The 125,628-nt window shown below is 34.5% G+C and overlaps 15 protein-coding genes and 1 pseudogene across 22 annotated transcripts; 9 read left to right on the top strand and 7 right to left on the bottom strand.

Annotated features, from left to right (window-relative positions):
* Positions 1 to 16,747: 16,747 nt before the first annotated feature.
* On the top strand, positions 16,748 to 19,555 carry LOC118062420 (polygalacturonase At1g48100). Its single transcript, XM_035076159.2, has 6 exons — positions 16,748 to 17,353; positions 17,446 to 17,613; positions 17,702 to 17,746; positions 17,847 to 18,054; positions 18,165 to 18,246; positions 18,760 to 19,555. Exons 1-6 carry the CDS (start codon positions 16,910 to 16,912, stop codon positions 19,259 to 19,261), a joined length of 1,449 nt encoding a protein of 482 aa, XP_034932050.1. The 5' UTR covers positions 16,748 to 16,909; the 3' UTR covers positions 19,262 to 19,555.
* Positions 19,556 to 19,731: 176 nt separating this feature from the next.
* LOC118062418 (uncharacterized) lies at positions 19,732 to 22,330 on the top strand. 2 transcript variants are annotated; one of them, XM_035076156.2, is made up of 4 exons: positions 19,847 to 20,009; positions 20,096 to 20,140; positions 21,635 to 21,732; positions 22,048 to 22,330. In XM_035076156.2, the coding sequence occupies exons 1-4, from the start codon at positions 19,956 to 19,958 to the stop codon at positions 22,124 to 22,126; spliced, it is 276 nt and encodes a 91-aa protein (XP_034932047.1). In that variant the 5' UTR covers positions 19,847 to 19,955; the 3' UTR covers positions 22,127 to 22,330. The 2 variants fall into 2 exon arrangements, with proteins under 2 accessions (XP_034932048.1, XP_034932047.1); XM_035076157.2 differs by lacking the exon at positions 20,096 to 20,140 and having other exon boundaries at positions 19,732 to 20,009.
* Positions 22,331 to 23,762: 1,432 nt separating this feature from the next.
* LOC118062417 (boron transporter 1) lies at positions 23,763 to 28,925 on the bottom strand. The gene is made up of 13 exons (XM_073410937.1): positions 28,447 to 28,925; positions 27,888 to 28,137; positions 27,634 to 27,716; positions 27,349 to 27,541; positions 27,083 to 27,221; positions 26,684 to 26,849; positions 26,401 to 26,567; positions 26,143 to 26,316; positions 25,945 to 26,040; positions 25,587 to 25,724; positions 24,962 to 25,281; positions 24,579 to 24,846; positions 23,763 to 24,304 (listed from the first exon to the last, which is right to left on the bottom strand). The coding sequence occupies exons 2-13, from the start codon at positions 27,989 to 27,991 to the stop codon at positions 24,005 to 24,007; spliced, it is 2,148 nt and encodes a 715-aa protein (XP_073267038.1). The 5' UTR covers positions 27,992 to 28,137; positions 28,447 to 28,925; the 3' UTR covers positions 23,763 to 24,004.
* Positions 28,926 to 33,583: 4,658 nt separating this feature from the next.
* On the bottom strand, positions 33,584 to 38,855 carry LOC118062416 (YTH domain-containing protein ECT4). Of its 4 annotated transcripts, none has more exons than XM_035076151.2 (8): positions 38,703 to 38,855; positions 37,918 to 37,981; positions 37,635 to 37,779; positions 37,470 to 37,543; positions 36,895 to 37,371; positions 36,101 to 36,646; positions 35,743 to 35,955; positions 33,584 to 35,337 (listed from the first exon to the last, which is right to left on the bottom strand). In XM_035076151.2, exons 2-8 carry the CDS (start codon positions 37,963 to 37,965, stop codon positions 34,621 to 34,623), a joined length of 2,220 nt encoding a protein of 739 aa, XP_034932042.1. In that variant the 5' UTR covers positions 37,966 to 37,981; positions 38,703 to 38,855; the 3' UTR covers positions 33,584 to 34,620. The 4 variants fall into 4 exon arrangements, with proteins under 4 accessions (XP_034932042.1, XP_034932040.1, XP_034932044.1 ...); XM_035076149.2 differs by having other exon boundaries at positions 38,592 to 38,705; XM_035076153.2 differs by lacking the exon at positions 37,918 to 37,981 and having other exon boundaries at positions 38,703 to 38,854.
* A 3,277-nt stretch (positions 38,856 to 42,132) lies between these two features.
* LOC118062413 (uncharacterized) lies at positions 42,133 to 46,171 on the top strand. 2 transcript variants are annotated; one of them, XM_035076147.2, is made up of 6 exons: positions 42,133 to 42,452; positions 43,199 to 43,580; positions 44,427 to 44,623; positions 44,726 to 44,867; positions 45,024 to 45,183; positions 45,570 to 45,752. In XM_035076147.2, the coding sequence occupies exons 1-6, from the start codon at positions 42,382 to 42,384 to the stop codon at positions 45,593 to 45,595; spliced, it is 978 nt and encodes a 325-aa protein (XP_034932038.1). In that variant the 5' UTR covers positions 42,133 to 42,381; the 3' UTR covers positions 45,596 to 45,752. The 2 variants fall into 2 exon arrangements, with proteins under 2 accessions (XP_034932038.1, XP_034932037.1); XM_035076146.2 differs by lacking the exon at positions 45,570 to 45,752 and adding an exon at positions 45,761 to 46,171 and having other exon boundaries at positions 42,138 to 42,452.
* Positions 46,172 to 46,673: 502 nt separating this feature from the next.
* Positions 46,674 to 49,028, top strand: LOC118062415 (ADP-ribosylation factor 1). The gene is made up of 7 exons (XM_035076148.2): positions 46,674 to 46,835; positions 46,940 to 47,106; positions 47,190 to 47,260; positions 47,850 to 47,969; positions 48,143 to 48,261; positions 48,587 to 48,668; positions 48,793 to 49,028. The coding sequence occupies exons 2-7, from the start codon at positions 46,959 to 46,961 to the stop codon at positions 48,796 to 48,798; spliced, it is 546 nt and encodes a 181-aa protein (XP_034932039.1). The 5' UTR covers positions 46,674 to 46,835; positions 46,940 to 46,958; the 3' UTR covers positions 48,799 to 49,028.
* A 907-nt stretch (positions 49,029 to 49,935) lies between these two features.
* Positions 49,936 to 51,587, top strand: LOC118062412 (1-Cys peroxiredoxin). Its single transcript, XM_035076145.2, has 4 exons — positions 49,936 to 50,348; positions 50,450 to 50,598; positions 50,793 to 50,939; positions 51,148 to 51,587. The coding sequence occupies exons 1-4, from the start codon at positions 50,117 to 50,119 to the stop codon at positions 51,397 to 51,399; spliced, it is 780 nt and encodes a 259-aa protein (XP_034932036.1). The 5' UTR covers positions 49,936 to 50,116; the 3' UTR covers positions 51,400 to 51,587.
* Positions 51,588 to 52,913: 1,326 nt separating this feature from the next.
* On the top strand, positions 52,914 to 54,288 carry LOC118062411 (uncharacterized; annotated as a pseudogene).
* A 2,925-nt stretch (positions 54,289 to 57,213) lies between these two features.
* On the top strand, positions 57,214 to 59,129 carry LOC140955844 (uncharacterized). Of its 2 annotated transcripts, XM_073410802.1 has the most exons (5): positions 57,217 to 57,502; positions 57,584 to 57,652; positions 57,772 to 57,847; positions 57,948 to 58,012; positions 58,838 to 59,129. In XM_073410802.1, exons 1-5 carry the CDS (start codon positions 57,314 to 57,316, stop codon positions 58,916 to 58,918), a joined length of 480 nt encoding a protein of 159 aa, XP_073266903.1. In that variant the 5' UTR covers positions 57,217 to 57,313; the 3' UTR covers positions 58,919 to 59,129. The 2 variants fall into 2 exon arrangements, with proteins under 2 accessions (XP_073266905.1, XP_073266903.1); XM_073410804.1 differs by lacking the exon at positions 57,948 to 58,012 and having other exon boundaries at positions 57,214 to 57,502.
* Positions 59,130 to 60,021: 892 nt separating this feature from the next.
* Positions 60,022 to 62,224, top strand: LOC118062410 (MATH domain and coiled-coil domain-containing protein At3g58400). Its single transcript, XM_073411199.1, has 6 exons — positions 60,022 to 60,128; positions 60,360 to 60,489; positions 60,611 to 60,780; positions 61,105 to 61,393; positions 61,672 to 61,841; positions 61,972 to 62,224. Exons 1-6 carry the CDS (start codon positions 60,092 to 60,094, stop codon positions 62,124 to 62,126), a joined length of 951 nt encoding a protein of 316 aa, XP_073267300.1. The 5' UTR covers positions 60,022 to 60,091; the 3' UTR covers positions 62,127 to 62,224.
* Positions 62,225 to 65,580: 3,356 nt separating this feature from the next.
* On the bottom strand, positions 65,581 to 67,588 carry LOC118062409 (autophagy-related protein 8i). Its single transcript, XM_035076142.2, has 5 exons — positions 67,363 to 67,588; positions 67,204 to 67,259; positions 66,354 to 66,406; positions 65,991 to 66,109; positions 65,581 to 65,900 (listed from the first exon to the last, which is right to left on the bottom strand). The coding sequence occupies exons 1-5, from the start codon at positions 67,400 to 67,402 to the stop codon at positions 65,812 to 65,814; spliced, it is 357 nt and encodes a 118-aa protein (XP_034932033.1). The 5' UTR covers positions 67,403 to 67,588; the 3' UTR covers positions 65,581 to 65,811.
* A 5,200-nt stretch (positions 67,589 to 72,788) lies between these two features.
* Positions 72,789 to 75,153, top strand: LOC118062408 (S-adenosylmethionine synthase 3). The gene is made up of 2 exons (XM_035076141.2): positions 72,789 to 72,948; positions 73,635 to 75,153. Exon 2 carries the CDS (start codon positions 73,645 to 73,647, stop codon positions 74,830 to 74,832), a length of 1,188 nt encoding a protein of 395 aa, XP_034932032.1. The 5' UTR covers positions 72,789 to 72,948; positions 73,635 to 73,644; the 3' UTR covers positions 74,833 to 75,153.
* Positions 75,154 to 77,987: 2,834 nt separating this feature from the next.
* LOC118062407 (cytochrome P450 89A2) lies at positions 77,988 to 80,807 on the bottom strand. The gene has a single exon (XM_035076138.2). It carries the CDS (start codon positions 80,779 to 80,781, stop codon positions 79,171 to 79,173), a length of 1,611 nt encoding a protein of 536 aa, XP_034932029.1. The 5' UTR covers positions 80,782 to 80,807; the 3' UTR covers positions 77,988 to 79,170.
* Positions 80,808 to 88,864: 8,057 nt separating this feature from the next.
* Positions 88,865 to 97,313, bottom strand: LOC118062406 (pleiotropic drug resistance protein 3). The gene is made up of 24 exons (XM_035076137.2): positions 96,844 to 97,313; positions 96,628 to 96,751; positions 96,455 to 96,537; positions 96,261 to 96,345; positions 96,022 to 96,181; positions 95,792 to 95,868; positions 95,253 to 95,306; positions 95,069 to 95,159; positions 94,654 to 94,955; positions 94,291 to 94,572; positions 93,883 to 94,196; positions 93,381 to 93,541; positions 93,195 to 93,298; positions 92,632 to 92,785; positions 92,400 to 92,537; positions 92,172 to 92,245; positions 91,760 to 92,092; positions 91,372 to 91,662; positions 90,814 to 90,897; positions 90,543 to 90,676; positions 90,083 to 90,310; positions 89,821 to 89,992; positions 89,429 to 89,683; positions 88,865 to 89,259 (listed from the first exon to the last, which is right to left on the bottom strand). Exons 1-24 carry the CDS (start codon positions 97,230 to 97,232, stop codon positions 88,993 to 88,995), a joined length of 4,356 nt encoding a protein of 1,451 aa, XP_034932028.1. The 5' UTR covers positions 97,233 to 97,313; the 3' UTR covers positions 88,865 to 88,992.
* Positions 97,314 to 98,424: 1,111 nt separating this feature from the next.
* LOC118062404 (pentatricopeptide repeat-containing protein At3g06430, chloroplastic) lies at positions 98,425 to 100,644 on the bottom strand. 2 transcript variants are annotated; one of them, XM_035076135.2, is made up of 2 exons: positions 100,146 to 100,644; positions 98,425 to 99,865 (listed from the first exon to the last, which is right to left on the bottom strand). In XM_035076135.2, the coding sequence occupies exons 1-2, from the start codon at positions 100,260 to 100,262 to the stop codon at positions 98,900 to 98,902; spliced, it is 1,083 nt and encodes a 360-aa protein (XP_034932026.1). In that variant the 5' UTR covers positions 100,263 to 100,644; the 3' UTR covers positions 98,425 to 98,899. The 2 variants fall into 2 exon arrangements, with proteins under 2 accessions (XP_034932026.1, XP_034932027.1); XM_035076136.2 differs by having other exon boundaries at positions 98,425 to 99,690; positions 100,146 to 100,628.
* A 1,395-nt stretch (positions 100,645 to 102,039) lies between these two features.
* LOC118062380 (squamosa promoter-binding-like protein 1) lies at positions 102,040 to 109,572 on the bottom strand. The gene is made up of 10 exons (XM_035076103.2): positions 108,426 to 109,572; positions 108,000 to 108,181; positions 105,712 to 106,367; positions 105,516 to 105,590; positions 105,318 to 105,425; positions 105,108 to 105,225; positions 104,876 to 105,017; positions 104,557 to 104,707; positions 103,251 to 103,889; positions 102,040 to 102,937 (listed from the first exon to the last, which is right to left on the bottom strand). Exons 1-10 carry the CDS (start codon positions 109,013 to 109,015, stop codon positions 102,488 to 102,490), a joined length of 3,111 nt encoding a protein of 1,036 aa, XP_034931994.1. The 5' UTR covers positions 109,016 to 109,572; the 3' UTR covers positions 102,040 to 102,487.
* Positions 109,573 to 125,628: the final 16,056 nt, after the last annotated feature.

Below are 125,628 nucleotides of genomic sequence, written 5' to 3'. Positions count from 1 at the left end.
GGTTTTTTACAATTATCATCGGGGAATAAGTTTTTTATAAGTAAAAAAAACTAATTGGCAAGTACATGTAAGCAAGCATGTGAGAGGCGTCGTCGTCTCCCAATAAGTGCTCGTCACCTCAAAAATGACTAGAGTGCGGTATCTCTTTTTACATAATGAGTCAGCACATGTCAACCATGGGATACGACATAACTCCTACGATAATTTTTTATTTTTTTTTATTTTCTCTTCTCCACCTCAAAATATATGTTTACCTTGCAAAATTACAAAGTGGCCCTCCATCTTTTAATTTCATCTTTATATTTTTCTAATCAAAATTGATCATTATTATTCTGATTCCTATTTATTTTGCTTTAAATTATTTTTTTCTAGTTGGATTGAATTTTTAAATTTTATCTATGATCATTTGATTTTAATTCTTTTTTTGTTGAATTTAATCTTAATTCTTATTATTACAATTCCTATTATATTGAGTTCTCTACTTGATTGATTGTTTTTTTTTTGGAATTTCACCCCTCATTTTTTAATTTCATTGATTTTTCATATCATATTTGATGTATATTTTTTATCATACTTTTAAAACCTAATCCAAGAATCAACACATATCATGTCACGAGTTGAGTCGAATGATCAGAGTTACAGGGATCAATCGGATTGTTTTATTGTGTAGGAAATAAAAATAGTATTATTTTGATAGAAAAATAATGTTAAAAAAAATCAACAAATTTTAACATGATTTCCTCATAACTAATTGCTTGATTTTTTTATCCAGTTAAAAAGTAAAGATGATATTATTTTGATAAAAAAATAGAGAAAAATAAATAAATTATGGTCCTCTTTCTTTTGTTTTGGATTTATATATATATATATATATATTCCATCTCCCGTTAGATTTTGTTTTGTTTGTGTATCAAGCATGATACTCATTCTCCTCATTATTGTTTTTTATTATTTTATTAGTTTTTTTCTTTCAATTTTGTCTTTCAACATTTTATTTCATTTTTCTTTTTTATATATATTTAGACCCCGTTGTTTTTAATTCTTCTTTTAAAATCATTCTCTTAATTATTTTTTTTTCTTTCAATTTGGTCCATTGGCATTTTATTTCATTTGTTTTTTAATCTAAATTGGTTCTTGTTGTTTTAATTGCTCTTTTTTATCCATATTTTATTTTATTTTCAATTGAGTCCCTCGTTATTTTTTTCATTAGTTTTTATACCAAGTTTGCCCCTTGTTATTTTGATTACTATTTGTTTTCTTTTTATTTCTTTAATGGTTAGGATTTTTGTTTAATATTTTACATGGTCATTTCGATCTCACAGCTAGAGTTGCCGATTTTGAATATTAGCTAGATTTAACTTCAATTTTTTTTTTTAATTTTATTATTTAACATTAGGCTATTAAGCCTTGAACTTCTTTATTTTTTGTTTATTTCGTTCATTTGAGGCTACTTTTGATCATTGATTAGTCAAGTTAACGTAAATTCACTAGGATTATCATCATTTGAATATATATTTTTATATTATAAAAAATTAATCTATCTCATGGCGTGGCATAGTTATCTCTATTACAGGTTAGAATCTCCTCCAATTCGGTTTTTAATTAAGTTTTATATATTTGACCTTGCTTATTTTCGTGTTTCAAAAGCATTTTAGAAATAATTTGATTTTTTATATTTTTTTCTTGCTTCAAATTAATATTTCTTTGGTGTTTTCATATTATTTTTATGCAATGATGTTAGAAATAATTTTTTGAAAATAAAAATATATTATTTTAATATCTTTTTAATTAAAAAATATTTTGAAAAGTAACCACAATAATACTTATGGATACCCCCTAAAATTTTAGACGATGAACATTCTGATCCAATTTTGTTCATCAAATTATTTTCTCCAAGCTTCCTTTAAGATTACAATCCAAGAAGGTAAATTAATAATAAAAAAATCAGTTGCCATCATAGCTCAGAGAAGTGCTTAGATGATTTGTCATTTAACTACTTAATTTAATAATTTTTAATTGTATATACACACGCGCGCGCATATAAAAATCACATGAAGATAATGAATGGTTTTTTTTTAATCACGTTTGATGGAGCATGTAAAAAAGTTTTAGGGTTTTGTTCATCCTTTGTAAACATACATCTGTTAGCTTGCAATACTCGGAGGCTTTTGTATAAATAAATCATCAATGTTTTATCATATTTGATACTGAGGTATTTTTAACACAATTGTTTTCATCTTTTTTGTTTGAAAAAGGCTCAGTTAAGGTTTTGTTTACCCTGAAGGGTTTTTTTTGTTTTTTTGTTTTTTTTATGAAAAGCAAGATCAGAACATTTAAAAAAAAAAACACTGTAATTAAAAAATTATTTATACTTTTGATGGAAAATAAAGGCAAAACATTTTTTTGTAATATCTATTATTTTTAAAATAAAAATATATTAAAAAAACATCAACTGGTCAACAAATATTACTGTCATTAGTGATGCTTTCATCTTTATAAATTGTAGTTGTAAGATCCATTCGGTTCATTATTCAATCCAGGTCTTAAGTTGAGGTTAAGTAGGTTAATTAAAGTTTAATCCAGTCAGTAAAAACATGTTTTTTAAAAAAATTAAGTAATACCATTAAAAAAAACTAAAATCAAGTATAATATAACCTACTAAATCATCCAAGTTTGATTATTTTAACTTCCATTTAATTTAATAAAAAACTCGGTTAAATTTTGGATTGATAGATCATTTAATTAATATGTTATATCAAACTGGGTTTTATAACATTGTTTTGGATTACAATATAAAGCTTAAATATGAGAGGATATCAAAATAAACGAAATCAACCAGCCTAGGATCATACGCTTTTTATAAAAAAGCAGGTGTCAACAGCATTCAACCATATCCTTTTGTGTTGTTATACTTGGCCGTTGCTTTTCAAATAAAATAAAAAAACAGAAATCAATTTTTTATGGTTAAAAAAATAGAACAATGTCCATGGCAGTCACTGTTACTGCGTTGGAGTTATTTATTCTTCGAACATGGAAACGGGACATTTAATATTCTCTTACGGTTCTTCAAGGTAGTATTTACTTATTATACCGAAATATAAACACAGATAGAAAAGACAAATTAAAAAAATAAAATAAAGATAAAATTATATTTGATGATAATATACTATATAAAATAATTATTTTTATATTTTATTTAACTATGACAAATAAGATAAAAATATATCACACTGTTAATATGTATTATTGCCAAACTTATATAATTCATAAAATAACTAGATATATATATATTTTTTACTTCGTATTAAAATTAATAATATTATAATAATCTTAGTTGCAAAACCATGACTAAATTGATGGATTGACCCTCCCAACTCGAGACCCGAACCTTGCACCGGGTCTATTCACGAGTTAGGTTTTTAAATTATGGCAATAATTATTTTTATCTATATAATGACTTAGATCAAACCATGTTGACCTCCCAGCTCGAATTTTAAAATTATAATAATAATAATTTTTAGCATTGCAATGACTCGAGTTAACCAAGGTTGACTCTTGTGATCCGTGACTAATGGTTTGTCTCAGGTTGAACCCTGAATTAGGTTTTTAAACCATGATAATAAAATTTTTTATTTTATGATGGCTCTCTAGCACTTGACCCTGACTTTACTTCAGGTTAACCCTCGAGTCGGGATTTAAAACTATGTCAATAATTATTATCATATTTGTGTCGATTCAAGTCAATGGTCAACTTAACCTGTGATTCTGATCTTATCTTAGATTGACCTTCGAATCAAGTTTTGAAATTATAAATATAATTATTTTTAATTTTATATTAACTCGGGTTAACTCAACTTGTAATCCTCGAAGCAAGTGCTCATAAATCCATTGGAGAGCCAAAACACAGGAAGTTACAAAACGATTTTTTTTTTCGGCCTTTACTTACACTAGCCGACATAAAACATTTGAAAGTAAACTATCTAAACATTTTTTACAGTAATAATTTACCACTGCACCGACCACAAGTAGCCCCAGCCACAAACCACAGGCTGATATACCAAACCGAGATTGGCTTTCAAACTGTGGCATTGACTGCTTCCTGGTAAATTATCAATATTTTATTCGGTGCCATGCATTAATTTCTTCTATTTTTCAACCACATTTCAGTTTGAGCTATCTGGCACTAGTGGACCTAAAGAATCAGCTTCGAAGAAATTTGGGCTCGAGCAGACGAAAACATCGAATGTTGGAATAAGAACGAATAAATGCCAGAGCAAACCATGTCGTAGTATTGTCAGGCCTCGAACTTATGCTGTCCTTCCTCATCCCAGGTGGGCGGACATTTATCCATGTTGGTACGGTCCCTAAAAGGAACATTTATGCAGCTGGCCCACTAATCAAACCCGTCTTAAGATTCTTTACATGGAGGCCCATTTACCACGTTAGGGTTATCATTCAACACCCATCGTGAATCAGGGGTTAGTAAACAAGCCTAGTTATCGCACAGAGATCGCCTTAACTCAGCTGTGATGAATTATAGCAATTCTTCTCTTGATCAAATCAAGGATATTGTTTGGATTTTAGAAGTTGGTTCGCTGAATGCATATGCTTCTGTCGTTGTAGCTGCTAGGCTGCATCGCTGTAGAAGGCTACGAGACTATATTATGAGGTGTTTGGAAGTGTAGTAATTATTATTTTTTAAAATATTTTTTTATTTTAAAATATATTAAAATAATATTTTTTTATTTTTTTAAAAATTATTTTTGTTATTAACACATTAAAACTATCCAGAAATATAAAAAAATTAATTTAAATTAAAAAATTCAATTTTTTTAAAAAACTTTTGAAAAAAACAGACAAACAATTTCTTATATGTTATAAATGGAGACCTCCATGGTATAACTAACCCGTCTTTATCGTGGTCAGGCAGCACTCGTGCCCTTTTGGCGTGCGTGTTGTTTTTACTTGTGTGCGGTAGTGCTTTTGTGGCCATTTTGAGGTGCACATGTACTCAGTAGTCTCTGCAAATTTGTCGTCCTTCGAGCCTTAAAATCTATTCTTCGTAGTAGAACACCCAGAGCATTAGATGACCCCTCACACCGCGGGGCCACAGAATCCTTGTTTAAAAAATTCCAAAGCGAAACGGCTCACTGATCGGCTGTGATTGTGTATACTGTATAGTCACGTGAACATGCATTAATTATAACTCATACTTGACCCTGCCGCGCTCCGAACGTTTTTTTTAAATAAAAAAAATTATATATACATCCTTCTTCAACATGTTTTTTAATTAAAACATTATGTATATATATCATCAAATAAACCAAAAATTATTTGTGTTAATAAATAAAAAAACTATAAATAATAATTAAAAAAAATAAAATAAAAAATAGAAGACAAATATACATCAATATATTTAATATCGCAGGTAAAGATATTTACCTGATTGTGTTTGCTAAATTTTTTATTAAAATAATTTTTTTATTTGAGCAAATAATAATAAAAACAGAGACATGTGTTAAATTGACTAAATAAAATAATAAAAAAAATTATGAAAGGCTATATGTGTTAAAAATATTATCTTTAAATATTTTTTTATTTTAAAAAATAAAGTTTATTTATGCAAAAGATAAAAACAAAAAAAACTATAATGGATAGAAAAACTCTTTAAATTTTAACAGTATATATAAAAAATAATTGTTATTTAAAAGACTTTCTAGATAAAAAGAAAAGGATAAGGGATTATTAATCTACATATTGGCTCACCTGCGTGGCCCGTTTCTTCACAACTCGTTCATCTAGTTCCCTATTTTTTTAATTGCAACCATAGTGTATAGCATGTAGTCCTCCCATAATGTTTTGAAAAAGATCAGATGATGCGCCGTATGATCTGTCCTGCTTCCGGTCACCATGACATTTAGATAATCAAAACTTGTGTTTTTTTACTAAAAAACATGTTCTTCAACCTATTTTCGATCAAAAACACATTAGAAACTGTGATAAACCTATCAATAACTTAAAAAACAAAAAAAAGAACATCCATAAAATCAAATTTGACTTGAAACAAAAAACCAATCCGAGCTCTTATTTATTTTTCATGATCTTCAAAGGTAAAAAAAAAAACATTTAAAATGAAGTTTTCTCATAAAATATAATTATTTTACACAAATATAGACCATTTTGTGATATAAATCGATGTCAATAATATTTTTCTTTTTTTGCTGTTGGATTTGATGACCTTTCTCCTCTTTTAACTATAAACTAAAAAATAACAAAAAAAAAGAAAATTTATACCAACGTTAAATTTGAAATAATTGAGACACCAAAATTGTATAATATAAGTTATTTTAAAATTAAATGACTAAAATGTTTTTTTTTTCTCGAACCTTCTGGCACGATGCTCATTTTTCGTGTCATTTTAATTTTGGTCTTTATCATTCTAGTTTCACCATTGCATAAAAAATTCAAGTTAACTGGCCTTCAATCAGGATTAATTGTAAAAAATAAAAGGTTGAGGACCATAATTAATTTTAAAAAAATAAATAGAGTCATCCGCTGTGTTTTGTGACAAGGTGGCTCCAGCCGCTCCACAGTGTTAAACCCCGCACATTTTGATTTTTAAGTAATTATGATTATAATATCTTTAAATCTACAAGTGGATAATTTTTACGTTTGTAGATAGTTTTTTTTTTTTTTTTAACGAAGTTCACATACTCTTTTCTTCTTTGAGGTGACAATGTATTTTTTTTAATAAAACTATACTTAATTATCGGGAATCAATATAATTATAAATCAACAGGTTAAATCATGAAAAGTTAAAATAATTTCTCACAAAGCAATTGATGAATCTACCTGCGGATTTGTTGTTACCTATTGTTACAAAATCTAATATAATAACGTGTCTTTTAACTCGTAGTTATGGTATGGTGTTGGTAATTAGCATAATTACAAAATAATTAATTTAAGTTATCGAGATAAATTCCTATGACATGGTAAGTAAAAATAATTAAATTTAAGAGTCCACAACTCAAAACACTCTAGATTATAATGCATCCAGGTATCTATAGAAATTGCTCTACTCTGAGTGGCGTAGACGGAAGAAGTAGGTGGATTTATTGAATCTTAAAATGGATTTATTTTACGCACAGCCACTTTTAGGCCTCTATTTTTTAACCCAAGTGAAACAAAAATGAGACATCATATAATTAATTAGAAAAATATTATAACGATGCTTAAATTTACCTTGGTTGAATAGTGTGCATGCTCGATTTATTCCTGATATGGTTGACTACGTAGTTTAATCGATTATTTCATGTAGTAATCCATATTTTTGTTTAATTTATGAGTTGAAATTGTCCATTAAATGTGCTTGATATGCTTCGTCTAATATTAAATACAAGGCATACTGTTTAGCTAGCGGTCAACTATTTTTTTATTACATAAAAAAATCAAGATGTAAATTTATTTTTTCCACAAAAATCTAAGATTTTGATTATTAACTCGAAATAAAAAACAATTAAAATATAGTAAAAAAAATACACCCATATCAAATATGGTAAACATAATGGATCTATAATCCAAGATATAATACTAGAATAACTCAATATAAAAAAATAATAAAAAACAAAGAATATCAATTTTCAACAAAAAAAAATTCCTTTAGATATTGCCTCAAATTAGATGTCAATAATGGAATTAATAAATTTAATTTAATTAAAAAATAAAATCCATTTTAAAGAAATGAAATCTAACAAAAACTGAAAAAAAAAAAAAACCTCAAGGTAACCCTTGTTATTTTTTTTTTTTTAAATAAGTCATACAGAAATAGAGCAAAAAGGTATGCTAGAGGATGAAATATGAAAAAAAAAAACTTCAAAAAAAAAAACACAAGCAAGTTTCAATGAACCTTGTAAAGCTAGGATAAACTTTTAAATCTACTATCGGTTAAATTCCTGACCCGAGCATAACCTAGGAGCTCAACATCTAAATATTTAAAAGTTGGGTGATGAAATCAATCAATTTAATTCAATTCAAAAATAAATTCCTCTATAAAAAGGTTAAATTCAACAAAGACAAGAAAAAAAAAAAACAAGACAGCTTGTGTTATTTTCGAAATGACTTAAAAAATACTACAGAAAATAAATTAAAAAACAACAAGATGCTAGAGGATGGGGGGAAAAAAGAGGAAAAAATCCCCTAAAAAACCTATGTCAATTTCGTAAATCGAGGTTAATCTTCCAAACCCGTAAACCATTAAATTTAGACTTGAACTCAACTAAGAAATTAAACACCCGGTTAACTAAATGTTGAAAGATGAAATAATAATAACAATAAAATCAATCTAAAAAAATAGTTTGCAAGGTTAAAAAAATACAATAATGAAGAAAAAAAAGATTTGACAGGAAAAAAACTAAAAAATAATGAAATTGAAATTGTTAAAACAATCTAAAACAATAGAAAAATAGTAATTCGAAGAATATAAATCAAATCCAATAGATAAAAATATCAATTATAGATGAAATTGAAAACAATTTTTAACCTAATAAACTATTATAAACTAAAAAAATTGCAACAAATAGAACAATGATGAAATTGAATAACCTCCTTAATTTCACAAAGCATTCTAAAATTTTAAAATTGTAACAAAGAGAACAGGGATGAAATCTTGAGTAAAACAAACTTTAAGGGTTGATTTGATTTTTTTCCGACAATAAGATTGAGTAGGCGAGAGGGGAAAAAATAAAATAAAAAGCCACATGCGCCACACCAGTCTCCGTAATGCTACACGTATTGCTGATCCAAGGAGGGGACACCAAGACGTTTCAGAAGCTGCCATGAAATTATGGTTTTGGCTATCGGATAATGTTACACACGTTGTCCGAAACCGACGTGTAACACTATTCATTTGATTTTTTTTATTATTTATCAAATTACCTTACTGCTAAAAGGACATCCAATAATTACCAAATATCCCGCATGTAAATGATAAAAAAGCCGTGAATCAAAGACAATTGTCTTTAATTTTTAACGACAACAAAGTAACTTAATTAAAAATAAAGTCAAAGACTTTAAAACCCCTTCATCCAGGTGATTTTTTATCTTACAAGAGCATTTCAATAATTATACCGTGAAAAAAAATATAAAATTACCATCTAACCCCATCGCGGATTGAAAGGGAGTATAATAATAATACAATAAAGATAAATATAGACATCGTGACAGGTCTCGTATCCATGACATTTCATTGGAATGTTTTGGAAACAATTACATTGAAGTGCGCAGGATTGTCACGTTGTGTGTTTATTTTTTAAGTTTAAAAAGTATTTTTTAAAAAATTAAATTTATTTATTTATTTTAAATTAATATATTTTTTTTTATTGTTTTTAGATCATTTTGATGCATTGATATTAAAAATAATTTTAAAAAAATAAAAAAATTTATATATTTTTAAATAAAAAATATTTAAAAAAACAATCCAAACCATGCACTCAACACGCTATAAAAAGAGGTAGAAAATTGTTGTTCTATTACAGTTTATTAATTTCCCAGGTAAGTTTTTCATTGTTGAATTTTCTTAAAAGTTTCCAGTTCTTTATCTGGATTTCCAAGAAAACGGACGTGGATATGAAAAATTAAAGACCCTAGCATACAGCCACGTAGAAAGATTTTAGGACACTGCTGACCTGTCCTCGCTGATTCCCTTCACGAGAGGATGATCATGTAACAAAAGTCAATAACAGAACAAATCAGATTTAAAAATTTAAGGGCTGGGGATTTTTTGACTCGTAAAGAATGCTTCTTATTTATAAATATATTAAAATAAATTTTTTATTTTGTTTTTAAAAAATTATCTTTAACATTATAATAGTATTAAAAAATAAAAAATAAACAAAACAATAATTCAACAACCACACTAAATAATACCTTAATCAAACTGGATACAGGCCTCAACAAATGTCTCCTAGTGACTATTAATCATCACCTAGATTCTTCTTCATGCCATGTCTCCATGCAGAACTTGTTTTGCTGTCTTCTAAACGTGGGACCTGGTATCGAAGAACCTGCAATCAAGAATCTAATTAGTGTATAAGTTTTGTGTTTGAGAGTATAATAAAAGTTGTTTTTTTAAATGTTTTTATTTTATTTTAAAATATATTAAAATATTATTTTTTAATTTTTTTATATTAAAACATGAAAAATATTTTAAAACTAAAAAAAACTCTCAGAATTTTTATAAAACGCCTTTGAATTACAATGACGTATGTGCCATAATCTTCTTCCAATCACCCGTGACACGCATACCCCTAAGTTCCTGCCCGACACATGTTTCTTCTCCAGTCTCACGCATCCCGACGTGTCACTTTGAATTTCAGCAAAATCATCAGGTTGCCAGCTGCATGTGAAATGTTTTTTTCCTTTTTAAAAAAAAAAAACTTTTATGTTGGAACTTTGAAAACTGGAAGATGGGCAGGACCCGGAAATCAGTAGCCGTTTAGTATGCAATGGATTATTGTCTGCACTAGGTTAGATAAGATTTTTTCTTTTTTTTTAAAAAAAAATATATTCAAATAATATTAATGTATTTTTTTAGATACAAAAAATTAACTATGTGAGAATTGATTTATTTACCTGGTTAACTTGTTATATCTAAAAATATCTTGAATAACTGATAAAAATATAGTTTAACTTGAAAAAAATCAAAACAATGTATTTTTTCAAGTATTAAAAAAAACATATTAAACAGACTCATATAAATGTGGTTTAATATGTTAAATCCGTTGCCAAGATTGTGAGAATCTAATAACCCAGTAAATAAAAATAAATAAATTACTAAACCAAAATCTCAACCATCACAGCGTTAAAGGATGAATAAACAACGAATCGAGTCAACTCGAATTAACTTGTTAAATATGGATCATGAGTCTAAAATAACCTCATAAAAAACGAATCGAAACAAATTATGAAACTTCATTTTCTATCGACCTATAATTGAAGAATGAAATTTTTTAAAAAATTCAATTAAAAAATAAACACAAAAATCCATCAAAATCAATCGATGACTCATGAATCTGGTTATGAAACTGAGATAGTCTCGTAAAACACAAACTAAAATAAATTTTAGAGCTTAATTATCAATAAAACCAACGTTAAATGATAAAATTAAAAACTCAACCCGCGACTCGGGTCACAAGACATTGATAATACAATAGAAAGCAAATATATATATATATATATACACACACACAAAGCTTAATCTACACTCAAACCAATGATAAAGGATAAAATTAAAAAAAAAATCAAATAAAAATAACAAAAAAATGACCCGGATCAACCTGGGTCAGTAGACCAAGACAACTCTATATATAAAAAAAAAATATAAAGTTTAATTCTCAACTAACTTGTAAAATTCACAAGCCAAGTCACGAGACCATGATAAATCCGTAGAAAAATAAATTTGAATCTCAATTCTCGATCATCTTAACATAGAAGAATGAAGTTAAAAAACAATAACAAAAAAATAATTCAAGTCAATACAACTAACTCTCAAAACTTGTAATCCAAGTTATGAGTCTAGAATAATTTTATATAAATAAAAATAAATAAATTATGAAGTTTAATATCTAATAAACTCAATATTGAATAATTTTAAAAAAAAATCTAAGAAAATTTTGAAAACCAATGTAATTTTTTTTGGCCTTTTACTGTTAATTAATACTGTGAAAAGCCAAACTCTAATGTTTATTGCCAGGGTAAAAAGCAAAGCTCTTTTAATATATATTATTTAATTAATAATAGGACCTGTCAATTTTTTACCGTGTTTGCTGGGCGAGTTTTTTTTTAATTAATATAAATATTCAAATCAACTGACACCCATCTCCACTATCATATTTGCTAGGTGACTTTGTTACTTGTACAGGTTACTGCCTTTATAAAAGTTTCTTCACAAAAATAAAATTATTGACGATTCGTTTGGCAACCATTCTATCTGAGCCCCCACAATTTTGTTCCTACCAAGATCGAGGCAGTGTTTCTTTGAGTGTCCGGATCATGTTTTTTCAAATTTTCAATTTTAAGTTATTATTTTTTATGTTTTTTTTTAATTTTGATATATTAATATTAAAAATAAAAAAATATTATTTTAATATATATTTTTTTAAAAAAACACTATAAAAATTAATACACACTACAATTCCACACACGCTTTAAGCACAGCAACTATATTTTTTCTTTTTGTAACCACAACAGCCATCTCCTTATTTTGCCTCTCACTGCATCTTTATCGGCTCAAGTTTTGTACCAAAGACAGAATCACGGGCACCTTTACTGTTGAAGGATGCAATACGAACTATACGAGGGGTCATAACTCACGATCAGAGATACATTTTCTCCAGTCCCGACATACCATCAACTAGACCACACATCTACTCCTTCCAGCTCGCACAGAGGAAGGGCTCGTCAAGGAAAACTGTATTTATTTGTTTTTCTAACATGCTGGTTTTAACATGCGTGTGGCAGATGACAGCAACAGATGCAAGTCAGGCACGAGATATTTTTTCGCCCAAAATAATTCATCTTTTTGCTCAAAACAATTTATCAGCTTTAGAAAGAAAAAAATGAATGGAAATGAAAAATAAAACACTAGTTAGAAAAGTCACCGTTGGATTGAGCAAAGTATACAACTGCAATTTTGTTTATTATGAGCTATTACATCAATCATGTTATATTTATTTTTAATCCGTCCATAACAAGCATGGGCGTGAATTTGTTTGTTAAGTGATCTAAGCAATTACCACGTCAGTACTGTTTTTTTTTTTTTTTTTTTAAATACAAATGTTTGTTACGGAGGCAGCAATTGTTTTTTTTTTGTTTTTTTTTATTGAAAATACATTGAAATACTATTATTCATTCATTTTTGACATAAATACAATAAAATAAAATTTGAAGCAAAAAAAGTTAATTTTTTTTATAAAAAATGAATTTTAATAAAAATGTTTTTTTTTTAAATTGCAGCAGGATTTTTCTTTTTTACAAGATCACTTCAAAGTAATTATCACACTCGATTAAACCAAGAAGAAAAGGAAATAAAACTACTAATTTTTTTTAAAAAACTTCGAATATGTCAAGTCAATGTCATGACAAAAATTTGTAATAATTTTTTCACTGCTCGTGGTAGTACCATATTAATTCTGTTCTCGTACGAGGGAAACACTATAATTAAATTAAGAATCTTATGATTTGATTAATCACAATTGCTCCGTGAATATGAACCAAAAACTAATCAACGGAAAACAAACCATCATCATCATGGAAAATCACAAAAGGCAACATCATGGAGGTAAGGCCTGGTTTCATTGAAAGCAATCATTGTCTAAACGTTTAAAAAAGAAAATCGCAATACAGAATAAACTAACAAGTGATAATTAATCTCTAGCTAGTCAAGAAAATAAAACATGTCTCTATACTTTGAAAGATTTTTTCCAGGATTATACATTAAAGGTGTGGTATTTTTTAAATTATTAATATTTAATACCTGCTGCAATATATGATTCATTTATTATTTGGGTGTTTCATATATATATATATATATATATATATATATATATTTATGTTCATACAGTGCAAATAACACACATTCTATGCATATGTAAGCTGACCAGCGAGGAAAAAAAGCCAACTCGTGAATCGCGATCCTAATTGAACTTTAAATTGCATTGAAGCTTCATAAATAACCTGTCATTACAGAAAAGAAAAAAGAAAAAAAACACATCACCGATGGCTTTTGATTCAAAGTGTCGCGTGTCACAAACCTATTATTCTTTAAACATTGAAAGAATGTAATGCTATTTTTGCCGACATCTCATTAAAACTCTCAGATAGACTGTCTGGGATTTAAATCCTCAACGACAGGTTGAAAAAATTTATTTTTCTATTATAAGTAGGTGTTCTAGAAATAAAAATTTAAAATCAAAATATTTATTTTTTATATGATTTTAGGTTTAAGTACTGTGGTTGTTAATATTAATAATAATTAAAAACTTACTTAATTATTAAATTTAAAACTTATAAAAATTAATTAAAAAATATATAAATTAATCTCACTTGAATTAAAAAAAAGAATTATTTGCTCATATTTATTTTCAATTCTAAGTATATATAAAACCGAACCGTGAACGAATCATATAACTTTTTCCGCAAAAACTGATGAAATGGTATGGTGATTGCTGAAGACAAGGCCCACATAAACAGGCTCCCTGCTTGAACCCACCAAGGCAAATAATTTAGCGAGCGTGGGGTGTGAAATAGAGAAAGGACAGTTTTCTTTTTATTAAAAGAAAAAGAAAAAGGACATGCTACGTGTCACAACTTTAAACCACAAACTCGAGCATCAATGCTCGAGGGATCATGTACAAAAAGTGCACCCAAATTCCAAATCACAGAATCTCGACTTTTTAGCCTCTAATCTAATCCCGTGAGAGCACGCACGTGATAGATTAAGACAAACACGGAGGTTCTTGAATCCATAAATTCCCATTTTCACCGACAAATATTAACCTCTGTAAGAGCCGTAAACCCGTCTTCCGATTCACATTCATTGAACACGTCATCAACTTGCTACATGATTAACATTTGGAGCAGCCTGATTACCTGGAATCGCCCACTTACAAGCTGCCAACGTGGAGTAAACTCCATCGAGGTGATGCGAGCGATGAACATTAGTCGTGGTGAATCTAAAATTACTTGTCAAGGTGTGTTTAAAAAATGGGTCACGCGAGTTTTACAAGTCGATCTGTCCACTCGCGAGAGAGACTGCAACCATAATTTTTTTCGTTCTGAACCACAGGTTTTGGATTCACCCGTGAATGGTTTAATTCTCTTGTCGTGGACCTGCTACATGTTTCTTGCTTATACTGGCCACAAAGAGCTAGAAAACAACAAAGAGTCACGAGAGTCGGTACTGATTCGCTTCACTTCACTTCAAGCCACAACATTCATATGCTACCACACTATGTTTTGGTGTAATAAGAAATTTCTCCTTTTCTGTTTCTCTCTTTGACCTAATGAAAGAGCAGTGATCAGGTGATCAACAATAAATGGGATCACATGAAATCATGCATGTATGGTGATGAATGTGGTATCTTTATTTGCCCTTATTTAATTGGAATTAATTCCGCGAGAGAATGTGATATCTCCAATTAAATTCTGATGTTTTATATATATTTATATTATGTTACATATGATGACTTTCAAAATTATTTTTTTACTTGAAAATATAATAAAATATTTTTTTAAAATTCCTGAGATTAACACATTAAAACCATAAAAAATATCAGAAAACCATCAATTTAATACTTTTTTAAACTAAACACACTCTTAAAATGCTTCTAAACCCGGTTACAAATACAAAAACAAACACAAACGGCCTCTTTAGTTTAACATGAAAGGGATGAATACAAGTCCTTTAATGATGTCATACAATTATAGAAAAACCTAACAAGTTGTTAATCATAAACTAAAATAGAATAGCGTTGCGATGCGTAAGAAGGTTGATTGTCGGTGTTCAAGATACGGCTAAAATAACTGTCCTAATAAGGGTTTGGCAGATGTGGTTAACTTGTTAGTTACAAAACACAATCAATCAAGAATTAATCTGTTTAAGTTGTTGCCCTCTCTTCAGGGTTTTGTATGCGTACAGTAATACACAAGCTAAAGCCCTATATTGGAAGGTCAAAATCACCCTTTTGTTTTATGTAGAGCCAATTTCTAGTTAACACCACGTATCAGGCTGGGTTGCTTCTGTTAGCATTCCTTTCATATATACGCATCTCATGGATCTTATCTTCTGGCTTCAATCGTAGGCACAATGGCTATGTAGTTATTCAATTGGAACAGTCCGCTTAATTCTAATTCCTCATCAACTGCAAATAGCTATACGAGGAACTCTCCGATTTCAGTGATCATGGCAACTAATCAGCTTAAAGTCTGGATGCACACTGATAGTATAAAACGTTTCCTGTGTGATCCATAGGCTATGCATGTAGAGGACAGGACTTGCTTCCATAACTTGTTTATTTTTCCCAAAAGAAGAAAAAGGGATTTGTGTGTGAATGCTTGCTCGTTGTTTTAGAAGCCCTGCACGCAACACAAGCCTGATACAACTGTTTTTGGCACTTTGCTCTAGAAAATATGGGCCTCAAAGCAGTTCACAGGCTAGCTCTGTCGAAGATGCAACTCCCAGCCCTACCTTTCCCTGATTAGGCAACTAAAAACAACAAATGATTTTCTATTGGAAAGGGGAAAGAACAACTGAGGAAAACCGACCATGTATTGTATATCAAATGAAGGGGAGATTATACTACTTAAGACGATATAATTAATGTCTCGTCGTCAAGTGCACTTGAAACTAATCGTATCGTTGAGAGCACGGCGAATTGTGTCCTAGCCAAGCGATCTGGTAGTATTTTACTCTCTCCCCTCTAAGTTTTAATAGAAATAAACAAAATGTGAAAAAACATGACAGACAGAAATAGAAGGTTAGATGAACACATTGGTTTCCACTGAACTTTCAAGCGCGTTCTGCAAGATTTGCCACACAAGGCCAATCCTCCAAATTTAATTCCCAACTGTTATTAAAGAAACAATAATATTTCAATCAACAGGAACATGACACGTGCCGACCATATACATCAGAACCATTTGTTGTTGGTCCCTTTACAGGAGTATAAATCAATCCCCCTTTCCACTTCTCTTGAGGCCCCTAGCAGCTGTTAAAAATTCTCTCTTGTGCTGCTTCTCACTTATTAACTGTGAGAAGCTGTACTTGTCATTGTTTTACACTGACAAAGTTCTTGATTTCTTTTTATTTCTCACAGAACACACTGCCTACACTACCATCCTTCGTTTCATTTTCATGGAGATTATTCGTGGTTTTTTTGCCATTTGCATTGGGGTGTCGCTTCTGCTTTACAATTCAAGCAATGTAGAAGGAAGGTACCATTTCCATAAGCCAAAGAACAAGAGCTCCAACAATATAGGGTCCCCCGTTTCTCCACCCCCTGATGATACCCCGGATCCTCAAAACCCCATTGCCCCTTCATCCCCTTCTAATCCTCCTTCAATCCCTTCAGACCCTTATCCGAACGATCCTGGAAATACCAGTTCAGGCTGCATTTTCAATGTAATGGATTATGGGGCAGTCGGTGATGGTTCCACTGACGACACCGATGCATTCAGGCAGGCTTGGAAAGAAGCTTGTGGAGTGGAATCTGGTGTTATTCTGGCTCCTTCAGGTCATTCTTTCATGATCACCTCAACTATTTTCACAGGTCCATGCAAGCCAGGACTTGTGTTTCAGGTAAAACATTTATATCTATGTTTCTGATTGTTTTTGTACAACCTTGCCATGTCTAGTCTACTGTGGCTTACAGAAAATTGGAATGTGAATAGGTGGATGGGTACCTGATGCCGCCGGATGGACCGGATTGCTGGCCAGAAAAAGATAGCACAAAGCAATGGCTTGTGTTTTATCGACTTGACGGTATGACTTTCACTGGAAAAGGAACCATTGAAGGAAATGGAGAGAAGTGGTGGGATCTACCCTGCAAACCTCACAGGGTAATATTTCTTGAATGAAGTCAGCATTTCATTAATTCTGTAATCGAACCAAATTAACATTTTCTGTCGCTATATGATATGATTCCAGGGCCCAAATGGATCGACATCAAAAGGACCGTGTGATAGCCCTGCTGTAAGTGAAAAGTTTCTCCACGTAATTTAGATAAAAATTGAATCAATCACTACATACTTTCGCCATACTTTAACCGCTACAAATTTGTTAATTGTTTCAGTTAATTCGCTTTTTCATGAGCTCCAATTTGGCAGTCAGTGGCTTAAGAATCCAGAACAGTCCCCAATTCCATATGAAATTTGATGGCTGTGAAGGAGTTTTGATAGAAAAACTGTCCATATCTTCCCCTAAACTTAGCCCCAATACTGATGGGATTCACATAGAGAACACCAAGGCTGTTGGCATATACGACTCTTCCATTAGCAACGGTACGACAAACAAAAAAAGACAACAACGCATTCTTATTTATAATCTCTCTTTTCAGATTAATTATCTGCTATCAAGCCGTTTCTAATAATGGATTCCTCAACTTAAACAGGTGACGATTGCATATCGATCGGGACAGGATGCTCGAATGTTGATATAGATGGTCTCACCTGTGGTCCCAGTCACGGGATTAGGTACAATCTTCTCTCTGATACCATGGTTGTCTTAAATACCAACCACCAGTTCACTGTGTGAAGCTATTTTTTGGTCTCTTTTCATTACAGTTGAGGCCATGCTTGGCCCTACAACATGATGGCCATATGATAGTTTTTCAGTCTTTGATAAATACCATTTTGTCGACGCACAAAAGTATTTATCATTTATCACAAAAAAAGAAATTCAAAAAGTTGATTTAGAAAGAAAGAAAAAAAAACCTGGCCAAGAACTTGATTTCCACCTTGACGTGATCATCACATAGCAAAATGCCATTTTGCATTTTTGCTAAAATTTTACAGAGAAAACTATCTATTGAGGCATGGCCTGTTGATTGAATGTGTTTTTCCTTTTTTCCTTTTTCTTATAGAAATACAAATATGAAGTTCCACATGATTTTCATATTCTTGTTGAATTTACTTATATGGGATTGACACCAAGTTAACTCTGGTTCAAGATTCTAAAACTCTGCATTTTCCCTCTGTTTTCTGCAGCATTGGAAGCTTGGGAGTACACAATTCCCAGGCATGTGTAAGGAACATAACCGTCCGAAATTCAGTAATAAAAGAATCAGACAATGGACTGAGGATCAAGACATGGCAAGGCGGCACGGGTTGCGTATCCGACATAAACTTTGAAAACATCCAAATGGAGAATGTTAGGAACTGCATGAACATAGACCAATACTACTGCCTATCGAAGGCTTGTCTAAATGAGACCTCAGCTGTCTATGTCACAGGCGTTACATACAGGAACATTAAGGGCACATATGATGTTAGAACCCCGCCAATACACTTTGCTTGTAGTGACACAGTAGCCTGCACCGATATCATTCTATCAGAGGTTGAGCTTCTCCCTGAAGAAGGTGAATTGATGGATGATCCCTTTTGTTGGAATGCCTATGGAACTCAAGAAACAGTGACTATTCCTCCTATAAATTGCTTAAGAGAAGGACAGCCTGAGAGTCAAGGGGAGGTCTCCTCTGTTGGTTGCTGAGATGTAATTGCAATCATACTAGTAGTTTTGGTTATTGCCAATACTATTGTACCATATAGGATGCTGTATACTACAGAACCCAAGATCCACTAGTATCATGTTCTGGGTCTTGATCATTACGGAGTCTCCATCCCTGTTAGGGTATTTCCCCCTTATTGTGCGATGATGTAGTAGAATACGGGCGGTTTTTGTGTAATTGATTGATTGTTTTTTTTTTTTTTCCTTTAGTGGTGCAATAGATTAGAGTGGATTTTACCATCATTATTATAATAAAAGATTGAGTTTTTATTTTTATTTTTTTGAGAAAGAAGATTTAGGTATTAACATACCAAGAAGATATACCGACCTCCCCAAAAAAAAACAACTTTAGGCCTATATTTTAACAACTTTATTTTAACCACGCCCTTAGCCCTATTGCCCCTTCACCGTTGGGTTGCCACTGAAGGGGAAGCAGAGAAAGAGACGAAAGGCACACACACGCTTCTCTCTAAACAATCCAGCTAATAGTCTAAGCCCACCAACAAATGGGCTAAGTAGGCCTATATTTTCCAGTTTACACAACCCAATAAATGCAACAACATGCACCAGAAACGCACCGCCAAGCAGTTTCCTTTTCATTTTCACCGCTTCGACAGCAAATCGAAATACTCGCTCGTTCACGCGTCAGTCGTCTCTCTCTCTCTCTCAAGAAACGATGCTGTCATTGCAAACTGCGCTGCCTCCTGAGCTAGCCAACAACGTAATTAGAGTTAAGTATCATTTTATTTCTGCCTCAATTAGATCTACACTAGTAGTAATTACTCAGATCCCTGATTTTCATGGTTTTAATTACAGCTTTACCGTGAATGTCTTCGACGAGCTAAATATATTGGTCATCAAGTAAATAATTTCTCTTTACTTATTTATGTTTTGATTAATTGAGCTCATTGATTAGATTAGCAACACTTAACATAGCTGCTAGATAAGTCAGACTGTGCCGGAGTAGCTCCTGCTAAGGTGCTAACTTTTGTGCGGCCTCTAGAGCTAACACTAGACATCTTCTAAGCTTGAGAATGGAGGTATTATCCATGCATGCAAGTCAGAGTAACTGTGAAGTGGAGACTGTTTTATTATTTTTAATTTCCGAAATCATTGGCTGATTTGGAGCAGTTTGTGTTTCTGATGAAGCATGCAATGGAGTTGTTCACCGTCTATGGATGCTCTATTGGCTGGGTGCTTCTAGTTTTAGAGAATTCCTGAGAAAATATGTTGTTCTATGTTACACTGTGGTCGATTTGGCTTGCTCAGATGAGTTAGTTTTCTAAAAGGTGTTACGTGTCTGGATTAATTAAAGTAACCATGGATGGCTTTCCATATAGCGCTTCTGACTTGGTTTGATTTACGGATGGTATTATTAGATAGGAAATTACGTGTGCAATTATCCTGGATTGATGAAGTTGAATACAGATGGCTTGTTGCTTGGCAAGCTTGGGCTTGCTGGTGTTGGTGGGGTTTTGAAATATAGTTTCTCGTTCTCAATATTTGCTGGTATTATAAATTCTAATTTTGTTCCACTGCTAGCTGCACTTAAAGCACTTGTGATCTCAATTAATAGAGATATGATGATTGGTGACAGACTGGTTGTTGAAACAGATTCATCATTGGTGGCTGGTTGAATAAAGCGGAGGATAAGCCTTGGAAATATCATGTCGGTTTTGTTAATTCAGTCTTTTAGGAAGTCGTGTGATCAAGTGGTTTTTTTCCATACTTTGTTAGAAGGGAGTAGCATGGCTGATTTGTTAGCAAGGCAAGGGGTTCAGAGACCATCTGGTTTTGTTGTTCGGCTATAAGTTGTGTTTTGGATAATAGTTGGGTTTTGAGCATACTCTACTACAAGGTTTGTTGATGAAAGGTCAACCAAAAATTTGTTTTTTGGTCATCCAAGATGCCCTGAATGGTGGTACTCTGATGTGGAATTGGGGTACTGATTTTGGGAGTCAAGTCTTACTTTGGTATGTTGTATAGTTATGTTAGATGGGCCATGATGGCACTCATCAGCATCACCTAGATTGCTACCGGTGGTTGTTTTGACACTCCATCCTCCTTGGGTGAAGTTCAAGCTATAAGAGGTGGCATGTTAAGGCTTTAAGATCTAGTCTTTTTCTTCTTTGCTGTTGATCTGGTGTGTAACTCCACCCGTGTGGGTTTTTGCAATTTCCTGTCCTTGCAGTAACTTCTCTGCAATGGAATTTAAAGAATCTAGTCCTGGTTTCTTAAAAAAAGAATGAAAAGAAAAAAAAAGGGGGGCAACATCAGTATTTTCTTGTTTCAATTAGCTTCTATTACTAATTTTTAGTCGATGTGTTAATATTTGTGTTTTAATTATCGTGGCAGCAACATAACACGGAGCTTCTTGTCAATATGGTGAGGCAGCAGTTTAAAAGAAACAAGCATGAGACTGATCCAGAGAAAATTCAAAAGTTGAAGGATGAGTAAGTTGAAATTCGCGTTGTTTTCCACAATGTTAATTTTTAGCTTCTTCTTGTGTTTGTTTCATTTCATGTAATATGCCATATGTCCATGTTTGAGTATTGGTTTCGCTTGCTATGTATTGAGTATCTAGAAGCAAATTACTTGATTAGGCAGCTAAGATGCCAATTGCATTGTTTTATATTTAGAGTGCAAAACAGCTCCTTGTTTATTTGTTTGGTCGAATACCAAGCTGGATTGTAGGATGCACATTGACTTGTAGTTTGTTGTGTAATTTTTTTATGGGAATGAGTTTGATGTCTTCCCCGTGATTGCAGTGCAGCGAGGGGACTTATAAATCACATACTCTATGAAGCTGAGAGGCTGTCTGGTCGTAGAACGATCAAGAGTATTTAATGTTTCTTCAGAATCTGAAGTAGAGGAACGGGCCCCAGGATACAGTTGGTGATTCAAATGAATTTTTAGGCTGTCAATCAGATAGAAAGGGGTTTTTTTTCTTAGTCGTCATCAATATTCCGAGTGTTAGAGGACCATATGCTTAATGGAATTTGCATAAATGGAAAGATTCCATGCTGGCTATGCATGCGGTTTTCTTATTAAGTGTATCTTTCTTTACTTTCTTTCTTTCTTTCTCTTTCTCTTTGCAATTTCAAAGACGATGCTGCCCATAAACAAACAATAAATGGTAAAAGACTTGCAGTTCACATGGAAATCTACAGTGAAAGATCCGATATTTACAAATGGGTATAGCCACACGAGTAAGGAAACAGCTATTAGCTAATCACAGCTATGGTAGGAAATTTATAGTGGATTTTCCTTCACTCGAATTTATTGGATTGGAAACAAGATTTATGTGTGAAAATTGTAAAGGTGCATGCTATGTGTGAAAGTGATAAGGTGAGGCGACTCTTATATCATATATATATAAACATCGATCAAGTTGTGAGGATAAGAGAGTTTTTAAACCGGAAACTTTAAATCAAATTCTCTTACAACATATTTGTTTCTACTGTTTTCACTTGGATCAATTAAAATGTCGTAAGCTTTAATTTAAGAGTTAATTGAATATCTTTTTTTAATAAAAAAGTAAAACTAGGAAAAAGACCAGCAAATAATCCATGCATCCTTATCAAAGCCCCTAAGATATTTATGAGCTTGTACAATAGTTGAATTATATTTTTAATAGGATACAAAAATAAAATAAAATAATATATATAGAGGGGATTTTTTTTTGGCACTACTATTTCATAATATTCATCAACACCACGCCTTCTATCAGCTACTGCCATCCACCAATACAACCACCACTCATTATAAATATAATCACTATATAACCATTATTTCATGTCATTCCACCATAATGCTTGATCACCATTTTATTATCAATATAATTATTATTTTATCACCATCTTGTCATAATTCTCAAATACCACTATCCTTACAACAACAACAAAAAGTAACTACCATTCCATCATTACTGTTCTTGTTATCATTACCATAACAACCATACTACCAGTCTACCATCATTACTATTAGTATCACAAATATTGCAATTTTTCTTATTTTATTACCATTATTTAAAAAATACAAATGAGAAGTAATACATATTATAGGAAAATATTTTTCTTGATATATCTAAACAGTAAGAAATTATTTATTTCGAAAAAAAATCCATAGCCAGGAAAACATTTTCCACGGAACAAATGCACCCCAAGTTACTTCATCAAGTAGTAACGACATGCCTTGATAACGTGCAGGGAAGGCACGAGAACTCAGAATTGAGGGGTGGGTTATGATGAGCTTTAGCCTTGGATCGTGTGGGACTAGAAGCTCAAAAGGCAAAGCAAGCCGCACTCTTACAAGCCCGTGGATGGTTCAGACTAATGTTAAGTCTCTTTAAACATTCATTCCAAGCTAAAATGTAGTAGCCTGCTAAATTTGATTTGTTTAGCAAGGCGTGTATCTCTGCAATGGAAATGGATCGTCATCCCAAGCTGAGAAAAGTCTGAAGGTAGATTCGTTCTAGTATCCAGAGAATAAGATCCTGATGGATAATGCTTGTTGCTTCTGCACAATTTGCATTTCAAATTGCTTGCAGACATCCTAAAGGATAAATGTGTCGTTGCTGATTATTACCTTTTGGGGTCAAGAGATAACACTTCATTTGAACAGAACAATTTTGAGTTCCATCAATTGACTGCTTAATTGATGGAAATCTGACCCCCCCCCCTCTCAAAATCCCCGCCTGTATTATTATTATTATTATTTTTAATTCTAACCACTTTTTCCTAAATTTGATAATCTTGATTCTCCGATTCTCGGACTAAATGGTCCTCTTCCAGTTCCACCTGATCGAGGACTACAATCCCCTCGCACTTCACTAACTCGAGGGCTATGCACCTTATCGGAAAACCGTGGGCTCTGAATGCTCCTGAATTCCTTTGATGCTGTAGCATCTGAACTTGGTACTCTGGGGCTGCACATGCGTTTTATCTCCCCTCTGCTTCGAGTGATGATCCCATCTAAAATTTCTCCATCATCTGCAAATGAAGCTGCCCTGCTCATCTCCGCCTCCTGATATCAAACAATCAATCAAACATGCAAGAAACGTAAGTTGCCATGAGTAACTGATTGACCCCTCGTTGTGCCTGTCGAAAACTTCAGTTACATTAAAAATACAACAGGGCTGTATAGTTGAATACACATGATCGACAAACGACATGTACTCATGTAATAACACTACAATTGCTTTCTTCGTTTTGTCAAATATTAACGTGAGTCAGATATGAAGGCGATAAAAGCTACCGACTTAAACTGCTTGTAAGGAGAGAGAGAACAAAAAGCTTACAGTTGCTAGACTGAATGATAAAGCGGGAATTTCTTCATATTCTGCGGCATCCAAATCCTGAAGGTGCACTGCTTTGAAAAACTTGGGCAAAATGTATTGTCTCACAGGAACCAAAAGCATGATCATTAAAGGGAAAAGAACTCCAGCAATTGGAATCCACGTAATGCCAAAACAGACAAGCAAATAAGCAGTCTGGAAAATTGTGAATATCGCAATTGTCTTGAAAGGTACGCTTTCCACAAAACTGGTATGGTACTCCTCCAGCAATCTGAAAAGGTAAAAAAACGAGGAGGCAAAAGAATAGAGTTTAGTTATTTTCCAAGAAAATCAGAGAGATGGATGAGATAAAAAGAAGGGAGAAGAAAGTGGTGCCAGGTGGCTACTTGTATCTCCGGCTTGGAGCAGTGAACAGCAGTAAGATGCGCTCCCAGAACTGATTACCCGGTAAGCTCTCAATGGCCATAAATGCAAAATAACCCCATAGTACTGAGGTTGGGATCTTCTTAATGAAAGGCATGGCTGCAACACATCCTCCTACCATTATAGCTTGAAGCAGATTACTGAGCCGCTGTTCTTTCACCTCAACTGGTAATAAATCATCAATCTCCTTCTCAATGTCAAATACTGTCTCATCCACTGGGGCATCAATATTTCCCATGCTTGCTGCCATCTGAATTGTTGACTCTTTCAACTCCTTTAATCCCTGCCCATGCAACATGCCAATGAGTGTAGGCATTTTAATAGTGAGCCCATACTAATCAATCGTATTTCAGAGAAAAACATTTAAGAACCACGATTATTTTGCTGCAAAAAGGTTATGCATAAATTATCTCAATATGATTTCAGTCTCTCAAAATTTCCTAAACCTTTGGTTGCTATTTGCCATCTTAAATTCCTAGGCTGCCGGATTCACAACTATGATACTTACAATTGGAGACACAATTTGATCATCAACAGTAATCTTTTGATGTATGGAGCATCTACAAAACAATAAACAAGTGAATATACCCGAGCAGAAGGTTCTTGGTAAATTAATGGGGTCTGCATATGTTGATAAGCTTCTTGCATGCTGTCATACACTTGCCCTAGACTTGCATCCTTACCCATACATTTGCGTGCTGTTGCCACAAGTCGATTACGAAGTATCTGCATATTACATACAAGAACTGGTGTGAAAAAAACTAAGCATTTGTCAGTGGATTGGCGCATATGAATGTCCATGTGATCAAGTATTTTCAATTTTTTCATTATTTATCTCTGGGAATTTTAGGGATGCTCATGCTGGTGGCAAATATGAATTATCAGTCAGAGGCCGAGGAATGGAAATGCAGAATAATACAGTTAGTTGCATAGTTGAGATGTATACTTGGTGCTTCAGTGTAGCTAAACTCTTAGTATGCATTGGAGATTGTGGAATGACACCATTTGATGGAGGAATTCCGATAAGACCACACAGTATGACCTGCCACAAAATTTTCAATATTTACCAATTCCATACTTTTGTCATCTAGAAGCGAAGTAAATCAAAAGGGGTGGTGTGCAGGAGAGCAGAATTCTTAGGTACCATAAATCCCAAGAGAAGTAGATCATAGTGGAAAGAGGGTGGTTTTCTCAAATTAAATTCTCTCTGTTGAGCAAGCTGAGATGCTACACTGTGGTCGAAATAATACAGGACTGCAATCATTGTTGCTGGAATGAAAGCTCCAATTATATAAAGAACTGGCACCTTTAGCATATCCTGTTAAGTTGACAAAATAGAATGTTAATACGACATTTGTGTCTAGAAGATGGGAAAACTGCAAATTCTATCGATTAGCCATGCCTTCATGACAGTCCAGTTCTCAAATGCGCCTGGTGACCATGGATTGGGGCTAAAAAGACGCCTTGGGATTCCTTTTGGAATACTTCCTGATGGTATATAAGAAACAGCAGTCCAGACCAAAACCATCAAAGGCACACCATAATCTGCTATAAAGCCTCGAAGCCATCCTATAAAAAGTAACGGTAATAATTTCAGCGACTCGGTGATTTTGATATTTTTGTGTTGGATATACAGACATGAAGTGGGGTGACTGGAAGTTTCACTCGAAGTTCAATGTTCTTACCAGAACCATAGCGCCAAGACCTAGCTTTTCTGCTGCTTAATCCAGCTAGCAGAAGTCCAAATGATAGTACCAAAGCAAACATCCCATTCGCAAATCTCCATGAAGGTTGAAACTGAACTGACTTTGGATTCTCTCTTCTAGGTATACCAAACTCATTGACAAGTCCCTAACAAACCACATATAAATCAAAACTTCAGCAAAACTGTAAGGTAGGAGGCATTGTATAAATAACAGAAACTAACGAAATAAATCAGCAATTGAAAAACTAAATCTTTTGCAAGTTATGTTATTGTTTTACTAAATTCTTAGTCACGTTAGAATTAAAGTACTTTTAGTCAATTCTGTTGCTCAGCTGATAACATAGAAGGACAAAGAAAGAAAAAAGATTGGTTTCCTTACTTTTAGAGCTTCCTGCATGAAAAGCATGGCAATCAGAAGGCCAAACAATTCCCCTGCTACACGAGTAAATCTACTAATAATTGAGCAAGCTCCTAAGATAGACAGCAGAAAGAGCAAGATAGCAGTCCACACACACACCCTGCCCATCAGAGTAACCATTAAGTGCTAACACAAGGCAAGCACACTTAAAACTAATAAAGGCCTCAAATGTTGATTCAGGAGAAGAAAATAATGATCCAATCTGCAGCCAGGAGTGTAGACATTACCATCCACTCCATGCTAGGAAGAGCTTTGATCCCAGATCAGGTATGTTTTTAGCAAAATTGAACATAAATGTATACATAATTACAGTTGGCTCTGCCACTCCAAGGATCAGCAAAGGCTGACCCCCAATAATGGAGTGAATAATTCCACATAATGCAGTTGAAGCCAAGGTCTGGACAGCCGTGAGAACCCCATCTGTCAATAAAAGGAAGTAAGAACATGATAAATACGCTACCAGACAGATGTATGAAGAGAGTTCGCTTTAAAATTGGAGCATAATGGTTTACCTGTATCTCTATCCAACTGCTCTCCAAATGAAATGACTGGAATTGCTGATGCGAAAAATATATACGTGGTCGGAGCCAAAATCCTAAAACAAATGTGAGTAAGAATCCGAGCTAGCACCGTTACTTTAAGACAAAATTCAGCAAAAAAAACTAGCAATCGAAACAGCCAGGAACTTTCACACTGGACCACGTTTAAAGCACAATCCTACGGTATGATTTGAATATCATAGTTGATCCTTCATGCCAATAGATACCTGAAGCCCGCCTTGAAACCACCAGTCCAGTCCTGCTTGTAACACTTCAATCTCCCTTGAAGATCATTCTTGATTCCGCGAAATGGCACGAAGCTCTCTTCCATGACTTCTTCTATGACCAAGGCAGTAAATCACCTCCTTTTGCTTTAACTATGTGCCCGAAACACGAAGCTTTCGACAAAGAAGTTGCCTTTACGGTTGTGTTTCAGATGCAAATAATGTTCGCTTGATTTGTAGGCCTATAGACAACCTGAGGATTTTTACCCAAAAACAAAATAATAAGCGGAATCAACTTGATCATTGCGAAGTTGTTAGATGGATGTGGTAGATCATCTTAATCAAACAAATCTATCACTACGACACAAGACAGTCAAATCTGTGCACTTGAAGCACAACCAAGAATCAAAAAACAAAACAGCACTACATCAATGAAAACTGAGTATAGATGTGTTCCCCAGTTAGCCAAACAAGCCACAAATGCGTGAATCTAAAATGATAGGTATTTACTAAAAACTTAGGTAAAAATAAGACAACCATTTTATGAGAACTAAATATTTACCTTGAAACAATGTTGAATCTTGGACACAGAGAAGGGCAGGAAGGAAAGCTCCGAATATAAAGACCTGAAAAGGGAACACTGTGGATTTGATGCTGATGGTGATGTGGGTCAAAAGGGAGTGAAAAGGGCATTGCTACGCAGCAAAAATACAGACATAGAACTTGTATATAATAAACAAGCCTACGAAAAGGAGAGACTTTCTACAGATAAATAAATAGTGCGATTGATGTAAACTAAAGGGATCCAAAGTAGATGCAATGTAGAATATCTACCAACTCAAAAGAAATGAAAATGCAAGGGAAAGGAAGAAGAAGCAGCTTTTGGCTTGGCTTTCAATGTGAGAAAGAGAACCGATAAAGGGGTGCTTTTTCGTGTGTGTGTGTGCATGTATTGTTATATGTCTGCTTCTGTGACTGTGAAAGAGAGGGTGCCAGTCCATGACAAGCTGGCTACAAAGAAGCATCCAAGTAGCTTCACTGATCTCTGCGGTGGTGTCCATTTTCTATGCTTTTCCTTGTATGGGTGTGTATATTTTCGTGAGCTTAGCTGATAGCATGTTAGAATAATTTATCCTCAAATTAATAAACAAATATATCCTTGTGCGTATTCGTATCATTATTGGAGCACAGATTGCGGTGTGGTTTAATTAACTAGCAATTAAACTCTGTACCATAATCTTTTATGAATTGTACTTTGACTCTATGCATGCATGTCGGAATTCGGATACACACTAGCATCTGATAAGCGGTGTTAATTCATAATTATAATACTTGAGTTTTGCTTGTTACGTTGTCATCCTAGATGTATATTGTTGTTGTTGTTAACAAAAACTAAAGCAGGAGAGGTAAACATTGACAATATTTTTACTGATCTCGAAGTTCACTGTGAATTATAGTTAATTTTAAAAATAAAATTAATTGATCCCAATTTTTATTTTTATTTTGCATAATTGAATCACTTTAAACCTTAATTAAAGCTGAATTGTATTTAGTTTTTGATGAGGGTTAAATTGAAAGACAGAGAATTATACTGATAAAAAAAGGTAAAATAAATGCTAGGGTTGCAATTTATTTGAAATATTTATTTTAGTCCTTCATCTTTTTAAGTTATCAGATTAAATGGTCTCTGTAATTTTTTAAAAATATATTTTGATATCAAATTTCATATTCTCTTTTTTAGTTCTTTTTAGGTGGACAAAAAAAGATGGTAGCCGGATTCCGGTTTAGAGAAAGAAAGTTGTAGATAAGCAAGATTTTGGCCACCAAAATAATTGATTGTTGTGTCGAAAGGTTCTATATGATAAGGGGGTTAAAGATTATGTGTTTTTTTACCTTGAAAACACCTAAAAAAAATAGATTTGGCCTTAAAAAGATTTTTAATTTTGGGTTGATTTTCGGGTTTTGGAGTGTTTGTTTTTCCCTTTTTTTTTTAGGTTATGAATTGGTTTAATAAGGTTTCTAAGGTGTTTTGGGTCAAAATTAACTTTAGAATGGGTTTTGGGGTGGAAAAAAAAAAAGAACCGTATTTTTTTTTGTCTCAATAGAGGTCGAATTCTAAGATTTTTATGAATTGTCTTTTTTTTTTTTAATTAATTGGGACGGACATTGCGTTATCCACCCTAATAAACTTAAAAAAAGAGCTCATGCGCACCTTTCTTAACTTAGCCAAGAGCTAGGTTTGGCTTATCAAGCCTAGTAGTGTCTAGCCTTATTTTGTTTTTTTAATTTTTAATTTTTTTTATACTAATGGCTTTTTTATATGTTTTTTTTGTCACACTAATAGTTAAATTCTAAGATTTTTATGCATTATTTTTTTTTTGTTTCCAATCAACTGGGGCAGACGGTACGTCATCCACCCCGCTAAACTTCAAAAAAAGGCTCGTGGGCGCCTTTCTTAACTTGGCCAAGAGCCATGTTTGGCTTATCAGGCATGACGATGCTTAGCTTTATTATAGTTGTTTTTTTTGTACTAATGGCTTTTTATATGTTTTTTAAATAATTTTTAAATTTATATTTTAATTAATATTTATTCTCAATGATTTTTTGGGTTTTTCAGCTTTTGTTGAATAATAATTACTTTTTAATTATATTGGATGTGTTTAATTTTTTTGTAGGTTAGTATGATTAATCTTTAATTTTTTTTATGTTTTATATAGATTAAATATTTATTTTTTATAATAATTTTAATATGTACAACCTTGCATAGTATTTTTTTCCTTCTATTTCATCCAATAAATTTTATGTTTGTGTCAATTTCTATTGCAAATTGATTTTCTCAAACAAATTCATTAAACATAAAAAGGTAAATAACTCGTATTGTGATATTAAATATCTTAATTTACATTGGTATTATGATTTTTACAATTATATTTTTTTATTGTCAATTACTTGTATTTATTTATCTACACAATGATTTGTGATTTATTTAATTGGTTGTGTGCATAATTTTTTCAAGTGACATTTATGATTTTTCATATGAAAAAATGTGTTGAAAAATCCATATATGTTTATTTTTTTTTTATCATGTATTGACGTTTTCAATTTGATTCTTATTCTTATAATTTTTTTTTGTCTCAAACTCTTTTATAACAGTTTTATTGTTTTTAATTTTATTTTTCAATCTAAATTAACAATGTATCGTTTTTTTTTTTATTTGTTTTGGTCCTCGTTGATTGAGTTTTCTTTTATATATATATATATAATTTTTTTTTCTATTTGTTATTGTTTTTTTTTTTCAATACGGTTCAAATAAAACCAACTTATTTAGTTGGCCGGATCTATAATATGAGTTGTTGAATTTTTATTACTTTTTTAAAATGCATTAGTAACACCTAAAAATTTCTATATAAAAAATAATACAGTTTGCGTATAGCGATCAAGAAGTTTCTTTAAACACACCAAATTATTATATAATATTCTAATTAAAATTTAATTTAGATACACAAAAATTAATCTAGAGTGAGTCAAGCCGAAAAAAAAAACATGTTCACACGCCAAAAGATATGAATGTAAATATTTTAATACTATTTTAATAAAGCCAAAAGTTGTGGAAGATGCTGCGCCTCACTTTTCACGGGTTAATTATAATCTAGTACCTGTAAATAATCAAAATAAATTAATTTATCTCTAGAATATTAAATAATTTCTCAGCCATAGTTGATCAAGTGTAGCTTAGTAGTATTTTATTTCAAACGATATTTTTTCCTCTCACCAATCTTTTCATATCATCTACTTGTTTTCTCCCATTTTTCATTTATTTAAACAAAAATAAAATAAATAATATGAAATGGATAAACGGATAAGAGTATAATTGTATTTATAAATATAGAGATTGAATACATAGTTTATGAACCATGAGGACTAATTAATAAACCTTGATAAACTCCCAAAACTATGTTATAATTACTCCGGTCCTGAGAGGGAAGAAATGTTGACCATGAAAAACATGTTGTTGGCATTTCTTCTAACAAAACTTGTTTCTTATTCTACAAAAAAGAAAAAAAAATATATTTTACTCGAAGTGGACCCGTATATGGCTGGCATTACATACACATCCAAAAAGAAACATGACTTGTAAAAGATAATAAAATGTATATCCTTAGCGGGATCATGATGATAATTGATAGATAGCGTAGCGGTGATATGATTTGATAACAATTTGACGTGTTAGGTTCATTTCATCACTCCACACTAAATTCTCGGGGACCTTAATCTCGACATTCACTTTACCGAGGAAGAGATTAGATTCCGATTTCGGACAGTGGAAAAGTACTTAAAACGATGTGTAAACAAACTCGGGCCTACAACAACGCACTCCACCCCTGCAGAAATTTGAGCCCTTGAGCCATAATGACAATCATGGTCCAATCAAGGGGGGAAAAACATGAAAAACCAAATATAACTGCCAAAGAACAGGCCGGTAAAAGAAAGAAAATACAGCAATTCCGTGTTCATGTTCTTGCATTAGGTCAGCCAAGGAGAGTTGATTGAGCATTTGTCCAAAACAGCAATCATTAGAAGTGAACATTTTGTCCCATCCTTGGGTTTTTTTGTTTCTCACAAAACTTGAACCTCACTCAATACTTTCAGGTTTTGAATCATGACAAAGCCTTTCTGGTGAAAAAGACAAACTCATATCATCTAAGAAGGCTGTATCCTTTTGTCCGAATCAAGCAATAGGCCGAAGAGTAGGCCCTTCTTTTATTGGTAGGTAGCTGTGGCCACTGTATCTGAGAGGCTGAAACGCATGCTCCTCCGTGGGCCTTGACGAGTGTCAAGTGTATCTAACCTCCCAGCGTCACTTGTGAAATTAATTACATCTCTTTCTCTCTCTGATCCGCTACTTCCCTGAGCTGCCGACTTGTAGGGTTTTTCTTTCTCCCAAGTTGGAATCTCAGAAGTTCAAATCATCACATGCTCCATATGAGTTTGACACTAGGCGCCCTTGGTCGGAAAGAACCAAGCGATAAAAGAAAGACAATTGTTGCATATCCAATCACTAACAGCCAAAGCCTTCTACACGATAACAGCTACAACCTTGCGGAGAAAGATAACAGCTCTATCTATTGATAATTAGAGATGAGAAAAGCAGTAAAATGCATTGATCATTATGGGTAAAAAAAAAAAAAACATGAAGAGTTTCCAAGATTTATAAGATATCTCGTGAAAAAAATCGACAAGAATAATTATTTTATTTTTCGTGGGTGAAAACACGATGCTGGTGGCAACATTCAGATTGTTTGATGCTGGTGGCAAACACCTCGTTGTAAAAATGACATAAATCACAAAAATACGTCTGCTCTTGGTGAACAGAGAGCTTGGGAACAAACCATCAGCTACTTCATGAACATTGTAATTAAGAGAGAATTAATACTGATTGATGAGCAAAACATGAAAAATGCCCTACTGAAATACATAGAACAACCCATCCAAGGAATCTGGCAAAGAAGCTAACAAATAATTAAACAACTAACACAAAAGATCAGGGATGGACACCCCGATTTCAAAACCTTCTTCAATGGAGTCAAAAACAACTTTGGTATTCTCCAACGAGATGCCACTGATTTATTGATTGCATAGAGAACACTCGATGAGAATCTCCAATAACAAGTAAGAGAAGATACTCACCGATAAGGATCCAAGGAAAAATCTTTATATATCCTTACTCATTCAGAAAATAATGAAAGTCATATAAAATCTAATATCATGAAACTATACATCAACATGTAGAAGTTCTTTTGTTTTTGCTCTTCAATCGTGTTCTCAAGTCAGAATGAAGGTGGTTAGAGCTGCAATTTTCTGAAATATATCAAAGGGGCAAATATTTCAGCTCTCAACCCGCAATGGTGCAGCATTTTCCAATTATTAGAAAATAGCCAGCCTTTTTTATTGATTAAATTACAATGAGCATGACATACCTTTATCTTGGAAGTTTGAAGCGAATAGCTAGCTGAGGACCTGAAGTTCAACCAGAACAGTATTTAACGAGAAGAAAACCACACGAATGAAATGAAGATGTATTTACCTAAACCAATGGAATACTTGATGATGATTGTTATCAACGTGTCTTGTTGTAAGAGATTAAGCAAAGCAGATCTCAAAATCTCAATCTATTAACATCCCTTGTATCTGTCCATTCCATAATTAAACTCCAGGGCTTTGAGTCTGCTAGTTTATGAACTTTCTATTCTCAAGAACAAATTTTACAAAATCGGTTCCCGTTGACATTTTCCTCACTTTATGCCCATATCATAAAAGAGAGAACCTGCGGCAATTCCTCAAATTCAAAAGGTCTTATTTCAAGCAGAAGGCACAGCAACAACAAACAAATTTCAAATTTAATCAAACGTACATTGCACGACAGAATTCTTTGTATCTTTGAAGGAAGGAGCTAAGGTTGCATGGTATTTTTCCTTTTAAAGCAGCACCTCCCACCCCAAATAAATTCAAAACATATAATTAGTAGATCCAAACAAGGGCTTTGAATAAAGTAAATCAAAGGGGGCAGGAAGCAAAAGAAAGCAAAAGTCGACCAAACCAATTCGAATTTTCCAACTTCTGTAGCCCACATCCCTATAATTCCATTCTCGTTTTTACAGTGATCCGCTATGCCAAAACTATTTTATAGAAAAAACTCAACAAGAAAACCCAGTCAATGGCAAACCTTCCAATGTCATCAGCACTGAGACCACTGTTTACCAAAAGCAACACCTTTGTCCAGTTTTAGAGACTTGGGATCAAGTGGGATAGTACCCACTGTTAGATAACCAGAAGATTCAGCAATTCTGTTAACTTTAACAGGCATTGATCCTACTGTGACAATATCAGCAGATTTGTTAGCAGCATTTGGTGAGAGATTAGATTCCACCTGTGTCCGGTTTATATCAAGTGAGCCGATCTTTAACACAGGTCTGTTATCATCTTCTGCATCCACTGTATCTTGCCCGGAATCTTTATCCCTGCTTGAAATGGTAACATTTGAATCTGAAGAAAGTTGCTTAGTGGCAGAGGTCCCAGTGTTCTTCAAGCTGTTAAATTCATTCTGATCCATAATCTTCTCATCTTTGTTTGTCTCGGTTTTTTTCCAGCTGTTATGATAATTTGGATTCATAATCTTTTCATATTTGTTTGCCTCAGTTTTCTTCGAGCTGTTAAGATCAGTCATATCATCATCTTTGTTCAGTGACTGCTGCACAAGACCATTTAGTTCATGGGCAGGATTTAATGCTGGTACAAACAATGGGGATTGGAAGGTTTTAAACATAAGCCTGGCCTTTTCTTCCTGCATAATTTTCTGACGATTCTCATAGTACACAAAGTCATCAAGTATAGAAGTCTTCAGTGGGTGATTTTTGAACATCTTCAGCATCTCTAAACCTTGCTTATACATTATCTGCGACAAATAGAAATCCAATCAGAAGAAATAACCAGCAAATTGCATTTACATAAAACCAAGGGGAAAGGGGTTCCTAGTAAACAAAACAAAAATCATTACCCAGTAGGAGAAAAAAATTAGATAACAATCAGACTATAAAAATTAGATTCTGTTTCTTTCTTTTTTTGATGGCGTGATAGTGAGTTAAAACTTTTACAAACTAATAATACAGAGATTATCGTATCATATATAATAGAAAATTCATGCTGGTTCCCACAAAGCCACTATAAAAAGAATTATAGAGGAATAAAAATATCCTATAGCCAACTGCAGGAGCTTTAGTATCAGTTTGGACAGGGACTAACATTTACTAAGGTGTGCAGAAACACCAGCCAAAACGAAAAAGAAACCCACACACCATACCTCTTGAGTGTCTCTGCTATTAGTCACTGGCTTATTCTCATTATTCTCCAATATGATGTGCCTAAAGCTTGAGTTTGGTATATCTTTAATAAAATGCCACTTAACAAGAAAACTCCCACTCCATTTATCTTGCTGCCAAAAGTCCATGTCTCTATTGAAGTCTACAGGGCCAACCATCTCTGCAACACCACAAAATTGACCACTAGCATTAACCTGTATGAAGACAAGATTGCATCAGTGGGGAACAATGGGTGCAGAAGACATCACACAATTAATATAGGTCTCCTCCATTCTCCAGTTTGAAAAGAATGACAATTGTTAAAAAAAACAAAAAGGTATCCATTAACATAGAACTCACAGAAAAAAACAGAAAGATAGGGCAGCCTCTAGGTCTTCCCAAATCTAGTTTCTGTGCATATTCAAATGCACTGTGCAGCTTTTTGTTTCCATGAGGCGTAGATGACCACATGTTATATTTGATGCTCTTGTGCACATCATCCTCACTATATGATTTTATTACAAAAAACTTTGCATCTGCATAATCGGTTGAGAAATCATCCTTGTTGTACTGGTCAGTCTGTATAACGATGTTGCCTAGCCCATTACTATCTCTCAATTTGGTTGTGTAGGCTTTAACAGCCGGTTGGTTTTTCAAATTGTTGATCCTAGGTCCACGATTCTGCTCACCCAACAGCTCCGCATTTCCATTCAGATCACTGAGAGTTCTGCCAGCATGAAACTTAGATCGAAGTTTATCCACTGAGGTTCGGCCATAAGCACTTGATCCAAAATTAGAAAAGTCATTGCTGACAGGTAGAGTGACTTTTAATTGGTTCTGATGAGATCGGACTTTACTGTTTGAAATGTTGTCAATAGGATGCATCGGGCCAGAAGCACTTCTACCCTGTAAAGTAGAAACATTTTGAAAGATTCTCAGCAAAATCGAACAACAGTCCATTGTAGACGTAATTAATAACTGATGAAAGGGACCACCAAAATGCATCGATATTATAAACCAATCTAGCCTACACCAACATGAGATGTCCTAGCACAGCAAACTCAACACAACAAGCAACTTTCCAACAGCTTACATTCTTTACAAGGAACAAGGAAAATCACAAAATATTATCTTAATTATGCAAGAAATCATACCTGAAGGACATGTGATGAAGCTTGAGTAAGAATACTGCCAGAAGAAACACCTCCATGTGATTGCTTAACAGGTCCAACATTATTAGCCTTTGGCCCTTCAGATATCCTGTTCAAAGAATTGGTTTGGTTTGAAGCAGGTCTAGGGGGGTTCCAAGCAAAGGCTGCAGATGATGAAGAAATGCCATGCTTTAAACTTTTCCCATCAGGTCTACTATTGCGTGCTATGCTAGTATCTAACAAAGGATCTGCTGAACCATTTTGGAAGGCTTCTGGTTGAACAACAACAGGAATGTAGCCAGATGAAGAGACAGGGTCCTGATAAGTGGGAACTGTGTAATATTGTTGCTCCCCTGCATACGGGCCATCAACTCCTATCATAGCACCGGGTATGTAAGGATTGTATGGGTTATATGGATACTGTGCATATGCATAGCTAGGCGCATAATATACATAAGGTAAACATTCAGTTTGTGCACCCTGTAAAAGATAAATTGGACATTTTAAATATCAGAACATAATTCAGAAGCATATGCGAACACAAAAGTAGAAGAGAGAGACAGATAGAATTCACTCACCGCATACTGGATTTCAGGACCATCTGCACCAAAAATCTTTTGATGGTCCTCCCATTCGACGGGTGTCTCAAATCCTGACACCGTTCAATCAATACAGAGAACGAATAAGGCATCATATCATAAAGCATCACAATAAGATATTCAAACAGGACTGGTAAAAATTACCTGTACAGTAGTAACCATACTCAGTGGCAGCAGGATAAAACAAGCCCTGATCCGCAACAAACTCAGGGGTTCCTTCGTTGTACATGGTTTCAACTAGCTCAACAGCTGGACTTGTCAAAATAGGATTTACCTCAGCTCCTTGAATCTGAAATCCCAGACATGAGAAAATGTCAACAAACGATCAGAAATAGCCAAGAAAAAAGAAACCAATTTTCATGAAGAGCTTTCCAAACTTAATTTGACTTTGTTTCTTTTAAAAAAGTAGAACAGCAAAGATAAATACCGAATAAGTTTCCGCATTTTCATGTCCGGAAACATTATTCATAACCATTCCAAGATTGCCGCTCCTGAAGAAATGGATACATAAATCTTAAGCATTGACCAAGTAGGTAGGAACCAATCCAAACGAGACTAAACTAGCATATCTTGAACACAGAAATAATACTTCGCAGTTATAAAGAAAATATCAAGCAGCAATATACTCTTCAATTTTTCAATTAGAACTTCCAGCAAAAAAAATAAGGACAAAGAAAATACAAAGCCCAATAATTTCGAAACAAGAAGAAGCCAATTCAGCAGTTCAATGACACAAAAAAAAATCAGGATATCTAAACAATTAACAAAGAAGAGCCAATCCTACACACGGACTAAATTATTAAGTCCACCAAAAAAACCCTCTCAAACTAATTTAAGAGAAAAGCCTAAACACGTGCACAGCAACAAAATACTAAAATCCACAACTCCACCAAAAAAAGAATCTCAAATTCATAAAAAAATCCCGCCCCCCCCCCAAAAAAAAAAAAAAAAAAAAAGAAACAAAATATCTACTCCCCCATCGAATACACAATTCAATAAGAACTAAAAAGAAAAACCCTCGTGAATGTCCAATAATCAAATACTAGCAAAGAAAAGTCTTCCATTAAGCTTACTCGGATTATAAAAAAAGAAGAAGCTTACTTAGTAAATCCAAGCAAAAAATAATAGAAACTTGAAGGACAGAGAGTGAATAGAGAGAAATAACACGCGAAGTTATGCAAACAGTGTGAAATAATTAATTAAATTTATTACCAGAGAAGAGAGAGCAGAAGAACCTAGCCATACTTTATCTAGAAACTTGTTCAACAAGTGGAAGGAAGATTTTGTAATTTTGAGAGGTTATTGAGGGGCTTTGGTAACTTCCCTTCTTTTTTTTTTTAATAAGATAATAAAAATCAAAGATAACGCGTCTAAGAAACCCTGACCCTGTAAAAATAAAAAAGAGAAATTGAAAGGGCGGATTTTTGTGTGTATCGAGAAGACAGGGCGAGAGAAGCGTAGATACGGATTCGCATCCAATGAGAAACGTTTTTTCTATTTCTCTCTTTTATTTGTTTATTGAATTTCTGAATTGCCAAAATTGACCCGAGTTTTAATAGGAGACCCGGTGGGGGGTATCCTGTGGAAGGTTCGCGGGAAAGTGAAAAGGGGAGCGAGGTGAAACGGCGTCGATTTTGTTGTTCTGAGTGACAGGAATTGATAGGAAGAGTTCACGGCGGTTAACAGAAACGGTTGAATAATTTGCAAGGTTCTCTCTCTTTTTTTTTCCCTTTCTGATTCAAGACTTTAGTTATTATAAAAAAAACATAAAAAAAGTGGGGTGAAAACACTGTTTACATGAACAGAGTTAACCACCTTGATTTTCTTAATACATTTTTTTTTGTTATGTTTGCTTTTTGTTTAATAATTATAGTTTGATTTTATAAAATTAATGTTCAATAAAAAAAATATATATTGTAAGTCATGAACAAGCGAGTCATTATGGGATGAATAAATATTAAAAATAATAATAAAAATACAACACACAAGAAAAATATCAACTGCTATAGGTTGCAATGATTATACATGGCGTTTTCTTTTTCTTATTTTCCTTTTCTTTGTGTTCTGGTCACCTTGTTCTTTTTTATTTATAATTTAATACAAAAGTTGATTTAAGTTTGATATTTTATTTAAGTTAACTTTGTATAGAACTCTCGCATTATTAAAAATAAGTTTTGGAGTTGATTTAATACTTGAATTGATAAAAAAAAATTTAATTTTACTAGGTTAAAATTTTAGAGGCTAATTTTCAAACTAAAATATATACTCAATCTCTTTTTTATTATAAGAAATAACATTTTTATCTTGACTTCTCAATTCAATCTTTATTTGAAATTAATAAATTTATTATTATTAATTATCATGTAAAATTTTTTATTTATTTTGTTAAATTCATATATATATATAAATTTTTTAATTTACAATTAAAGACTCTCTTCGTGCTAAAAAAAAAAAAAAAAACACTAACAACATTTGTACTCTTATTTTGCGTTGAAAAAAAAAAAAGTTCCACCCTGTAGCTTGGCGCTGGGAATCAAACCAGTTAGTTTACAGTAAAGTTTTGGTTTCTGACGGGCTCAAAAACGCTGTGAGTGGGTGATCTGTCATCGGCGTTGTTTTGAAATATACACATCCAGGATCTGACAAGTGACAACACACTATGCATTATTATTATTTTTTTAAAATAAAGGTACGCTACCTTGGTCTTTCATACCTAGATGATCATGGGCTTTTTAGTTTTGGGTCATGCGCGAGCTAATCTCAGCAACCTATTTTATCTTTATTTTATTTATGGCCTTGATTTTATTTCATTTTTACAGGTAGGGTTGATTTTTAAAAGTCAAATGATATTTAAATGATTATCCAACCGACATAGGTTTTCAAATAATACTATAGTTTTTGAATAATAATATTAATGATTACTTGTTTTAGTTTTTCAAAAGACAACGCTTATTAAACCAAAAAAACATATTTCTGTAAATAAACAATATATAGAGAAAAAAAAAATAGAGTTCTGAGATACGTCTTTCACCACTTTTTCCAAATTAATTCTAATTTCTGTTTTAATTGCATGTATTTTTTATTCAATAAACCACAGAACACAAAATAATAATAATAATAAGAGTGAGAGATAATTTTGACCAGAAAAAATATATTTTTTCTTATAATTTTAGATAATTGTCTTCTTTTTTACAAGTATTCATTTTTATTTCCACAAAAATGATAAAAAAAATTTAAAAGACTAGTTGTGTCATCACGATAGATATCGTATATTTATGAGTTCATCTTATCTCTTGTTTTTTACAGTGAAGCACAGCCACTCACTTGAGTCTTCGTTTAGCTTTAACACAATTCTTTTTATAATTTCTTTTACATTTCTCAGTTCAAAAATGCAAGTGTCATCTTTTTAATTATTAATTATTGATTGCATTTTTTCACAAAACTGAAAAAACAAACTCACAGTACCGGGGTCCTTTTCCCTTGCACTGTAAATTTGCTTGGAATTTTAGTTGCAATCCAATGAAGGTACCTTACCTGATATTAGATTTTATTTATTTTTGTGTTTTAAAAAATGTTCTTGAACAAATTTAAAAATATTTTATTTTTTTGTTTTAAACTAATATTTTTTTATATTTTTAAATTATTTTAATGTATTGATATCAAAAATATATTTTTTTAATATATTTATAAATAAAAAAAAACATTTAAAAAAACAACTACATGTACTCTCCTTCTCAATGTGCAGAGAAAATCAATGGATGTTCCAGACACGAAAAGAAGAAAGCAGGAACCCAGAACACTTTATCAACCATTAATCACGACAAGCGTCAACATATTCATTGTTTTTTCGTTTTTTTTACAAATTCATACACTTTATCAATCGAATAAAACTTTATATTTGTAGACATTTTTTTTCTGGGGGATCCTAGTATGGATGTTATCAATACTGAGATAAATATTACAAGTCAGGTGATGTGTTGAGATTTTTATGACTAGTATAACCGATTCAATTCATATACTTGATATTATTTTCGTGTTTATGGTTGATAACTTGTAGATTTAACATTATTTTTAGTTTTTACCCATTTAACATTGCTATAATTTTATTTTTTCAAAGTATTTTTTACTTTTAAAAAAATTAAATTAATATTTTTTGATAATTTTAATATATTGATGTAAAAAATAAAAACATCATCTTAGCACATTTTCAATTCAAACACAACATGCACCATATTACAAAATACTTTTGCAGAGTTTTTATTAGTAAATTTCCTATTAGATTTATTTAATGCAACAAAAAAAGAGTTTGTCTTTTATAATGGAAGGGAGGGGGTAACTGGAATTTAACTGGGGTGCCAGATATGAAAATTATAAGTAATATTAAGTAAGGGTATTATGCTGGAGGTTCGTTTTTAAATGCAGACCCCATGAAAATTAATATAAGTTCGTGAATACATATAATATCTAAAAAGAAATAGCCCAATTTAGCATATAATTTTCTCGAGTCTAAAAAAATTAAAAAATAAATTTATAATTTTTAAAATATCAAAAATTAAATTAAATATAATAAAGGAACAAAACCCAACCAGCTATGTCGACATGACTCCTATGCTCGAGTAACAAATTGACCAAAAGAATGGCCAGGAAGTCCAAAATATACACCTGGGCTGGTCCAGAAAGGGAAGAGAGTCGCATATCCAAACCATTACCAGTTACCCGGTCTTGTCGGTTGCCCCGAATTCACTGGAACCCTCCAAATCATTCTCTCTCAACACACCCCGTCAGCATTTCCCCACCTGAAGGGTGACCGCCAGACAGCCAGGCAACTTCTTGCCTTCTTAAACGTTCTCCGACATCACTGGCAAAGAGCGCGAAGATCCGAGGTTGATCAATGGCTGTCGAAACGGAAGTTACAAGTGTTACTGAACTGGCTCTTTCTGATACTGACATCAATTGGGCCAGGTCGGTGCACCCTTTTCACTCTTAATATTTACTGGGTTTATATTACAAATCTCGTTAGTTTTAAGTTTCAGCCTGATCATCACTGGTTCTGGCTACCACGTATGCTTGCTTTTATTGCACCGCATCGTAATATTTGAAACACCAGCGCGATCTTTCTCGAGGTGGCATGCAAATAATAATGTCTGGCCATGTAACAAAGAGAGAGAAACCTAAATCAATTTCAATTTCATATAATATTATTTGATTATCTATTCTGTTTTATACTTCTCTTAAGCAATTACAGTGACTATGGTGTTCTGTTATACGAAAGGATAACCTCCTATTGAGCAATTTACTTTAATGGATTTTGATAATCAAACTCGTTGAAGGCACATCCACATAATCATTCGATCATAAACCTTTTTGGCATCCATAAATCGATTAGAGTTTGTTTTTGAGCCAGAAGTAAATTGTAATTGGGCTAGCTGGGAGTGTTGCCTTTATTCGAGTGATGCCCGAGTAGTGGCATCAAGTAGGTGGCAATGACCGTGTCCTATCCATCCTCATTTCCTTTTTAGTAAACATGCAGTGAGCTTGCATCTAAACTCACAATTATTTCAGTTCTTCCATGACGAGTCGTGAAGATGTTTGTTCTCATCATCATTTTCTTTTTGTGGATTTTATGTAGTCATGTGAAGCGCTGGCACTACTTGGGTTTTTGCAAAATCTAAACTAACACTACTTGTAATTTACTGGCTCTGATTCAGGCTGGACAAGACGAAGTTTCATATTATTGGTGCTGTCCTCTTTACTGTTCAGCAAGGCTTACTTCACCCAACAGCAGTTGTGAAGACTAGAATGCAAGTGGCAGATTCTGGGCTCTCTCACATGGGTGGAATATCCGTAGCTAAACACATATTGAGGAACGATGGTATTTCAGGTCTTTTTCGAGGTTTTGGCACCTCTGCTATTGGAGCATTACCTGGTAGAGTTCTTTCCTTGACAGCTCTTGAAGTGTCAAAAGATATGATGTTCAAATACACTGAAGCTTTAGATATGCCTGAAGCAACACGTGTTGGTATTGCAAATGGAGTTGCAGGCATGTTGTCAAATCTAGTTTCTTGTGTGTACTATGTGCCCTTGGATGTGGTATGTAAATTTGTCTCCTCTTTTTATAGTTTTCCGAGGTTTTTTTGTCTTCAAGTACTTACCACTCAATTGGAAAGAAAAAAGATTTGTTAAAACGTAATCCTTGATCTTGGCCAATAACTATATATTTTTGGACTATTTTGGTACACCGGGGAAATTATCGTGCGGGTGATTTTGGGATTTGCTTTTTTTTTTTGGGTGGAGATTGTTTTACTGAAGGTTAGGTTAAGAAGATACACAAACATCCATCCTGTAGTTTGAGTCACTGTCATAGAGAAAGCATAGATGTGAATCAAAATCATAGTTTGGCAATTGTTGTCAACTGTTACAAGCCAATAATTGCCTCAAGCTTGATGCCAAGTATCTAGTTTGCAATTTGTCTTGTGATGGAGATAACCAGATAAAAGGGAGTGTCCATTTCAATGTCTATTAACCTATGTTACATTTGGTCTTACTTTCTTAGCGTACACTTTGCATTCTAAAAAGCCTAAGAAGTTGTAAAAATGGCCTAATAAAATAATGTTTCAGAACAGGAACAATTTAGTATCAGTTTATAGGTAGAATTATAGTTGTGGATGTTAGGGAATATTCTTATGTGGTGCAAGCTGCATTGGCATGAAGTTTTTTTGTCTATCTCTGATCCCCATTTTACTGCTGTTATCATATACGAGTCCCGCTGATAAAATGTTGTGCAGTTTTCCTTGATCCTGTACTGTAAAAATAACATCTGGTGCTGCAGTTTGAGCAGCAAGAAGAAGATTGTATCATGAGAGAAGCAGTATATTGGCTCAAAAACAAATTCATTTGGTGCTGTCTCAAAAACAATCTGATGCCGTGTTTTCTCAGATTTGCCAAAGACTAATGGTGCAAGGGCTTCCTGGGGTTGCATCTTATAAGGGGCCATTTGATGTCATGTGTAAAGTGATGAAGACTGAAGGATTCCGTGGTTTATATAGAGGTTTTGGATTGACAGCTGTAACACAGTCACCGGCATCGGCGCTTTGGTGGGGTACCTATGGAACTGCCCAGCACATCATTTGGAGGTGCATCTAAACAATTATTGTGTTCTCTTATCTCTATATGCTGTCTAACCCTGCAATTTCTGATTGAGATGTTAAATGATATGGATATATATCCATTTTTAGGAGCATGGGCTATAGGGATGACATGGACAAGAAACCATCTCATCTGGAAATGGTGACAGTTCAGGCTATGGCAGGAACAGTGGCTGGTGCTTGTTCCTCAATTATCACTACTCCCATGGATACCATAAAGACACGGCTGCAGGTATGTAGTGTATCATGCTACCATTCACTGTTTCTATAGCATTACTATGTCCATAGGAGTAAAAACTAACTGTTTTTTTCCGTTCAAATCTTGTGTTGTTCGGAACTTTATGTTATATTTGGAGTAACTCTGAACATGAGAATTCTTATCTGGAAGGTTATGGATAATTATGGTTCTGGAAGACCTTCCGTACTCAAGACAACAAAGACTCTACTCAAGGAAGATGGATGGTGGGGCTTCTACAGAGGTTTCGGACCTCGTTTCTTAAATATGTCACTCTATGGAACTACAATGATCGTTACCTATGAACTGATAAGTATGTCCATTTCCCAGGTTTTTCTTTTGATGATGGGCAGATTAGTATGAATTATAGAACAATTCATGAGCGTTTTCATGCCTGGGCATTTTCTTGCACCTGCTTTGATCTGAAAAACTGAAACCCAGTGTTATCTGTCCTTTGCATATATTCCTTGATTCATGCTTTTGAATTATAGATTTCCTTGTCTGCGACTGCAAAAATTACTTTGCAATGTCTCTGTTGTCCTCTCTTTTCCTGTTTTAAGACAGGGAAGTGATTTCTCACTTAATTATTGAATGGATGTCACTCGTCTTGATTTTGGTATAGTAGTTGCAGTCAACACATAACAATTTAATTTTTTTTCGAGAAGTATAAGCACTTCCTGACGAGTCATCCTGTTGCAGATGCTGCTGTTTGTTTGATCAAATGACGTTTTTGTTCAGAAAAAGAACTCTGCCCCTTGTAGCATTACCTTTATTTATTTTCTGTGCTGCTTCTGTTCTAAATATTCCCTTCCAAAATTCTGCTCATTAGAACATTCAAATGAAGACCAGCTAATCAATCCATTACTGTTTCTGCTGCACCTTTTTATTAGAGAGATTATCTATCAAGCAAGGATGAAGGCTCACTGTTTCTGCGGCAGCAAGGATGAAGGCTCAAGGTGGACGAGTTATCGCTGGTCTTGCATTTCCATGAACCGAGAGGAAGTTCATTCCAAGAAGTCTCCACTCTCTCTCCATAAACCATTGCCTCTCAAGTGTTCCTCAAGGCAGTTTTGACACGGTCAGGATTGGGTAACATTTCTTGGAGATTGGTCCTTCTCTTAAAATTTTTGATGAAGAAGGTGTGTCTCAGTTTACTTACTGGCCTTTTTGTTCTGCAACTGGAAATACATGTTCCATTGTTATTTATTTATTTACTTCAATTTATTTTCTTGAATGTTTTGATTATTTTGATGGATTTTATGTAAAAAAAAGTAAATTTGAACAAGGATCATTATTGGCCACACGTATAGTCGTGTATGGGGTAAGGCAAGGGCGGAAGAGGGGAAGAATGAAACACATATTCAAAATTGCAGCCTTGCACCTCCATAAATGTTGTTGGCATCAGGAAATAAGTATGATTTTTTCTTGAATTTATATTCAAGATAACAGTATCAGCTAAGATTCAATTTCACCATAAAAAGGGTTAATTTAGAATAACTTATTTTTAAAAACACCTCAAATTTTCTCAATTAATATCTAAATTAATATGAAAATATATATTATCATTTAATAAAAAAATGGCAACTTTTATTTGAGCTAAGATCTAAAAAGTATTTAAACATATGTCGATGTAAGGATTTAAACCCCGCAACCACAGCAACAACCAATAAGTTAATTACCCAACCAAACACATACTTATGAGCTATAAGCTTTCAAGTTTCCGCGATAACCACTGGCCACAATTGCGATCACCCGAAATAATAATAATAATAATAAAAAAAAAAACAGAAATTCAAATTCAAATAAAAGAAAAAGGGAGTTTGTTTTGTTTGCTATTTGTAACCCCAATTTTGGCGCTACCCTTTATAAACACATAGACGATACAGGGAGAGGGGCAGAAACGCATTTCTCTTGTTCAAAAAAATCAGATCTCAAACTTCTCTCGTCTCCTCTTCCGACACCGCGGTAGGTCTCTTACATGTTAGAACAGAGCACATGCATTCTGTGATTTCTTTCCTGCGTGATTAGATCTGGATCTCTCTCATAAATGAATCTTGTTTTGATTGCAGTTTTAATAAGGCAGGCAAGATGGGGCTCTCTTTCACGAAATTACTGGGCCGGTTGTTCTCAAAGAAGGAAATGCGGATTCTGATGGTAGGTCTTGATGCTGCTGGTAAAACCACCATTCTTTACAAGCTCAAGTTGGGAGAAATTGTCACCACCATCCCTACCATTGGTAATTTATTTACAGGCTAACCATTCTCATAATTTCTTCTTTTCTTCTATGTATCTTTAATTCGCTGGTTTTTATTCTGTTAGGATTTAATGTGGAAACTGTGGAATACAAGAATATTAGCTTCACTGTTTGGGATGTTGGTGGTCAAGATAAGGTAATTGATATGCCTTTGATTTATGTTTATCTGTTGTCTACACTTTATTTTTAGCGAGTGAATCTCGTTTTAGTCATTCTAGTTTCCCGATGGTCGCTTATGGTGACTGTTTTGTGTGGATTGTGTTTATTGTTGTTTGAATAATCAATCATATGCTAGGCTTTTCCTGGTAAAATTGTGGTCCTTGTGCATGGATTTGCTTTCTTTCTAATTTCCTGGATTTTATCAGAGGGAGAGAGGGTGTCGGGCATGAATGAGAGAGGTGAATTAGCTTTGGCATCTTGAATAGGATCTACTTTCTTTGTTTTATCAGTGGAAATGTGATCGATGCCTGTTATCATCGTGTGTTTTCATCCAGGGGCCTATTGATAAAAGCCTTGATTGTAAACACATGTTCTGTTTCCTCTTGGTTGGATTAGTAACTGTGTGTGTGATTTGTTTGTAGAGCTCCTTTTGGGCTTCTAAGTGCTTGTCCATTGTCGAACTCAACTTCTTCTTCTTATTATTTTTTTTTTTTTTGAACTTTGATTGAAAAAATAAAGTGGTTTTACCGTCCACAAATTGTAATTTCTTTCATGGATGATTTCAGATTCGCCCTTTGTGGAGACATTACTTCCAAAACACACAAGGGCTTATCTTTGTGGTTGACAGTAACGACCGCGATCGAGTTGGTGAGGCTAGAGAGGAGCTGCACAGGATGTTGAATGAGGTACTGAGAATTTCAATCTTTGCTTATATATCGATGTTTAAGATTTTGCCATGGCAGAAATGTCTTTCATTTATGCTACTGGAATAATGAGATGATAATTTTGCATGAACCTATATATGCAGTGGCGTATTAGGATTGAGGAAATAATATTGATTTTATTTTTTTCTGGGCAGGATGAGCTGAGGGAGGCTGTGCTCCTTGTGTTTGCAAATAAGCAAGATCTTCCAAATGCAATGAATGCTGCTGAAATCACTGATAAGCTTGGTCTTCATTCTCTAAGGCAACGCCACTGGTAAAGTTGATAGCACTCTCTCTCACTCCCACTCGCCCCCATGCACACATAAGACACACATGCACAAGCCTACAAAGCATGAAAAGCACAAATTCATGGTTATCCTTAAAACAGGGCACCAAGCATTGACATTCTTAATCATGCGGTTCTGCTCGCCACTCCTTCCACCTACAAAATGCATTTTTTTTTTCCCCGAGGAATACAAACTTGGAAGCAAACTTCTCTTGCTCTTCATACCTTCTCTTTTCCTGTGAACTATCTCTCCATACCTTGATCGCTCTACACAAACATAAGCAAGCACGTAACTTTTGTTGATGTTTTGCAGGTATATCCAGAGCACATGTGCCACTTCAGGAGAAGGGCTTTATGAAGGATTGGACTGGCTTTCAAACAACATTGCTAGCAAGGTATGTGCGATAATATCTGTATTCTTCATTGCTTCCATTGTTTACAAAGTATCACTTTCTGCTAATTGTGGTCTGTCAGTTATATTCTCTGATTCGCTTCTTCTTCTTTTTTTTGAAATTACAGGCTTAATGGACTGGAGTTGAAATTTTCTCAACAATGTGTGCTAGCATTTGATGTTTTGTTTTAGATGTTGCCTCCATTCTTTATTCTTTCTTTTTCTCACAAGATTTGTTTTATAAATTCATATTTCATGCGTCAATACTCTGTTTGTCTTTTTAATTAACATACACTATGCAGTATGCAGACTATTTGCATCGGAATATATTCTGAATATAAGCCATGAGTAGTTTGGAGTGTCAGTCAAGTCACGATATAGATTCATTTACCGTTATCAAAATACTCTAGAGAAGCACGGAATGTCTAAATACTGTTTGAAAATTGCCATTTGAATTATTCTCTTGGCTATTCCAAGGAGGGCTTTGCTGTGGGGTGTGTTTTGGAATGTGGTTGCGGTTATTTTTTAAAGTATTTTTTATTTAGATATGTATTAAAATATTTTTTTTTATTTTTTAAAAATTATTTTTGATATTAGCGTATCAAAATGATCCAAAAACACTAAAAAAAAAATATTAATTTAAAAAAAAAAATTAAAATTTTTTAAGATCACAGGTTAAACTTAATTCCCAAACAATCCATTACTCAGGTGCCGGAGATAAAAACAGCATGAGAATCACATTCAAATTATATAGTTGATCCAGCTAGTTTAAATACCTAGCTGCTCCGTTTCCACTCCCAAACACCACCTTACACGGATTTGAAATCTTCACACGGGCGATCAAGTGCTGAATATACTGTTGAGTTGGATGCTTTTGACCTCCTTGCCCACGTGCTCTCTCATCTCAAACACCAGTAGGATGACAAAACTAAACAGGATCGAAAGTGTTAGAAATTTGAGAAATTGGAAAAGCCACAACAGCAACTACCACAGAGATGTAACTGCTTTGTTTTATACCTTTGAAAAATTACCATGAGAGAAATGGATTAAAAAATAATAATTAGAAACACACATAAAAATCAGATTCAAACAATGAACAAACCTACATCTCCCGTAAATAGAAAAGGTGCAATAGATCCTTTCCGTTTCCAGTTAATTACGAACACGTGTTAATTTAGGAAGTAATCAATCAACAACCTCCAATTTAGTTAAATTATTGTAATTATGATTAATTAATGGATATGTTGCCACGTAGGAATTTAGAGGAAGATAATCCCGTTTTTCTTGTGCCTGTTGCAGAATTGCTCGTGTCAAGAGACAAACGACAAGTCACAAACATAGAGCGAGACTAACCAAACGTGTGAAACCTGCTCACGAGTCACGTGGATGTATGGCCCGTCCTCAAAAAACCACTCTGCACGCACTCAACCGCTCAAGCCATAGGCACGACACATGCCACGTTCTCTCCATGCAAACACCCTCTCAACTCTTTTAAACCCCCATCTTCCAAATTCTTACCTCACAATCACAAAAAAACAGAGAAAACAGACTATTTCTCACACTTTGACAATGCCAGGCCTTACTATTGGAGACAGTGTCCCAAACCTTGAAGTTGAGACCACTCATGGAGTTATCAAGCTTCATGACTACATAGATACCTGGACCATTCTCTTCTCGCACCCAGGTTGTGTCTCTATATATTTATGTTTTGTGTTTCTGCAACTGTTTTTGATGTTTATTATAAGTTAATTAATGGTGTCCGAGTTGTAAGTTTTTTGCATGCAGGTGATTTCACACCAGTTTGCACTACCGAGCTGGGAAAGATGGCTGCTTATGCTCCAGAATTTGCTAAGAGAGGGGTCAAGCTTTTGGGATTGTCCTGTGATGATGTTTCGTCTCATGCTGAGTGGGTCAAGGACATTGAAGCCTACACTGTAAGAATCTCTCCTTCTAAACGATCGTTGTTAATTTGGGTTATTGGAAGATATTCAGTAGAACATGTAAGGGATTTTCTAGGTATATGGATGTACTGTCTCTGTTCTACATGTACTTCAATTTTTTTTTATCAGTAGTAATATGTTTTGATTCATAAACAAGGAGTAATTAAGTGCACAATTCGTGCATGCAGCCTGGATGCAAGGTTACATATCCAATAATCGCAGATCCTAAGAGGGAACTCATTAAGATACTTAATATGGTGGATCCAGACGAGAAAGACTCTTCAGGGCACAATGTTCCATCTCGAGCTCTGCATATTGTTGGTGCCGACAAGAGGGTAAGCTCGAAAACCATAACTATTATCTCCCTTTTTTTATATATATATAAATGGTTTAACTAGCAATTAAAAAAAAACCATTTTGCTTTCAAAAGTTAGAATTAATATCATTGGCAACTATATGTAAGTATCAATTACTGAAATTGATTTAAGCGACCATGTTTCGTCAACCAAATTTAATTAATTTTGGGATGATTTCATATTGTAGATCAAGTTGAGCTTTCTGTACCCAGCAAGCACTGGCCGCAACATGGATGAAGTAGTGAGGGTCTTAGATTCCCTAGAGAGGTCATCAAAGAACAAGATTGCGACTCCGGCAAATTGGAAGCCAGGTGAAGATGTCGTCATCTCCCCTAGTGTCTCTGACGAGGAAGCTAAAAAGTTGTTCCCTCAGGGATTCAAGACTGTTGGCCTTCCATCCAATAAAGGATACCTCCGCTTCACCAATGTCGATCATTAGAATATGATCAGTGGACTTCCTTTTCACTGCGGAGAAGAACAAGCTCGCCAACTTCATCTATCACGTGTGGTTTTTGTAGACTGATTTCCAAATAAGTCCCTTCTGTGTGCGAGTGACTAGTTGTTTGTCACGTGTGTATTTTGTTGAAAGAAAACTCCTTTGTCTACAGGACCCTTTCAAGTTTTCAACTCGCCATTCCTGTTTGTTTCCTACAATTTTCATTTGTCTATGAATTAATTCATGTATGGAGTTGTTTATGGTTGAAGAAGCCAAAAAACGTGAACACTGTATGCGTTAGTCTTAGAGAGTTTCCGGTTTATCGGGCTCTGTACGCCGAGTGGTTTCAGGTGCACAAGTTTTAGAGTTTCTAGTCGTCTGGACTTCAACGAGCTGTTGACCTTTTCGCTCGTGTGCTGGATTCGTTGGCATTCCGGTTTTTGGATCTACCGTTTGGATTAGGATGTTTGCACATGCGGTACGAGTCAGATCAGCATCAACATGACTGTTTGTGATTAAAACAGTGCCGTTTAGGTTGTTTCATAACCTTACGTAGGGCATTGCTCGCAAAAAATTCCAGGGCGGCATCAATTTGGGCTCGAGCATTAAATCCATATTAATCGGGAAAAATCTCATCGTCGTGTAATAGTCAGGTTTACAGAATTATCGTTTTCAGTTACCTATTCTCAGGATGTGTAGCGTGGTGATGAAGGACTTGAAATCTACACAATAAATTTTAAATTCGAATCAAGACATGCATCTCTTATAAAAATCTAAAATAACTGATGTTTTATTTATTTATCTAAACTTATAAAGTGTACTTTTCAGGAATGGAGTTTTCTCTAATTCAAAAAAAAATATTTCAATGACCTACTTTTTTTCTAGTTCCAACCTCTTCAAAAACGCTTCATTAAACTGTTTTTTTAAGAGGTGAAAGTTGAAGTCTAGAAAAATACTAAGAAGGTGTTTGGAAGTGTGGTAGTAGTTGCTTTTTAAATAGTTTTTCGTGTCGAAAAGCATGCTAATAATTTTTTATTATTTTTTAAAAATCATTTTTAATATCAGCACATCAAAACGATCCAAAAAGTACAAACCGCACTTAATTTTAACAAAAAAAAAATTGAAATTTTTTAAAAAAACAAATTTAACTGCAATGCGAAATAGGCACTGAGAATGCAAATGCTCTTTCAAGGAGTCAATTTTTGGTTTCTTTTATCTTTGCACTCTTAAGTAGCCACTTTCAATCACGAGGTAATATATGTATTTATCTGATGAAATACAAGGATTCAAATGATGAATCTTTGCTAAGATAACTCGACATCATGAAAATTTTCACCTTGCATTCGACTTATGCACATTTTTCGAGGTGAGTTCAATTCGTACACAGGGCCGCTATGTTTGAAAAAGACGAACCATCTTTTCCGCAAATTTCAACTGGTGGATCCCAGCACAGGCTGTCTCATTAGTAACGGTCAAAAAGCCTTCCATCCCACCCCAGCTGGTAGAGAAAATTATGGACAGATTGCCAGTGACTGTGCCTTCCTTTCGCTAAAATCGATGCGGTGCTAAAGTCACTGATCTTTCTGAGTTTCTATCACCGAAATTGCCCTTTCCTCTCTTAGCCTCGCAGACGAGCACTTCTCAATAAAAACCTCTTGCCCCTTTGAATTTCTTGGTTTGCAAAGAAAGCCAAGGATGCATTCCACAATGGCACCGGTCATCACTTTCAAGCTGTCCATGTTCATCATCCTAACACTTCAACCACCACCAACCCTTTCTCTCACTCCCTGCAGAACCTCCTGTGGCAGCATCGCCATAAACTATCCCTTCGGTATCGATGATGGGTGCGGCGCTCCACAGTTTCGGCACATGCTGAACTGCAGCACTGAGTTGTTTTTTTTAACGCCTTCGGGTGGTTACAAGGTCCAACACATAGATTATGACAAAAAAACAATGACTATATATGATCCTGCTATGTCAACATGCTCCATTCTACAACCCCATCATGATTTTATCATGACAGACATTCAATCTGTTACTATCCCTCCAACGCCAGACACTGTTTTTGCTCTTCTTAATTGCTCCATCGACTCTCCGGTACTTAACCATTACAAAAACCTTTGTTTCAGCTTCTCTGGTCACTCCTGTGATGAATTATATGGCGCGTGCAATGCTTTTAGAGTTTTCCATTTCTTAACTAATAGTTCTCCACCCTGTTGTTTTACGGAATATGATACTGTGAAGTTTATGAGCATGAATATTTTGGACTGCACGCATTATACTACTGTGATTAATACTGATAGTTTGACGGGTATTGTACCTTCGGATTGGGTTTATGGGATCAAACTTTCTTACAGTGTGCCTGAAACTGGTTGTGAACGGTGCTCCCAATCTGGTGGGACTTGTGGGTATGATACTGAGACAGAAGGAATAACGTGTCTGTGCTCGAGCTCTTCAAATTATACTCGAGAATGTGGTAAGACTTATTTAATATTTGCTTGTCAAGTGCCGCTAGAGAGGTTAATTTGGGTCAAAGAAACTTATTACATGTGGTTAGCACTGAAGTCTGCTGGCTAATTTTTATGTTTTGTGTTCTGTTTCAGCTGGAGGCAGTCTTACAGCAGGTGATCATAGAAGCAGCCATTCTCCGTGGACATTCTTCAATGTTGCAATTCTACTTGTTTTGAGTTCGTTACCAGTGATTTGATGATCATGGTTGTATTGTAAATCATTTCTATATCTCACCATTTTCCCTCCTATTTATTTAATCTGTTTTAGCTGAAGTTGTGGGACTTGGAAGCAGAGAAAGCTTGTAATATGGCCAAACGAATTTGAGAAGATGTACTGAATTTCTTTTAACAACGAAAGATTCTTTTGATTTAGCAAAGAAAACAGCAGCAAGATACTTTCAGAAAAAAATGGCGTTCGCATCCAATGGCCATTGTAATTAACCCGACATTGATTAACTGTGATGGTGTCTATAATATCTTGTTCAAATCCGATGTCCCCTGAAGTGTCAGGCCTCGCTGAGAGCCCGAGTTTCAGAAGAATGTGTCGTACTAAATTGCTGGCTCGGATTTGAAGCTGAAAATTGTTAATGCCAGCAAAGGATAATAATTATTATAGTTCGAGTTTATGAGGAATATATGTGGATTTCTTGTTAGATCAATGTCATGAGAACGAGAATCGCTGAAATTTGTTGTGCATTTCAATAGAAAGTTTTTCTGTAATTTTTTATTTTATTTTATCTCTTTTAACGCCTCTTTTATATATATATATATATATATATATATAATCCTGTGATCCAAAAAATTAGCTGATCCGGGGCTAGCTCTTTGCTCTTTTCTGTGTGTTTTCATCCTATAGGCTTTACCTGTTTCTTGTATAGCTGGGCCAGGCTTTAAAGCAAACTTATTTAAAATATGACAATGAGATTTAATTTATCCAAAAAAACTAACATTTCCCACTTTTTCTTTATATAAGATGGTGTAATAAAACAAAAATCATTAAAACTTGATAATGCTGTTTCTGGAAAAATATTTTTCAGTTAAAAATATATTAAAATAATATTATGTTTTTAATTTTTAATATCATTATATTAAAATAATAATAATACTTACCAGAACTGCAAAAACATCTAAGCACATATAAAGGTTTTATTTTCGCACATCCTACGAAAACAATAAACTAAGGTCGTCAAAAATGCTTTTTTGATACGACACGAAATATATAATATAAATTTGGATCGTAAAATTGAATCATAAAATCGTAAAATCACAAGAAAAATATTTTAACTAATTATATATTGACAATTTCAATCAAGTAGTAAATAATAATATAACACAATTAAAATAAAAGTGAAATAAACAATATAAAATATCCAAATACCTTGAAATATATAATTCAAATAAAATTTCATATATGATTTAAATAACTTAAAAATACAAAAAGAAAAAAAAATAAGATTGAACAACTATGTTTTATTGATAGAGTTTCAGAACATTTTCTAGATGGCTGATCTTGAAACACACTGCAGACAACTAGTGAGATGATACAACATTCTAAAATATATTACCAACTTCAAAAAAAAATTAACGGAGACCAATATAGTGAACATGTGACAACGAGAACGAAAACGTACAAAATGACATCAATTTAATCTCATGCCATCTCACCTTCCACTTTTTTTATGTTAATAACGAGTCCTAGAAATAATGTCCGAATATCCCACTGAGCAAGACATATATTTCAAGTTCTCTTTGAGTCTTTGTCGTCTCTCTTTGTGGTTAACAAATGGTTAGTCTAAAACATAGTATTTCTCTCTATGTAAATATTCCTATATCTTATTTTACTCATTTGATTCATCACCATCTACCTCTGTCTTCCCATGATTTTGATCCTCCTATCATGCCTTCCCAACCCAAAATACAATATAAGAATTTCTCATACCCAAGATACTCTAACGCTGGTGGTGGTCTACTAAGATTGAAAATTTGAGATTTGGGCAACGGGGAAAGAGGAGACTGGGGAGTGGAAACTATGTAGTGAAGTGTCAGGGGACTCGGACAGGAAGATAGTATATTTTCTAACTTTTGCGGGTTAAAACTCGAAATCAGTCAAACTCGGTCAAAATCATAATCGGTCTGATTTTACCAGAGTTTTAAAACCCGGACTGGCCCGACGGGTCGACCAGGGATCCAGCCGACCTGGGCCTGGGACCGGTCCGGGTGGAGGCAAAACCCGCTCGGGAATTGGCCCGGGAAAACCCGGTCGACCCAGTGGGTTGACCCGAAACCCGGGCGACCCGGGCAAACGTGGTCGAGACCCGGTTTTTTTTTTTTTTTTTTTTTTTTTTTTTTTTTTTTTTTTTTTTTTACCGAAGCATTAAACTACATCATTTTGGCCTTTTAAAAGGCCAAAACGATGAAGACGAATAAATGTAGATCTCCAGGAGAGAAACAAGCTACAAAAGATGCATTGAGTTGTGGAGCTACAGGAAGTGCAGTTATTGTGACTACTCATTTGGGAACTATGGCTGAAAAAATGGCCACAAATCCTGTTCAACATATGGAAACATTGTCGGATGAGGATTCCTAGCTTTTATTTAAGCAGCGTGCATTTGGTATGAGAAGGAGAGAGGAGCATTGTCACTTGGAAAACATTGGAGCAGCGATAGTTAACAAGTGTAGCGGAGTTTCGTTGGTTATAAGAGCAGTCGGAAGCCTGATGCGCTCGAAGAAAATTGAAAGGGAGTGGTTGTCTGTCAAAGAAAATGAGATTTGGGATCTACCGAATGAAGGAAGCCAGATATTACCTGCCTTAAGTTTGAGTTATATGAATCTAAAGTCAGCTGTGATGCAAACACAACATCTGGAGATGAGATTTATTTTTTTGTTGACCCGGATCAACTCGGGTTAACCCATCTAACCCGTGACCCGGTCATTAGACCGGGTTGATCACCGGATCGAGTTTTAAAACTATGAATTTTACTGATTTTAACTGAGTTTGATTGATTTCAAGTTTTAACTTGATTTGACATATTATATATATATTGACTCGTAAAATTATAAAATTTTAAAAGTTAACTCGTGATTTTCACAACCTTTGCACTGAACCATCTTATGAAAATGGAACAAAATATTTCATCTGTCAGGAGTTATGGATTAATGCTGACTATATTTGAAACTCAGTTGAGAACGGTGATAGTACGGGCCGAATTAAGGCAGACGACGTGGCACGTATCTACTGGCGGAGAGATACTAACCTCTGTTAGACAAAGAAAAAGATGAAAAACCCTTCAAAATGAAATGGGTTTTAATTTAATGAATTGAGCGACGGGTCATCTAGTCCCTCAATCTTAAAGGAATCAAGAGCGTTCTCCCACTTTCCGTCTGTGGTGTGGTGTGGTGTGGACGCAATGGCTAGTGAAGTTAATAGTAATTTAGAAGAGCTAAAGACCTCCATGGAAAACCTCAATGTACAACAACAACCCTCATCGTCTAGCCGAAACGACGCTGCTTCTGGTAACGGCGTGGAGGTCACTTGCTTCACGGAGGTCGTCGATGACGTAACCCTTCACCTCCAGATTATCCATCTTGGCAAACAGGTAATCAATTAACTAGTTCATCGTTACTTGAATATTTTTTAGTTGACTAACTAAGTCCCCTTTTTGTTAAATTGATCGTAGATATATGCATGGATTGGTTGCAACTCTGGTAAATTAGGTCACTTGTACGCTGCTGCATCCACTCGCCCTGTAAGTATTTTTTTCTTTTATTATTTTTTTCAATTTTAGTGAGGTTTGTTCTATTACTATTAATTCTTGATTGATTGTGTTGTTGCGTAGTTAATTTTGGTTTGGTGATGTGTTTGTAGAATAATACGGCAAGTGTGACTTGTGTACTCGGAGGAAATTCTGACAATTCAGGAACTGGCATTGCTCGACGATTAGGTAGGTACTATTATGTTATGGAATGAAAGTTTGATGGTTATGGGATTGATCAGCTGAGAAATTCTGGGTTTTTTTTTTTTTTTTTTTTTTTTTTTGGTAGTGTTGAAGACTGGACTAAATATAATGTTGGCTTCTAACATTCCTAAGAACAGTCCCTTGCTTGAGGTCTGCTCTCTCTTCCCTTCTCTTTCTCGTGCGCAAGCACGCACACAAGCATGTGCTTATGCACTAGAATCCTGGTTGCATCTCTCTCGTAGCAATGGCCATATGCAATGCTCATGAGAATAGCTGCAGATAAGTAGTTATGAAAATAATATACCATTGACATCTCGAGAAAAGTAACATTATTATATAGGGGTGTCTGGTATCTGATGGGTTTGATATAAAACTGTACAAGACAAAAGAGTTCAATCGAGATTGTATTCAGTGAGGAGAGATTGATGGTTAAACATGAATGAAATATTATCTGAAAAGCAATTTTGATAGCTGACAAAGTCTGGGTGATGTTATTTGTAAAATTCATGGAAATTTCTACACGATTACTTCTGAAGCATGACTATTACACAAGGAAGAAAAGGTTAAACTGATGCTGAACCTAAAAGGTTACTTGGCAATAAAAGGGCTAAAGTCTATTATTTCCAATTATGGTAGCCTGGGAACTGCATGTTATTGAAAATAATTTGGAGAAATTTAGGGAATTCTAATCTGGTATTCTTAGAGAAATGATTTTATAGCATGTTTACCAGATGCTGGGTATTTCCAAAAAAAGTTATACCAGCATTTTGAATGTAAAAGGAATCTCAAAATAAGTATGTTAATTCTTGGACTTCCATGTTTTCCTTATTATCTGCATTGTTAAGTGATCGATATTTGTTGACCTTGACTAAATAGTGATCTTTGTGACTTGAGTACATTCACGAGTTAGCATACCAAAAGTTCTCATTGTTTTTTCCTTTCCTTTTTAATTTTGTTGTTCTTTTGGGTTGTTAGGCAAATGCTGAGAAAAAATTGGTGGAGAAGCTAATACATTTGGGGTATGTAACGCCAAAATTCAAAGGAACATCGTCATAGGGAAGAGCAAGGGAGATGCTACCATGCGAAAAGAAGCATGTCTTTGGTTCTTATTGCATAATATGGCAGTGTAGATTCAGATTATAGGTCAAGTCAGAGTCTTAACTCAATTTTACTGTTAAAGAATGTTAAAACTTTTATCTACCACCATGTTTGGCTACTGAGATTGAATAGTCAAAAAGCGGGTCGAGAGAATTCCAATTTCGTATAATTTCAGAAAGACAGAATATGAGCACAGTGGATTGACTTGTATGGTTCTGTGCTGCAGTTTTTTAACCTATATCACGAGCTTTGGTGATACGAACTCTGGTGTTTTTCCGCGGATTGAAATCCAAATGCTATTGAATGGGAAACATCAAATTTTAACTCGCCCACCTTGTTTAGATCTTGTAAATGTAGACTCTGGTTCTTGTTTTTTGTTTCTGGAGTCATCGTGCCTGCATTTTTGGCTTACCAAATATTGATATTACGACAATGCAATGCAAATTGCAGTTTAATAGTCCATTGTGGTTTAGTCTCAAATTAATTAATTTTTTTATATTTTTAAATCGTTTTGATATATTAATAATAAAGATAAAATTTTAAAAAATATATTATTTTAATATATTTTTAAATAAAAAATATTTTAAAAAGTAATTTCTACTGTGCTATTTATCTTAATTACCTGTGTGAGAACTTCTAATCACTTTAAATTCTTAAGGTTCTTTAGTCGTCCAATTTATTAACGTGTTTGTTTGAGGCAAGTAAATATATGCGAATCTCAAGAAAAGAAAAGGAAAACTTTCACGGGCATAAAAGCATATTTTAGTCGAATGCCATTTATTTCCCTCTGAGGTTTTCCTGCTGCTAAAGATTCAGTCATTGCCCCCGCGAATGTACTTGGTTGCACAAGCATATCGTTGTGTTTAAGCTTTGTAAGATTGCGGTTTGCAAGGCAATAATGCATGGTGTTTTGCATCTGCAAGCAGAGAATCGATTATGTTTCCTGTTTCGAAAGTAATCTTTATTCTAGCAAAGGATAATAACATCCTAAAACAACTTCTAAAAGTTTCGAATAATTACTTTCTCCTGATTTTCTTACAAATAGGGTAGCAAATGTTTTTTATTATTATTCCCCTCTATACTGCACATCGTTTAGTGGATTTTGTTGCCAGGAAAGATATTGTCACCGTCATGACAGAAGTTCTCAGCAATATTTCCCCCCCTCCTGGTATTTCCCCCTATCCTTCCCTTTTTCTCTAATCGACTAACAACGTGTTCCGTGACCTAATTTTTTCTCTTCTGATAACTGCCAAGATTATTGTCTGTGAGCTTGCCCTTTCTTCCGTACGCAGCTCTCCCTCTAACACTCAGCCTGTTTGTCTAATGATTAATTTTTCTCTAATAACCAAACCAAAGAGTGATCAAAACTTGTATGTGCTGATATCATTTCGTTTTTCAGGTGCTGTAGCATCCATATCAGATGCATCACCCGTCCATTACATAGTTAAAATAGAGTTATTTTCGTTACTTGCAAAAAATGCGGTGGAGAAATATGAATCAGGGGTTTTTAAAGCTGGAGGCTATACATGGTACATTTTATTTTTAGTAAAAATGCGTCTTGCCATCCCCAACTGCTGTCATGTTTTGTTGGGAGATACCCTTAGCAGTACAGTTTTCATTTGTTATTACCTCCTATGTTTGCATTGCAAGGAAATTGGTTCTTTATCCAAGTGGAAACAAGAGCAGGAATGTAAAAGATTACATCTCTCTCTATTTAGCAAAGGTTGACGCCAGTTCTCTTCCACTTGGTTGGGAGGTCCATGTGATTTTCCGGTTGTTTTTGCTTGACCAAAACAAGGACAGCTACTTGGTAATTCAAGGCATGTTTTCTAAATCATTACTTCGCACTAGATCCTCAAGCTATTATCATTAGTTGCAGTTTTTGTTTTAATGTTTATAGCATCACCAATGTTGGGTGCAAGCAATATTTACATGCAATAGTTTTCTTCCATCACTTGAGTAGTTTAGTTCAACTCGAGAGAAAGTGACACCCCACTCTAATGTTTCGGCCTTGTTGCCAAGGATACCGGCACTATTTACTTGCAATGGTGCTCTTCCATCACTACTCGAGTAATTTAGCCTAACTCGAGAGAAAGTGATGCCCCTCTCTAATGTTTCGGCCTTGTTGCCAAGGATAGATGCAGCAGGACAGGAAAGACGTTTTCATGGATTGAAGCTTGAATGGGGTTTTGATCAATTAATTCAGCTTTCAACATTTAATGATTCTCGTTACGGATTCCTTCTGGAAGACACTTGTATGCTTGGAGCAGAAGTATTTGTCCGTAGAGAAAGAAGCAGAGGCGTGGGAGAGGTTTTATCAATGATAAAGCAACCTACTGCTGCTTTCAAGCACACTTGGAAGATCGAAAACTTTTTGAAGTTGGATGAAAAACGTCAAGAATCACAAACATTCAGCTCGGCAAGTGAAAAATGGTATATTTATTTTATAATTTTAGTCTGTAATCTTGATTAAAACGTGTTTAGGATATGCTTTATGAGGCCACTGTTTCTCTTGCATTAACAATTCGTTAGTGGTCAGAACGAAATTTACCATTGTATAAGCAAACCTGCTGGTTATTCTTTTCGGGATGAAAATTTATTTACACGATTATGAAAAATTTACCTTCTCATATATTCTTTTCTTCTATTAGTGTTTAGTAGCAGTTTTGAATTTCTTTTCTTTTAAATTTTACCTGTACTGGTTGTTTCAGGAAGATAGTGCTCTATCCTAAGGGAAAAGATTTTGGAATGGGCACCCATCTTTCCCTGTACTTGGCTGTGGATTTGGAAACCCTCCCTGCTGGTTGCAGACTATATGCGGATTACACCCTGCGCATTGTAAATCAAGTCAAGGATAGGAAGTTCGACCTTTCTGGTAAAGGTAAGAACACAAATGATCTTTTTGCCGGTTTAACATGACAACCCCACATGTTTGCCTGGAAGATTATGCATCAGACCCCTTCTTCTGTCAATTAAAAAAAGAGAGTTGAGATTGTTTCTTCTTCTTGCAGCTAAACACTGGTTTGGTGCCTCAACATCAGAAAGTGGATGGACGAGATATGTTTCCCTGGATTATATTTACCAGCCAAACAATGCCTATGTTATTAAGGGCATTTGCATAGTTGAAGCAGAGGTCAATGTACTTGGGATTAGTTCTCCATTTTAGTTATAATTTTATTTTATTTTATTTTCAATAAGAAATATAACGAATATCATGTCAAGAATTTCATCGACTTTATTAATGGCAAGGGTGATTTTAAACACCACTGCTGTTGTGCACCATAGTTTGTTAACAGTACTATTCTTAGCATACTTTGGTAAAAAAAAAAAAATAGGTATACATGTTTATTGCTATTTTTTTTTTTTTGGGATAATCACCCAATTTTTTGCACAGAAAACCCATCAAAATATTTTGTATTTATAAATTCCAAACAAAATTTTCATACCAAAAAAACTCAAAATTTAACATTGACTTAAAGTGTATTTTGAAATGCGGTCGTACGATTTTACAAGTCAAAACATGTTTTTGATAACACTAGGTGGAATTATAAGAAATGAAAAAATGTGTATCTTAATTATAAGAAGAAAAGATGCGAGGATAAAAATAATACACTTAAAGAAAATGGGGCTTAATTGCAAATAAGAGATATTATGGAATATAAATACTTCTCTCCTCACCAAAAATCGACAACAACCTAAAAGGAAAAAAATACAAAAAAAGAGGAAGTTTTTTAATTTGTTCTTGCTAAATCAAGAGAGAAATATCAAAATTTCAAAAACTCATCCAAGATTAAGGGTTTATAAGTAGAATAAACATTTAAGGACAAGGAATTAACAAGAAGAGAAGAAGGAGGGATGGTTGTCATTAGCCAAAAAAAAGGGGAGTCGAAAATCTTCGATTGGTTAAAGATCGAAACCTTGATTCTTACCGGGTAATATGTTCTAAACATAGTCCTATAAGTCGTTTTAAATTTAATTATGAATTATGTCTTGATGTTGAATTATATATTAGGGTTTCTAGACTTGAATGGGGAGAAATGAATTGGTAGTTAAAATTAAATTAATTCATGTGTTGTATATGATTAAGGGTGCAAAATTATGATAAGTTGTCAAAGAAAACATATGGGTGATTAAGTAAGGGGTAGTCGGCCATATAAAGAGCAAAGAAGGAAAAATGGAGAAATTATAGTTCTCCTTATCAGATTTATGATAATAGGTTGTTTTGATGTGGATGTTGTATGTAAAGTAAAACGTTGACAAATCTGGACAAATTCATCTCCTAACCCTTGGAGATAATTCGAGTAGGAGGATGAGGGAATTAGGATCTGGTTCCTTTATAGAAATTGTAGTTTTAGATGTTGACTAACTAAAAAAATTGATCTTGCTTAATTTGAAGCTATAGAACTCCAGTTATGGGTCACCAACCAAGACTGAGTTATAACAGACCCTGTAGGGCAGTAGGTCTAATTTGTTAATGAGTAATTTTGACTATCTTAAGGGCAGAACAGGGTTCTCCTTCCTTTAAGAGGTTTGTAGCCCTATATCTTATCTTTCCAACGAGACAAACATTGCTTAAAACGGAGTCCTAGAACTCCGGATATATTTAAAAATCCAAGAAAAGGTCGGAATGCGATCTCTGCTAGCAGATTTAGAAAAGTCGCTAAAGCGACTATTTAAACGCATTAAAGGTGAAAATTGGGTCTTTTTCCTTTGGGAAACATGTCGGAATGCGATCTCTGCTAGCAGATTTAGAAAAGTCGCTAAAGCGACTATTTAAACGCATTAAAGGTGAAAATTGGGTCTTTTTCCTTTGGGAAACATGTGATATTATATTTTAAGTTTTCTAAAGAAATGAGTCGTGTTCAAAATGGAAATATATGGTTGAGTTCAGGATCACATACATCACTTGAATTAACTTAATTTTAACAACCAATACATTTCCTTCAATTCAAGTCTAAGAATCCTAATTTATAATTTAACATCAAGGCATCAACTCATAATCAAATTTGAAACGACTTATAGAACCATGTTTAGAACACCTTACACGATAAGAATCAAGGTTTCGATTTTTAACCAGTCAAAGATTTTCGACTCCCTCTTTTTTTTTTTTTTAATTAATGACAGTCGGCCCTTTCTCTTCTTTTCTTTTTCAAATATTCTTGTTAATTCTTTGTTTGCAAGTGTTTATTCTACTTATAAACCCTTAATCTTGGATGAGTTCTTGAAATTTTAGTTTTTCTCTCTTGATTTGACAATAACAAATTCAAAAACTTCTTAACCTTTATTTCTAACTTATTTAGTTTGTAATTTACACAAACATTTATTTCTCGGGGTTTATACAAGTAGTCACTGATCCTGGACTCAGTCAGGGCAGGAATGCAACCACGCTCCACTCAGGACAAAATGTAGTGGTTCCAAGATCATCTCGGGCTCTGAATTCAGTTCTTCATAGACCAGGGCTCTCTGCTAATTCTCCAAGCTATGCTTGGTGTCGTTCTTCACATAACCGTGGAGCGTGTCTAAATACCAAGTTTCTTCCCTGAGCGGGCCAGCAGTAAGCAAAAAGCCCGTGCTATCTAGTAGTGCAGGTTTAGTGCATACGAAACTTTCTGGGCCTAACGTTTCTTCATCCTCTACAACTGGTTCATCGTCAGTTCCAAATGTTGCCGGAACAGTTGACAATTCCTCTTACCCCACTATGGCTGCATTGCTGAAGCGCAAGTTTCCCTCAAGCAGCCCATCGTTGGCAAACAATGGAAGGGATTCAAACGGAAAACCAGTCTTCGGTGGAGCCTGCTCTAGAATTTGACGGACACAGATATAATACTTTCAAGTGCATATCTAGAGAATTCTGCCTGGGTCCAATGGGCGCCTGTGGGCAGCAATTTGGTTTGTGTCATCTTGTTCCTGATCTGGCTAGACTCTGTCCCGATTCAACAAAGCAGAAAGAACTTCTTGCAACCTACAATGTCAGTTCAATGAGAAAAAGACGAAATAATTTTTTGTGTTCCGGGAAAGGCAATCAAAGAGAAATTTGCAGTTGATGCAGATCAGAAAAGCATCTGTAGAAAGCAATACGGTTCGGCAATTAGATTGCAGTTAAGCACCACAAGTCTAGCAAAGACTTTCATGCAGAATCAAAGACCTTCCACTGGACTGTCATGAGTGTACACAATTGGCATTAGTTCGGTGATGTTCTGGTAGCTATGGCAGAGATGAAATTGTTGAATCATAATCAAAATTGTTCGGTCAAAATGAAGGGGTGGCATTGTCCCAGAGCCAAGGAAACGATGATGTTTGCAGCCAGCAGATGTTCCGTTTTTCAGAGTTTTAAACCTTGATTTCATTACCAAACGATACTTTTGATGTTGTACATTGCTGTTTCTAATACGACACGCTTATTCTTGGTGATATCAGCGTGTGTTAAGTTGTTAACTGCAATTCTCTTGTTTACCAAACCATGTTTGGATTTAAAAAAATATTATCCATTCATCTTTCCACAAGCGAAAGTTGAGGACATGGTGATGTTTATGTTCATGCAGTTTCCATACGAATCGTAAAGTAGAAGGTTACACTGGTCACAGGAATAGCCACGGTCCATCCATTCGGCCACAGAAGTCTAAAAGAAGGTTCGGTATACTTTACAGAACGTCATATAATTTACACAAGGAATCATATAGCACTCCTGCATTAGTTTGATATACTTCACAGTACGTCATAATTTACACAAGGAATCGTATGAACACTTATTTACATGGGTTTGGCTTTGAGCCAAACAGCCATGTCCACAGAGAATTATTTGATACTTACAAAGACAGAAATGAAGTATTCAAGAGAAAGGATGATACAGCTTAGCCAAAGGTTTTTTCGCTGCTGTAGCACATGTACAGAAATCCGTCATCGTCCTTGTAAGATTCATAGATTGAATCCATTTGACTTGCTGTAAATAAATAGCACAGGTTAGCAGGTTCCTATAAGAAGGCTGTGTATAAGCTACAATGTCGAGATCAATCAAATATTCAATTTTTACCTGTTTGAGGCAACGTGTTCTTCACAAAAATGAACAGAGCCTTTCCAGGAGTTAACTCTAGTCTACTACTTAAAATGTGGATGAATTGCCCGATAGTCATGTCTCGGGGAACCAAGTATCTGAAAAAACGAGAAAAATAAGGATTGGAATCTTACAACAATATACTGGCTAAAAATCTGGTTACGAACTTAAGGAATCTATAGCTCAAAGAGTGTCACCGGGACTGGAAATCAGAACATGGATATATGTAAGATTAACATGGCAGTGATAGTTTTTTCTTTTTCCTTTTCATTTATTTATTTATTTATTTGCAGATTTAACAACTGAAACTTTGTATAATGCAAAGAGAAGAGATGGACATACTTTCTCTTTTCCATTTCTGGCAGGTCCGTCCTTGAATATCTTTCAATAATCACCTAAAAATCAGAGAAAATACTGATGAGCTCCAATGTTTTTTTCAAAAAAGAAAAGGAAATGAAGAAACAAATAAGAAGACTCTAAGATTGATATTTCTATTTAAATTACATTGGTGAAGTCAGATTTTTCCTAGCTTGCCCAACAATCATGCTTTGGCTTAGTTTGCAAGGTTAGGTAACATGCATAAGGTACATCATTCTAACCAGAATTTAAAAAATACTTCTTTTGCACTAGACAATTAAAACCAACAGTATTCAATAGCAACTATTACATTCCTTCAACAAATGTGCTGCACCAAAAATATAAAGGATGCTTTTGATTCCCTTGAGAAAACAGCCAGCTTAGCTATAAAAAATCCATCATTAACACTTGAAATAACGAGTTACAATCAAGAAAACATATTTTTCCGCAGGAAACATTAATATAAGCAGAAAAACTTGCACATCCAGATCAAAATGAGGAATTTCCGACTATGCTGGAATTTTCAGGTTTGTTTTCAGATTCCAATTGTATAATCCTTTCTTTATTTGGTGGGGTTAACTTTCATTCACCAATACTAAACCCGTCCCTCCTAGATCAGGTCTTGGGCTACACATCCTATTTGTCAAATAAGACAGGACCCTGAAACTACCCAGATAAAGAAAAAAAGAAGAAGCAGATACACCACTAAATTCTCAAAAATAAATTTGAACTTACAGCAAGAAAACCAGAGAAACAATTACATAAACCAATCAAAATGACAGCTCAAAATCAAAGGAATACAAAACAATATGATAGAAAGAGAGGGGAGACTTACAGGAACTCGATCTGGGTATTTGAAAATGATATTCTTTGATTCTCCAAGTCTATCATCTATTCACCACAGACAAACTCAGGTCAATGCCAGCCAATACGAAACCAACAGGATATATATGAACTCTGAGAAACAAAAAAAAAAAAGGAAAAAGAAACTAACCAAATGTGGATTCCTGCTTAAAAGACTTGACCTTTCCCATGGATTTGTTGTGTTGGTGATGAGACAATTTGGAGGAGTTGAAAATGATGATGGTGTTTACGGAAGACAAAGGAGGTGGTGGTCTTGGAATTGTAATCAGAGTTCAAAGACAGCTAGAAATAGAATAAACAGTTGTGTAAGTTAGTTGCTGTTGTTTGCGAGAAGACACGTAAGATGTCGATCTCAAAGATTAACAAAGGGCACAGCAAGGCAACAAGTTGTTGTGTCGTTGTTTCTGGAACGGTGGCAATGGGCCTTCATAACTTGGGCCTGCCTTAGCTGAGCCAGGCCAAAAAAATAATGCTAGGATAGGCTTGAAGCTATTTCTGTGTTTGGAAATCGTAGTTGAAATTATATTCTATTAAAATTTAGTTTTTTATTAAAAATTATATATATATATATATATATATATTAGATTATTTTCATGCGTTAATTTCAAAATTTATTTTTAAAAAATAAAAAAAATATTATTTTAATATAAAAAAATACTTTAAAAAATAAATATAATTACCTTCTCAAACAAACTAATATATCTTTTTATGCTGAAATTCCACGGTTCATGTACATGCACCTTCCTCTAGGCAGTGGTTTAGATCGAAATTGTAAATGAATTTGCTTTTTCTTGTTATTAGATTTTGATTTTAAGAAAAAAAAATCATTATTTGGGATTATTTTAATTTTTCATAATAAATTAAATATTACCTCTAATTTTAAAAAATAACTAATTAGTCCTTATACTTCAAAATTAATTCGGAACATTATTCTTTTCGTTTGTTTCATTTTTTTTTTTTTAAGAAACAGAAGAATGAAAGAAAAAAAATAGATTGATAGGAGAAATAATATATATATAAAGAATTAGTAGTTTGGTGAGTGATTGGACGTGGCGCCCAAACCCAACTTCAAACTCACCAACCCACCCGAGGAAAACTATCGTCCACCAAGAAAGACCAGACAAGATTAGAAAGTCATTATGTCCTTGTTCTCTCTCGATTAGATTTATATTACATGTTTAACACCCGAGCATTTGATTCTTATTCACAAGTAGACTTGTCTTATACACACACACACACAATTTTCATTCTTTGCTCCGATATTTATTTATCTCGATAATTTTAATTTTTTAGGGTGATGGATCCACTTTAAGTGTTGACCCTTAATTTGATTTTGTGCTGGGTTTCGAAGAAGTTGAAGTTTTAGAATTTGACTGCATTGTTGACTCAAATTTTTTTTTGAATGAAAAAGAAAAGTCAATGTGACACAAGTATTATTATTTTTTTAATAAAAACAAATAAAGATTAATTAACTTAATTGTATTTAATAATTTTTGCAGTCTTGATGATATAAATAAAAAAATAAAACAACCAAAAATATTTGATTGACATGTCAAATCTGTAACTTGATTGTGGTATTGAGGTAACATCGTTTAAAACAAACTAAATAAAAATATGAAACTCAATTATCATATAACCTAATATTGAAGAGCGAACTGAAATATTTTTAATTAAAAAAAAATATTAAAGTTAACCTATTAACCTTGTAACTATGGACACATGATTGAGATAACTTTGTAGAAATATTTAAAAAAAAAAACATAAAAACCCATTATAAATAAATTAAATGTCAAATAGTAAAATTAAAAAAATAATTATTTTAAAAGAACACTAAGAAAAAGATCAAAGTTAACCCATGTTAATTTTTAAAACCTATGACCCTAATCATGTATCCGAGACTAACCTTATAAAAAACAGGCCCTGATAAATAACAAAGCGGAATTCTAAATCAATACAATGATAATGGGTGAAATTGAATAAAAAAAATAGAATAAAAAAGGATTCAAAACAAAAGGAAATAAAAATTAAAAGATTAGAGACTAAATTTGATATAAAATATTTTGAATTCAAACGTCGAGGGATGAAATTGAAAACAAGATTTAATTGAAAAAAAACATAAAAAAATAAAAAGAATAAGGACCAGATTTAATATAAAAATTAAATGATATCAAATGATAAGAAATGAAATTAAAGAAAAAAACTAAAAAAATATATATATAAAAATAAATTGCAATCAAAATAATGAGAAACAAATTATATACAAAAAATAAATAAATATGGCATCTTTATATTTTAACAATGAGAAAAGAGGAAGAAAAAATGAAGGAGAGGAAAAATTTCCAACAAAGCCCAACCATCACGCCGTCGTATACACACACCACAACACCGAAAAAATCACAACAAGACACTTACACGCCATCATGGAAGACCGTGTTTGAAGGTGGGATGATACATCATGCCCTGCTCGAAACGCGTACATCAATCACTTTTTATTTTTTAATAATATTTATATTTATAATAAAAATAAAATTACCATCAAGTGAACTTGATAATTACTTAAAAATCAATTTAAAAATACAAAAAAAGAACTTTAATGCCATTTTGAAGTAGTTTAATTTTTACACCGATGTTTTTTAAATATAAACAAACTAAATTATTTCTTATCAATTGTCCAGTAAAAAATAGTTTTTAAAAGTAATAAAGTCTTTATATAGTGTATTTAAATTAGAAAAAGATCAGTTTATCCCTAATTAATTCCGCGATGACAAATGAACTCCAGAGAAAAAATAATTTACCTCTAATAAGAAGTTCATTAATTTTTTATTAAAAAAATAAAATGGTAATTATACTAAATAATAGTATATCTAGGTGCATAGAAAATTAATTTACCATGACTTTCACACACACACACACACATATATACATATATGATATTGGCGAGGAACAAGTCCCTTCGTGGAGTATCCTCATCTCCCCACGATATACTGAAAAGGATAATATACTGTATATTCTATGATACTGAGTAGAGTTAATAATTAATTTATGGGATATCCTGGATAGCAACTTGTAAACAAATTTGGAGCATTTTTATTTTTTTAATGAAAATACCCTATAAATTACATTTCATATATACTATTACCAGTGGCGGAGCCAGAAAATTTTAAATGAGGGGGCAAATTACTAACAAATACTTGATATTATATTCTATATAAACATGTGTTATATATAAAGAAATTAATTTGAAATACATGTACTAACTCATGTCAAGTAAAATTAATTTAAGAATATTTTTAAAATAAAAAATTTATATTATAATTATTCTTTCGAGTTTTTATATTTTAAAACTATTTCATAATGACTTTATTCTTAATTTTATTAAAGATATTCTTTCTAAATATATACAATTAAACTTCATTTATCTATTTCTAAATCTTCTAAGGACTAGTGAAATTATTGGCAACAATTCTTTGTTGACTTGTTGTTTTATACAAGTAGGTTAAATATAAGCATTAATATATTTTTTTAATTTTTTTTATTGTGTTTCTAATTTTTTGAATTGTTGAGTTCTTCATTTTTAATTATTAATAATTTGATCACCGTCATTTTTCATGTGAAATTCATAACAAAATACATATTAATTCATCAAAACTAATTTCAATTCATATTCATATGCATATAATATTTATTCATGTACATATTAATTTAACAAATCTATAAATTATAATAAACTCTAACATTTTTAATAACTAATTATTAAGGAATAAAACTAAAATTAGACAATGAAATAAATAAAAAAAATAAAAGAAACTCACCTAAAACATAAAGGATAAAGCATAAAAGATTACTTACTTAACTAATTAATAGTTTAGGATTTGAAGAAAAATTTTATAAAGGGAAGAAAAATTTTAACTAATTCATAAAGCTTGGATCAATTAGTAATTAATAAAAAAAATTAAACTTGTTAAGTTATATATATATATATATATATATATATGAAAACACCCTTGCTATCTGCTGCATTGCATATAAATTTTAGTAAATCACAGCACATCTGGACCATTGAGAACGCAGAGTTCAGCGGACATTTTTATTGCGACAGAAATAATCAAACTTACAATAATGGCATCCAGCATGCCTGATCTTGCTAGAATCTGGATATTTTAACTTGAACCTCGGAAGAAAAAGAAATTAATGAAGCAACACATACACTCTCTACAATCCCTTTACCTTTTAAAAAAAAAAAAACCCAAAAAAACATCTTGAGAGTATTTGAAAATAATAATAATTGTTTTTTAAAATTATTTTTATTTGAAAAAATATGTTTTACAAAATAAAAAACGATAAAAAAACACTAAAACTAATTTTTTTAAATTTTGATAAAAAAATCAAGTTAACACTCACTCCCAAACACCCCCCTATAATGATAAGAGATTGTTACAACTTTGTTCATGTAATTTATAAAAAACAATCAATCAATTCTCATGGTTTTAAAAATTAAAAATTTAATTTTTCTTAAGATATATTTATAACTGTTTTTTTTACTTTACTCCATAATATTTTCAATTTACTTTTTTTGTTAAGAAATAGAAAGAGAAAAAAAGGGAGATAAAATGAACATATACTTATATTAAACATGATCAAAATTAATTAAGATACTATTGCTTAATTTATTTTAATAAATCATAGAAATTAAGTTATAATTCACGCTTGATAATAACTATATTTTATTAGAACACGAGGAAATCTGAAAATCTTAACTTCACTGACTCGCGAAAACAAGGACAATAGGGGAGGGGTCGGTAAGATGGCTAGAAGGTGGGCTCAGGAGTCAAAATAGAAGAGCCCCCGGAGCCACGGGTTTTAATTTTAAAAAAAGTCCAAGTGGTGGTCCACCCTTACGACAGCCTGGGGTTGGTGTGTCCTACGTGTAACTTTGTTCTACAGCTTCAACTCGTCCTATTTTTTAGTCTTTTCACAAGCCACGCTACCTACAACATGCGCGAAAGTCAGATCTGGCCCTCTAACCGCAAACATTTAGCCAAAAGCGTCCTTATTGTTTATATTTAATCAAATAAAATGTTTTATTTTTAGTTCACCAAGAATTTTCACCATTGCATGTAGAACCACAAGGTCTATAGATAACCATCTAGCTAGCAAGATAGGGATGGAGGGACTCAATCAATCTAAAAAGCTAGCAGAAGCCATGGCTATTCTTCCCAATTTTTTTTATAAAATTTAATGTCATATTTAAGGGTTTTATTTTTTTTATTTTAAACCTCCAAATAATTAACAAAAATGGTGCTGATTTTTCTTTTTAATTAACTAGAAAGTCCTAGTTTGGTGTATTACAGAGAATAGGATACTGTTGAATTAATGTTTAAAAATGGGGGACCATAAGTGATTTATCTCTCTCCACCGACGATCTCTGCCTATCAAAGATAGGCAGACGCGTAAAGCCGGACTACCAAGGGCTGAGATCAAACACAATAACTAAAAATCAGCCATTGGATCCACCAAAATAGGTGTAAATTACAAATAAATGAATGAATCTAGTCCAAATTACGTTTTCGGGGGCCACGCCACACCTGCCTATAAATTAAGCACCTCTGCTACTCCTTTCGAACTCGCATTGCATAGCTAAGCTTGACAAGAAGAGGAAACAACATTTTCTTTCAAGCAGAGCAGCAACTCTACTCTTTCTCCCTAATCTCTCAAGGTCGGTAGCTTTCGTCTTTTTAGTCACCGGGCCTTTGAATTCTTTCATGTTTGTTCTTTGGTTATTGGATCTGGATATTTTCGTGGGTTTGATTCGCTGTTACTATGGTTAGCTTTGTGGAATTTATAGGTTGAAAATTGAGTTTCAGTTGCACTTGTCGTGTCCATGCATATCATTATTACCAATTTTAGTCACCGGGCCTTTGGATTCTTTCATGTTTGTTCTTTGGTTATTGGATCTGGATATTTTCGTGGGTTTGATTCGCTGTTACTGTGGTTAGCTTCTGGGAATTTATAGGTTGAAAATTGAGTTTCAGTTGCACTTGTCATGTCCATGCATATCATTATTTCCAATTTTAGATCTGTTATTGTTCTTGTGGTCCTCTGTTGTTAATGTGGTGATTTTTTTTTAGATCTGAATAGTTAATGTCATGGGAGAATGCTTTTCTTAATGAACTTAGATTTAAGTAATTCATGCCATGAGGTGGTTGCTGGTTGGTTTAGCTTGTCGGGATTGAATCCTGTCTATACCGTGGAGGAGAGGGATTTTATGTGGGCTAGTGAAGCTCAAGGACTAACGAGGCTTCCAATTAATTGAAAATAAAGTGATTAATTATTAATGTGTGTGTGTGGTGTTAGTTGTGTTTTGAGGAATTTAATGATGGAATTTTTGTATGCTATCTGCAGCTTGAAAGAAATGGCAGAGACTTTCCTATTCACATCTGAATCAGTGAATGAGGGACACCCAGATAAGCTCTGTGACCAGATCTCCGATGCCGTACTAGATGCTTGCTTGGCGCAAGACCCTGACAGCAAGGTGGCATGCGAGACTTGCACTAAGACCAACATGGTCATGGTTTTTGGCGAGATCACCACCAAGGCTAATGTAGATTACGAGAAGATTGTGCGTGATACTTGCAGAAACATTGGATTCACATCTGACGATGTGGGTCTTGATGCCGACAATTGCAAGGTTCTAGTTAACATTGAGCAACAAAGTCCTGATATTGCCCAGGGTGTACATGGTCATTTCTCCAAGAGACCGGAAGAGATTGGTGCTGGTGATCAAGGCCATATGTTTGGCTATGCCACCGACGAGACCCCTGAATTGATGCCTTTGAGCCACGTTTTGGCTACCAAGCTTGGTGCTCGCCTCACTGAGGTTCGTAAGAATGGAACTTGCGCATGGTTGAGGCCTGATGGAAAAACCCAAGTTACTGTTGAGTACTACAATGAAAATGGAGCCATGGTTCCTGTCCGCGTCCACACTGTTCTCATTTCTACTCAACATGATGAGACTGTGACAAATGATGAGATTGCGGCTGATCTCAAGGAGCATGTCATCAAGCCCGTGATCCCTGAAAAGTACTTGGATGAGAAGACTATCTTCCATCTTAACCCTTCTGGCCGTTTTGTCATTGGTGGTCCACATGGCGATGCTGGTCTCACCGGGCGTAAGATCATTATTGACACCTATGGTGGATGGGGTGCTCATGGTGGTGGTGCCTTCTCTGGAAAGGACCCAACCAAGGTGGATAGGAGTGGAGCTTACATCGTCAGGCAAGCCGCCAAGAGTATTGTTGCCAGTGGGCTTGCTAGGAGGTGCATTGTTCAGGTCTCCTATGCCATTGGTGTTCCTGAGCCTTTGTCAGTATTTGTAGACACTTATGGCACTGGAAAGATTCCTGACAAAGAGATCCTTCAGATCGTGAAGGAGAGCTTTGATTTCAGACCTGGTATGATTTCCATCAATCTTGACCTTAAGAGAGGTGGCAATAACAGGTTCTTGAAGACTGCAGCATATGGACACTTTGGCAGAGATGACCCCGACTTCACATGGGAGGTGGTGAAGCTCCTCAAGTGGGACAATAAGGTCCAAGCTTAAGGTCTCTATATCAGTTTCCAATGTATGGATGTCTTGCCTATAAGCTGCAACTCTCCACTATGGCAGTTTGCCTATTGCCTTTCAGCCTGTCTTCTTTTTATTTTTTCTTCATTTTACGTGTTCTTTTGAAGATTGTTGTTCGATTGTTACCTGAGAAAAGAACAAGTTGAAAAAAGAGGTATTCACATGTGTTTCCGTTACTGCTGCGTAGATAAGAGCTAATAATGATATGTAAGCAAGGAAGTGGGAACGGCAGCAGAGCTGCAATATATGATTTTTTTTCGCCATTCAATACAATGTTTACTTGCTGATTTTGTTGAATCTGGCCGGAGACAAATCATCTTGTCCGTTTATAGTATGCCTGACTGTTAATCTCTTTTGAAACTGATATGCTGTGATTACTTGTATGGCGCGACCTTCCACCCGACAGCATTTGTGCACGAACATGTGTTGGTGACTGGTGAAAGAATGCCTCTCCGTTATGTGGATGCTTAATTGCTTTGATGAGTTGCTGTCCTTGTCATTGATGAGGCGGTGGATATGAGCTTATTCGTAGCACCAGGTGATGCAGTTTTGATTATTTGTTGGGTTTTCTTGGGGCCAATGCTTACAGATTTTTTTGCCTGCCAGTCTTGACATTGTTGGTTGCTAGTATGGAGCGGCAGTGTTGCTTTAAATAGGGTCAGCTAGAAAATGCCTCTAGTCTTTTATAGCATTTAGAAAAGAGCAAATTATAGCTCGCTATTATTATTCTTTTAATTTCTAAATTGCCTCTTTTTAAAAAAAATTCATATTTAATAATCTATGGTAGGGGTGAGTGTCAAATATTTGATTACAAATGACGACTATTATGGACACAAAAACAGTTTAATCAATAGAAAGATTTCAGTTATAATAAATATGAAAGCATGGAGACTCAACTTGGGGTTTTTTTAAACAAAAGTGATCAACTAATTATTTCAGTAACAACAACATAGGTATTGGATAATAATTTACTTTTTGAAAAATGAACCATACGTGGCTCTCATTGGCCCGGGCTGGCTTGGTCAGATTTACATGTATTTGAACTTGTTTTGGCATGGACAGTCATGTTTCATTTTAGCTTATGTATATATATTTTTTTATTAATAAGATGTCTGGTATGTATCTAAATTAATTTTATAGATCTTAAAGGTTACTGATGCATGAAAACCAGTTTGATGGCAGAAGCATTTTCACCTCAATTGTCTAAACTCTAGTGGATGCTCAGCCACAATCAGACAGATGCCAGTGGCAAACTCATCCTTTCAACAGCGGCACTTTTCCTCAGAAGAGATGTCTCACCGATCGGAAGTGTATAAACCGGAAAGTACAGTCCATCGCTCTCCATCCTTCTGATTTCTTAACTGTCCTGGTTGAAGGCCTTGTGGATTGCCACTTGTCAGCGAAAGAGTTTTCTGTTATGCTGCTAGTCAACGACAACAATGGCCTCGGAAAATGCCACCTCACATGCAGGAGGGCTTTTCATTGGCTAGCCTTTTCCAATCTCATGCGACGCAATGCACATGCAGGTCATGTTCCTCATCTAAATTATACCATGAGCAGCTTGGCCCGCATGGGCAAGGCTTACAGGCAAGAGAAGTTATCGGAGCTGCTTGTACACGTGGGAATAGAAAACATAACATTACGAAGTTTATCACGCCATCTGTTAAATCTAAAATTTACATGATTTTTATAGCGTTTTATGTTTTTTCCACCTTGGTATCAATTTTGAAATATTTTTATTGATTAAAAAGGAATTTAAAAAACTCATATCCTAAAACTAATTAAAATCAAAAGATAATATCTTTTAAGACTATATAATCTCAACACATATAGGATTTAAAATCTTAATTATTCTTGATTTTTAAAATAAATACTATTGTATTATTTGATTTCATAATTTTATTAAAAAAAAAATACTTAATTAAAAATAATAAGGAATCAAATAATACAAAAATAAACTCTTATACTAAATAACACTGTGAATCTCCTTTTTTCTTTCAAATTTCCCTTTTCCTCTTTCTCCATCTCCCTTCCTTCTCTCAACATTCTTTTCAATCCGCCTCCAAACATATCTGTAAAAATTAAAGAAAAGGTAGAAAACAATCCAAAACAGTAAAAATGTCTCCAATACAAGTTAAGGCGACGAACCCACGAAACACAATCCTGCAGACAACTAGACAAAGTTAACACGAGAGGACCTGTGAAATGTATATGTTGAAATTAAGAGATCGTGGCTGGTGGGGGAGGGAGATCGTGGAGGTGTGTCTGGTGGTGAAGATCGAAGAGAGGACGCAGGGATGAACGATTGGGGTGTGTCCGAGGAGAAGGAAGGGAAGGGTGGCTGGCGTGGGTGTGGTGGCTCCCTGGCGGCAAGGAGAAGAAAGAAGAGGAAGAAGAAGGGTCAGATTTGATCGTGGAGGTGTGTCTGGTGGTGAAGATCGAAGATCGACGAACCCACGAAACACACTAAGAACGTTATATGTGTACAGAATTTGCTTAATGCATCTGACGAAATAAAATATCCGCAATGAATCTCATTTTATTTTTTTTTAATAAAAATACATGATTTCGTATAAAAAAAATGAATGATATATCATGTTTTAATGCAGTCCCAGATTTTATAACCTGCGGAGATGTTAAGAAGAAGTCAATGAAACTTTGATAATAACTCTTATTTTAAGGTGTAGTTCAACTGGTTAAATTTTAAATTTATTTTTTAAAAATCATCAATTTGAATCTTATAAATTTTAAAATTACTAAAGGTTTACATGGTCATTAATTTCAGGACCCATAGAATTAGTTAAAATACATACAAGTTAATCCAAACAAATATATTAATAAAAAAATACTCTTGATAATGATCATATTATGAGTAAACATGATATCTATTCGTATATAAATAAGAATTTATATTTCTAATTCAATCAACAATAAAAATTAAGTATAACTCTAAAATGTGTTAGTTTTTTTACTATGCATCCCCGCACACATTACTGCTCCACTGTTCATTCTCTTACACATTAGTTGGAAAACATTTTATTTTTTCAATTTGATCCTTTATTTTTTTTTGATGATATAGTTCTAATTAAAAATCAATTGATTTTGATTTATTATAAAAGGGTGTGATTCAAAAAAAAAAAAAGGTATCGAAATGAAAAATGTGTCAAACATGAATGGTGTGCCATAAATTTCTCAAAAGATACATTTTGGTCATTGAACTTTAAAAATCACGCAAATTCTATAATTCCAATGCCTTAATATTTTTATAATTTAATTCTGGTACAAAAATTTATTTTTTGTTATTTTTTAATCCATGATTAAGAGAAAAGAGAGAGGGGTCACTGAATTCTGATAGTAAAGAGAGAAAAGTGTTGTTAACATCGATTTAGACCATCAAAACAAATGATATTTGTGTTAAATAATTCTATTTGATGATGGGGGGTTCATTTTAGGTTTTTTTTTTTTTAACCTTTAAAGCTCTTGAAAAAACATATCTAAACTTGGGTTGATTTTTAGTTTTGGGTTGATTTTTTTTTACGCTATATATAGGTTTATTACGGTTACTACAGTGTTTTATAGGTGTTTTGGGTAAAAAATAGATTGAAAAACAAGTTTTTGGGTAAAAAAAAACTTAAACCCTTATTTTCTAGCTACCACAATTTCTAGAATTTAGATAAATCAAATGATGCGTTGTATAATGTTTTTTTTCCAAAAACTTTAGGCCTTGGTTGCTAACATAAAATATTAAGGGCTCAGTCATGCAGGCCTATCAAGGCCCTGATAAAATGGGTCAGATAGTCTAGCATGACATTTGCTTTATTTTTTTCTAATTCTTTTTTAAATTAATAATTTTTTATGGCTTTTTTTTCTTCTAAATTTTCATAATTAATATTTATTCTCTATTTCATTTTGTTTTGAAAGTCTTTTTAAATTATAATTATTTTTTAGTTATGCATTTAAATTTGAAGAGTTTTTTTATTCATTTTTATATATTTTTTTTGTATGGATGAGAATTATTTTTGAAAATAAAAAAATATTTTCAAATAATATTTCTAATATGTGCAGTTTTGTAATGTGTTTTTTTTTTATTTGATCAAATTAATTTGTTTTTTTATTTCTAGTATTGTTTGCTTGAATAAATAAATTTAACTAACATAATCGGTTAAATATTTTATTTTTTAATATTAAATATCTTGATGATCATCCACACAATAATTTTTTAAAATTTTATTTTTATATATTATTAATAATTATATTTTTATATAGTTTATAATATATAGATACTCATTATCATTCGTTAGACGACATTGTCATCTATCTAGGTGATAAGTGAACCTGCAATGGAGTCTTCATCACCATCAGACGCTCTGCCTTCTCAGACAAATCAACATCATCTCCATCCACAGCCTTCCACTCAAATTTCCAAATCAAATTAGCCACATAATACTCCAAATGAAGCATTGCTAATTGGTAACCTGGACAGATTCTCCTCCCTGCACCAAATGGCATCATTTTAATCTCTCTACTCCCTGTGATATCAAATTCTCGCCCAATTCCATTATCATGATTCAGGAACCTTTCCGGCTTGAATGCCAGTGGATCTTCCCACGCCGTTGGATCCCACCCCATCTCAGCAACCAGGAAATTTATGGCCGCGGTCTCTGGTATCAGATATTCATTATTCAAAACAACATCTTCCCTCGCCGCATGTGGAGCCAAAAGACGTGCAGGAGGATGCCGCCTCAGGCCTTCCAGAATCACTGCTTTCAAATACGGCAGCCTTTTCAAATCAGATTCGCTTACCTCCTCCCGATCTCCATCTCCAACAACCCCTTTAATCTCCATGAATAATTTGTCTTGAATTTTTGGGTATTTGACCAGATTTGCCATGATCCATTCCAAGGCAGTTGTCGTAGTATCAGTGCCCGCATTTAGAAACTCGCTGCATAAATTAGCAATTTCCACCTCATTAAGCTTTTTGTTTTCATCAGGAAGTTCCAGACCTAATAATGTATCAACATAAGATGCAACATGATGATGCTGAGTTTCCATTCTTTTCCTCTCTTCCTCTTGCAGATTCTTTCTTGCTCTTATTAATGGAATTGATACATCTTGTTGGCATTTACGAAGCTGATAGAATTCCTTCCAACGCCTACGCAACACGATCCTGGTCATTCTTGGCCATAAATTGAGTATAATAAACTTATTGAAACTCAAAAAGGCTCGTCGCTGAACTTCCTCAATTTGTTTAATCTGGGTTTCATCAACATTATCACCAAAACACATTACGACTAACAGACAAAACATGGCATATTGAAAGTGCTCCTTAACACAGATAGGCTGACCAGACTTTTCTTGGGATTCCAGGCGATTCAAAAGGATTTGTAGCACCCACCGGCGGGAAAGAGAGAAACATTTCGCGCGGGAAGGGTGGAGAAAATTTTCAGTAAGGTTTCGCCGCAGGAGACGCCAAGTCGGGCCATAGAAAGCGAGACTAACAAGTCGCTGATTGCTGCTGACAATCTTTTGAGTAGCAGAAGCCGGTGGGCGATTAGCAAACATTGCACCATTTTGGACTAAGGCCTTGTGAGCTAGGAACCGGCCAGCTATAAAGATGACAGGGCGGGAGCCAGAGTAGATAGTTATAATTGGGCCTAACTTGGCATGGAGTGAATTCAGGTTGGAGTGGATATCAGAGGGAGAGATGCGGAGGAGCTGTAGGAGGTTGCTGATCACTGGAATGGATTGGGGGCTTGGAGGGAGTTTGTAGAGAGTGGGCTTCGTGTTGATAAAGTATCGGTTGAGAATGAATCTGAGGATGCCAGAGACGGAGATGGAGATGAAGATGGAAAACAGGATGAGGAGCCACTGATTCATATTGAAACTAAAAAGTGATTTGTTCTCGATAGCAGCTAGTACTTTCATGTCGGGTACTTATAGGCTTATACTTATAGATAGTCATCGAAACCGATCTACGGTTAATCTACTTAAAGAGTTGTATCTTGACTTCCATCAACTCAAGTTAATTTGAACCGTTCCTTCTTTTTCTTTTATGATCCTCTTAAAATCCAGATTTTTCTTGTTTTTTTCTTTATATTTATCAAATTTTATTTAATTACTACAATACCCTTTATTTATTTATACTTATTATTTAAGCTTCCAAGGGTTTTATTGTATTTTCTTATTAAGTCCTTTTCTTTTATTTTCAAAACATCAAATTCATCAATGATGTATTAGTTTCCTTGCCGCCATGGTTAGACCATTGTTTTTTTTAATATAAAAAAAATATTTGAGTCCTAACTGCTTGATAATGTTATCAAACATAATTTAGTGGATCAATTTAAAATCTTTCAATTTAATTTTATATTTAATTTAAGTTTAAAATTAAATTATATAAATATTATTTTAACGTGACTTATTTAATTAGACCGATCTAAAATCAACTTAATATACATAACTTTTTAAAAACCCTATACACGTGAGCTTGCTAGACTAGGCCTACACTTGTTTTTTTAGAAGCGAACAACATGTATATGTTTTACATTGTAGTTTTTTTACTTTAAATTTTTTCTTTTTTACTGCTATATATAATTGAAAAATTTTATCTCATGAATTTAGGTCATAAAAATATTAAATAAAAAAAATAAAGATGTAATTAGAAAAAAAATATAAAATTAAAAAAAGGTGATTTTCATCCTGTTCAAAACTTAAATTCTTATAGTTGTTTGTATACTATAATAATACTATGTCAGAGACCTGGCAAACGATACAAATTAATAGAAACAAAAAAAAATGAAGAGATTAATTTAGAATAGATAGGATGATCTGACATGATATATTTAATTTTTTCAGATAAAAAATAATTTAGATGATTAATAAAAATATAATTTAAAATGATATATTTTTTTAAATATTGAGATATAAATATATTGTATTGATTCAAATCAACCCGGATTAATTTGTCAAATCTGTGACTTGGATCATAAGATTGATATAACCTTGTAGAAAGTAAATCGAACTAAATCATGAACTCCAATTCACAATCAATTTAATATTGAATAGTGAAATTGAGAAAAATCAGTTTAAAAAAAGAGAAAAAAAAACACAGTCAACTTGAGTTAACTAATCAAACCCATGAATCAGATTATTAGACTCAGATAACCTCATTGAAAGTAAATTAAAACAAACTATGAAGTTTAATTCTCATTTAATCTAATGTTAAATAATAAAATTGAAAAAAAATAACATTAATCAATTGGATTAACTTATCAAATTCACGCTTTAGATTATGAAATTAGAATATTTTTATAAAAAATAAATCAAAATAAATTATGAATTTAATTTTAATTTAACTAAATTTTAATGGAAAAAAAATCAAATAGTTTCTAGTCAACTAAATATGAGAAGATAAAATTAAAAATAAAATATAAAGAAAAAAGAGGAAGAAAAAGCAGATCCCTGTCCTGTCAACAATGCGGACAAGATGAGGGTAACGTAGAATTCCCCTCCTCAATTAGCTCTTTTGTTAAATTAAATTCCAGGACATCAACATGCGGACAAGATGACAGTTGCCTCCCATTAACTTAGTAAAAGCCAAAAGTCCAAACGAGGCTTATTTAAGGCTGTGATAACTGTGATGTTTTAAAATATTTTTTATTTTAAAATATATTATTTTTAATATTAGTATATTAAAATGATTTAAAAATATATAATTTTTTATTTTAAAATTTTAAAATTGAGATTTTCATCGCTTTTCAAATACACATTCGATCTAGAAGGTGGTCACACCACAGCACTTATCAGGGGCATCGACGTCAATACACGTGGCGTCGCATGCTGCATGCCAGAAACCTCAACCTCAACTGGGAGAAATTGATGTCTGGCTTCGTCTTTCTCGTTCATTTTCTAGAAGCTGATAACGTCAGTTCCAATCGAAAAACATTAAAGAAACGGTTCCTCCAAGGAAACTCTGAATCGTCACATCAGAAAACACATTTTACGACCAATGAAAGCAGCTTGCATTTCGCCATTTATACCGTAGAAAATCCGTGAAAGTTCTATTGTCAGAGTGAATGGTGGTTCTCGTCTTTAAAAGATTCCCTGTTCCTCTCGCACATTCACATGGGTGCCCTATGTAAAGTTTTTTTGTTTTTTCAATTTTGTTTTTTATATTATTTAATTCTAATTAAAAACCAATTAATTTTAATAATACATCAAACATGGAAGACGTGTCATAAATTAAAAAAAAAACAAATAATATTCATGATACCAATTTAGTCCATGATTAAGAGAGAAAAGAGTAGTCATTAGATTTTGATGATAAAAAAAAAAACATGTTATTCATACCGATTTAGACTATTTAAACAGATAAAATTTGTTTCAAATGGTTTCTTTTGACAGTAAGGGTTTATATCGAGTGTTATTTTTTTACATTTAAAGTTATTAAAAAGATATATGTACTTGGATTGATTTTTTATTTTGAGTTGATTTTGATTTTTAAAATGATATTTTGGTTTTTTAAACCATGTATAAATTTAACATTGTTTTATAATGTATTTTATAGGTTTTTTTAGTCAAAGATATATTGGAAAATGAGTGTTTTTAATAAAAAAATTTAAAATTTAATTTGTCAGCTACCATATTAAAAGGAATTTAGACAAATTAGAGGTTATATAATATATAGTCTAATTTTTTTATTTCAAAAAATAAGGTGGGCCACTTTATTATAAAAAATAAAAATATATTACCCGCTGCCAGATGAAATGGTGGTATGTCCGTGCGGGTCTGATTGAGTAAGTTTGTGATGTCATGGATGACCTCATTTTCCCCACAGTCACAGTGGAATATGACAAGATAGCTACAAGCAAAGTTGTTAATACCGTTCCGTTTCGGCCGGAATGCCCGGAATGTCTCGTACCAGTTAAAAAAACGAAATAAAACGGAACAAGTTTCACCTCGCTTAAAATCTCGGGCTGATCCGGAAATTCCGGGCAAATTTCGGCCGGAACGTTCCGGCCGAAATCCAGGTGTTCCGTTTCGGGTTAAAGCCATTGAGTCAAAGATTAACTCGAAATTAAACCCGGTTTATTTTCATTAACTGCACAGTACACCCACGCTATTTTTCGCTGATGTCTAAACTCTACAGTAAACTAAACCAAAAATATCAAATCCCTAATTTCTCTTCCTCCTCGCAGACTCAAGTTCCCAACCAAAACAATTACAATCGGCATCTTCGGTTTCACGAACTCCCCTCCAATCTTTCCTCTTCTTTGTTGCTGTCTTGATCTGCTGCTCCTGCAAGGCTGCAACCTCACTTTTCAGTTTTCAATCGAAGCGGCGTCTGTAGAGCTAAGGTGCGATCTCTTTTCTCTTTTCTCTGTTCAAGTTGTGCAGAACTGCAGATAAATTATTCTCCAACAATTACTTATATAATTATATTAGTGCAAGTCCTGCGTTCTCTCGTTTTCTCCCTTTTTTAATTTTTTTTTCCTGCCTTGTTTCTCTGCTTTTTTTTTGCACTCCTCTCTGTGAACTCCCCCCTGTTATTTCCCCTGTGTTTGTTCCCTATTTTTTGTTCGTGGAGACTTAGTAGGAGAGGAAAGGAGCTTTCCAAGTAGTTGCATCGGTGACAATAATTATGGCCATCCGTTCCCTTCTCAAATAAGGATATAGGTGAATCCACTGTTTAGGACTACAATGAATCCACTTTGGAATATGATGTTAGATAAATCAAATCACATTGATGTAAATTATAATAATTAATTGTGTTTTATTTTTGTTTTCAGATCAAATTACATGGCTGAAAACTCATCAAGTGGTGGTTCTTCTATGGCTTTAACTCCAGCAAGATCAGATGATCCAGCATGGGCTCATGGGCAAGTGATTGTTGGTGCAAAGAACTCATGAACAGTATAACTTCGAAACGGCACGCTGAAACGCTCCGAAATCGAAACATTCCGTTCCAATTGAAAAAACGAAACACCTGCCGAAACGGAATTGACAACCTTGGCTACAAGTCTACAACTGACAAGCCGAGATAGCTGACTGCTTGTTTGGCATTGAGGTTCAATCTGCTTTTCAATTTTATTTTATTTTGTTAAAATTGAGTGCGGTTTGTACCTATTGCATCGTTTTGATGTGCTGATATCAAAAATGATTTTTAAAAAATAAAAAAACATTATTGGCATGCTTTTCGGCATGAAAAACTATTTGAAAAGAAACCACTACCACACTCTCAAACTAGGGGTGTTCAAAAAAACCGACCAACCGATTAAACCGAAAAAACCGAGAAAAAATTAACCGAAAAAACCGAACCGATAAAAAAACTGAATAAACCGATTAAAAAATACAAAAAAATCACTCGGTCCGGTTTAATTTCGGTTTAAAACAACTTAAACCGAATCAAACCGGACTGGTTTAAAAAAAGGTATAAAAACTACTATTTCTAACCCTAAATCACTTTTTTTATTTCCAGCCGCCACCCCCCTTCCCCTCTCTCTTTCCAGCCTTCCCTTCCCCTTCCCATCCTTCCCCTTCACCCTTCTCAGCCGCCCCACCCTTTCCCCTTCCCCTTTTCCCCTTTCCCCTTCTCATCTTCATAACCTTTTCCACGACTTGAAAAGGGTTTCAAGGGCTGCCTTCGACAATCCAATCACAAGGAAGGAGAGATTCACTAGATGGGATAGAATGTAGTGATGAAGCAAGTTCCTCTGTAGCTATTCCTTCTCCCTTTTCTAAAGTGACAGAATAGCCAAATGAATTGGCCTCCCCTCCTAGTTTTTGGGCTTTCTCCTTCCCCTTCCCTCAAAAGCAAGTGAACAATGGTTATCCAAGCTCTCTCTGCAGATTGTAAGCCTAGAGACAAGGAGAGCTTCTAGGAGTTATTTTATTGTGTTAAAATTATGTAGTTTGATTATTAATATACAAATATTTCTTAACATCATCTGAAAGGGGAAGGGGAAGGGGAAGGGGAAGGAGAAAGCGGAAGGGGAAGGGGAAGTGAGTGAACCGGTTATCACTGTTACCATAAAATAGTTCGGTTTTTCTGGTTTTTTGGCTAAAAAACCGACCCGAACCGAACAAAACCGGTTCGGTCTGAACCGGTTCTCGGTTCGGTTTGGGTTGTATTAATAAAAAATATTATTTTTCGGTTTGGTTGTATTTTTGAGTTAAAACCGAACCGAACCGGACCGTGAACACCCCTATCTCAAACACCCTATATCCCATTCTATACTCTTAATTTTTTTTGGTTAGGAAATATAATAATGATAATTTTTTATATATTAAAATAATATTTATTTTTTTAAAAAAATTACTTTCAATATTAACATATCAAAATATTTTGAAAATATTAATTCAAACTAAATAAAATAATAAAAAATAAAAAATACCTTTAAAACACAGAGAAACAGCTCTTACGAATACTGGGGAGTTAGCTGTGTACACATCAGGCGAAACACGTGCTTCCTTCAACAAGGGAAATGATATTCCCCGTCAGCTCCCGTCCCGTTCAAGATTCTAATTGGAATTCGGTACCTCTAACCCGGAAGGGGAGAATAGTCATTTCACATTTGAACCAAAAGCTTGGGGATGAAAACACACACAGTGTCTATATCGTTAAACAAATATTTTATTGCCATGGCAGGAATCTCCCAGCCTCAACTGAAACTCTGTTTCTTTTTTATAACCAGAACTTAATTGGATGAAAACACAGCTTTTCTAAACTGCAGAAATGCTTTTTTTGAGGGGTTCCATTGAACAACTTAAATAGATTTACTCCAGAAAGTTGAAAAGGAAAGTTTTCCTTCGCGAAAAATGAGTGGACAAATTAGAAGCAGGAGTACAGTCATTTGGCAACCTTCTCACATGCATCTAATTATTATACACGTAGATCGGGTTTTTTATTTACTGTTTATTTTTTTACAAAACATTGTGGAGTAGTTTTTTTCTTTTAATTTGGTCTTTAAATGTTTATTTTGCATGATTTGTTTTTTTTAGCTAAAATTAGCTATTAATTGTATATTTTTTAAGTAGACAGAGTTGAATTAAAAGAGAAGAGACTAAAATAAAAAAATTAATAAAATAATAAACGTGTTTAAAGTTTGTTGTTGAAGTTTATTTTCATCTCCATCTTTTTAAGATGCTAGGTTATCAATCGCTTTATTTTTCAAAGATTCTATTTTGATACCAAGTTTTGGTTTTTGAAATAGTGGCAGAGTTTTAGGAGGCATGTTAATCATGTTTAGCAAAACATTAGGTGTTCCCTTAACAAACTTTTCTAAATTGTTGAAAGTATAAAAAATAATAAATCAAATGAGAGTTTTTGATGTTAATGAAAATACATGAGCAGAAAGATGAAGCTCTTTATAAGAGGTAAAAATTAGATAGACGTACAAATATTTTATCTTGACTATTATATATATATATGTGTGTGTGTGTGTGTTTTATTTTTTTAAGATTAATTCTACTTATTAAGTACATATAATTTTTGTTTTGATTATATTGACAAATATTTTTTTTAATAATTTTAAAGAGTTGATTTATAAAAATAAATAAAATAAAATAAAATGTACGAACTTGATTGCTACGTCGAGAGGGTTAATATACAAAGGAGGCTGAAAATGTTTTGTGCTGTCTTAGCTCTTCCAATTTCTTAAGTTTCATTACGCTCGTTTTATTATTAAAATCAAGGAAGTTAAAATCACCAAGTACGTATTTGATAAACAATTTTGTACTTGTGCTGGTATTACTTTGATTTAAAATCACGATTTGCTTTTGGTGAAAAATAGTGTTTGTTGACACCTAATTTTTTTTTTAAAAACCTTTATATTTCAAGCTATTTAAAATTAAAAAAAAATCCTATAAAAGACTATCTTATTTATAAAAAAACCCTGTTGAGTTAATATAAAAAATAATTTTAAAAAATTAAAAAATTATTATTTTAATTTATTTATAAGTGCAAAAATATTTTGAGAAGTAACTATTAATATATTTTCAAATACCCTCTAAAACAATATAGCAATGTTTGTAGTGGTTATTTTTTAAATTGTTTTTGTTTAATGTATTAAAATAATATTTTTTATTTTTTAAAAATTATTTTTAATATTATACAATAAAACAATCCAAAATTATAAAAAAATAATTAAAAAAATCACAAAATTTTAAATATTTTTTAAATGTGAAAACAAACATAATGCTGTCCAGACCAATACCAGCCATCTAATTCCTTAAAGCCCTTTTTTCGGTACCCTCGTATTTGCCAGAGGAGGATTGTAATTGATTTCAACAATCCTCCAATTATAATCATTCTAGTATTTATTAGAGCTTGGTCTTTTGTTAACCGAATCGATCTTGTTAGATGGAGGATTTTTGCTTTTTTCCTTACCTTTTTTAGGTTTATAATGGAATTTAAACTAAATCCAACAATACAACACCATACTTACTGAGTTAACGCTCATCGATAAACTATGGAAAAATATATTTGATTTTTCAAATGGAAGCGGTTAGGTGTATCCCGAACTCCAGGCATAAGGGGCAGAGCTACTCTAGGACGGGAGGGGGCCCTGGCTCAGCTCCTCTTAAAGTCTACTCTAGTCCCTCTGCCTGTATCGTCTATTCAATTACATCCTTACAAATTAACCCCTTCAAATATATTATAGAATAAAAGTTTTGAAATACTACATAAGTATTTTTTAATGATACTTGATGGTTTCTTGAAAAGGAATAATTGAAAAGGACACTCATAAACGGTTTGTATAGTTTTGAAATTCAACCTGGGTCGATTCTGGACACGGCTAACCCTCTTAAAGCCCTTGTTAGTCTCTTGCTTTGGACAAGGTATCATACCGATTTATACTTACAAGTTACAATCATATCTTGTTTCAAGTTGAAACTTTCCACTGACCTGTAATAAAGCTAGTTTACGTCCGGACAAAAGCAAAAGTTGTCGATCTGGGAACCAAAATTTCAACCACAACAGAAACAAAATGGCCATGTTGATGTCACAGAGTGGAGGAAAAACCAGGGAGAGGATACATGTCACTCATAAAATAAATGCTGTATCTCCATATACAGAAATAAAATGGAACAAAGGCGATAAAGATGCGTCGATAGGCAGAGAGATCCGTACATCATAATTCACCTTTTCTGGAAGTTCAGCCTTCCAATGAAATAAGCAAAAAGAGAAGCAAAGATAATGGGAAAGATTATAAGGACGACAGCAACAACACTCAAGAAGTTGCGGTGAAAACCGAAGTAATCTTGTAAAAAAGCAGCAACACTTTTAGTCTGGCCAAATACTGTTATTTCTTTCTCCAGATCTCCATATTGTGAAGTGAACAAACCATTCAGCTGCCAGGATGTGGGACTAATATAGTACAGCCAAATCCACCACTTTGGAATATACTGCAAGAAGTGAAAAAGGCCCCGTTATTGGGAGTCGAATAGCATATTTATGTTTTTGCATCTACAAATGTTCAAGGATGAAGCATAGCAGAATTGAAACAAAATGTATTGCACTTGGAAAACACTGGAAATAAACTAATTAAGTAGGATAATACGAAATTAAGCTTACAGTTCTCGGGACAAAGAACCCGGAAAATAGATGCAGCATTGTGTAAAAAGGTGAGGTTAAAGCTGTAGCCAGTTGAATGTCTGGTGTCACTGATATGAGCAGCATTCCAAAGTAGTTGAAGGAAAGCAATGTACAGAACATCCCATAGACAGACCAGAATATCTTATAGGGAGACAAGGAATAGCCGATCATTGTATGTGTTATGGTCACATAAATAATTGCTTGAGCGAGCAAGTACGGAACCTCGACTAGCACCTACACAGAAAATAAATTGAAAACGAAACTGAGATACCTGAAATGACTAAAAAAATGCGAAATGAAATAAATTATATAAGTTTTGAATCTAACTTCGATTTCTATCCATTCAACCAGCTTTCTTAAAACACCTTTACCTGTGCAAATGAATAGGCCCATGAAGAGTACATTCCTGCAAATCTTTCCCTGTACATGACAGTCCGCTCTGCTGCAACGCGTCGCAGGACTCCTGAGCAATTGCTTATACCGAAGAAGATTATTGCAGAGTAAATGGAACCAAGTATATTAAACAGGTCTTGATGGTTTTCTCTACAGAAAAAATACCATTCATGTCAATGTTTAGTCGAAGACTGTAATTTTCTGGTTTATGAAAGCGTGAACAAGAATAGAGTAGCTAACATTCGTTTTCCTTGCTGCCAGAACAGTAGACCAAATAGAACAGATCCCGAAAAAATGTAAAAAATGCGTGTGAGATTATATGCTGGACTTCTCCAATATGAGAGGTTCTGTTTCCAAATGCATGCTTTGAGCTGCTCCCAACCATTCTGTGGAAATCGGCTGGGAAAATGCAAGTCCTTTGAACCGGGAATTGGTGAACTCAATTGCTCAACTAGCTGCTTGTTCTCCCTGCAGTCAGAAGCGTAGGCGAGTTGTTATCACCAGGGGTCATGACTCATATAAATGTAAGATCTCATTATTTCTTGAAACATCTTGAACGATCACTCAAAAGTTTTGACTAGTTGCTTTTGAGGTTTGCATATCGAAGGATAGTCTTAACGCATTCAATTGTGACATGCTGGTTGTCAAGTTTCTTCACTGTAATGGATCAATACAAACATCCAAGTACTTCTATGCTTACCTGCACAATGTGGACTCTCGATAAATTTGTGCAAAATCTACACCAAGTTCAGCCTCTGCAGATCTAGAAGTAACCTCTAACATCCATGTTGCTGGATTATACTTGTCTTCAATCTTAGGCACCCCAGGAATACTCTAAGCAAGAAATTCAAGGTTGAAATATAAGAAACTTGACAAAACCAAAATAAAAGACAATGTTGTTCTCGTGCGCTCATGCGAGGTAGTGTGATCGGAAGCAACACCGAGACAAAGAATATGGAGAGAAAAATGACCTCAAAGTATTCGATCACTTTGCTTGAGAATTGACCCACTGGCCCAAAATAGATAATGCGTCCTCCAAGTTTCATTAGAAGCAGCTGCAATGAGAAAAGCTTATTACAACTGCAATTATATGCATTTACATCAGAATCTACTGCTTCAGATTTAACATTACTGTCACCAGAACTATACATGATTGATCTCGAAGATGCCATTTATTAATGATTTCCGTTCCAAAGTATAAGCTGATTCACTAATCAGAATTTACCCTGTGCAACAATGATTGTGGAATCAAATGCTTGGAACTTGACCAAGCACAATAGCTGATGCCTTAACTACCATGACAGAACAGTAGGATAAGCACGATTCCCTTATAGTGATAACAGATTTTGATGATCGTATGCACTTATGGAACCAAATGTAACAACTGTACCAACGAATAGCAGCAAAGCCATGACTGGCAATGATGCCAAGCATCACCAGTACCCGACTCGCTATCAACGATTCAGATGGCATGGGTTCTTGGATTCTATTCTTATCGGATTCAAAACAAACTAAGATTATTAATTTACCTCTTCAAATGCCTCAAAAATATCAATGCTTGGCTGGTGGATGGTGCAAACAACTGTTCTTCCTGTTTCAGCTACATTCTTCACTGCTCTCATAACAACTGCTGCTGCTCTTGCATCTAATCCGGAAGTTGGTTCATCCATAAATATGATAGATGGATTGGCAACAAGTTCTACAGCTATAGTCAGTCGTTTACGCTGCTCCGTAGATAGACCACTAATTCCGGGGATTCCTACTAAAGTATCCTTAATCCCATCGAGCTCAATGGTTTCAAGGACTTCATTTACAAACTCCTGAAAGAAAAAGTTAGCAGAAAACTTCATTGAAATTTGGTCATAAAGATCAAGTCCAAGTCCAGATGATCAACTCTGTTTTAAGAGGATATCATACGAATTTTTTTCCCGCAGGGATCTCAGGTGGAAGCCTCAACCAAGCAGAATAAACCAAAGATTCTTCTACAGTAATTTGCGGTGAATGTATGTCAGTTTGCTCACAATAGCCTGATATCCTAGCATATGTATCCTGAACCTTCAGGTGCCCAGCTATTCTTATCTCTCCTTCAATAGTACCAAGAGTTTTCCTTCCGGAGAGAACATCCATAAGAGTCGTTTTCCCAGCTCCACTAGCACCCATCAGTGCTGTAAGAATACCGGGCCTGAATGCACCTGTAATGTCAGAAAGAAGCTGGAGCCTGTTTGGCAAAAAACCTCGCTTTCTCATTTCCTGAGACAAACAATGGGATTGATAAGATTTAAAATTATAACTGCTCAGGATAAGGAAAAAGTAGAATTATCATGGTTACCAAAGGGGTATCAACATAGTACTGAACATCTTTAAATGTCAACGTAAGGAGCTCAAAGGGTAAAACCAGCCTCCCTGCAAAAGTTGAAAGATGGCACTACTTAATAAGTGTAGGAGATGTGTATGCATTCCAATATGTTTTACCACAGTAAGGTCATAATGCGAAAGACCTACTGCGTTAATGTTACTTGTACTAAAATCAAATCAAAGAATACAGAAGCACTCTCACCTTTGTTAGGTCCTGTACTAGATTTAGAACAAGCACCAGTCGGTGTCTTGTTTTTGCCAACACAAACACCACCATCTATTTTTCCTTGCAGTCGATTGTACATTTCGTAAGAAATAATAGCACGAGTTTTACCCGGAGCTGAATGGATATAATTTATAAATACCTTTGGGTTAGCATGCGTCAACAAATTATTTGCTTGAAAACCTTAGTATGCAGTGGAAGATGAACTTACATTTCAAGAACGTTAAAGCCAAAGTAAAACCAACGTTGAAAAGTACAGTAAATCCAATTAGGGCACCAACTGATATCCAATAAAAGCAACTGTGAAAGTTTAATCCACGGCTTTCTAGTATCCGTTGCCCTATGGTTGCATTAGCAGACACAACCTGTGTATAAAATTAAGAGCAAATGATTTTCCCTGTATTAATGACTAACTAATCACTAGTGTAAAAGCAAAATAATAGGACCAGACTCAACCTCCAGCTGGTTCTCCCAATTAGTAAGTGAAAAGAGAGCAAAAAACTTGCAGTCCATTGTTAAGGAAGGTTAGCGCTATTTTTCCATGCTTCTTGCAGCATCCATGAGATATATTCAAATGGAAGTATTTTTCCAAGTGAAAACTAACTACATCTTTGAGAAGAAATCTTCCTATGTCTGTGAAACATCTACCAAGCTAATCTATGCTCAGGTGAGTTCTATCTTCCCAACGTCCTCTAAAAGTTTCCTCCTTGAACTTCTACTCGTAATTAATGGAAAGCTACCCATATAAACAAGGGTTGACTAGATAAATATTACCTTTCCCCATCTAGGGGCAAGAAACTCATTCACAGTCAGGCCGATCTCCCCATATGTCAATGGAGAAAACCAAAATCCCCATTCCAGCCAAGCAGGCATAGAGGCTGCAAGAAAACAAACTTCAAGCATTATCATCTGAATGAATTCTACTGACAGGATTATTAGAATAGCTAAGTGAAATCTTACGTTTTTGGATTAAAAATCCACCAAACAGTAAAACAATCAATACAATGAGATTGCCAGCTAGTGTTGAGGCAACCACGGTTTGGAAGATTGAGGCAATAAAACGATACATTGATGTAGATGTTAGGTGTACCAAAAAGAACAGAAGGAACTGGCGGAAAAACCTGAGAAAAACATCATGATAGGAACTAGAATTAGTCATTTACGACATCAACAGCAGCCAAAATAAGGAGTGACCTTTAGTGAGGAAACTAGAAGACATGTCAGCTGGTTATGCTCAATCAGAACTAGAATAACATTCCAGGAGAAAATTATCTAGCTTCTATCCAATGCAATATATGAAAGCATATCCTTATAAAAAATCAGATCACAGTAACATTTGAACAATCTAAGATCCAATTCCCAGGTGATACTAACAGTTCTCTGGCATGGCTGTTTGATTTTTTTTGTAAGTTGGATTCAGATAGCTACTTTACATTTGGTCTGCTGAAAAAATGTGGCTCACCTTGAAACCTCAGGGCTGTAACCAATGACATAGTAAGTAAGAGTTGTCCAAACAAAGGCTTCTAAGAATGAAAGTGGAACTTTAAGGATAGCAGCAGGGATCGCATAAGCCCAAGCAGGGTAAAAGCATAACTCTCTTTGTTTATTGAAAACTGCAAGCCTTGAGACAGTCATCAGCAATTCTGGAATTCCATCGACTAGTAATATTATGAGGGCATAGAATAAAGCTCCCATGTAATAATTTGCATGGATTGGATCTACAGCCATTCTTGTGCGCAGTAAAACAGTCATTGTAACCGAAGCAATGAACACTAGCTGCACAAAGCCAACCCAAAAATGTTTTCAGATAAGGCGCTCCATGATAGCCATTTGTACTAAATAAAACCTTTGTGAACCTAAGGCAACATACCAGCACAGATTTGAATACGTAAATAAAATAATTCCTTTTCATTAAAAGAAATTCCCTCGTACTGCAAACTTTAAACAATTCCCATTTTGGTAATGAATACTTTTCGAAGGATAAAGCAGTCTTGTGGCTTTCAGACTTAGCAAATGGCTTTGAGAGCTCCTCGTCAAGCTTCTGTCCAAATTCACTTTCTTTGAATTTCTTAACGTACTCGTCAATGGAAAAGTAACTGTAAGGCTGCTCTTTGCAGTACCAATATTGTGCTTGATCTTTCCTAGAGATGACCTGGATCAAATGGTAAAATAGTAAGACAGCTTCATTATACAGTGAAATATAAGTGGAGAAACCCGAAGCTTGCTAACCTACCTCCTGAAGAAAGTCAGCGACACCTTTTCTTTCAGGACACCTAAATCCACAGTCTTCAAAAAATTTGCAAATACTAGAACGTGGACCGTGATAAACAATCTTTCCTTCAGCCATCAAAATGACGTCATCAAAGAGATCAAAGGTCTCTGGTGCTGGCTGCAGAAGCGAAATCAATACAGTAGCATGAGTAACATGTGCCATCTGCTGCAGACAAGATACAATCTGGGAAGTGGTGGAACTGTCTAAGCCATTTGATATTTCATCCATGAATAATGCTTTTGTGGGACCGACAATCATTTCCCCTGCACAATGCAGCAAGTGGATAGTCCATTGAGGCAAGTTGGGAATCATATTTGAACCAATCCTTGAAGTTTCGATGCAAACTAGCAAATTTCTTTTCTCAAACAGACAATACCTGTAGTCAGCCTTTTCTTCTGACCACCTGAGATACCTCTTCTCATAGCATCCCCAATCATTGTATCAGAACAAATATCAAGTCCTAGAATCTGAAAGATAGAGGAATACGATCGAGAATATCATCATACAAAACCATAATTCAGTAAGAAGCAAAGAGTGTCACAATAAAAAGCCTAGTATACCTTCAAAATATAGTCTGTTTGAAGGGTACTTTTTAGTCCTTCGACTGATATTCCCTGTCATCAGAAGTTTAGGTTCAAATTAGGCCAATAAATATAATCATAAATATCCAGGGCAGGAGATTATGCGTGGAAAAACATTTCTGGAGAAGTAGTCAGGATAAGTTTGTTGGAACAAATCGTCTGCTACAATATCGTTTTGCTTGGTGGTCAATATTATGCTTCCATTAAAATAAATTATGCCAGATTATACTGTATGAAGCATATCGTTATTTCATTTCAGAGTCAAATGAAAAACACCCCACTCATGTTAGAAGTACATTGACTGAATCAGAGCTGATTGGTGGGTGAATTAAAATGTTTGCGGTAGCATATTTAAACATACAAAGGAGATAAGATAATTTTCGTTGTAGGTCAATTTGAAAAAAAAAAAAAAAAAAAAACCTCGTGCTTCTGAAACATGAATTTTCTTTTTGGCATAATACTTCTACGATGTGTAGTCCGATCTTTTGAGAGTGCATTAGACATGCATCACAGTTTACCTTCATGTAAGTATCCACATCATAGTCTGGGTGTATCCCTGCTTGCTTCTCCCTTCTAATGACTTCCATCAAGATTTCTTTCATGCAACGACAGCAAGTTATTCAATTTTATTGGGGAAAAAAAAAAGACTATCCTGAACAGCACTAATTTGAGACATTGATCTGGCAAGAGATTTATGGGAACGCACAGATTAATATAAACAATTTCCAGTTTTTTCCCTAAAGATTACCTGCTCGGTTTCCTATGCCCTGACAACATGCAGAAAAATCAATTGTTTCCCTCACTGTCATCTCTGGAATGTGCAGATCATATTGGCTTACATAAGCTGAACTTTTCTGAGGAACAAACTTTCCCAATCCATAACCATTGTAACATACTTCCCCTGAAAGCTGTGGAACAATTTATGTAAGACAACTTAGAAACATAAAAACAAGTGACATCTTATACAACTAGAAATCGTAAAAATACTCTGAGGGGATGGCTCAGTTTCCCAGCGAGCGCCAACAACAATGTGGTTTTGCCACACCCTGGAGGGCCAAGCAGTAAAGTCATCCTGCCAAAAAGATGAATTGAAACTAGTGAACTTGAAATTAACATGTTGTACATGTACTAATTCACTTTCCAGAAAGACTCAAACTTGGGCAGGTTTGAAGGTTAGTTACCTTCTTGGCTTAATGATGCCGCTGACATCTTTTAGTATGCTTATCTTGGCTCTTTGTCTCAAACAAGACAGATTGGCAATCCCCTGTCACAAACAAAAAACTTAAATGGGAAAAACAAAAAAGATATTCACTTGAAGTTCTACTTGTTCTCGCTATTGTATGCTAGCACTTACAGAAAGCATGCCCTTGGCAGTGCTCCAAAGAGTAGGGAGAGGCTTGCCATGAACCACCTCACATTCTGCTTCAACACAGAGACTTCTGTATCTCACTTCCACTGTGGGAAACTCTACACCAACCCTGAATAACAAAAATAAAAAGCTTGCATAGCTAGAAACATTATTGTGTTACTAGGACTACTAACTCTTTGAAAAGGCGAAAAGATGTGTTACTGGTCAAGTCTTTCTCTAAGCTTCTGCAGCAATTGGAGATTATCATTTTCAATATGCTTTATGAGCTTCTCAATCAACATATGCCGGTCTTGATCTCCAAGCTTTGCAACATTAACTATTCTTTTACCTTTAACATCTGCTTGTTTATTTCCTGTTTTTCCATCGTCAACTTCATCCAGTAAAGCAGTAGTAATCCTTTCAAAGGTTGGTAATCTCTCAATGGTATCCCTTTGTTGCAAGTCATTCTCGACAACCCCATTGCTAACATAATGATCAGAATTCCCCATTGAAACACCATGAAAACTTGGCACGGTGCTTCTACCAGACTCTGTTAACTCAATATCCTGTAAGTACTCTATCTTAACAGGGCTAGTCATCTGGCTATTCATTGATGGGTAGGCCGCAATGCTCCAACCTTCAGTGTTAGCCACATAAGTGTGGGCATGCCCATCTTCCGTATATGATTACAATTTACACACACCACAGCTGGTTTGATATTTTGTAATACAATAATGCAAAAAAAGTTAACCATCTTCCAACTTTATTCGACTTTTCCTAAAAACATTATCTTTTGTTTAAATCACTTAAAAGTTCATTTCATTCAATGGAATCTAGACACTTCGTATAAGTGTTAGATTAAAAGAAAGATCCTTGTTTAAAGCAGTTATAAGCTCATTTCATTCGATGGAATCCACACAATTTGTCAAAGTGATAGATTTAAAGAAAACTCATAACCGGGAAATCTGTCATTATTCAGCGCACTTGCCTACAACGTAAACGTAAAAGGAAGAGGAAAAATAAATGGGACCCCTGAAGATGCAATTGGGATAATTGGATCTTTATGCTTTTAGATGATTTGGCATCTTTCGATTTAAGCAAATAAGAAGGGACGTTGTGCAGGCTGCTTTAATAGCATAAGTGCAAAGCCTCCTCTTTAATTGATTTGCATGTTTTCTGCTGACATCGACGCATGAACCCATCACCATGAAAAAAAGGCTTTGCTCATCAATCAAAGAGGCCCCAGCAATGATACTTCGGTTTTGTTGCTTCGGGGATGCCAAACCTCTTCTCCTTTTCTTTGCTTCTGTTGGAAACGTCATTAAAAGTAATTTTTAAAAATAAAAAATATTTATTATTTTAATATGTTTCTTAAAAAAAATATTTTAAAAAAATAATTATCAATACATTTCCAAACACCATAAAAAAAAAATAAAAAAAAAGCCATGCCTAAAGTCCCAAGTCATAAGCCTTTTGTTTTGGTGGTAAGATGATGTCATATTACCCCTACATCCTCGTTTTATTTTTTGCCGAAGAAAAGGGGGGCCTAAACCTAAGTTAAGCGTATTAAACTAAAATCAAGGGTCCAAATGGAACCGTAGGCTACAAAAACCCAACCCAGCAAGCAGTATTGACATTAGCCATTGTGAATTCCTGTGAACACTTAAAAGTTCCAGCTACGAAACTGAGGATGCAGTCCATCCTACCTGTATTGCATTTTTCTCGACAGCAGTTCTATCCATTTATTTCACCTCTCTAATGAGAAAAAAATTGCAGGAAACATGGCATTTTACAAGGAAAAAGTGAAGGAAACAAAATGTTGTATTTAAAATCAACCAATTGATGTCCTAAAGCTTGCACAGAAACAGCAATCAAATCGATCACAGCAGTATTGTTCATCTTACATATGCTTAGAGGATTGCTGAAGCAATTTACAAGAGTTTGTTGCATCCCAAGGGGTAACAAAGGATATTCCCCCGTCCAGTAAACAAAAGCTTCGATTGTCCCAGGAATCAGGAACAGAAATGCCTGAGCAGAACATTTCAGCCACTCCCCAGAGAAAATTTCACATTGCTGAGAGGTGAGAAGTAGCAGCGTTCTGGTCAGAAATCAACCATGGATTCCACCTGATGATCTAATCACTTAAAGCACCATTGGCAATCATCTTTTGTTTCTCCTGCTCCAAATAGTAGATCTTGTCATTCATACCTTCCTTTCTATATGCTTCAACCATGATAGAGTAGGTTCTGGAATCAGGTAGGCATTGCTTATCTTTCATCTACTTAAAAACTCTCTCCATCTCTACCAAATCATCTGCCTTCGCACACGCAGATATAACTGCCTTATACAATGATGTATTCTCCGGTATCTCAAACTTTGCAGCCAACTGGACACTGCTAATGACCTTATGGAATAGACCCGCATTGGCATATCCATTAATAACGCAACAGAATGTCTTTGTATCTGCTTTCATATCCTCTGCACGCATTTGATCAAATGTATACTCCATGTTTTTTGCATCCCCCACATCTGCAAAAGCCTCAATAACATTATTGTAAGTAGAAGTCGTCCACGGAAACTGAAGCTTGCGCATGTATTCCATCACTGATGACATCTTATCATACATCCGTTTCTTCCCATATGCACCAATCAAAATATTGAAAGTGCGAGTTTCTGGCTCCATTCCAAAATTTCTAAACTTTTCATACCATCTATCCATCAAATCAACATGAACCTTATTACCAAACACACTAAGAATTATGTTCATAGTCCAAACATCTGGTTTACATGCCGTGCTCTCTAACATCCCAGATAACACTCTCTTCATCTGATCATACATCCCCACCTTCCCATATCCGCTCAAAACTATATTCTGTGTGACTGTGTTTGGACTTGTCAATCTTTCATCCATTTCTTGATACAAAATGTCAATTAACTCAAATCTCGAAGCATCAACACAAGCTTTAAGTAAAGTACTGTAAGTGTAAACATCAGGCTGGCAACGAGGGACAGTCTTCATCTGGTTAATAATTGAGAAACCTTCCTCGATAAGATTGTTTCGACAATAAGCTGCAAGCAACGCAGTGTAAAATTCAGATGTGGGTTCTATTCCTTCTTCAATCATTTCGTCGAAAATTTGGTGGGCACGTTGAGGCTGACCACATCTCCCCAAGAGCACCAAGAGTTTCATGTATGTAGCTTCTTTTGGTTGATAAAAAGGTTGTTCCTTTAGCATCTCAAACATCTAGAGATCCAAGATTTATGAAAAACTATTGGTTTGGCGGCCAACCACAGCATAATTAAACACACAAAGAAAAGATCACCAATTTGCTAATTTTCTAGTAAAATTGGTTTCATGCAGGTAAAGGGTTGTGCCTTTAACAGTTTCAAACAGATAAAGATCCGAACTTTAAGTAAAATTATGGGTTTGGCTGCCAATGACAACATAATTAAATAAAAAAATTAAGAAAACCCAGTTGGTGACTTTGAATTAAACTAGTAAAAGAAGAGGGTTAGTAGGTAACCTGAAGTGCTTGGAGCCATTGTTTCTTGAGAACGCAATCAGTTAAAGCTTCAGCTACAGTAGTGACCCAAGCCTTGGCTTTGTTCTTGCGGTCTAATTTCTTCTTGATGTTTTTCATTGCGGTTCTCCTGGGAACTGAAGTGTCAGTTATTCCAGGGAATTCACCTTATTTCCAATGCTTCTTTTTAGGAGAAGATGAAGAAGGTAGTGCAGTAGCAGCAGAGGTAAATGCACATCGGAGAAGAAGTTTGTGAGTGTGAATACGGTTTTGGCTTTGTTGCAGTTGTTGATGGGTGTTGTGTTTAGGGGTGTTTTTGTTGTGAGGGAGAGGGGAGGGGAGGAGTGAAGACGAGACATTATTTGCTTCGGTTTCTTGGGACTCTTCTCTTACTGTCTGTGTTGGACTTGAATACAGCAGCGGAGCCGGAGACCATAACTTGATTGATTTACAGTGGATTATTAATGTTCATTTATCCCATGTTTTTAAATCTAAACTAAATTCAAACGCTTGACATATCTGCAACAAATAATCTCAGTGCTGACGTCTCAACTGTTTGTTAAGAAAAAAACAAGTATAAAATCTCAATTGGTACCTGCTCATGAAAGGTACAAATTTTATTTTTAAGTTATTTTGTGTTTTAAAAATGTTTTTTAAAAAGATTTGAAAGTTTTTAATTTTTTTTATTTTAAATTAATATTTTTTTGATGATTTTAAGATTATTTTAATGTACTGATATCAAAAATAATTTTAAAAAAATAAAAAATATTATTTTAATACATTTCTGAATTGAAAAACATTTTAAAAAGTAACCACAACTATACTTTTAAATAACCTCCTAATCAAAGAATAAGATGGTCTACTAAATGTAAAACTAAAAAATAAAAAATGTTATTCCTATTTATATTGCAAAAAAATATTTTTTTTTATAAGATTATTCTCCTGAATTATATTATAAATTTAGTGAACTAGTTATTTATTTATAAGTTTAGTGAACTACTTGACCATTGTAATTTTATTTGTTTAATTTCTTTTTCTCTTAATTCATCATAGCCACAAACAGTGACTCTTGAATTTAAGTTTAGAAATCTGACTCAAATACGATAATAGACGATATGGAGGGGGAAAAAATTATGTTGGTATACTGTAACGATAGCTCCAATTAGAAGAGAATTTCATACCGTCTTTTTCTCAGGGTTTAATTCGTCCCTATTTAGGAATTGAAATAAAGGGCTGTTTTTGGATTGTTTTGATATGCTAATGTCAAAAATAATTTTTAAAAAATAAAAAAATATCATTAACATGTATTTCAATACAAAAAGTTATTTGAAAACCTATTCTTGACTGCATTTGCTCAAACAAATACTCTTGAACCTTACAAAAGCGAAAAAACAAAAGAAAACAGAAGAATACCAATGGAATACCGCATATCATCTTCTTCTTCTTTAATTCAATAATTAACTGCTCTACAATACTCTTTTTTTTTGTTAGTTTTTTTTTTAAATTTATTTTTTTTATTTTTTTATGAGATTATTCTCCTTTCATTACTTATATTATAACTTTAGTGAACTAGTTATTTATTTATAAGTTCAGCGAACTACTTGACCAATGTAATTTTATTTGTTTAATTTCTTTCTCTTAATTCATCATAGCCACAAACAGTGACTCTTGAATTTAAGTTTAGAAATCTGACTCAAATACGATATTAGACGAAATGGAGGGGGAAAAATTATGCTGGAATACTCCAACTATTTTTTTTTTCTACACACACAAACTATGCTAAACTTCTCAATTCAGTCAAAAGCAAATCATCGATCATGAAACTTGAAAAGACGATAAACAAATGTATTCTCATGAGCTGCCCTTTGAACTTGCACACAGGTTGACATAGTTAGGATTTGCTAAACCACTTCATTCATGGATTCATTGAAACCTTCTTTGGAATTCTTACAATGTATAATCCCATAATCTGAAGAAATAATTGCAAGCTATGAAGCTCATAATTCACTGCTAGAAGTTTAAGCCTGTTCAAAGCACAAGAGCCTCAAGAGTCGAGACTCCAGAAAAATATAAATTATTCTTTCACCCTCTGCCCCCCGACCCAACCCACCGGGAAAAAAAACAGTGGAGTCTGCTTCATATGCATGTCTACGTGGAAGTACAAATTTCCCTATTATAGTTTTATAAATTAAACTAGCTATTATTATTACATATAAATCATATTTTCCACTAAATTCATACACGTTGTCAGGTGATTTTTTATTTTTTTTGTTTTTTTGGAGAAACGGGAAGGGAAAAAAAGAATATTAGACCTTGTACCAGCAATACTAACAAGTACATCTAGCTTAGCTTGATCCATACCTCAGCAATTCCCATCTGAAAGGCTGGAACACGTCAAGAACTTCAGGAGAACTCTTGAAGAGCAGAGCTACACATACACAGACGGCTGCAATGGCCACCATTGAGAGCATTGCTGGCCGGTATACCAGAGATGTTCTTGCTGCACCACAAACCAGCTTCTGCTCACATAACTTGCAGTGCTGATGCGTTGCTTTCATTTTGATCTTCTCAGTGTGCAAGCTGGTCACTTTTGGTAATTCATTCCCATCTTTTTGCTTGGAATTGCAATCCACAAGGGAACTAGGGATGTCAAGCACCACGTTCCCACTTCCTGATTTCTTATTGATTTTCCTCTGGATTAGATGAATGTAAGAGTAATGACCTCGCAGGCATGCATAATCATAAGGTGTTAGACCTGTGCTGTCACGAGCCCTCTTCCATGCATCTATTCCCACCTGCACAAGGTACACAGATATCAGCAAAATGAACTCCAAGGAAGGGGAGGGGAGGGGATGTGATGCAATAATTGTTACCATATACAGAGATATTATGAGAGGGACAAGCAGAGATTACCAAGCCACTGATCAGAAATAGAATATCTGTGCAGCTCGTGGCCCAATCATCTAAGTAATGGGCATGGTCAAAGATGGTTTTAAATGCTTGCCAAACAGATCACGAGTGATCTTCATTCAATTGTTCTAGCATAACCGATTTGAATGTGCTATCCATTAAAATATTTGAAAGAAGATATCAGAGAGAAATAGATACCAATCCAGGGTCATCAGTCAAGGCATCCAACACATTCTCAGCACCATCCCTACAAGCTGCCACATGAAGAGGAGTCAATCCAGCTGGTCCAACAACATCAGGTTTAAACATGAATCTGCTGTTGCGCCCATCAACCAGTTGATTCTGCTGAGTCCCTGTTCCACCGAATTTTTTGTCTGGGATGTATCTTAATAGTAAATCCACCATGGGCCTGCAGTTTCTTCGCACAGCTCTGTGGAGAAGACCCATATCTAACAGGGCAAGCTCAATTGAGGAATACTCCCCAGCATCTACTGTTCCATCAAGCACAATGGCCAAGAGTTTTCTCACCACAGCACACCAATCATGGTCCATGGAGAATTGTATAAGCCATTTGAATCGTTTGAAAGGGAAGAGATCCAAGTTGGGATCCAACTGGCCCAGTCTAAATTTCAAGCGACTTCTATGTAGAAGCCAGCCCATTTCATGTATGAAGTCCAGCGCTTGATTCTTGATGTCCATTCTTTCAGCTATTGTATGCATGTCAGTAGCAGTCTCAGCCACCTGAATTGCATCCTCCAGCATACGGATTTCTGAACATACTTCTGGTTCAGCAACAATGAATGGGAAAAAGCTGCTGCTGAGACCATGGTCTTCAACCTGACAGATACAAAGACCCAAAATTCTCAAAATAGCTGTACAAAATGTAATTTCAGCAAGGTAGAAAATCACAGCAGACCTTATCTCTAGTTTTCCCATTATGTTCGAACCTTATTCAAATGATCCCTAAGAGGATAGTCATTTCCAGAGATAATTATAGCTCCGATGCCTTATTTTAGGACAGCACAAGAGTATGCTGGACAACTTTTGTTGTATAATAATAATATTTCACACACAAACACACACATAGAGAGAAAGAGATTATGCTAGTTATAAATAAGGAATCCCCTTTCCTTCTTAGAGAAGTGGCCGAGGGCCTCAAGGTCAATGACAGAAAAGGTTCTAAGTCGTTAATACCAAGGGAAACAGCCCTCTCATATCCTAGACTTCATAATTCATGCATGTTTGGCCATCAAAAAGCTATAAAATTTTGACAAAGAAGGTATCAAGCTTTCAACCTATTGCATACCATGAAATCGTACAAATTGGGGCCAAAATATACCACAAGTTGAGACTTCAAGAACTAAAGCAAAGAAGCTGCTGTACGACAATATGAACATGTAAATGTTCCAAGGATAAGACGTATGAACTTTAATACAGAACCATCCAAGTTGCAAAAGTAAAGAAGACAACAACATCATGAGAGAGAAGGAGCAGATGATAGCACCTCAATAAAGCCTCTTCCAACAAAATTTGGCACAGAGCACTGAAAGTTCAAGTACTGGGGTTTGTCAAGCTCATTCATTGTATCAGCACCATCCATCAAGTCATAACAAGTTTCCTGGACTAGATATTTTCCTTCAACAGCACAAAGTAGCCTGGAATAGAAAGGTAATATGATTCAATTCACACTAAGCACTATTAGTTTCAAAATTTTCTACAAAAACTCCTGAGACTTGTCCTTCCCACTTTCCAAAGATGGTTAAGGTCAAATTTATTTCTCAATTCTCAGATAAAATGTTAACCAACAGCGAAGATAAATTCACCTTGTCGTAGGCTGAGCAATGTCAAAGCCTCTGACTACAAATTGAGTTCTCTCAGACAAAGAGACAGCAATAGGTGTGATGCTTGAGATCCTGCAGTTCTTATGGCTCTTTAAAGGTAATGGTGTGTCTAAAACAACTCTACCTGCAGCACAAATAGCCAGTCAAAATCCTGCTCTTCTTTCCTCGAGCGTAAACATGAGCACTTGTGATCACAAGAGAGAGGGCAACCAACCATTATAAATAAAGGATACACAATTTTGCACCCTAACATACACCCATCCAGTTTGCCAAAAAGAGTCACTAGATGTATTAAGAAGCCTACTTAAACTTGCTCCTAGATCAAGACAAATCTGTATGTAGCAATGAAGATAAAGTAAATCAATAATTCCTTTCTTCAGTAAGTGTAGGTTAATTAAAATTTCTGAGTCAGCATAAGGCATACCTCTTCCCATTTTGATTTTTCGAGGCAAAGATATATTGTCAATACAATACATCCGGGCCTTATATAGCTCTCGATGTCCGTGGGACTGTGAGATAGCCAATCAAGGATCTGGAGATGCACCACAATTTATAGTATCAGAATGTTTAGTGGAAAACTGTCTTGACAGAAAATCCACCTAAATAGCAGTTCAGAACATACCTGTGTTCGCAGCGCAACTGGGAAATCATTTGGGTCTTTTCCAAAGAGTTTAAAAACAATTTTGTCTGTACGAATCTGAAAAATGTTAAGAAAGAAAAGTCAAGTGAAGTAGAATGTGTGTGCAAGCACTGTGCCAGTAACTATTGGGTTTGTAAAGCTGCAAGCCCATAATATAATCTAAGGATTAAAACTACACCTGAGCTTCTCCACTTGAACTAGAAGGCGACTGGCTAAAAGTTGAATCAGATTTCCCACTAGTATGCGGCGGGCTTGTTTTTTGTGAGTCCGACCAAACCCATAACGGGCAACTGAAAGAGCCCATACCTGTATCTACAGGTGCATGAGACCTCTCTAGGTTCTCCACGTAGTGTTGGGAATCATCATAAGCATTATTCAAGTCAAAGTTATTTAATTTGATCCTTCCAACAGTAGCCTCTGGTTCATTTGTTTCAGCTTGAAGGTTGTTTCTTGATGGGAACAACGTTTTAGACTGTGAACCTGAAGGAGCTTGAAGTGTTCCAACCTGAGCATCATTATCCAATATTCTTTTTTGCACCAAGTCAGAAATAGGTACAGTCCCACATTGACCCAAAGGCCGTAGAAGATCCTGAGAAATAATGCAATCATCTTGCTTAGCAGCTGAGCTAGAAGGTCTAGCAGATTCAGGGCCATTTGTAAGAGCATCATGCGCTTTATCAAGATTCCCGATGATTGCTCTGGCATTAGCCAAACCTTGAGATCCTTGCAGTGATCCAGATAGGCTACTTCCATTAGTTGCACCAGCTAGATTCGCCAGGCTCCTCAATATATGAGAAAGCAGATCCTGATCCTTTGTTTGATCAGAGCCATTTGCTGCAATTTATAGAAGTCAGAGGTGTAGAATCAAAGGAGAGAGAGTTTGACAATAATGACAACAAATGAAAAGGAAATGAAAACTCACACAGATATCAACTGATTATATTAAAATGAGATTCCTGATTTATCATGAAAATTACTTCTGGAGAATGAGAAAAGGTCACAGTTATGGCAGGTCATTGAACTAGGTCAGGAAGTTCAGTTGTGGCCTAGACTTTTAGTCTACGTAAACCAGATCAGGACCTATTGCACTAGCCAATTGTAACAGTGAATCAAATGCACTGACTAACTTGATAGATCATACCTACATGAAATAAGTCTACGAAACATTTATTCCACCTACATATTTTATATAAACTTCCCTTTAAAGAAAAATTGTCTCCGTTGAAGGACTTGTATGTTAAGATTTCACACTTTTGGCACAACGGACAAGTTCGTTGTGATGAAGGCGAGTCGAAAACCATAATGGATGTCTTATTTGTAACTAGTCCATAATATAGTCAATGAACTTAGATGATTCTTTTTGTCAATAATGGGTACCCGCTTTGTACCAACGCTGACAGTTTTTACACTTCAAAAAAATAGCATCCCATGCTTGGAGACGGGAGTTAAACGACCAAGCCCGACGAAGGAGAGGGAGAAAAGTAACAGGATCTAATTCCCAGGTCTTTGTTGGATCTGTCAAAGCTTTCTTTTATTACACGTGTACCTATCTTCGGGGAAAGAGATCACAGATAGTTTGACATAACCAGGCACATAAAATTATTAGCTATAAGAATATGCCTTGAGGCTAATGTGTACAAGAAAATACTTTTTGACTTTTTTTTTTTTTGAAGTGCACAACTTTTTTTTTTGAAGTGCACAAAAGAATGATACCCACTTAAAATTTTAGTTGGAAAGAAAAGGCACTTGTCTTTCTCTTTTATTGGAATTTTCGAACAGAGAGATCATTAAGTACTTCTGGTGTATTGTATTGCTCCTGACTCACAAAAATGGAACCCTATAGGTAGTTAATGCGGCGGGGTAGCAATACACCAGGAGTACCTGATAAGTTCTCTTCCAAACCAACCAAAACAGACAGGGTACAATTGAGAATTTTAACATTTTGAAACTTGTAAGAGAATTGGACCAGCTAATAATAATGGAAATTGTAAGCAATACCCTTGTTCCACATAAAGTAAAATGATAAATAAGAGAAGGCCTCTAATCCTAGTAGTTGCTGCATAGAATCGGTCTTTGTAAACCAGATCAATCGAATAATCTATGTCCATTGCATTAATCAATGATTGGTCAAACCTGTGTAGACTAAGCCTGTGAAACAATTTTTCCTATAACTACAAAACTTCGACCCCCAACCCAACTCTCCCCAACAAGTGAAGAGTCGGCTACAACCCACTTTCCCAAAGCTTTTATAAATGAACAGCCAAATAAATATCGCCATCCCATGCTTTGATCCTGTTTGAAGGGTCTTTGAGTTATATTTACAGTTTTGGCATGATGGAAATTTTTTTTGCAAGTAGTTGGTTTGATTTAGTCAAGACTTTGTAGGCCATTTCCAGCAATTAATTTATAACAGTTCCTCCCAGCATGGGCAAAAAGCAACAGAGTACAAAAACTTGATGTGCTTACAGTGCAAATTGGAGAGAATCCTCAGTAAACTTATCAGCAGATAGCTGCTACCCTTTTCATCATTCAATGAACCTTCATTGACTAAATTTTCAGGATGCGTCTTCCTCCTCCGCTTGTTATGCCCTGCCAAACGCCTGCGACAGCTTCTTTTACCTTCATCAAACTCTTGAAGAACATGAAACCTGCCCATAAGTATAACCATGTTGAGTCTAACTAGTTTAAAGAAATACATCTTTACATAATATGCTCATGACCCAAAAATGAAGCTGCATAATATTAACTACAATAGCTTGATGCAAACAAATTCAATGGTGTACTGCGGTTTTTATAACACAGTTTGTAAAGAAGGTACTGCCATGATCATGATCAAAGTTGGCAACACTCTGAAATGTTTCTTCGCACAAAGAAACTGCAACCCAAACTGACCTGCTACATTGCTGGCAGAACCGCTGCATAACATTCCCCACCAATGCCATGCTGGCCTTAGAGTGCGCATTGCAAACCTTGTGTCGTCGGTGATAATCCTTGGCATTGCTCAGATCAGCCCTACAATCCTCCACCTGACAAACTGCACGATTTGAAGCAGTCATAGTAACCTTTGTCTTCTTTCCACTCTTTGCATCTTCATCCATGATGGGGTAGACTTGCTCTCCTAGCTTCAAATTAAGGGACCCAACTTCATAATTCAAGTTTTCATCTTCAACAAAAACAACCCTTCTCCTCTTCTCCAATTCTCTCTTTCCTTTCTCATCCCCCAAGTTGTCATTGTCATCGGAACAAGAAGATGAACTGTTCCACAAACCCGCATTCTCATGAAGTACAGATCCAGTAGGGAACAACTGCCTACTCCTGCAATCAGATGGTGCAGAATTCAATGGACTAGCTTTAAAAAGATCACCGTCCCATTTCCAGTCATTCAAATCCCATTCTAAACTCTTTTTCCCAACTGCCTTTAAATCCGACACCACTGGACCACCGTAGAAATGACGAGACTTTCCACCAATTGTAGCCTCCATCCCTTTAAATTATCAAAACCCAAAAAATAAAAGCAACTAGAACCCAATTCAACCAAATAAAGAAGCACAACTTGCACACAAATTAACCCAGTAAAGAACAGAGCAGAAATGAAATTCCAATCCCATATACATATCAGTACTGCTTCAACTTAAATTCTCACTAAAATCAAACCCCAAAAACTTGGTCCTAGTCATCCTCTCTATGCCCCCCCCCCCAGAAATCCCAAACACATCCATGGATCCCGAAAAAAAGGTCACATACATGGCCAAAACCCCTCAATTACAGCTCCTATAACCTAAAAATCAAAAACAATAGCAGCCCTTAAATTACTTTTTTTAAAAAGGTACAGAATAACTTGACAAGAAATGGTGGTTTGTTAATGTTCCAGATCAAGATCGCCTGAAAGAGAGAGAATTTAGGGAGGGGAGAGAGAGAAAGAGAGAGGGAGGGAAATTAGGAAAAGGTTAGGAAAGAGAGTGGCGTGTGTGTGATGTAAATGCGGGTTTCTCTTGAGTGAGTGCGTGAGAGAGAGAGAGAGGAGCAGTACACTTTTTCATTAATTTTATGACGCCACCACGTTTGATTTTGGAATCTAATAAGCCCCACACAAGCCGTGTCTGTTGCCCCCACTCGCTGTAATAAAAACACAACTACTATTTCAAGTCTTCGTTTACTCCTTCAGCTCAGTTCAACTCAACTCGGGTGTGTCAAGACTCTATTTGTCTCGTATCTTTTCACACCCTCTTCCTGTCTCTTTTAGCTATGGTTGGAGATATGATCTCCATTAACGTTGTACATATCGTCAATTCTCAATCATTAGGATATTTATTACCTGGATGGACTATTAATTACAGTCAACAGTCAATATTCTTGGACCTGCTTTTGTCTACCCTAACTCCTCGTAGATTCGTGGATAACTAGGTTTCTTTCTTTTTTCAAGATTTCTTTCCTTTTTCGATTTTGAATCCCGTTTTTCTATGCAGTCGAGGTTTTTCTCTGAATTTACTCGGCCATTAATTCAATAGTTTTTTCACAAATAGAGAATTACTCTCATTGTAATTTTCTAGTCTTTCTCCAATACATATATTTTTTCTCTGCAAATTTATATTTCAATCTCGATACTTTATTTTTCTTTTCACCTTTATACTTTTTAATTATGCTTTATTTATTGCATTATTAACTACCTTCTTACAGTCTTTCTTGTGCAATACCTGATATTCTTAGGTTGTTGTCTATAAAAAAAAACTTTATAATTTATTAGGATTTTTTTTCTTCTAAGAACCTTAACTTATTTATTTCTTAGTTATCTATTATTACTCAATAGTACTTTTAGAACCCTAATCTGTTCTCTTTGTTGAACTATATATATTTTCTTAAACTTAAATATCTTAGTAACCTTTTTTTATCCAGTTTATTTCTTTTACTGTCCAGTGTTATTCAAAAACTATTCTAATAATTTATATTATTTGTGAGTATTTTTTTCCATATAGTCTAGTTTTTTCTTTGAATTTACTTGGCCATCAAGGCTATAATTTTTTATATTAGAGAACAATATAAATCATATCTTGTAATCTTACCTAACAGTTTAAGCTATTGAATTGAAATTGGTTTTTTAACATGGTATCAGAGTTTTGATGATCAAGTGGTTACAAGTTCGAATCTCCTCATCCCTATTTATTTGATAAAAAATCAAGCACAAGGTAATGTGGATCTGTACAAGTTTCAAGCCCAAAGAGTTTTCACTTTAGTGAGTGTGTTAGAGAATAATATAAATTATATTTTGAAACCTCATCTAATAACTTAAACTATTGAGTTGAGAAGATTCTTGAAACCTTATTTAATAGTTTAAACTATTGGATTGAGATGATTCTTTAACACTATAAAAATAAAAAATTACTCCCATTATATTTTTTTATTACCATGAATAATGGGATTTTTTGGCTTGAACGGGGGAGGCACGCCAAATCAAATTATTACAATCGTAGTTACAAGCTCCTCATCAAATGCAAACAATAGTCTCTCTTTCGTTTCAGACGTCAAGAAAAAAAAGGAGAGAAAATAGACACAACCATGCATGAAGGAACAAAAGGAAGAACAAAACTTGGGAAAGATCAATATCAAGTAATTAATACCTATTCTATAAATGGTAAGATAGACCGATCAACTTATAACTGTGTTTATTAATCTATAAAACCAATTTAAATATTAAACCATAAGGTTAAGTTGAGAGTTAAACAAGTATGTTCGGATCAAACAATAAATTAATCTTTAGGTTTATATTAAACCTGCAGATTCAAGTAATATTAATATGAGTAATAAATCATACTCATCAAGATAAATATTAATCATGAAAAACAATCATGATAAACTATAACCGTTCATATGACTTACTAATTATTGGAAACTATTCATTAGTTCATTGAGTGGAAAATCACAAAGATTTATTGCAATAATTAGACTACACAACTTCACATAGAATAAGCTGGTGTAAAAAAAGATAAAAAAGTTAAATTGCATGACAATAAAAGAAATAAATAAATCAAAAACATGCAAATAAAGCAGTAAAAAAGTTAAAACATGAAGTTATAAATAAACTCACAAAAAAGAAATTGCAGGAAAGATAAATTGCAATATATATATATATATATATATATATATATATATATATATATATATATATATTGCTAACAACTTCAGAAATCTTGAATTAACATTATATATTACGACAAGTAAAAGAATTATGACGAAGTATGTTCTTTTAAAGATTAATTTTTAAAACCTAAGTCGTGTTGTATAAGATAGAATGAATGATCAACCTAGAGTCGTTTTCTATACATTAGCAAATAAATAACTCGGACAATGACTAAGAATCTGCCCCTTACAAGAAATAAATAACCTAAACCAATAGGATTTTGAGTCATTTTACAAAGGAAAAAACATGGTTATATAAACTGCCAAATCATTTGCTAATAAATATCCTATTTATTTTTGTATTTTAAAAACATTTTTGAAAAAAATTTAAAAAAAAATTATTTTTTTCTTTACTTTAAATTAATATATTTTTGGTGTTTTTAAATAATTTTAATACATTGATATTAAAAATAATTTTTTTTTAAAAAAAATTATTTTAATATATTTCTGAATAAAAAATATTTTTTAAAAAATAACTATAACCGGACTCTTAAACAGATTTTTTTCTAAGTCCCAACAAGCCTTCCAAAAATTTCAATGGATCATCATGAATCATTGTTATGAATGAATCACGATCACAAGTATCATTTTACATATCTTTCTACTACGTCAATATTATGGTAGCAAAATAACGACACATAAGTTCAAGGAAGAACTTATTCTTCAAGCTTGACTCGAGTGGTGGAAGAACTTATTCTTTATGTTATGATTTTGATTTAAAATTCAAGGAAGGCTGTAGAAATAAATTGTTCGTGAACACATAAGTCCAGTTTCCGAAAGAAACAATAGAAGTATATAATCTTGATTCGAGAAACAAGTATCAAAATGATGCCATAACCAGTAAAACAAATAATGTAACAAGAGGATACATGGGGCTGTGACCTAGTGGTTAAAGGGATTTATTTCCTTTCTCCATACCAGGGTTTAAGCTTTATTTATGTACGTCTGTCACCCTCGCAGTACTTTACATGTTCATTGGGCTTGCAAGATGTTCAGTGAGCCCGGAGATTAGTTGTGGTGCGTGCAAACTAGCCTGGACACCCCGGATTACAAAAAAAAAAAAAATAATAATAATAATGTAACAGGAGGTCAATCGTGTGAGATATTAATTTGAAACAGTGTTTATCCAAATACATTCCAAATAGCACGCAAGACCCACCAACTATTGTACGGCCATGGATAAGGATTTAGAGCTCCAGAAATTCAGCCATGTCCATCTCCTACATGTCTGGAAAGCAACCAATTCATGGACCCTGTTTAGTCGGCACAAAGTACGATGTTACGTCGTGATTAATTTCTGGTTTATCCATAGATTCATCCAATATCTAACTTCTTGATAAAGATTGTTAAAAATATTTTTTAACATGATATAAAAAATATAATATAGATTCGAAATGTAAATTTAAATTTTAAAATTATAAATAATTTTTTGTAATTAATTATATATTAATAATTCTAGTCAAGATATTAAGTTACATTAAAATTTGATAAAATAAGTCAACAATATTATAATTAATGAGTGATTAAAATAAAATGAGATAGATGGTATGAATTAATAAATTAATGACATGAAAAAATAAAAAAATCTAAAAAAAAAAAATTTCAAGATAAAGAAATCATGAAAGATAGAAAGCACATATAAATTCAGTGACAATGTGGTTGTTCCCATCACAATAAATCTTGATAGATCTCTTTTGGGTTACAAGCTAATAAGTTTAAATTAATAATTAATTAACCTAAATTCAATAATAAAATAAACCCTTAAACAATGTCTAATGTGCTAGAAAAAAAATTCAAATTAAAAATAATTATTTAAAATTATTTAAATAAATATAATATAATAATAAAAAAAATTCTTCATATTAAAATTCCTCCATGTAGCCTGAATCTTCAATTTGTGTATATTCTTGGCAGATTTGATTTCTGATTTCAAACATATCGTTCTCTCTCATTTTAATGAATTATTGGGTCTATGATATATAGTTGGAAAGTTTCAGATGTCTAGTTTTTATACAACTTTAATCGAAGTAAAATTTCATCAGTAGCTCTAGATATGTCTCAAACAATACGGGAAGGTATTGTTCGACATATTTGACAATATTAGTTTACTAAATTTGATCTTCTGAAATATTATGTTTCCTAACTCCATCTGAGTTGAAAAATTTACTACAATATATTTTCATGTATCTAATATTTCCCTGTAAAATTCCAGCTTTATCCAATATATGGTTTGAAAGATATGTTCGAACTCGCAAAATTAGTCAACAAACATTTTAAGACCAAATTTGAATTTGACTTAGTTCATATTACAAATTTAATAAACTCATAAAATTGGACCAATTTTACAGAGTTTATAACTTTTACTGATTTTATATGAGTTAAATCCGATTTTACTGATTTTAAGTTTTTAATTTGATTTAACACGTTAAATGCATGTTGACTCGTAAAATCATAAAAATTTTACGAGTTAAGTTGTGATTTTAACAACTTTGGTCTTGATAATTAATTAATTCTCATGGATGACAATGAAGTTCGAAAATCCTCACTTAGTAGTCACTTGACTATTGACAACACAGGGTAAAAAAATTATTCAAGTATTATTAAAATATTTTCTAGCATAAAAAAATTAAATTTTATAGAGGTCGATTTGATATAATTTATTGATTTTATAGATCTAAAAACAAACTAAATAACTAATAAAAATATAATTTAACAAAAATAATTCAAGACAATAACTTTTTAAAAAAATAATGAGATGACAACATACTAAATTAATCTAGGTTAACCTGACATAACTTGTCATATCCATAACCTGGGTCATAAGACCTAAATCAATAAAAATATAAACCTCAATCCTCAATCAATATAATATTGAAAAGATAATTTTTTTTTTTTAAAATAACATAAGTCAACTCAACTTTACATGTCAAACTTGTGACCTGTGTTATTAGACTAAGATAACTTTATAAAAAGTAAATCAAAATAAATAATAAAAATCAATTACTAATCAACTTTGAAAGATGAAATTTAAAAAAATTATTAAAAAAACTCAAATTAACTTATCAAATTCATGAGAAATATATATATATATATATATATATATATATATATATATATATATATATCGCAATTATCATAGGTATAATTTATACTTGGTAACAAGGCTGTATGTATAAAGTTTATTAATGCTAATTTTATAATATATTTTCTTTTCAAGATTTACCACCCAAGAATTTTAAACATTGAATGGATGGATTCTAATAATAGATCATAAATAAATCTAGTGCTTGAAAATTTTAAAAAATGTTCCGTAAAACTAGTATTATTCATATAAGAAAATTGTAATTAGGTCTTGATTTAACTTCACTCACTATCTACTATTCGAAAAAAAAAAAAAAGGGAAAACAAAAACCCTCAGCTATTTATCATGAGAGTGATGCTTGATCATACGAAATCTGAATGATATACGAACGCAAATTACAGGATGGTGCATGCATGGATATTTTTCCGTATTGGGTTCTATTTATCAACCTTCTGGAGGCTGACCATCGGCGCCATCCTCGAGTTAGTTTTTCCCAGAACAATTATTTCCTTTGCAGACGGGCGACTATGGCCCAGAGGTGATAAATGGGCTTCAAGGTCTACTAAAGAACGCAGGCTTCAAGCCTGACTTATACTGGCTTTGGACCTATGAACATGTAACTTTAGAGTTCGGTTTCAGCATCCAAAACGCAAAGGCATAGGAAAATTGAATTGTGGCAACAAAAGGTCAACCCAACTGATCCTTGCAAAACGCAAAGAGAAGCCCACCTACCCTTCCCTGTAAATTCAAATGGACGGCTTTACTGCGATGAGATCACTATAACTAGGGTTACTAGGGTTGAGCATTTCCAGTTCGGTCTGGTTTTGAATCAGAATAAACAATCAAATTGAATTTTTTTTTTTAATTTTTTAAACCAAACCGAACCGAACCGAACCAAAAACCGGTTCAAACCGATTAATTCCGGTTCGGTTCAGTTTGATTCGGTTTTTTCCCCTTCCAAACCGGTTCAAACAGATAATTAGTGACCGGGAAGATGAACCCGATGTCTTTCTTCTCATCTCCTCGTTTAGAACATCTCAGTTAGATAGTGACATTCTAAATAGTTTCGTAAACTTTTAAGAAGCCATAATCCATGTATCTCATCATCAAAGTTAATACCCATTGCAGGCAACTCATTAATAATTCCTTGAAACTTGTTAAAGTGATGTTTCATCTTGGTATCTCAATGATATCATTTGCTTTTATCGCATATAACTTTAGATTTACATAGAGTAAAGGAAGGGGAGAAAAATCAAAGCAAAGGAGAGTAAATGAAATCAAAGCAGAGACTAGAGAGTAAATGGAGAAAAATTAAAACAAGATTTGATAAAGCAACCAATGGCTAGTCTGATAAGATCTTTTATTTAATTAGGACCGGCAGGGTGGAAAGCCTTACTACTTGAGAGGTGAAGGAAAGAAAGTAGATGGCTTGCTAGCTTTCCTGAGAAGATAATCCGCTATCCTCGCTTTCAATAGTTCTTCTTTTAAACTTGTCACAAGACGGGATTCACTCAGATAATAAATAATGCTTTCAAAGGGGCTTCCTTACTTAGAGACTAAAGTGAGAGTAAAGGGAGAGATATGTAGAGAAGGGAGTAAAGTGAGAGTAAAGGGGGAAGAGATCTGCCGAGAAAGGAGGGGTGGTGGCTGATGGCTGAATGTGATTTTAGGGTTAGAAAACATTGTATTTATAGTTGGTTTTTTTTCAAGTGCTAGCTGGTTGAACCGGTTCTGTTCGGTTCAATCGGTTTCAGATTTTAAAAATCGAGCCGGAATTTTTTTGTGATTTTTTAATCGGTTAATTCGGTTTTCTTTTTTTAGGTTTTTTCAATTATTTTTTTTCTAGTTTTCTCGGTTTAATCAGTTTATCAGTTTTTTTGCTCACCCCTAACTATAACTAATATCAGGACCATGGCATGGAAGGATGGAAGAATGCTGTAGGCGAGTCCGAACCTTGACATGGAAGAAAAGAATGTAAAATGATGTCTGGTTTCAGGAGGCAATGTCAAAAGCAATATGATGAAAAGCTGCAATGTCTAGGTACCAAGTGGTAGGATTATAAAGACCCACGCTTTGCATATGGAAAAATAATGTGCGTGCCTTGGAGGACATAAAGGAGTTGTGGGATTCTAACTTCTAAGAGTTGTAGAGCTCCAACCGTGGGCTTTGGCCGCCATTCCTGTTATCATAATATTGTTTTAATTCTGATATGGAGTCTGATTCTGCTGCCCGTTATAGCCTCCAAAGCCTCGGTCTTCTCCGCCTCGATTCCTTCCTCCCTTCCCTATGTTTCTAGCATTACTGGAAGAGAACCTGCCGGTTGAGCTTGTTACTACCGTTGGCTGTTGGTATGCCTTCTAGTTTCGGCAGCGGAGGCAGCCGTGCCCTTTAGACGGGAGGCTGAAATATGATGATAAATTGATAAAATTTGTCGCACCCCAAAAAAATAATCAGGCGCGCGGCATCGGCTGGCGATTTTTCTCGTTGTTGCATTTGCTTTGAATTCGTTCGTGGGAGTCGCCACCTAGTAATTTATTGAGGGCTACTAGGAAACCTGATGTACTGGTCTTGTCAGAGATCATGGGTAAGGGACTGGTTGTGGTTAGGGAAGGTATTAGCACCCCTAACACACCCTACCTGAAGTAAGCTGCTTCGTGTTCTGATGTGATTTGAAAATTTAAAATATTAATTAAATTCTTAGGCTTGAATAAATCAGTTATTAAATCCCCGAATATATGTAGAAACTTGTTCTCACATTTTCATGGAAAATACAACTTGATTTTATTTGTCCTTGAGATATTTAACCATATTTAAGAAAATTTAAACTATTAATTAAATTCTAAGGCTTGAATAAATCAGTTATTAAATCCCCGAATATATATAGAAACTTGTCCTTATATTTTCGTGGAAAATACAACTTGATTTTATTTGTCCTTGAGATATTTAATCATATTTAAATTAACAATTAATTCCTTTTGTTTTTTTATAATTCAATAATATAAAATAAAAAAAATACAAACACACACACAACTTTCTTTTTATTATTCATTTTTCTTTTCTTTTTCTTTTACATCCCAATACAAATACAAATACAAATACAACTTCAAATTCAAAATAAATAAATAAAAATTACATTAATTAATTTAAAAGTTACAAGAAACAGTCCCTAAAATTCTAAAAATTTCAATGAGGGACTTCTGCAGCGGGAACAGTGTTCGTCATGGTTTCTGGGCTCGGTAACAGTGCGGCGCGTGGACCTCACGCACCACCACTGCGGCGCGTGGGTCCACGCGCCGCCGTGAAAACAACCGAAAATGGGGGGGGCTGTAATGGCTTATTCCTCTCTTCAATCCCCTACTGCCCGTCACCTGCAAATCTCAAACAAAACCCCACATCCAGTCGATTTTAATTTTTTTCTTTACTTTTCAGATCTGATTATCCCTTCCTTTTTTTTTTGGTGCGTTTTCCTCTGCTGGTGACAGATCCAGCTTCTGTGGCCGCTGTTGGGCAGTTCTGGCGGCAGGGATGCTGCTGCGGTGGAGATGTTTCCTCGGTGGTGAGCAGATCGGGTCCGTGGGGAGGAGCTGCTGCGGTTGGCGGACGGCGTTGATGGTCCGGAGGAGGAGGAGACACTGCTGAGAAGGGGAGATTCTGTTGCTGGGTCTGTGGCCGTTGGTCTTTTTCAGGTGAGAGAGGGCAGATTTGTGGCTTGGGGGAAACGGAGTGGCTGCTCCGGTTAGGTTTTTGAAAGAGAGGGGGGCTGTCGGTTTGTTGCTGGCTAAAAAAAAAAGGCCAGGGGTGGCTCTGTTTCTCTGGTTTCGGCTGGAGAAGGAGCGGTTGCTTTGGTTGGTGAAGAGAGGAGGAGAGGGTGAGTGTAGGTGGCGGCTGGTTTGTTTGGCAGAGGGCGAGGGAGAGTGGGAGGAGATGGTGAGGCGGCTGTGGCTGTTCCGGTTAGAGGGGTGTGTGTCCACGGCTGGGAAGGAAAACAAAACGAGGGAGGGGCTGCTGTGATGCCGGTGACAAAGCTGGCAGCCGAGTGAGGGAGAAGAGAAAATTAAAACCAGGGGGGGGTTTCTGTGAGAAAGAAGAAAAATGGCTTTTGGTTTCAGAGGGAGAGCCCCCCGAGAGGCTGGCTTTAATTTCAAAGAGAAGGGAAAACCATGAAGATGGGGACCCGGCTGCAGGTTGAAGATGAGAAAAAAAAATGGCCGGCTGCTGGGGGAGAAAATAGGAAACGGGGAGAAGAAGAAAATCCCCCAAAGGGATTGGGGACTGTGGGAGAAAAAAAATGGCCTGCCCCCTACTGCCGGGACCCCGAAAAATAGCTTCAATCTCCTTCTTTTTCAAAACTGAGAATGAGAAGAAATAGGGAAAAGAAGACCAAGTGGGTGGGGGTTCAGTTCATCATTTTTAGCCGAAAGAGAGGGATTAAATAATGGTCTTGGGCCAGGGGCAACGGCTAGTTTCGGGTGAAGAGAAAAAAAATTCTTAGGTTGCCCCTCCTTTCAAAATTCAAAATTCCCTTAGGCAAAAAAATTGTTTCGGCCTCAAAATTGGTCCTTTAATTTTCTTTTTTTTTGTAAAATTTGATTTTTCTTGTTTTTTTTGTATTTTTTGAAAACAAGCAATATCAACGTCGACTCAAATACGAAAAATCAATTATTTTGAAAATGACGCGTGAAAAGTCGAACGCATTCGAAAGACCCTTAAAAATTTAAATTCTTTTTTAGACGACGTTGAAAATGCTAAAATGACAAAAATATATTAAAAACATATTTTTTTGGATTTTCTTTGTTTTTCTCTATTTTTGGATTTTTTTTTAAAATATATCAAAAACATGGGTCAAAAATTGGGTAGCAACAGATGCCCCTCTTTACAATGCTTACGAAGCAAAAATCCTCAATGTTTTGCATAGTAAGCTTTGTAAAGAAAAAACTTGTCTTTTTGCTTAAAAAAAAAAAACCTTTCTTTTTTTTTCTTTTTTATTATCCTGAGATCCCATCTGGCGACCTCCTTTAACCAAAACCAAAGAATGCGTGCAGCTCGGTCAACCTGAAACCCCAATGAAGATTCCCTTTAACCAAAGCTACATGAGATCCCATCTGGCGACCTCATTCAACTGGAACAAAAATATTGTGTAACTCGGTTAACTTGAAATCCTATCTGACGATTCCCTTTAACCAAAGCTACCTGAGATCCCATCTGGCGACCTCATTTAACCAAAACAAAAGAATGTGTGAAAAATGGTCTCATTGTTTGGGTGACGAACCCCAGAAAAATGATGGTCTCATTGTATGGGTGACGAACCCCAGAAAAATGATGGTCTCATTGTATGGGTGACGAACCCCAGTGGAAAGGAGGAAGAGTGGTCTCATTCTTTGGGTGACCTACCCAGGGGGAAGAATGGCCTCATTCTTATGGGTGACCTACCCAGGTAAAAAAAAAAGATGGAGAATGGTCTCATTCTAATGGGTGACCTACCCAGAAAAAATGGTGGTCTCATTGTGATGGGTGACCTACCTAAGTGGAAAGGGGAAAGAGTGGTCTCATTCTTTGGGTGACCTACCCAGGGGAAGGAATGGCCTCATTCTTATGGGTGACCTACCCAGGTAAAAAAATGGAGAATGGTCTCATTCTTTGGGTGACCTACCCAGAAAAAGATGATGGTCTCATTGTGATGGGTGACCTACCCAAGTGGAAAAATGTGAAGTGTGGTCTCATTGTAATGGGTGACCTACCCAGATGGAAAAAATATGATGAAGTGGTCTCGTTGTGATGGGCGACCTACCCAGATGGAAAAAATATGATGAAGTGCGGTCTCATTGTCATGGGCGACCTACCCGGATAGAAAGAATGTGAAGTGTGGTCTCATTGTAATGGGTGACCTACCCAGATGGAAAAAATATGATGAACTGGTCTCGTTGTGATGGGCGACCTACCCAAATAGAAAGAATGTGAAGTGTGGTCTCATTGTAATGGGTGACCTACCCAAAAATGGAAAAAATATGAAGTGTGGTCTCATTGTAATGGGTGACCTACCCAGAAATGGAAAAAATATGATGAAGTGGTCTCGTTGTGATGGGCGACCTACCCAGATAGAAAGAATGTGAAGTGCGGTCTCATTGTAATGGGTGACCTACCCAGATGGAAAAAATGTGAAGTGCGGTCTCATTGTAATGGGTGACCTACCCAGATGGAAAAAATATAATGAAGTGGTCTCGTTGTGATGGGCGACCTACCCAGATAGAAAGAATGTGATATGACAAGTGTGAAAAATAGGACTTACCTGGCGAAGTCCTGAGGGGATAACAGAAGAAGGGCTGGAAAAACTTGGTGCTTCCTAATAATTCCCGATCATAGGGTTTGAAAACTCGGTGTTTCCTGACTGCAAGGGTTGAAAACTCGAGGCTTCCCGATTGCAAGGTTGATCTTTTCATTTCTTTGGGATTTTCCTAATGGTAAGGTTTATCCCATCGTCCTTTTATTCCATGATCAAAATCGATTCTTTATTATCATCACCACAATGCTTCTTTCTCTTTCCATCATCTTGCTGGACCTCATTAAGGATTTTCCTGTAACAATTCAAAAATATGTGCAAATGGTTTTTTTTTTTTTTTTTGGAGGTTAGATGATATGCATGAATCTTTACCTGATTCGAAATATAGGTCCCCCCTCCTTGATGCTCCATCGTCATAGGGTGCCCTTGTTTGTATCCCAAAACTTTCTTTGTTCTTCCGATGCATTGGCTCATTCATGTGCTAGCCATTATTCAGCTGTAAATGCAGTGCCCATCCCGGGCTGTCTTTGACAATTATTGCTCGCATCGTTCATCAAGCTTGGCAATGCCCCCAAGTGTGGTGTTGCTTTGCTTGATTCATCATGAAGAATTTTCTCTCTTGAATTCTTCTGAGAATTATCCTTTGATTGATTGTGTGCATCATGTCAAACACCCCATCAAGATTGTTAAACGGTCATGAACTTGCCTTCGGTTGAAACACCGTTCAAGTATATGTGGTCACCAACCTTCATGGAACAACCAAGTCATCTAGACATGGATCTCATGCTTTGTAGTAAACAGCTCATTATTGTAAGCGCGATGTATTTCTCTATGGATTCCTCTTAGCTTGTCAAATCAGATCGTGAAAATAACTGCTTTGGCATCATCAATGATGTTCATGTTATCACCCATATTCATGCGGTGAAGTGCACATTTGAGCTTCAAAACAAATTGTCCCACACAGTCAGTCTTCGGGGTGGGTGCCTTTCTGACATTCATTCAATGCAGTTGCGTGGTAACGTCTGTTGATAACCATGTTTCAAAGGATGACAATATGAGATTGTCCATCAAGTGCAGCATTGTTCCATAGTAAGTCTTGGTGGTGTGCATATGTTCAATGTTCATTCAAATGCACTCACCCGATAACATCTGTCAGGAGTCATAGCCATGTTTCAGAGGGTGACCCAAGATGAAGATATGAAAATATCCTTCAAGTGCAGTGTTGCTCATCAATTGCTGCTGAAGTACAATAAATCATGGATTGTCTTTGAACAACATTGCCCCTAGTTGATCTGAACATGCTCATTCTTCTGTTTACAACCAAATGGCTTTTGTGAATGCCAGGAATGACTTTGATGGACTTTGATGACTCATCATGTGATTCTTTCTTTGCCCCCAGCTGATCTGGATACTGTTTGTTTTCCTTCTTAAGGTCCACTGTATTGCCCCCAGCTGCTCAACTTTTCAAGGAGTGTCGAGGATTTCAATGTCATTTCTATCAACGATTTTGCATACTCAATCAATGTTCTTCTGTGTTTGATAATCTTCCTTGTTCTGGAATCAACTCTCATACTTCAAAGATCTTGTCTATTCAAAGTCTAGTTTGTTGAAATGAAATCAGAGATGTCCTTTTTGAAAATCTTTTGAAAATCAAGCTTTTTGATCAAAGACCCAACACACGTTATTCGAAATACACAGTCCTTTGATTGTCTTGTATTTTGAAAACAGAAATTGACCCAATATAGGATTAAAAATGGCTTTTTCCATGGTTCTTTGTATCAATTTGAATCCTTGATATTGGGTATATCATTTTATAGTCTATGATGAGGTGACCGTTGTATGAATTTCAAAAGAAACAAAAAATGCTCAAGTCAAAACTCAGGCTTTATCAAGAAAGGTTGTTTCTTTTCTTAGCATTTATTTTATCAACATGCATAATAACCAATAGTTTAATTCATGAAGCCACGACTCTTATGGAAAAACTCTTCAAGTTTTGAGAGCGCCATTCATCGATTCAAATTGCTTACTTGATTAAAAAGGGCTTTTAAAAGCACGTAATGCAGGCTATGATTCATGGCTATGAAAGAAAAGAATTTCAAAGGCTCAAAAGGTATTTGAGGGTTTCAACGACTTAGGATCAACATTGACTATTCATCGATTCTCTTTCTCTTATTGTCATTGTAGAGAAGTGACATATAACCTTGTTAATCTCAAATATCAGAATTCTCTTTGACATAGGTCATAATGCAAATCCAACTTTTCTTTGATGAATAACCAATCTAAAACAATTTGAAGACATTAGAGGCTTTATCCTATACACACCAAAAGATATGAAGCATCGATTTTTCTAGTGTTGACTTTTGGCATTTATTGTCTTTTCTCATTTGAAAGTTGTCTTGCCTCTCTTAGAATTGGTAGGCATTTTCTTCCATTTCCTCAAAGTTTTTCTTGGATGGCCCTCAATCTATGGATTTTCTTCTTCTAGCCCTTTCTCAAACATTGGACTTTTGTTCTAAGCTCTTCTTTGATCCATTGATTTTATCCGTGTCTCCAAAACATTTCTCATTTGCCCCCAGTGTGGGGTGTGCTCCTAGTCAGGGTTTCCTTTTGAAAGAAAATATTTTACCAGGCTCAAAATGGGACTGCAAATGATATAATTTTTAGAAAGTGAAAGGATATCAAAGATGGCCTTTTCTCATTTCAAGCAAAGTCGGTTAGAACTGATAAATTTTGACCTCATCTAATGTAATGATTTGGACTTGTAAGAGTCAATGACTAACGAGTCCATAGCTACCGAAACCACTACATGTCATTATGCATACTGCTAAAACTTAGCTATATGATGTGTGGTTCAATTTTAAGTGTGAGCTCAAAATTTGTTCGGTCACCTCATGTCATTTCAACAAGAATCGAGTCATTTATGCAATCAAAACACTTTAAATCTTCAGGATTGATTAGCCTTTATCGCATGTTGGAGTTTGATCAAAATATTTTGAAAATACCCTTTGAAAGAAGTATCTCCTGATTTCAAAACAACAAGAAGACAAAGAAAAGACATGTTTCGTTCAAGGATGAGATTTGATCCCAAAACAAAATGCAAAATGTCAAAAATCCATAACAAAAATGCTTGACAGTTTTAACTCCTTCTTGGATCAGCTTCTCTAGCAATATCTATGTTTTGCCTAGCAATTCCGATCACTGGTCATTCTGAAAATGATTGATGACATCATCTTTCGCAAATTGATCTCGACTCTTGAAACTCTTGCATCTGTTTAACTAAAATGGCCGAGGACCCCACCATGACATCACATCTGTTATCAGATTATACCACCTAGAAATTGGTGGTTTCATGGGATTTGTCGGAGTCAAGCAAAATTCTGGAAATCTGGCAGATGCTGGTTGACAAACTTAAACGGCGGAGGAATGTCCCATCTTAGCAAAGACATTTGAGCAATTGATGCTGCCGTGAGACCTGGCTATACCACATAATTAAGGGTTCACACCGTTGAAGTCATCTCCTGATTTACCTCTCATCATTGTTCTGGAATCCATGACAGATCCTTCAATCTTTCCTCTTTTCATAGCTTGTTCAATTCTTCGGCAAATCCTCACAACATCATTTCAATCTTCCAATGTTGTTGTGGTTGGTTGCGGATTGTTGGAAAACTTTCCAACAGCTTGGTAATCTTGGCAGCGCCCAGAAACTTGTAGTATCGCCACTACCGACGAGTGGAATCATGCCTTATCTCTATTGGAAGAGCACCTGATGAATCTAAAACTCCTTTGTCCCCTCTTCGATTTATCACTGACAGTGCAGCAAACAAACACCTATAGAGGAAGTCCTGCTCTGTTGAAGTTTCAGTATTCTTCATGTTTTTCAGTCTAGGCATGTCTCTTCTCTCTACTTTTGAGTTTTAATGCCGACATTGTTGGAGGAAAATCATAGATGATTTGAAACTACTGTATTCCTTCTTGGATTTCCCACTTGCGGATCCACAAACAGATTCCTGCCGAGAGAGCTCTGCTACGTTGAAGTTTGATGTCTGCTCATATTTTTTCAGACCAGGTCTGACTCTTCAACCTACTAAAAGGTCTTCATGCTGAAGCTGATGAGAGAAATATTTGTGGCATATGCAACTTATAAATCCCCTCTTGCATTCCCAATTTGCAGAGCCATAAATGGATTTTTGTAGAGAGAGCTCTGCCACGTAGAAGTTCAGTGTCTAATCATGGTTTTTCAGACCAACATCTTGTGCTGCTGAAATGGAATTGAGCTCATAACTGGGGTAGCTTCAAAGAAGACTAATGCACCATGTAAAGGAGGCTAGTAGTCGTTTGGTTTCATTAAATGATGTGGAGGCGATGAACATTTAACAGTGCAACTGGACAAAGAATCAGAGTTGTCATTAGTTGATGATTGAAGGCGTTGTTGTTTGTTCATGACTGAAAATGAGAGATATAGCTTCAATTGGATGTGAACAAGCAGTGTTCCTATAGAAGACTATGCAGACATTCTCTTTCCATTTGATGCTCAACACTCGTTCGAGCAGATCTGAGTCCAG

The sequence above is a fragment of the Populus alba genome, chromosome 8 (genome assembly GCF_005239225.2).
Source record: "Populus alba chromosome 8, ASM523922v2, whole genome shotgun sequence".
Taxonomy (NCBI): Eukaryota; Viridiplantae; Streptophyta; class Magnoliopsida; order Malpighiales; family Salicaceae; genus Populus; species Populus alba.
Note: the sequence above shows the minus strand (reverse complement) of the source record. Positions and strands in the feature narration are given on the sequence as shown.

Excerpts from the sequence above, each read along its gene's own strand:
- LOC118062420 (XM_035076159.2), top strand. The coding sequence starts at position 16,910 with ATGGAGATTATTCGTGGTTTTTTTGCCATTTGCATTGGGGTGTCGCTT. Across the intron at positions 17,747-17,846 it reads GACCGTGTGATAGCCCTGCT|TTAATTCGCTTTTTCATGAG; the intron begins GTAAGTGAAAAG and ends TAATTGTTTCAG. Across the intron at positions 18,055-18,164 it reads CGACTCTTCCATTAGCAACG|GTGACGATTGCATATCGATC; the intron begins GTACGACAAACA and ends CAACTTAAACAG.
- LOC118062418 (XM_035076156.2), top strand. The coding sequence starts at position 19,956 with ATGCTGTCATTGCAAACTGCGCTGCCTCCTGAGCTAGCCAACAACGTA. Across the intron at positions 20,010-20,095 it reads TAGCCAACAACGTAATTAGA|CTTTACCGTGAATGTCTTCG; the intron begins GTTAAGTATCAT and ends TTTTAATTACAG. Across the intron at positions 21,733-22,047 it reads ATTCAAAAGTTGAAGGATGA|TGCAGCGAGGGGACTTATAA; the intron begins GTAAGTTGAAAT and ends CCGTGATTGCAG.
- LOC118062417 (XM_073410937.1), bottom strand. The coding sequence starts at position 27,991 with ATGGAAGAGAGCTTCGTGCCATTTCGCGGAATCAAGAATGATCTTCAA. Across the intron at positions 26,317-26,400 it reads AGAACTGGACTGTCATGAAG|GATATGCTAAAGGTGCCAGT; the intron begins GCATGGCTAATC and ends TCAACTTAACAG. Across the intron at positions 25,725-25,944 it reads TAGCTACACTGAAGCACCAA|ATACTTCGTAATCGACTTGT; the intron begins GTATACATCTCA and ends TGTAATATGCAG.
- LOC118062416 (XM_035076151.2), bottom strand. The coding sequence starts at position 37,965 with ATGGTTATGAATAATGTTTCCGGACATGAAAATGCGGAAACTTATTCG. Across the intron at positions 37,544-37,634 it reads GTATGGTTACTACTGTACAG|GATTTGAGACACCCGTCGAA; the intron begins GTAATTTTTACC and ends GAACGGTGTCAG. Across the intron at positions 37,372-37,469 it reads GTCCTGAAATCCAGTATGCG|GGTGCACAAACTGAATGTTT; the intron begins GTGAGTGAATTC and ends TATCTTTTACAG.
- LOC118062413 (XM_035076146.2), top strand. The coding sequence starts at position 42,382 with ATGGCTGTCGAAACGGAAGTTACAAGTGTTACTGAACTGGCTCTTTCT. Across the intron at positions 42,453-43,198 it reads ACTGACATCAATTGGGCCAG|GCTGGACAAGACGAAGTTTC; the intron begins GTCGGTGCACCC and ends GCTCTGATTCAG. Across the intron at positions 43,581-44,426 it reads ACTATGTGCCCTTGGATGTG|ATTTGCCAAAGACTAATGGT; the intron begins GTATGTAAATTT and ends GTGTTTTCTCAG.
- LOC118062415 (XM_035076148.2), top strand. The coding sequence starts at position 46,959 with ATGGGGCTCTCTTTCACGAAATTACTGGGCCGGTTGTTCTCAAAGAAG. Across the intron at positions 47,107-47,189 it reads CACCACCATCCCTACCATTG|GATTTAATGTGGAAACTGTG; the intron begins GTAATTTATTTA and ends TTATTCTGTTAG. Across the intron at positions 47,970-48,142 it reads TGCACAGGATGTTGAATGAG|GATGAGCTGAGGGAGGCTGT; the intron begins GTACTGAGAATT and ends TTTTCTGGGCAG.
- LOC118062412 (XM_035076145.2), top strand. The coding sequence starts at position 50,117 with ATGCCACGTTCTCTCCATGCAAACACCCTCTCAACTCTTTTAAACCCC. Across the intron at positions 50,599-50,792 it reads AGGACATTGAAGCCTACACT|CCTGGATGCAAGGTTACATA; the intron begins GTAAGAATCTCT and ends TCGTGCATGCAG. Across the intron at positions 50,940-51,147 it reads TTGTTGGTGCCGACAAGAGG|ATCAAGTTGAGCTTTCTGTA; the intron begins GTAAGCTCGAAA and ends TTCATATTGTAG.
- LOC140955844 (XM_073410802.1), top strand. The coding sequence starts at position 57,314 with ATGGCTAGTGAAGTTAATAGTAATTTAGAAGAGCTAAAGACCTCCATG. Across the intron at positions 57,848-57,947 it reads TGGCATTGCTCGACGATTAG|TGTTGAAGACTGGACTAAAT; the intron begins GTAGGTACTATT and ends TTTTTTTGGTAG. Across the intron at positions 58,013-58,837 it reads AGAACAGTCCCTTGCTTGAG|GCAAATGCTGAGAAAAAATT; the intron begins GTCTGCTCTCTC and ends TTGGGTTGTTAG.
- LOC118062410 (XM_073411199.1), top strand. The coding sequence starts at position 60,092 with ATGACAGAAGTTCTCAGCAATATTTCCCCCCCTCCTG. Across the intron at positions 60,129-60,359 it reads CAATATTTCCCCCCCTCCTG|GTGCTGTAGCATCCATATCA; the intron begins GTATTTCCCCCT and ends TTCGTTTTTCAG. Across the intron at positions 61,842-61,971 it reads GTTCGACCTTTCTGGTAAAG|CTAAACACTGGTTTGGTGCC; the intron begins GTAAGAACACAA and ends TTCTTCTTGCAG.
- LOC118062409 (XM_035076142.2), bottom strand. The coding sequence starts at position 67,402 with ATGGGAAAGGTCAAGTCTTTTAAGCAGGAATCCACATTTG. Across the intron at positions 66,110-66,353 it reads CCAGAAATGGAAAAGAGAAA|ATACTTGGTTCCCCGAGACA; the intron begins GTATGTCCATCT and ends TCGTTTTTTCAG. Across the intron at positions 65,901-65,990 it reads GAACACGTTGCCTCAAACAG|CAAGTCAAATGGATTCAATC; the intron begins GTAAAAATTGAA and ends ATTTATTTACAG.
- LOC118062408 (XM_035076141.2), top strand. The coding sequence starts at position 73,645 with ATGGCAGAGACTTTCCTATTCACATCTGAATCAGTGAATGAGGGACAC.
- LOC118062407 (XM_035076138.2), bottom strand. The coding sequence starts at position 80,781 with ATGAAAGTACTAGCTGCTATCGAGAACAAATCACTTTTTAGTTTCAAT.
- LOC118062406 (XM_035076137.2), bottom strand. The coding sequence starts at position 97,232 with ATGAATAGCCAGATGACTAGCCCTGTTAAGATAGAGTACTTACAGGAT. Across the intron at positions 96,752-96,843 it reads CTTAGAGAAAGACTTGACCA|GGTTGGTGTAGAGTTTCCCA; the intron begins GTAACACATCTT and ends TTTGTTATTCAG. Across the intron at positions 93,542-93,882 it reads TACAGCCCTGAGGTTTCAAG|GTTTTTCCGCCAGTTCCTTC; the intron begins GTGAGCCACATT and ends TGTTTTTCTCAG.
- LOC118062404 (XM_035076135.2), bottom strand. The coding sequence starts at position 100,262 with ATGAAAAACATCAAGAAGAAATTAGACCGCAAGAACAAAGCCAAGGCT. Across the intron at positions 99,866-100,145 it reads AATGGCTCCAAGCACTTCAG|ATGTTTGAGATGCTAAAGGA; the intron begins GTTACCTACTAA and ends TTGGATCTCTAG.
- LOC118062380 (XM_035076103.2), bottom strand. The coding sequence starts at position 109,015 with ATGGAGGCTACAATTGGTGGAAAGTCTCGTCATTTCTACGGTGGTCCA. Across the intron at positions 105,426-105,515 it reads CAGTTGCGCTGCGAACACAG|ATCCTTGATTGGCTATCTCA; the intron begins GTATGTTCTGAA and ends GTGCATCTCCAG. Across the intron at positions 105,226-105,317 it reads AAAAATCAAAATGGGAAGAG|ATTTGTCTTGATCTAGGAGC; the intron begins GTATGCCTTATG and ends TGCTACATACAG.